Source organism: Rutidosis leptorrhynchoides, chromosome 5, assembly GCF_046630445.1.
Source record: "Rutidosis leptorrhynchoides isolate AG116_Rl617_1_P2 chromosome 5, CSIRO_AGI_Rlap_v1, whole genome shotgun sequence".
Classification (NCBI taxonomy): Eukaryota; Viridiplantae; Streptophyta; class Magnoliopsida; order Asterales; family Asteraceae; genus Rutidosis; species Rutidosis leptorrhynchoides.
In genome coordinates, this window is record NC_092337.1 from 289,254,324 (window position 1) to 289,398,502 (window position 144,179).

Sequence of the window (144,179 nt, forward strand, 5' to 3'; positions counted from 1 at the left end):
TTAATTTTAAGTTAGTGATAATAATAAGGTTGGGTTAGTCGAGTGTTTTAAAGTTTTATTAGATACTCTTTTTCTTTCTTATTTCTCCAATTTTAATTTTAATTCCGACACGCTCTTTTTCTTTCTTATTTCTCGCTATTCTAGTTTTTAGGACTTAGAATTTTCTCTATTTCTTATCTAAATTTCTTTAAATTGCTAAAAATTGTTTTAAGTGGTTAAATTGATCGACATCAAAATTTTCTAGTTCGTAGTAATAGTTGGATTTGTACGTGGACCGGGTTATTGGAGCCAAACAGTACTCAATTATATTGAGACCAAACGAATCCTGCCCCTCTGCTGCATCTTTTGGCTATTCGAAACGTGGGCAAAATCAGAAAAGTCTATTAATTGGATAACTTATATAATTTTACTTTCTTTTTTAAAAAAAAAAAAACTAATAGGATATTCAGTGAATGCACCGAGCAAAACGTTCACCACCTTTTATACGTTCACCACCTGTAACTCGATCAAGACATCTAGCAAATATTGTCGCCGTTGATTTTTGATAGTGTTCCAAATGAACATATATTTAGTAGCAATATCGTTCCAATATGTAAAGTTTTTAAATGTAATTTCCTTATTTTTATTTGTAATAGTTAAATAAATAAGTGCGAAGACGAAAGACGCAAATCGCTCGAAAATGAAGATTTAAAGACAAAAACGAAGATTTGAAAGACCAAAACGTCCAAAAAGCTCAAAAGTACAAGATACAATCAAAAAGGTTCAAATTATTGATGAAGAACGTCTAAAAATGACAAGAGTACAAGTTACAAAACGCAAAGTACAAGATATTAAATTATACGAAAGGACGTTCGAAAATCCGGAACCGAGGCATGAACCAACTTTCAGCGCTCGACGCAACGGTGTAAAAATTACGAGTCAACTATGCACAAGAATAAAATATAATATTTAAATAATTCATAATAAGAATAATATTAAATAATAAAAAGTTGTTATTTGAGCATAGTTCAGCGGTCGTAAATGAAAATTTCAATTCTAATTTGCCTATAAAAAGGCAACGATGTATTACGATGAAGTAAGACTTCTTTTTTTTCGATCAATTTCTCTATCTTTTTCTTACTTTTCTATATCAAATATCAATATCTATATTTATAATTCTCTATCATAATGTTAATGTAATAAGATATAACAATAATCTTAATTTTAATTTTAAATTATGATAATAATAAGATTTATGATAGAGATCGTTTGAGTGTGTAAGTCGAAATTCTGTCCGTGTAACGCTACGCTATTTTTAATCATTGTAAGTTATGTTCAACCTTTTTAATTTAATGTATCGTAACTAAGTTATTATTATGCTTATTTGAGCCGAAGTAATCGTGATGTTGGGCTAAAATATTAAGAAGGGGTTATTGAACTTTGGACCATAATTAAGGTTTGGGCAAAAGACCGACACTTGTGGAAATTGAACTATTGACTATTAATAGATGGGGGGTATTGTCTAATTGAGTGACAACTCATTGGAGTCTGTCGAACCTATCTTCAAATTAATTAACCTAATAATTAATAATGATTATGGTTGTCCTATTTAGTGATGTTCATATGGAATCTGTTATAATCATTTAATTAATCAATTGGGTTGGGTAATTGATTATTCATTCTGATCAAGTGGATGAATTAATATTCATAAACTAATTAAAACAGGGGTGGATTACATACAGTGATAACTGGTGTAATTGTTGACAGAAGTGATAACTGCGTCACAGTTTAAATCCTTAATCAGTTGGAATATTTGACTTCGGGTATAAGGGTAATTTGACGAGGATACTCGCACTTTATTTTTATGACCGATGGACTATTATGGACAAAAACCAGATAGACGTATCAAATAAACCAGGACAAAGGACAATTAACCCATGGTAATAAATTAAAATCAACACGTCAAACATCATGATTACGGAAGTTTAAATAAGCATAATTCTTTTATTATATTTCTCATCGTATCTTTATTTACTGTCATTTTATTACTCGCAATTTTATTTTCTGTCATTTTATTTATCGCAATTTATTTTACGCACTTTAATTTTTGTCATTTATTTTTACGCTTAAAATCGACAAACCGGTCATTAAACGGTAAAACCCCCATTTTATAATAATACTACTACTTATTTATATATATATTTTTACAAATAAACTTAATAATATAGCGTTAACTTCACCAGCTCCCTGTGGAACGAACCGGACTTACTAAAAACTACACTACTCTACGATTAGGTACACTGCCTATAGTGTTGTAGCAAGGTTTAGGTATATCCCATCCGTAAATTAATAAAACTTGTGTCATATTTTGTAGTATTTTGTATTAAAAATAATACTATTTCGTACCCTCACGCTACATCATCAAGTTTTTGGCGCCGCTGCCGGGGAGCGCTAAAACGCTATATTTTTAATTATAATAATATTGAAATAAAATATAATAATATAATAATATTGAAATTGAATATAATAATATAATAATATTGAAATAGAATATAATAATATAATAATATTTAAGAATCAAAAATTTATACATAAATTTTAAAAAAGTCGTATTTATTAAATACTTCAGGGGTATATTATGTAACTTATAATTAATAATTGCTATCATGTCGCTTTCATGTGAATAGTAAATTAATTAATTTATTTTCATTTACTATTCATGAATAGTAAATGAATTAAAAAAAAAAGGTTTTGAAAAAAAAAATTATAATTATAAAAAAAATTATTAATTTGTAAAAAAAAAGCATTTTTTTTTAAAAAAAAATCGTTTTTTAAAAAAAAAAAAAATTTCGTTTTAAAAAAAAATTTGTAAAAAAAAAAATCGTTTTTTTTTTTAAAAAATTTTAAAAAAAAAAAAAACGAAAAAAAAAAAAAAAAAACGTAAAAAAAACAAAAACGTAAAAAAAAAAACAAAAACGTAAAAAAAAAAAAAAAAAAACGTAAGAAAAAAAAAAAAAATTATTAAAAAAAATTATATATATTTTTAAAATTTTGTCTATAAAAAAAAATGTTTTTTTTAGTTTTATTACCTTTAGATTTTTAGACTATAGTCGCAACTTTTAGTATTAAGTTTAGTTTTGCCATAGTTATTTTTACTTCTAGAATTTTTAGGCTTTGCCGTAAAATCCCTTAAGTGCTTATTCCTTAGACTAAGTTTTAGGTGCTTTAGAATTTTACGACGCCGTATTTCGCACTACTTTCTTATTTTTATTTTTCGACGCCTATTTTTCGACCTTTTATTTTTCGACATTTTTCGACGCGCAATCTATTTCTTTCTTATTTCTCGCCATTCTAGTTTTTAGGACTTAGAATTTTTTTTCTACTTCTTCTCTAAATTTCTTAAAATTACGAAAATTTATTTTAAGTGGTTAAATTGATAGACATCAAAATTTTCTGGTTCGTAGTAATAGTTGGATTTGTACGTGGACCGGGTTATTGGAGCCAAACAGTACTCAATTATATTGAGACCAAACGAATCCTGCCCCTCTGCTGCATCTTTTGGCTATTCGAAACGTGGGCAAAATCAGAAAAGTCTATTAATTGGATAACTTATTATAATTTTTCTTTCCTTTTTAAAAACTAATAGGATATTCAGTGAATGCACCGAGCAAAACGTTCACCACCTTTCATACGTTCACCACCTATAACTCGATCAAGACATCTAGCCAATATTGTCGCCGTTGATTTTTCTTTAGAATCATCATCTAGTCGACCAAGAACTCCAACTCAAATTTCCGATAATCCATCTTTTGAACCCGACCTCACAATTGAGAATTCGGAGAATATTCAGGGACAATTCCAAGATCCAGAACCACTAATCATTCCTCCTGAACCACAAACCATTAAATCAGAATCTTCTAGTGATTCGTATTCAACAAATTCAATTATGGAAAATCTGGAACCTCTAAGTATGGAAGACCGAATGAGAGCCACACGCACGGGCCAAGGTCATGCCATTATTAAACCAGAAGTTAATGCTCCAGATTATGAAATAAAAGGACAAATTCTACACATGGTAACTAACCAATGCCAATTCAGTGGTGCACCGAATGAAGATCCTAACGAACACCTTCGTACGTTTAAAAGAATTTGTACACTATTCAAAATCCGAGAAGTGGAAGATGAGCAGATCTATCTCATGTTGTTTCCCTGGACTTTAAAGGGAGAAGCCAAAGATTGGTTAGAATCGTTACCTGAAGGGGCGATTGACACATGGGATGTTTTAGTTGAAAAATTTCTTAAACAATTCTTTCCGGCATCCAAAGCCGTGAGACTTCAAGGAGAAATTGTTACGTTCGTGCAAAAGCCAAATGAAACATTATATGAGGCGTGGACAAGATTCGGAAGGATGTTGAGAAGATGTCCTCAACACGGATTAGATACTTTTCAAATAGTACAAATCTTCTATAAAGGCGTATACATCGCCACACGAAAAGATATCGACACAGCAGCTGGTGGTTCTATTATGAAGAAAACCGCAACTGAAGCTTACAAAATTATTGATAACACTGCTTCCCACTCTCATGAGTGGCACCAAGAAAAAGATATCTTTCGATCATCTAAAGCGGCTAGAGCCGATTCTAGCCATGACTTTGATTCCGTTTCCGCAAAAATAGATGCTTTCGAAAGACGAATGGAAAAGATGAATAAAGATATTCACGCAATACGAATCAGTTGTGAGCTATGCGGTGGACCACACTTATTGAAAGATTGTCACATTGAACCAACATTGGAACAACGAGAGAATGTTTCCTATATGAACCAAAGGCCTGGAAATAATTATCAAAATAATTATCAACCGCCAAAGCTAAACTTCAATCGAAATCAAAACATTCTTTACAATCCAAAAGGACCCGAAAATAACTGGTATAACCAACAAGGTCCGAATAACCAACCAACTCAAAACAACACTTTCAATCAACAAAGACCTGGCTTATATAAACCACAACAACAAACCGAAGAGAAAAAGTCAAATATGGAAGACGTGGTATTCAAGCTAGTTGAATCTCAAACACAATTTATTGAAACTCAAACCCAAACGAACGAGAGATTTGATCAGTCATTAAGAACTCAACAAGCTTCCATTTTGAATCTAGAAAAACACGTAGGTACTCTTGCTAGCATGATGAGTGAGAGGGAACAAGGAAAGCTACCGAGTAATACTGAAGTAAATACTCGGAATGAGAATGTTAATATGGTTTCAACGAATTCTGAAAAACCAGCACCAGAAGATGGGAAGGTTTTAGATGAGAGTAACAATGAAGAAGTTACACCACCACCACCCGAGTATGTAAAGCCAGTGGTGGCACCATACAAACCACCCATCCCGTTTCTAAGAAAAGGAATTGAGTATGAGCAAGTGATAGGTAATAAAGATTGTGATACATCTGGAAAGAAGAAGAAGAAAAAGAATAAGAAAGTGCAAGAAACAAAAGCCGTAAATATAAACCCGGTGAAGACAGTTCCACCAAAACCTCCACCTAGGGTAGGTGATCCGGGTGAATTTATTGTTCCTTGTCTACTTAGTGATTGTGTCATGTATGATGCACTAGCAGATTTAGGTGCAAGTGTAAGTGTTATGCCTCTTTCCTTATATAAGAGATTAGGTGTAGGTAAGTTAAGTCCAACGGATATGAGTGTTCGACTCTTTGATCAAACCATTAAGCACCCAGTTGGAATTGCTGACAACCTACCCGTTCAAGTAGGCAATTTAACCTTTCTAGTCGAATTTATTGTCATTGACATAGAAGAGGACCCAAACGTTCCTCTAATTTTAGGTCGACCATTCTTTGCGTCCACCGGGGCGTTATTTGATGTAGGAAATGGAAGAATGACACTTAAAAGTGGTAACAAATCAATCACCTTTATGATTCGAAAGTCTAAATCTCCACCAACTAAAACCGTTGAACCAGTAAAAACGATTGGTAATAACCATGTTGTTTTACCAACTCCAACGGTAATACTTAGCAATAATAAAATGCCTAAGTGTAGGGAAAATGAAACAACATCTAATGATGACCTGATAACAAAGAACCCCATTGTTGATACGAAATTAAAAGACCCCGTTATTAACAGTTCAATGAAGAAACTTTTTAAACGGGTTTACGATGCTAGAATTAAGGGGAATTTTAAGTTATGTAACCGGTTAGTATCCAATCTGTCGCCTAAAGAAAAGGCGAAACTAGTTGAATTTGTGGATATTACGGAAGAAGTCGGTCACTGGCTTAAAGAAAAAGTCACAGATATGCAAGTTGATTATGGTCCAAGAGAAATTGACAAAGAAGTTAATCACAATTTCAACACCACAACTACCTAAGTGTGGGGAGATTCAAATGTTCTAAAAAGAAAATGCTATCTAGAGTTAGTTGTTCTGTTCTCGTGTAGTTCCGAGAATGGAACCCGATTGGTCTTTTCCGCTAGCAGACACTAAAGAACTAGTTTTCTCCCTCCATTCTGAATTTTTGTTTTGTAGGTTTTTTATGAAATTAATATGCATTTTAATTTAAGTTTTTAAAAACAAAATTTACTTTAATTCATTAAGTTTAAAAAATGATTTCTAAAATTCGTCGTGAGTTAAAGACTAGGTCGTTGAGCTGAAATTGCTTTACCCGAGGGCGGGGCGACAAATTTTGTTATCATTTAATTTTATTGATCTAAAGTATGCAAAAAAAAAAAAAAAAAAAAAAAAAAAATTATATTAATTTTTGAACGTGGGGTAATATACCCAACTTCAAAAATATGTATATATATGTTTGTATTTTATGTTATGTACACAACAGGGTAAAACAGCGCACTTTCAAAGACTGTCATGAAGTTCAGCAAAAGCTACTGATTTTGACAAGACGCAAAAAAAAAAATCAAATGTGAAATAACAATATGTTTGCAAACTCGGTATTTTTAATCACTTTTCTACACTAATCACCCTCATGAATTTAAATTATAGTCTGATTTCATGCAAATGAGGGCATTGCATGATCTTAAGTGTGGGGAAGGGTTATAAATTCTCTCGGGTTTACACTTGGTTTATTTGTCAAATTTTGTAAAAATTTGAAAAATTTTCAACTAAATGAACTCAAAATCATGTTTATACATATTTATGAACGATGAAAACTAGGTGTTAATACCGAAATTATCGTTACCTCGAAAAGGACATAAATTGAGAAACAACTTAAAACGCTTGAAATCATTTAAAATGGAATAAAGGAGAATAAAAAGGCAAAGAAAGAAACTAAGTGTGGGGAGAATGTACCAAGTTATTCAATTAAAAACTATCTATCACATATTTTTGTACAAACAATTGAAAATACTTTTGTTTTGAACGATAATCAACTGTTTTATCCGATGAAAGAAAAGAAGAGATGGATCTACACGATGAATCAATTCCATCATTTGAAGGAAGTAAAGTCTTCCGAAAAAGACACGCGCTTCTTGATTTAGGTCATGAAGTTGTCGTCCAGACCAGCTGTAGGTTGACGAAAAATCTAGAAAAGTCATCTCTAAAATCAGCAGGAAATCCACGGACCTCAGCATCAAACAGGGTCGCCAAGTGGTCAGATTTATCCTAACCATGAGAAGGATTTATCTCGTACAATGGGGAGGCACCGTGCAAATTAGCTTGATAAGACTAATGAATCAGATCCCCAGAAAAGGATAATCTCCTTAAAGATTAAAAATCAGCTTTTAAGACTGATAATACTCAATCCTAGAGATTGACCTTAAAGATTGAGAATTCAAACTCATGGAATTCAATGATATCTAAACTCGAGCTTGAACGAGAAAATATTTTGATCAAAAATACAAACCGATTTGTTTTCTGAAAAACCATTTTCAATGCGTTCATTACCATTGAACGTAAAATCCTAGGAATTCACCTGGAATTCATTAGGTCACCTGAACCAAATCGGGTGTCAACCGTAAGGACGGTGGTTGCATAGCATGGTCAGAGACAGGACCTTGTGCCAGACCGAAAAATCATAGGATGATCTTTACTATCGCTCCTACCAAGGATAGTTCTAGCATCCGACACGTTAAAAGACCATAATCATCTGCATGTCACGGGACATTGCCTTAACAGTTTCTTGTTCATCGCTTTCCTTTACAACCGGACGGTAGTTTGCCGAAAGGTAATATACGGAACAAGTAAACTGGATGTGTGCTTTCCGATACCGGGATAGCAGTGGATTACACGAACCTAAATGTTTTTAGCCAAAATATTGATCCACAAATATATTTTGCAACACCAATGGTGGATCAAATCAGAAAACTTATCTAGGGTAAAAGCTAGATTGAATTTTCAAAAGATCAAATGTTTTCATAAAGATCCTATTTCCTAAAGGATCTAAATTTTTATAGTCATGTGGGACTGTAAACCGCCTTTCAAATGTGCACTTTGCTTTGGAAACCGAAAGTAAATCGGCTATTTGATTGCAAGTGTCGTTGACCTAAACCCAAGGCAACTGTGGATGACACACCCACCTTTAACCATCATTACTGTCATTGTTTATACCGCTATATCAAAATCACTGATGTACAAAATGTGATGAATAAAAAAGTGATTCATGTATGTTTTTATTTCAAGTTCTGTATTGCTTGAGGACAAGCAACGCTCAAGTGTGGGGATATTTGATAGTGTTCCAAATGAACATATATTTAGTAGCAATATCGTTCCAATATGTAAAGTTTTTAAATGTAATTTCCTTATTTTTAGTTGTAATAGTTAAATAAATAAGTGCGAAGACGAAAGACGCAAATCGCTCGAAAATGAAGATTTAAAGACAAAAACGAAGATTTGAAAGACCAAAACGTCCAAAAAGCTCAAAAGTACAAGATACAATCAAAAAGGTTCAAATTATTGATGAAGAACGTCTAAAAATGACAAGAGTACAAGTTACAAAACGCAAAGTACAAGATATTAAATTATACGAAAGGACGTTCGAAAATCCGGAACCGAGGCATGAACCAACTTTCAGCGCTCGACGCAACGGTGTAAAAATTACGAGTCAACTATGCACAAGAATAAAATATAATATTTAAATAATTCATAATAAGAATAATATTAAATAATAAAAAGTTGTTATTTGAGCATAGTTCAGGGGTCGTAAATGAAAATTTCAATTCTAATTTGCCTATAAAAAGGCAACGATGTATTACGATGAAGTAAGACTTCTTTTTTTTCGATCAATTTCTCTATCTTTTTCTTACTTTTCTATATCAAATATCAATATCTATATTTATAATTCTCTATCATAATGTTAATGTAATAAGATATAACAATAATCTTAATTTTAATTTTAAATTATGATAATAATAAGATTTATGATAGAGATCGTTTGAGTGTGTAAGTCGAAATTCTGTCCGTGTAACGCTACGCTATTTTTAATCATTGTAAGTTATGTTCAACCTTTTTAATTTAATGTATCGTAACTAAGTTATTATTATGCTTATTTGAGCCGAAGTAATCGTGATGTTGGGCTAAAATATTAAGAAGGGGTTATTGAACTTTGGACCATAATTAAGGTTTGGGCAAAAGACCGACACTTGTGGAAATTGAACTATTGACTATTAATAGATGGGGGGTATTGTCTAATTGAGTGACAACTCATTGGAGTCTGTCGAACCTATCTTCAAATTAATTAACCTAATAATTAATAATGATTATGGTTGTCCTATTTAGTGATGTTCATATGGAATCTGTTATAATCATTTAATTAATCAATTGGGTTGGGTAATTGATTATTCATTCTGATCAAGTGGATGAATTAATATTCATAAACTAATTAAAACAGGGGTGGATTACATACAGTGATAACTGGTGTAATTGTTGACAGAAGTGATAACTGCGTCACAGTTTAAATCCTTAATCAGTTGGAATATTTGACTTCGGGTATAAGGGTAATTTGACGAGGATACTCGCACTTTATTTTTATGACCGATGGACTATTATGGACAAAAACCAGATAGACGTATCAAATAAACCAGGACAAAGGACAATTAACCCATGGTAATAAATTAAAATCAACACGTCAAACATCATGATTACGGAAGTTTAAATAAGCATAATTCTTTTATTATATTTCTCATCGTATCTTTATTTACTGTCATTTTATTACTCGCAATTTTATTTTCTGTCATTTTATTTATCGCAATTTATTTTACGCACTTTAATTTTTGTCATTTATTTTTACGCTTAAAATCGACAAACCGGTCATTAAACGGTAAAACCCCCATTTTATAATAATACTACTACTTATTTATATATATATTTTTACAAATAAACTTAATAATATAGCGTTAACTTCACCAGCTCCCTGTGGAACGAACCGGACTTACTAAAAACTACACTACTCTACGATTAGGTACACTGCCTATAGTGTTGTAGCAAGGTTTAGGTATATCCCATCCGTAAATTAATAAAACTTGTGTCATATTTTGTAGTATTTTGTATTAAAAATAATACTATTTCGTACCCTCACGCTACATCATCAATTTTCCTTTAGAATCGTCATCCAGTCGACCAAGTACTCCAATTCAAATTTCCGATAATCCATTTTTTGAACCCGACCTCACAATTGAGAATCCGGAGAATATTCAGGGACGATTCATAGATCCTGAACCATTAATTTTTCCTCCGGAACCACCAATCATTCAAACAGAGATTGTTGAGGAACGAACCATTAAATCAGAATCCTCTAGTGATTCAGATTCAACAAATTCAATCATGGAGAATCTGGAACCTCTAAGTATGGAAGACCGAATGAGAGCTAAATGCACTGGCCAAAGTCACGCAATTACTCATCCAGACATTAATGCGCCAGATTATGAAATCAAAGGACAAATTCTACACATGGTGACTAATCAATGCCAATTTAGTGGTGCGCCGAAGGAAGATCCAAATGAACATCTTCGTACATTTAATAGGATCTGCACACTATTTAAAATAAGAGAAGTAGAAGATGAACAGATATATCTCATGTTATTTCCTTGGACTTTAAAGGGAGAAGCCAAAGATTGGTTGGAATCGTTACCTGAAGGGGCGATTGATACATGGGACGTTTTAGTTGAAAAATTTCTTAAACAATTCTTTCCGGCATCTAAAGCCGTGAGACTTCAAGGAGAAATTGTTACGTTCACACAAAATCCAAATGAAACTCTATATGAGGCATGGACCAGATTTGGAAAGTTATTAAGAGGATGTCCGCAATATGGTTTAGACACTTGTCAAATAGTACAAATATTCTACCAAGGATGTGACATCACTACAAGAAAAGATATCGATATAGCAGCTGGTGGTTCCATTATGAAGAAAACCGAAACTGATGCTTACAAAATTATTGATAACACTGCTTCCCACTCACATGAGTGGCACCAAGAAAAAGATATCGTTAGATCATCTAAAGCAGCTAGAGCCGATTCTAGCCATGACTTAGATTCCATTTCTGCAAAGATAGATGCTGTCGAGAGACGAATGGAAAAGATGACTAAAGATATTCACTCAATATGAATTAGTTGTGAGCAGTGTGGAGGACCACATTTGACAAAAGATTATCTCAGTATTGAACTAACAATGGAACAAAGAAAGAATGTTTCATACATAAACCAAAGGCCTGGAAATAATTATCAGAATAATTATCAACCGCCAAGATCAATTTACAATCAAAACCAGAATTATAATCGAAATATTCCATACAACAACCAACAAGGTCCTAGCAATCAACAAGTATCAAATAATACTTACAATCAGCAAAGACCTAATTTTCAAAACAAACCACCACAAACCGATGATAAAAAGCCGAATTTAGACGATATGATGACGAAGCTAGTTGAATCTCAAACACAGTTTTTCACATCTCAGAAACAAACCAATGAACAAAATGCTCAAGCATTTAGAAATCAACAAGCTTCTATTCAAAATTTGGAACAAGAAGTGAGTAACCTAGCAAGGTTAATAGGTGAAAGAAAACCGGGAAGTCTACCTAGTGATACAAATGCTAACCCCCGGAATGAAACAGCTAAAGCCATTACCACAAGAAGTGGTATTACACTTAAACCACCTGAAATACCTGTAACTTCTGATGAAGCTATTCCTACTCCACAAGAACCACAACCTGAACAAGATAAGGAAAAAGAACCGGTAGTTGAAAAGGTTAATGAAGATAACACAGTTAAGGCTAAACCTTATGTTAAACCATACCAACCACCACTTCCTTACCCGAGTAAGATGAAAAAAGAGAAACTTGAAGCCGAGCAATCCAAATTCTTGGATATGTTTAAACAGATAAATGTAAATCTTCCTTTCATTGATGTGATTTCAGGAATGCCTAGATATGCTAAATTTCTGAAAGATCTAATCTCGAATAGAAAGAAAATGGAAGAACTCTCGGCCGTTACTATGAATGCAAATTGTTCTGCAGTAATGTTGAATAAGATACCAGAAAAATTATCTGATCCAGGAAGTTCACAATTCCATGTTTTCTGGGTAGTCTTAGTTCAATAGAAGCATTGGCAGACTTAGGTGATAGTATAAATTTAATGCCGTATTCACTATACACTAAACTAGACCTTGGAGAATTGAAACCAACAAGAATAAGCATACAGCTAGCCGATCGATCAATAAAATATCCTAGAGGGATAATGGAGAACATGCTAGTTAAAGTTGGTACTTTAGTATTTCCAGTAGATTTTGTTGTTCTAGACATGGAAGAAGATTCTCAAGTTCCTCTCATATTAGGAAGACCATTCTTAAACACGGCTAAAGCAATGATAGACGTGTTCGGAAAGAAACTGACCCTAAGTATAGAGGACGAGAGTGTTACCTTTTCAATTGATATAGCAATGCAACAACCGCAATCTGCAGATGATACATGTTATTATATTCAAACTATAGATTTACATGCAGAATTATTAGAAGAATTTTCAGAATTACAAGGAACAGGAGAATGTTATTTAGGAGAAGGAACTGAACCAATTGATGAAACTGAAATGTTAGCTACACTAATGGCTAATGGATATGAACCAACAACAGAAGAAATTCAAATATTAAAAGAAGAAGACAGATATTGATATAAATCATCGATAGAAGAACCTCCGACATTAGAGTTAAAGCCACTTCCAAACCATTTGGAATACGCTTATTTACATGGTGAATCTGAATTACCTGTAATAATATCGTCTTCTCTTACTGAAAATGAAAAATCTCAACTCATTTCTGTGTTAAAAGCTCATAAACCAGCTATTGCATGGAAGATTCATGACATTAAAGGAATAAGTCCTTCGTATTGCACACATAAAATCCTTATGGAAGGAGATCATAAAACGTATGTGCAACGCCAACGAAGACTAAATCTTAATATGCAAGATGTTGTTAAAAAAGAAATTATTAAACTGCTAGATGCAGGTTTAATTTATCCAATTTCTGATAGTCCATGGGTAAGCCCAGTTCAATGCGTGCCTAAGAAGGGTGGCATGACTGTTATCACAAATGAGAAAAATGAGCTTATTCCTACTAGGACTGTAACAGGATGGCGTGTTTGTATTGATTATAGAAAATTAAATGACGCCACCAGAAAAGATCACTTTCCCTTACCTTTCATTGATCAAATGTTGGAAAGATTAGCCGGAAACAGTTACTATTGTTTTCTTGATGGTTTTTCCGGATATTTTCAAATTCCAATAGCACCCGAAGACCAAGAGAAAACCACATTCACTTGCCCTTATGGTACTTTTGCTTACAAACGCATGCCATTTGGACTTTGCAACGCCCCTGCAACCTTTCAAAGGTGCATGATGGCGATTTTTCACGACATGATAGAAGAATGCATGGAAGTTTTCATGGATGACTTTTCAGTCTTCGGTGATACTTTTGAAACATGTCTAGTTAATCTTGAACGAATGCTTATTAGATGCGAGCAATCAAATCTAGTACTTAATTGGGAGAAATGCCATTTCATGGTTAAAGAAGGCATCGTTCTTGGTCATAAAATTTCAGAGGAAGGAATTGAAGTGGATAGAGCTAAAGTAGATGTAATTGCTAAACTTCCACATCCCACCAATGTTAGAGGAGTTAGGAGTTTTCTAGGGCATGCCGGTTTTTACCGACGTTTCATAAAAGATTTTTCTAAAATTGTCACTCCTATGAATAAACTCCTAGAAAAGGATGCTCCATTCATCTTTTCAGATGAATGCATTAAATCCTTTAATATTCTTAAAGAAAAACTTACTAATGCGCCGATCATGATAACTCCAAATTGGAATCTACCGTTTGAACTTATGTGCGATGCAAGTGATTTTGCAATGGGAGCCGTTTTAGGACAAAGGATTGAAAAACGATTTCAACCTATATATTATGCTAGTAAGACGTTACAAGGAGCACAAAAAAACTACACAACTACTGAAAGAACTCCTTGCTATTGTCTTTGCTTTTGACAAATTTCGATCATATCTCGTTCTAGCTAAAACGGTGGTCTATACCGACCATTCTACTCTTAGATACCTATTTTCGAAACAAGATGTCAAACCAAGATTAATTCGTTGGATCTTACTATTACAAGAGTTTGATATTGAAATCCGAGATAAAAAGGGAGCAGAAAATCTCGCAGCCGATCATCTTTCTCGTCTTGAAAATCCCGAATTAGAAGTTCTAAATGAATCGGCCATACAAGATAACTTTCCTGATGAATATCTTTTGAAGATCTATTATAGTGAAATTCCATGGTTTGCTGACTTTGCAAACTACTTAGTATGTGGATTCCTTGAAAAAGGGTTGTCGTACCAAAAACGAAAGAAATTCTTTAGTGATATAAAACACTATTTCTGAGAAGATCCACATTTGTTCAAAAGATGTCCCGATGGAATCATACGCCGATGCGTATTCGGAGATGAAGCCATTCAAATCTTAAACCATTGTCACACAGGACCAACAGGAGGGCATTATGGGTCTCAACTAACAGCAAGAAAAGTTTACGATACTGGATTCTATTGGCCTACAATTTACAAAGACGCACACCTTCTTTGCAAATCCTGTGATGCTTGTCAAAGGGTCGGAAAAATAAGTCAACGTGATGAAATGCCACAAAATATCATTCAAGTATGTGAAGTATTTGACGTTTGGAGTATTGACTTTATGGGTCCATTTTCAAAATCTCATAATAATCTCTACATTCTCTTTGCCATTGATTATGTATCAAAATGGGCGGAAGCACAAGCTCTCCCAACTAACGATGCACGAGTTGTAGTCAACTTCTTAAAACGTCTTTTTGCAAGGTTTGGAACACCGAAAGCTTTAATAAGTGATCGGGGAACTCATTTCTATAATAATCAACTTGAGAAAGTTCTCAAAAGATATGGAGTAACTAATAAAATCTCCACCGCATATCATCCACAAACAAGTGGACAAGTTGAAAATACCAACCGAGCTTTAAAACGTATTCTAGAGAAAACCGTAGGATCAAATCCGAAGGAATGGTCCATTAAGTTGGAGGATGTACTCTGGGCTTTTAGAACAGCCTACAAAACTCCAATTGGAACCACACCTTTTAGACTCGTTTATGGAAAAGCATGTCATCTTTTAGTAGAAATTGAACACAAAGCATTTTGGGCTTTGAAGACATGTAATCTTGATTTACATGAAGCTGGACGACTACGGTTAAGTCAACTAAACGAATTAGAAGAATTAAGACATGAAGCATACGAAAATTCGTTAATCTATAAGGAAATAACGAAGAAATGGCATGATAAAAGAATCAGAAGTTCAAAAGAATTTAAAGAAGGAGACAGAGTTCTTCTTTTCAATTCACGATTCAAGCTATTTCCTGGAAAATTGAAATCAAGATGGTCTGGACCATTCATAGTCAAAAGAGTTTTCCTATACGGAACGATAGAATTAATAAATTTAAATGGGATTGAATTTAAAGTTAATGGTCACAGAGTTAAACACTACATAGATAGTCCGATGAAAGTCGACAACGAAGTTAATCACAATTTCGATACCACAGCTAACTAAGTGTGGGGAGAATCAAGTCTTTAAAGGAAAATATGTATTTCTGTTAGAGTTAGATTTTCTGTTTTCGTGTAGTTCTCGAAAATGGAACCCGAATGGTCTTTCCCTAGCAGACCTTAAAGAACTAGTCTTCTCCCCCCATTCTGAATTTTTATTTTTTTTTAGGTTTTTACGAAATGAAGACTTCCTGTGAACTAAACCATGGTCTAATGCTACATGCTTTGATTACTAAACGTAATAATGACACACTACCGAGTGAACTGGTATCAGTAATCAGAGAAAAATTGGACGGAGTAAGAAAAGAATCCAGATGCGAAAATAATAAGTTACAATTTGGTAAAGGAAAATCAAAATTCGCAGCGAAAAGAAGAGCACGACACCTTGAAAGATGTCACAAATGCGGAAAATGGTCACACGAAGGTAAATGTTCAAATAATCAAACCTATTCAAACACCGAATTTGTTACTTTATGCAGAGATGGACCGTTCATATGTTTAGAAGAAAAAACATTAAATGCTCGAGGTTACGCCTATGTAGCCATGGAAAATCAATTAGTCCGACTATCTTATGAGTGGGCTAGAGCATATCACTAAGAAATCTATTTCACAGGTAAGTTTGTACAGTTTTTATTTTTATTTTTATTTTTATTTTTAACCTTTTGATAATAAACTCTAATTTGTTCGCTATAAAGTATTAAATTGGTATTCAATAAAATTAGGTCTTGCGACCGAAATTATTGATATCATACCAAAATTTATTACATCACTGCGAAATTTAACGTTTATTCTTAAGGTATAAATATCTTTAATCAATCAACCCAAAATATTTCAAAAATTCGTCATGAGTTAAATTAGGTCATGGAACCAAAATTACTTTACCGAAAAGAGGGGCGTATATTTTTGATAATATTTGATTGATTAAAGTGGGATAAAAGACCAAAAAGATTTTTAATTTTATTTTTACCATGTTTTTTTTAAAATTAATATATAAATATTAATTTAATATTGTAAACTTATTTAAAATTGTAAATATTTGAAAAATTAATATAAGTTTGTATGTATAAAAACAAAAATATAATTTAAGTTTGGTGTGAATTTTTAAAATATGAATTTTTAATTTTATGCATTTTAAATTTAAGTTTGGTGTGAATTTTAAAAAACAAAAATTTACTTTATTTTGCTAAGTTAAAAATATGATTTTTAAAAAAATTCGTCGTAAGTTGAAGACTAGGTCGTTGAACCGAAATTGCTTTACCCCAGGGAGGGACGAGAACTTTTATTATCATTATTTTTAATCTTTTTGAATTAAAGTATGCCAAAAACATTAAAAAACCCAAAAATCTTTGCTTTTAAAACCGCGCTTTAAATTGACAAATTTTAAAATTTTGTCGAGGGACGGACTAGGACATCGTTCCGAAACGACCTCGTCCTAAATAACAAGGGAAACAAAATTTTAAAATTAATTAATTAATTGTTTTATAAGTTAAGGTTTAAAAAAAAAAAAAAAAAAAGACACCGCGACTCGCGGAGTTTGAAGGTGCTATACACCGCGACTCGCGGAGGATGCAAATTCCAGAAAAAAATTAAAACGCAAGATCAGACAGTCCCCAAAACACACTCTTCATTTATCTGTGAAAAAAAAAACCCGAAAAAAGCCTCCCAAATTCGCAATTTTTGGCCATTTTTCATCAAATCTTTCACAAAAATCACAATGAGGAGACTATTAACAAGGACTTTCTCAAGAAAAACGGTAAATTTCTACACCTAAACACCATTTAATCTGAAAATTAGTGTTCTTGAGCAATTTTATACCCAATTCGATTTTGATGATTTTTAGTGTAATTATGCTTAAATTGCTTGTGTATTATGCTTGTATAACCTAGATTAATGCTATTTAACATGATTAGAAGCCTTAAACTTCAAATTTTGAGTAATCTAGGGTTTGTGTTCTTGAGCAATTTGGGTCTTTTTGATATAAACATGTTATGGCCGATTTTTGTCATGAATTATTGCTAAATTAAGTAGTGTAACATGTTTAGGTAGTTAAAAGATCCAAACTTTGAGTCTAAACATGATTTTTGAGAATTAAAGTGGACTTTTTCAAGTCTAAAATTTATGAACTTGATTTTTGAGAGATAATGCCATTTGAAACTTGTTTAATTGCTAATAATGGTTATTTTGACATGTTATTTGAGTTGAATGCTTATGAACTTGGCGAACATTTTCGTATATGCTTATTTGAAAAAGTGTAGATTTGATAAAAATATGAAAATGAGCATAAGTTTGATATAAATTGAACATGTCATTGTAATTATTTTGATTAATGATTTTGCTGACACTAATGCATATTTGGATGCACAAAAATTGTGTTTGATGTGTTTTGCAGACTGAAAGGGGTGAATCTTCATCCCAAGCTCGCATTGCTCCTCCTGAGAATGCGGAACAACAGGATGTTGATAACTATTACAAATAAGATATACCTCATCCAGTTATGATATTTTCAGATATGTACGTGGAAGATTTGCACCCGAACTTGAGATTAGACAGACGTTGGATAGATTATCCAAAATACCAAAGGGGCTTGCACACTCTTCATTCTAAAGCTGTTGAAGTACCTAGGGTAATAGAATGGGAACCATTAGAAGCCGTAGGATTGGGCGAACGGATTAGAGAATTACTTACACAGAGGTATGGTAATTCTACTTTTAACGATTGGGTATGATTATTCAACATGCGTAGACCTGTATATAAAGTATGGTGTGAAGAATTATTGTGTAGTATAGAAATAAATGATCGGGTAGCTACTTTAACCGATCGAACTTTTATTAGATTTTTATTAGGAGGTTCGATGCGCCACATGTCTCTACTAGACATGGCTCAGGCCTTACGTATATATACGCCTGAGGAGCTAGCATCTGCCGATTGTCAAGGGTTGATATTAAATGGTAGGAAGATTGATGAAAATTTTGATACGCATGGTGTATGGAGTCAAATGACTAGCCATCACCGATTTAAAGGGGGAAATTACTCTTATACGGATATAGATAGAGCTGAGTTAAGAGGAATTCACAGGTTTCTAGCGAACTCGATTACACAGCGAGGTAAAAATAAGGAAAAGGTAAATGAGCAAGATTTATTTTACCACATGTGTATTCGAGACCCACAAAGCGCTGTAGGTACTCCTTATTGTGTGGGTTATTATTTATCGGCTATGGTTAGGGGGATGAGACCGCACAGTATAATAGGAGGTGGTATATTTATTAAATTAATTGCTGAGTATCTCGATGTGGATATAAGTTGGGGAAGATTATTAATCGAAGAACCAGAACCCCACGATACAATTGGTTTAAATGTATATCATGGTGCTAAAGTTTTGAAGAGGCGAAATAACGCCGTAGTACCATATAATGGAAGACATCCACAGATTGAAAGAGATCAACAGCCAGGTAATGTGGGAGGGGGAAATGAAATGACAGAAATGCAAAGGTTTATAGCTTCACAAGAATATGAAACTGTTAGACATCGAGCATTTGAAGATTGGCAAGTTCATCAAAACCACATCATAGCTCATTGCCAACATGTAGGTAGAAACTATATTCCTACTCCAAAGCCCATATTTCCTCCCTGGTCTATAGAAATCCAACCACCGTATCCTACTTATAACCCAGCTGAAGCATTTTTTAACACATACGGTTATGCATGGAACCCCTACTGGTATCAGTATCAACCCTAGTTTATTTAGTTTTATTTATTTTATTTTAGTAATGTTACTACATTTAACACTTATGTTGATATTGTAATAGTTTTTATAATTTTCTAACTTTTATTATTAGATTTTAATAATTTTTGAATGTGGGGTAATATACCAAACTTCAAAAATATGTATATATGTTTGCAGTTTATCTTATGTACACAACAGGGTAGAACAATGCATTTTCAAAGACTGGCATTAAGTTCAGCAAAAGCAACTAATTTTGACGACAAGATGCAAAATATATGTGAAATAACAACAAGACGGAATGAACAAATGATGTGCACCATTTATCATTCAACACAAACAACAATATGTTTGGAAACTTTGGTAAAATTTAATCATTTTTCTACGCTAATCACCCTCAATAATTTAAATTGTTACTGATTTCTTGCAAATGAGGGTATTGCAAGATCTTAAGTGTGGGAAGGGGTTAAATTCTTTCGGATTTTAAAATTTTTTTTATTTAAACACTTGGTTACCATTAAAAATACTAGTAACGCAGTAGTTGTATTAGAATATAGTGCTCTCTGATAACAAAAAACAGCCCTAGTCTTATATACTGACTACCCAATTCTAGTAAAATTTTTCAAAATTTTCAACTAAATGAATTTAAAATCATGTTTATACATATTTATGAATGATGAAAACTAGGTGTTAATACCGAAATTGTCGTTACCTCGAAAAGGACATAAATTGAGAAACAACCCGAAATGTTAGAATTCATTTAAGAATGGAATAGAGGAAAATAAAAAGGCAAAGAAAAGAAAATTAAAGCCAAGTGTGGGAAATTTTTACCAAGTTTTTCAAAACATATATCACATATTTTTGTACAAATAATTGAAAATACTTTTGTTTTGGACGATAATTAACTGTTTTAGCCAATGAAAGAAAAGAAGGGATGGATCTACACGATGAATCAATTCCATCATTTAATGGAAGTAAAGTCTTCCGAAAAAGACACGCGCTTCTTGATTTAGGTCAAGAAGTTGTCGTTCAGACCAGCTGTAGGTTGACGAAAAATCTAGAAAAGTCATCACTAAAATCAGCAGGAAATCCACGGACCTCAGCATCAAACAGGGTCGCCAAGTGGTCAGATTTATCCTAACCATGAGAAGGATTTATCTCGTACAATGGGGGGGGCACCGTGCAAATTAGCTTGATAAGACTAATGAATCAGATCTCCAGAAAGGATAATCTCCTTAAAAGATCAAAAATCAGCTTTTAAGACTGATATTACTCAATCCTTGAGATTGACCTTAAAGATTGAGAATTCAAACTCATGGAATTCAATGATATATAAACTCGAGCTTGAACGAGAAAATATTTTGATCAAAAATTAAAACCGAATTGTTTTCTGAAAACCCATTTTCAATGCGGTCATTACCATTGAACATAAAATCCTAGGAATTCAACTGGAATTCATTAGGTCACCTGAACCAAATCGGGTGTCAACCGTAAGAACAGTGGTTGCATAGCATGGTCGGAGACCGGACCTTGTGCCAGACCGAAAAATTATAGGATGATCTTTACTATTGCTCCTACCAAGGATAGTACTAGTATCCGACACGTTAAAGAAAATAATCATCTGCATGTCACGGGACATTGCCATAACAGTTTCTTGTTCATCGCTTTCCTTTACAACCGGACGGTAGTTTACCGAAAGGTAATATACGGAACAAGTAAACTGGATGTGTGCTTTCCGATACAGGGATAGCAGTGGATTACACGAGCCTAAAAGTTTTTAGCCAAACTATTGATCCACAAATATATTTTGCAACACCGATGGTGGATCAAATCAGAAAACTTGTCTAGGGTAAAATCTAGCATGAATTTTCAAAAGATCAAATGTTTTCATAAAGATCCAATTTCCTAAAGGATCTACATTTTCATAGTCATGTGGGACTGTAAACCGCCTTTAAAATTGTGCACTTTGCTTTGGAAACCGAAAGTAAATCGGCTATTTGATTGCAAGTGTCGTTGACCTGAACCCAAGGCAACTGTGGATGACACACCCACCTTTAACCATGATTACATCGTTACTATCATTGTTCATACCGCCGTATTGAAATCACTGATGTACAAAGTGTGAAGAATAAAGAAATGATTCAATTATGTTTTTATTTCAAGACTATATTGCTTGAGGACAAGCAACGCTTAAGTGTGGGAATATTGATAATTCTAAAAATGAACACATATTTCATAGCATTATTCCTCAAGAAAGACAAGATTTTAGTTGCAATTGTTCTATTTACAAGTGATATTCGTTTAAATATTAAAAGGTGAAGACAAAAGACAGATTCGACAAATTGAAGACACAAAGGTCCAAAAAGCTAAAAAGTACAAGATACAATAAAAAAGGTTCAAATTAATGATGAGAAACATCTAAAAATGACAAGAGTATAAGACGCAAAACGCAAAGTACACGATATAAAATAGTACGCAAGGACGTTCGAAAATCCGGAACCAGGACATGAGTCAACTATCAACGCGCGACGTAACGGACCAAAAATTATAAGTCTACTATGTACAAGAATATAATATAATATATAAATAATTATATTAATTATTTATATTTTATATTTATATATATATTATGTCGTCAAAGCTAAGATCCAAATTGGAGTGAGCTGGAAATTCAAACTCCGCGACTCGCGGAGTTTGAAGGGGAAATTGACCGCGACTCGCGGAGCACTCAAATCCAAATCTGCCTATAAAAGGCAACGCATTGTGATCTTTTTATATATCCATCCATCTCTCTATCTCACATACGATATATATATATATATTTATATTATAATTTTAATTTTAATTTTAATTTTAATTTCTAATAATAAGGGTATGTTAGCGAATGTTGTAAGGGTGTAAGTCGAAATTCTGTCCGTGTAACGCTACGCTATTTTTAATCATTGTAAGTTATGTTCAACCTTTTTACATTAATGTCTCGTAGCTAAATTATTATTATGCTTATTTAAGCCGAAGTAATCATGATGTTGGGCTAAAAAATACTAAAATTGGGTAATTGGGCTTTATACCATAATTGGAGTTTGGACAAAAGAACGACACTTGTGAAAATTAGACTATGGGCTATTAATGGGCTTTATATTTGGTTAACTAAATGATAGTTTGTTAATTTTAATATGAAGATTTACAATTGGACGTCCCTATAAATAACCATATACACTCGATCAGACACGATGGGCGGGATATTTATATGTACGAATAATCGTTCATTTAACCGGACACGGGAATGGATTAATAGTCTATGGAATTATTAAAACAGGGGTGAAATTATGTACAAGGACACTTGGCATAATTGATAACAAAGTATTAAAACCTTGGGTTACACGCAGTCGACATCCTGGTGTAATTATTAAACAGAGTAATAAAACCTTGTTACAGTTTAAGTCCCCAATTAGTTGGAATATTTAACTTCGGATATAAGGATAATTTGACGAGGACACTCGCACCTTAAATTTATGACCGATGGACTGTTATGGACAAAAACCAGACGGACATATTAAATAATCCAGGATAAAGGACAATTAACCCATGGGCATAAAACTAAAATCAACACGTCAAACATCATGATTACGAAAGTTTAAATAAGCATAATTCCTTTATTTTCATATTTAATTGCACTTTTAATTATCACATTTTTATTTATTGTCGTTGTATTTAATTGCACTTTTAATTATCGCACTTTTAATTATCGTACTTTTTAATTATCGCAATTTTATTTCATCGCACTTTTATTTATCGCAATTTCATTATCGTTATTTACTTTACGTTTTAAATTAAGTCTTTTATATTTTTAATATTTTACATTAGGTTTTAACTGCGACTAAAGTTTTAAAATCGACAAACCGGTCATTAAACGGTAAAAAATCCCCCTTTTTAATAATAATATTACTTATATATATTTGTATTTTTTATAAATTAAAACTAATATAGCGTTTAGCTTTGTTTAAAAGATTTCCCTGTGGAACGAACCAGACTTACTAAAAACTACACTACTGTACGATTAGGTACACTGCCTATAAGTGTTGTAGCAAGGTTTAGGTATATCCATTCTATAAATAAATAAATATCTTGTGTAAAATTGTATCGTATTTAATAGTATTTCGTTGTAAAATTTAATAGTATTTTATACCCCTTAGCTTTAACATCAGTCTGCTGCAGGCATACTCAATGTGATTCCAACTATGAAAGTAGAAAAGACATCATATGAGTTATGGCATGGGAAGAATCCCAAGTTGTCTTATCTGAAAGTCTGGGGTTGTAAAGCGTACGTGAAGCATGACACTTCAAACAAATTAGAACCCAGAACTATCTAATGTTACTTTGTACGATACATAAAGGAAATAATGGGTTACTACTTTTACTACCAAGCTAAAGACAACGTGTTTTCTGCTCAGTCTACTGAATTTCTGGAAAGAGATCTTCTCTTACAAGAAGTCAGTGGGAGTAAATTAGATCTTGAAGAAATTCAAGTACTTTAAAGTAACATACCTTCAGTAAGCACTAGCAATCCACACGTTGAAACTGAGCGCACTGTTGGTGAGCCAGAATGTGTTACACCTGCACTTTATAGATCTAGTAGAACACATCGGCTTATGAGGTTTAATTATCTGCTTAATTCAGATACACCTCAACTAAGGGATTATGATGAACCCTCTAGCTGCGTGAGGCCATATCAGATCCTGAATCTAAAAATGACTAGATTCTATGAATACAGATATGCAGTCCATGAAGGATAATCAAGTATGAGACTTGATTGATCTTCTACCCAATTACAAGACAATGAGGTAAAAAAAAATGGGTCTTCAAAGGAAGACTGATATGGGCGGTAATGTAAACACTTTTAAAGCTCGATTGGTGACAAAAGGTTATGATAAAAGTTTTTCACCAGTCGCGAGCCTTAAAACAATTAGGATACTTATTGCCATGGTTACTTTTCATGATAATAAAATATGGCTAATGGATGTCAAAACCGCTTTCCTAAATGGCGACCTAAGCGAGGACGTATATATGGTTCAACCGGAAGGGTTTATGAATCCTAAGCATCCTAATAAAGTATGCAAGCTTTTAAAATCCATTTATGGATAAAAACAAGCATCTAGGAGCTAGAATCTTAAGTTTAATGAGAAAATCAAAGTGTTTAATTTTTCTCAAAACCAAGATAAGCCCTGAGTTTACATTAGAGCTAGTGGGAGCAGAGTAGTCTTCTTGATCTTATATGTTGATGACATATTACTTATTAAAAATAACATTCCAACTTGCAAGATGTCAAGTCTTGGCTTGGAGAATGTATTTCCATAAAGGATCTTGATGAAGCTACTTATATTATTGGAATGAGGATCTATACAATAGATCCAATTGGCTTATTGGTTTGATTCAAAGTACATACATTATCTTGTAGAGATTTAGCATGCAAAACTCCAAGCATGGAGCTTTGCCAATGAAAAAAGGCATAACCGTGAGAAAGTCTCAAAAGTCCTATCAGAGCAGATGAGATGAGACAAATGAAATGTATCACATATGCTTCGGCTATATGATCCATTATGTATGATATGATATGTATTGTACTCGATGTTTCATTGGTTTTGAGTTTGACGAGTCATTGTCAACATAATCCAGATGAAGTATATTGGATTGTTGTTATGAATATTCTTTAGTATTTGCAGAGTACTAATGATATGTTCTTGGTTTACGGTGGTTTGGAAGAAGAGTTAAATATTAAGTTTTATACTGATTCTAGTTTCCAAACTGATCAAGATGATTCTCAATCCAGTCACGTTGTTTCTTTGTCATGATGGGCAAGACAGTTGATTGGAAGAGCTCTAGGCAGAGCACTATTGAACAATCTACAATAAAAGCAGAATATATTGTTGACTGAGAAGCTGCTCAGAAAGCTGTATGGATAAGGAAGTTTGTTGTTATACTCAGAGTAGTACACAACATTTAATCTTCTATAATATGTACTGTGATAGTTCGAGTGTTAATATACTTTTGAAAGAATCACATGTACATAAAAGTATCTGGCACATTCTTCAAAAGTTTAACTACATTCATTAAGTCATTAAGAGAAATGATATTATTATTCTTAAAGGTTCATACAAATGATAATGTGGCTGACCCGTTCACGAAGCCCATGATGAACAACAAGCATGATGATCATGCTAGTAGTATTGGACTTCGTTATGCTTGATAATGCTAAAAACAAACATATATTTCATAGCATTATTCCTCAAGAAAGACAAGCTTTTAGTTGCAATTGTTCTATTTACAAGTGATATTCTTTTAAATAATAAAAGGTGAAGACAAAAGACAGATTCGACGAATTGAAGACGCAAACGACCAAAAAGCTCAAAAGTACAAAATACAATCAAAGAGGTTCCAATTATTGATAAGAAACGTTTCAGAATTACAAGAGTACAAGATTCAAAACGCAAAGTACAAGATATTAAATTGTACGCAAGGACGTTCGAAAATCCGGAACCTGGACCAGAGTCAACTCTCAACGCTCGACGCAACGGACTAAAAATTACAAATTAACTATATATATAAATATAATATAATATATAATTAATTATATAATTATATATATATTATATTTATATATTAAAACCGTCGGCAGACTAGGATCCAAACTTGTGTGAGCTGGGTTTACGAACTCCGCGACTTGCGGAGTTTGTAGTGCAAAGGGACCGCGACTCGCGGAGATACCCTGGACAAAAATGCCTATAAAAGCTAACGCATTTTGATCGTTTTATATATCCTTTTATCAATCTCTCTATAAACTTATATATATATATTTATATTTTAATTTTAATTTCTAATAATAAGGGTATGTTAGCGAATGTTGTAAGGGTGTAAGTCGAAATTCTGTCCGTGTAACGCTACGCTATTTTTAATCATTGTAAGTTATGTTCAACCTTTTTAATTTAATGTCTCGTAGCTAAGTTATTATTATGCTTATTTAATCCGAAGTAATCATGATGTTGGGCTAAATATTAAAATTGGGTAATTGGGCTTTGTACCATAATTGGGGTTTGGACAAAAGAACGACACTTGTGGAAATTAGACTATGAGCTATTAATGGGCTTTATATTTGTTTAACTAAATGATAGTTTGTTAATTTTAATATAAAAATTTACAATTGGACGTCCCTATAAATAACCATATACACTCGATCGGACACGATGGGCGGGGTATTTATATGTACGAATAATCGTTCATTTAACCGGACACGGGAATGGATTAATAGTCTATGGAATTATTAAAACAGGGGTGAAATTATGTACAAGGACACTTGGCATAATTGATAACAAAGTATTAAAACCTTGGGTTACACGCAGTCGATAACCTGGTGTAATTATTAAACAAAGTATTAAAACCTTGTTACAGTTTAAGTCCCCAATTAGTTGGAATATTTGACTTCGGGTATAAGGATAATTTGACGAGCACACTCGCACTTTATATTTATGACTGATGGACTGTTATGGACAAAAACCAGACGGACATATTGAATAATCCAGGACAAAGGACAATTAACCCATGGGCATAAAACTAAAAATCAACACGTCAAACATCATGATTACGGAAGCTTAAATAAGCATAATTCTTTTATTTCATATTTAATTTCCTTTATTTTATATTTAATTGCACTTCTAATTATCGCACTTTTATTTATTGTTATTTAATTGCACTTTTAATTATCGTACTTTTTAATTATCGCAATTTTATTTTATCGCACTTTTATTTATCGCAATTTCATTATCGTTATTTAATTTACGCTTTAAATTAAGTTGTATTTATTTTTAATATTTTACATTAGGTTTTAACTACGACTAAAGTTTTAAAATCGACAAACCGGTCATTAAACGGTAAAAACCCCCCTTTATAATAATAATATTACTTATTTATATATTTATATTTTTATAAATTAAATCTAATATAGCGTTAAGCTTTGTTTAAAGATTTTTCCCTGTGGAACGAACCGGACTTACTAAAAACTACACTACTGTACGATTAGGTACACTGCCTATAAGTGTTGTAGCAAGGTTTAAGTATATCCATTCTATAAATAAATAAATATCTTGTGTAAAATTGTACCGTATTTAATAGTATTTCGTTGTAAAGATAAAGCTATTTCATATACACCTCTCATAACATCAAGTATTTTTGGCGCCGCTGCCGGGGAACGCCGAAGCGAAACGCCACATAAAAAAAAAGAGATTTTTATTAAGTTTTATTTAGTTTTTGTAAAAATACATTTTAAATATTAAAAAATATAAAAATTTAAAAACCGAAAAAAAAATTATATAAATCTATTTTTAAGATTTTTATTTATAAAATTATAAAGTATTTCTATATAAGTTTAATAAAAATATAATTATTAAAAACAGAAAAATATATAAAATATAATTTAAAAAAAACTACAGAACCTGTCGAACGAAACTTGTGCATTTAAAATTTTAACCTCCGCGACTCGCGGAGTTTGTTGCCAGCGTGGCACCGCAACTCGCGGAGCCACCCTGACACGAGCAGAAGCCCTAATTCTGCATTAATTACGTGTAATTATTATTATTATTTATTTAAAAACCCTAATTAGGTTTTGTTAATTAATTAATTTAGTTTAGTTTTAATTATTTTATATATTTAGTTTAATTAGTTTAATTAATTTACAAAATTAATAGTTTTATAAAATAAATAATGTAAAAATAATATTTTTATAAAAATTGTACTTTTTACAACTTTTAGTATATTTTTATATTTTGTCCTTTTTAATTGTTTTAGCGTAATTTGTTGTATTTTTCGCTCGTAATTAGTTTTAAGTCATAGTTTTTGCCTTAGTTTTTTTTTTTTTTTTTTTTATTTCTAGATTTTTAGGCTTTGCCGTAAAATCCCTTAAGTGCTTTTTCTTTAGACTAAGATTTAAGTGCTTTAGAATTTTGCGACGCCTTTTTAAGTTTTAGTACCTTTTTAAGTTATTGCCATTTGGGATATAGTTTTACTTGTAAGCTTTAATATTTTTAGACGCAACTTTTAATTCTTAGTTTTTAGTTCCTTTTTAAGTTTTAACGCGCTACTTTCTTATTTTTATTTTTCGACCCCTTTTATTTTTCAACCCTTTTCTTTTTCGACCTATTTCGACGCGCTCTTTCTTTTTCTTTCTTATTTCTCGCCATTCTAGTTTTTAGGACTTAGAATTTTCTCTATTTCTTATCTAAAACTTCTTAAAATTACGAAAATTTATTTTAAGTGGTTAAATTGATAGACATCAAAATTTTCTGGTTCATAGTAATAGTTGGATTTGTACGTGGACCGGGTTATTGCAGCCAAACAGTACTCAATTATATTGAGACCAAACGAATCCTGCCCCTCTGCTGCATCTTTTGGCTATTCGAAACGTGGGCAAAATCAGAAAAGTCTATTAATTGGATAACTTATATAATTTTTCTTTCCAATTAAAAACTAATAGGATATTCAGTGAATGCACCGAGCAAGACGTTCACCACCTTTTGTACGTTCACCACTGTAACTCGATCAAGACATCTAGCAAATATTGTCGCCGTTGATTTTTCTTTAGAATCGTCATCCAGTCGACCAAGTACTCCAATTCAAATTTCCGATAATCCATTTTTTGAACCCGACCTCACAATTGAGAATCCGGAGAATATTCACGGACAATTCATAGATCCTGAACCATTAATTTTTCCTCCGGAACCACCAATCATTCAAACAGAGATTGTTGAGGAACGAACCATTAAATTAGAATCCTCTAGTGATTCAGATTCAACAAATTCAATCATGGAAAATCTGGAACCTTTAAGTATGGAAGACCGAATGAGAGCTAAACGCACTGGCCAAGGTCACGCAATTACTCATCCTGACATTAATGCGCCAGATTATGAAATTAAAGGACAAATTCTACATATGGTGACTAATCAATGCCAATTTAGTGGTGCGCCGAAGGAAGATCCAAATGAACATCTTCGAACCTTTTATAGGATCTGCACACTATTTAAAATAAGAGAAGTGGAAGATGAACAGATATATCTCATGTTATTTCCCTGAACTTTAAAGGGAGAAGCCAAAGATTGGTTGGAATCGTTACCTGAAGGGGCGATTGATACATGGGACGTTTTAGTTGAAAAATTTCTTAAACAATTCTTTCCGGCATCTAAAGCCGTGAGACTTCAAGGAGAAATTGTTACGTTCACGCAAAAGCCAAATGAACTCTATATGAGGCATGGACCAGATTTGGAAAGTTATTAAGAGGATGTCCGCAACATGGTTTAGACACTTGTCAAATAGTACAAATATTCTACCAAGGATGCGACATCACTACAAGAAAAGACATTGATATAGCAGTTGGTGGTTCCATTATGAAGAAAACCGAAACTGATGCTTACAAAATTATTGATAACACTGCTTCCCACTCACATGAGTGGCACCAAGAAAAAGATATCGTTAGATCATCTAAAGCAGCTAGAGCCGATTCTAGCCATGACTTAGATTCCATTTCCGCAAAGATAGATGCCGTCTAGAGACGAATGGAAAAGATGACTAAAGATATTCACTCAATACGAATTAGTTGTGAGCAGTGTGGAGGATCACATTTGACAAAAGATTGTCTCAGTATTGAATTAACAATGGAACAAAGAGAGAATGTTTCATACATAAACCAAAGGCCTGAAAATAATTATCAGAATAATTATCAACCGCCAAGACCGATTTACAATCAACACCAGAATTATAACCGAAATGTTCCATACAACAACCAACAAGGTCCTAGCAATCAACAAGTATCCAATAATACTTACAACCAGCAAAGACCTAATTTTCAAAACAAACCACCACAACCCGATGATAAAAAGCCAAATTTAGAAGATATGATGACGAAGCTAGTTGAATCTCAAACACAGTTTTTCACATCTCAAAAACAAACCAATGAACAAAATGCTCAAGCATTTAGAAATCAACAAGCTTCTATTCAAAATTTGGAACAAGAAGTAAGTAACCTAGCAAGGTTAATAGGTGAGAGAAAACCGGAAAGTCTACCTATTAATACAAATGCTAACCCCCGGAATGAAACAGCTAAAGCCATTACCACAAGAAGTGGTATTACACTTAAACCACCTGAAATACCTATAATTTCTGATGAAGCTATTCCTACTCCACAAGAACCACAACCTGATCAAGATAAGGAAAAAGAACCGGTAGTTGAAAAGGTTAATGAAGATAACACAGTTAAGGCTAAACCTTATGTTAAACCATACCAACCACCAATTCCTTACCCGAGTAAAATGAAAAAAGAGAAACTTGAAGCTGAGCAATCCAAATTCTTGGATATGTTTAAACAGATAAATGTAAATCTTCCTTTCAATGATGTGTTTTCAGGAATGCCTAGATATGCTACATTTCTAAAAGATCTAATCTCGAATAGAAAAAAAATGGAAGAACTCTCGGCTGTTACTATGAATGTTAATTGTTCAGCAGTGCTGTTGAATAAGATACCAGAAAAATTATCTGATCCAGGAAGTTTCACAATTCCATGTTTTCTGGGTAGTCTTAGTTCAATAGAAGCATTGGCAGACTTAGGTGCTAGTATAAATTTAATGCCGTATTCACTATACACTAAACTAGACCTTGGAGAATTGAAACAAACAAGAATAAGCATACAACTAGCCAATAGATCAATAAAATATCCTAGAGGGATAATGGAGAACATGCTAATTAAAGTTGGTACTTTAGTATTTTCAGTAGATTTTATTGTTCTGGACATGGAAGAAGATTCTCAAGTTCCTCTCATATTAGGAAGACCATTCTTAAACACGGCTAAAGCAATGATAGACGTGTTTGGTAAGAAACTGACCCTAAGTATAGAGGACGAGAGTGTTACCTTTTCAGTTGATAGAGCAATGCAACAACCACAATCTGCAGATGATACATGTTATTATATTCAAACTATAGATTCACATGCAGAATTATTAGAAGAATTTCCAGAATTACAAGGAACAGGAGAATGTTCTTTAGGAGAAGGAACTTAACCAATTGATGAAACTGAAATGTTAGCTACACTAATAGCTAATGGATATGAACCAACAACGGAAGAAATTCAAATGCTAAAAGAAGAAGACATATATCGATACAAATTATCTATAGAAGAACCTCCGACATTAGAGTTAAAGCCACTTCCAAACCATTTGGAATATGCTTATTTACATGGTGAAAATGAGAAATCACAACTCATTTCTGTGTTGAAAGCTCATAAACCAGCCATTGCATGGAAGATTCATGATATAAAAGGAATAAGTCCTTCGTATTGCACACATAAAATCCTTATGGAAGAAGGTCATAAAACGTATGTGCAACGCCAACGAAGACTAAATCCTAATATGCAAGATGTTGTTAAAAAAGAAATTATTAAACTGCTTGATGCAGGTTTAATTTATCCAATTTCTGATAGTCCATGGGTAAGCCCAGTTCAATGCGTACCTAAGAAGGGTGGCATGACTGTTATTACAAATGAGAAAAATGAGCTTATTCCTACTACGACTGTAACAGGATGGCGTGTATGTATTGATTATAGAAAATTAAATGACGCCACCAGAAAAGATCACTTTCCCTTACCTTTTATTGATCAAATGTTGGAAAGATTAGCCGGAAATAGTTACTATTGTTTTCTTGATGGTTTTTCCGGATATTTTCAAATTCCAATAGCACCCGAGGACCAAGAGAAAACCACATTCACGTGCCCTTATGGTACTTTTGCTTACAAACGCATCCCATTTGGACTTTGCAACGCCCCTGCAACCTTTCAAAGGTGCATGATGGCGATTTTTCACGACATGATAGAAGAATGCATGGAAGTTTTCATGGATGACTTTTCAGTCTTCGGTGATACTTTTGAAACATGTCTAGCTAATCTTGAACGAATGCTTATTAGATTCGAACAATCAAATCTAGTTCTTAATTGGGAGAAATGACATTTCATGGTTAAAGAAGACATCGTTCTTGGTCATAAAATTTCAAAGGAAGGAATTGAAGTGGATAGAGATAAAGTAGATGTAATTGCTAAACTTCCACATCCCACCAATGTTAGAGGAGTTAGGAGTTTTCTAGAGCATGCCGGTTTTTACCGACGTTTCATAAAAGAATTTTCTAAAATTGCCACTCCTATGAATAAACTCCTAGAAAAGGATGCTCCATTCATCTTTTCAGATGAATGCATCAAATCTTTTAATATTCTTAAAGAGAAACTCACAAATACGCCGATCATGATAACACCAAATTGGAATCTACCGTTTGAACTAATGTGCGATGCAAGTGATTTTGCAATGGGAGCCGTTTTAGGACAAAGGATTGAAAAACGATTTCAACCTATATATTATGCTAGTAAGACATTACAAGGAGCACAAACAAATTACACAACTACTAAAAAAGAACTCATTGCTATTGTCATTGCTTTTGACAAATTTTGTTCATATCTCGTTCTAGCTAAAACGGTGGTCTATACCGACCATTCTGCTCTTAGATACCTATTTTCGAACAAGATGCTAAACCACGATTAATCCGTTGGATCTTACTCTTACAAGAGTTCGATATTGAAATCCGAGATAAAAGAGGAGCAGAAAATCTCGCCGCTGATCATATTTCTCGTCTTGAAAATCCCGAATTAGAAGTTCTAAATGAATCGGCCATACAAGATAACTTTCCTAATGAATATCTATTGAAGATAGATTATAATGAAATTCCATGGTTTGCAGACTATGCAAACTACTTAGTATGTGGATTCCTTGAAAAAGGATTGTCGTACCAAAAACGAAAGAAATTCTTCAGTGATATAAAACACTATTTCTGGGAAGATCCACATTTGTTTAAAAGTTGTCCCGACGGAATAATACGCCGATGTGTATTCGGAGATGAAGCCAATCGAATCATAAACCATTGTCACACAGGACCAACAGGAGGGCATTATGGGCCTCAACTAAAAGCAAGGAAAGTTTATGATGCTGGATTCTATTGGCCCACAATTTACAAAGACGCACACCTTCTTTGCAAATCCTGTGATGCTTGTCAAAGGGCCGGAAAAATAAGTCAACGTGATGAAATGCCATAAAATGTCATTCAAGTATGTGAAGTATTTGACATTTGGGGTATTGACTTTATGGGTCCATTTCCAAAATCGCATAATAATCTATATATTCTCGTTGCCATTGATTATGTATCTAAATGGGCGGAAGCACAAGCTCTCCCAACTAACGATGCACTAGTTGTAGTCAACTTCTTAAAACGTCTTTTTGCAAGGTTTGGAACACCGAAAGCTTTAATAAGTGATCGGGGAACTCATTTCTGTAATAATCAACTTGAGAAAGTTCTTAAAAGATATGGAGTAACTCATAAAATCTCGACTGCTTATCATCCACAAACAAGTGAACAAGTTGAAAATACCAACCGAGCTTTAAAACGTATTCTAGAGAAAACCGTAGGATCAAATCCGAAGGAATGGTCCATTAAATTGGAGGATGCACTCTGGGCTTTTAGAACAGCCTACAAAACTCCAATTGGAACCACACCTTTTAGACTCGTTTACGGAAAAGCATGTCATCTTCCAGTAGAAATTGAACACAAAGCATTTTGGGCTTTGAAGACATGTAATCTTGATTTACATGAAGCTGGACGTCTACGATTAAGTCAATTAAAGGAATTAGAAGAATTAAGACATGAAGCATACGAAAATTCATTAATCTATAAGGAAAGAACGAAGAAATGGCATGATAAAAGAATCAGAAGTTCAAAAGAATTTAAAGAAGGAGACAGAGTTCTTCTTTTCAATTCACGATTCAAGCTATTTCCTGGAAAATTGAAATCAAGGTGGTCTGGACCATTCATAGTCAAAAGAGTTTTCCCATATGGAACAGTTGAATTAATAAATTCAAATGGGATTGAATTTAAGGTTAATGGTCACAGAGTTAAACACTACATAGATAGTCCGATGGAAGTCGACAACGAAGTTAATCACAATTTTGATACCACAGCTAACTAAGTGTGGGGAGAATCAAGTCTTTAAAGGATAATATGTATTTCTGTTAGAGTTAGATTTTCGGTTTTCGTGTAGTTCTCGAAAATGGAACCCGAATGGTCTTTCCCTAGCAGACCCTAAAGAACTAGTCTTCTCCCCCCATTCTGAATTTTTATTTTTTTTAGGTTTTTACGAAATGAAGACTTCCTGTGAACTAAACCATGGTCTAATGCTACACGATTTAATCACTAAACGTAATAATGACACACTTCCGAGTGAACTGGTATCAGTAATCAGAGAAAAATTGGACGGAGTAAGAAAAGAATCCAGATGCGAAAATAATAAGTTACAATTTGGTAAAGGAAAATCAAAATCCGCAGCGAAAAGAAGAGCACGAAACCTTGAAAGATGTCACAAATGCGGAAAATGGTCACACGAAGGTAAATGTTCAAAAAATCAAACTTATTCAAACACCGAATTTGTTACTTTATGCAGAGATGGACCGTTCATATGTTTAGAAGAAAAAACATTAAATGCTCGAGGTTACGCCTATGTAGCCTTGGAAAATCAATTAGTCCGACTATCTTATGAGTGGGCTAGAGCATATCACTAAGAAATATATTTCACAGGTAAGTTTGTACAGTTTTTATTTTTATTTTTATTTTTAACCTTTTGATAATAAACGCTAATTTGTTCGCTATAAAGTATTAATTTGGTATTCGATGAAATTAGGTCTTGCGACCGAAATTATTGATATCATACAAAAATTTATTACATCACTGCGAAATTTACCGTTTATTCTTAAGGTATAAATATCTTTAATCAATCAAACTCAAAATATTTCAAAAATTCGTCATGAGTTAAATTAGGTTATGGAACCGAAATTACTTTACCGAAAAGAGGGGCGCATATTTTTGATAATATTTGATTGATTAAAGTGGAATAAAAGCCAAAAATAATTTTATTTTTATTTTTACCATGTTTTTTTAAATTAATATATAAATATTAATTTAATATTGTAAACTTATTTAAAATTATAAATATTTGAAAAATTAATATAAGTTTGTATGTATAAAAACAAAAATATAATATAAGTTTGGTGTGAATTTTTAATTTTTAAAAAAAATATGAATTTTTAATTTTATGCATTTTAAATTTAAGTTTGGTGTGAATTTAAAAACAAAAATTTACTTTATTTCGCTAAGTTAAAAATATGATTTTTAAAAATTCGTCGTAAGTTGAAGACTAGGTCTTTGAACTGAAATTGCTTTACCCGAGGGAGGGACGAGAACTTTTATTATCATTATTTCTAATCTTATTGAATTAAAGTATGCCAAAAACATTAAAAAACCCAAAAATCTTTGCTTTTAAAACCTCGCTTTAAATAGACAAATTTTAAAATTTTGTCGAGGGACGGACTAGGACATCGTTCCGAAACGACCTCGTCCTAAATAACAAGGGAAACAAAATTTTAAAATTAATTACTTAATTGTTTTATAAGTTAAAGATTGTTAAAAAAAAATGCCAATATGTTTGGAAACTTTGGTAAAATTTAATCATTTCTACGCTAATCACCCTCAATAATTTAAATTGTTACTGATTTCTTGCAAATGAGGGCATTGCAAGATCTTAAGTGTGGGAAGATGTAAAATTCTTTCGGGATTTTAAAATTTTTTGATTTAAACACTTGGTTACCATTAAAAATACTAGTAAAGCAGTAGTTGTATTAGAATCTAGTGCTCTCTGATAATAAAGAACAGCCCTAGTCTTATATACTAACTACCCAATTCTAGTAAAAATTTTCAAAATTTTCAACTAAATGAATTCAAAATCATGTTTATACATATTTATGAATGATAAAACTGGGTGTTAACACCGAAATTATTGTTACCTTGGAAAGGACATAAATTGAGAAACAAACTAAAATGTTAGAATTCATTTAAAATGGAATAGAGGAGAATAAAAAGGCAAAGAAAGGAAAATAAAAGCCAAGTGTGGGAAATTTTTACCAAGTTATTCAAAACATATATCACATATTTTTGTACAATTAATTGAAAATACTTTTGTTTTGGACGAAAATAAACAGTTTTACCCGATTTATTATAATATATTTGAAAGAAAGATGGATCTACACGATGAATCAATTCCATCATTAAAAGGAAGTAAAGTCTTCCGAAAAAGAAACGCGCTTCTTAATTTAGGTCAAGAAGTTGTCGTCCAGACCAGCTGTAGGTTGACAAAAAATCTAGAAAAGTCATCACTAAAATCAGCAGGAAATCCACGGACCTCAGCATCAAATAGGGTCTCCAAGTGGTCAGACTTATCCTAACCATGAGAGGATCTGTCTTGTAAAATGGGGAGGACGCCGTGCAAATTAGCTGGACAGATCCCCAGAAAGGATAATCTCCTTTAAAGATCAAAAATCAGCTTTTAAGACTGATATTACTCAATCCTAGAGATTTACCTTAAATATTGAGAATTACAAACTCATGAAATTCAATGATATCTAAACTCGAGCTTGAACGAGAAAATATTTTGATCAACATTACAAACCAAATTGTTTTCTGAAAACCCATTTTCAATGCGTTCATTACCATTGAACGTAAAATCCCAGGAATTCAACTGGAATTCATTAGGTCATCTGAACAAAATCGAGTGTCAACCGTAAGAACGGTGGTTGCATAGCATGGTCGAAGACAGGACCTTGTGTCAGACCAGAAAATTATAGGATGATCTTTACTATTGCTCCTACAAAGGATAGTAATAGCATCCGACACGTTTTAGACCATGAACAAAAGCATGTCAAGGGACATTGCCTTAACAGTTGCTTGTTCAACGCTTTCCTTTACAACCGGACGGTAGTTTACCGAAAGGTAATATACGGAGCAAGTATACTGGACGTGTTGCTTTCCCAATACAAGGTTAGCAAGTGGGTGACACAAAACCACAAGTTTTGAGCTAAAATTTTCAAATCTGAAACCCACTAAACCCACAAAAATATTTTGCAAACACCGGTGAAGGGTTATTCCGGAAAACTTATCTAGGGTAAAAGCTAGATTTAATTTTCAAAAGATAAAATATTTTCATAAAAGATCCAATTTCCTTAAAGGATCTAAATTTTTATAGTCATGTGGGACTGTAAACCACACCTTTACTATCATTGTTTATACCACCGTAAAGAAATCACTGATGTACAAAGTGTGAAGAATAAAGTAGTGATTCTAGTATTTCAAGACTATATTGCTTGAGGACAAGCAACGCTCAAGTGTGGGAATATTTGATAATGCTAAAAACAAACATATATTTCATAGCATTATTCCTCAAGAAAGACAAGCTTTTAGTTGCAATTGTTCTATTTACAAGTGATATTCGTTTAAATAATAAAAGGTGAAGACAAAAGACAGATTCGACGAATTGAAGACGCAAACGACCAAAAAGCTCAAAAGCACAAAATACAATCAAAGAGGTTCTAATTATTGATAAGAAAACGTCTCAGAATTACAAGAGTACAAGATTCAAAATGCAAAGTACAATATATTAAATTGTACGCAAGGATGTTCGAAAATCCGGAACCGGGACCAGAGTCAACTCTCAACGCTCGACGCAACGGACTAAAAATTACAAGTTAACTATGTATATAAATATAATATAATATATAATTAATTATATAAATTATATATAAATTATATTTATATATTAAAACCGTCGGCAGACTAGGATCCAAACTTGTGTGAGCTGGGTTTACGAACTCCGCGACCTGCGGAGTTTGTAGTGCAAAGGGACCGCGACTCGCGGAGATACCCTGGATACAAATGCCTATAAAAGCTAACACATTTTGATCGTTTTATATATCCTTTTATCAATCTCTCTATAAAAGTGTATATATATATATATATATATATATATATATATATATATATATATATATATATATATATTTTAATTTTAATTTTAATTTTAATTTTAATTTCTAATAATAAGGGTATGTTAGCGAATGTTGTAAGGGTGTAAGTCGAAATTCTGTCCGTGTAACGCTACGCTATTTTTAATCATTGTAAGTTATGTTCAACCTTTTTAATTTAATGTCTCGTAGCTAAGTTATTATTATGCTTATTTAAGCCGAAGTAATCATGATGTTGGGCTAAATATTAAAATTGGGTAATTGGGCTTTGTACCATAATTGGGGTTTGGACAAAAGAACGACACTTGTGGAAATTAGACTATGAGCTATTAATGGGCTTTATATTTGTTTAACTAAATGATAGTTTGTTAATTTTAATATAAAGATTTACAATTGGACGTCCCTATAAATAACCATATACACTCGATCGGACACGATGGGCGGGGAATTTATATGTACGAATAATTGTTCATTTAACCGGACACGGGAATGGATTAATAGTCTATGGAATTATTAAAACAGGGGTGAAATTATATACAAGGACACTTGGCATAATTGATAACAAAGTATTAAAACCTTGGGTTACACGCAGTCGATAACCTGGTGTAATTATTAAACAAAGTATTAAAACCTTGTTACAGTTTAAGTCCCCAATTAGTTAGAATATTTGACTTCGGGTATAAGGATAATTTGACGAGGACACTCGCACTTTATATTTATGACTGATGGACTGTTATGGACAAAAACCAGATGGACATATTGAATAATCCAGGACAAAGGACAATTAACCCATGGGCATAAAACTAAAAATCAACACGTCAAACATCATGATTACAGAAGTTTAAATAAGCATAATTCTTTTATTTCATATTTAATTTCCTTTATTTTATATTTAATTGCACTTCTAATTATCGCACTTTTATTTATTGTTATTTAATTGCACTTTTAATTATCGTACTTTTTAATTATCGCAATTTTATTTTATCGCACTTTTATTTATCGCAATTTCATTATCGTTATTTACTTTACGCTTTAAATTAAGTTGTATTTATTTTTAATATTTTACATTAGGTTTTAACTGCGACTAAAGTTTTAAAATCGACAAACCGGTCATTAAACGGTAAAAAACCCCCTTTATAAAAATAATATTACTTATTTATATATTTGTATTTTTATAAATTAAAACTAATATAGCGTTAAGCTTTGTTTAAAGATTTTTCCCTGTTGAACGAACCGGACTTACTAAAAACTACACTACTGTACGATTAGATACACTGCCTATAAGTGTTGTAGCAAGGTTTAAGTATATCCATTCTATAAATAAATAAATATCTTGTGTAAAATTGTACCGTATTTAATAGTATTTCGTTGTAAAAATAAAGCTATTTCATATACACCTCGCATAACATCAATGCTGCTGATCTTTTTCATTTGTAATTTAATATTTGGATATTTTTGGAACATTAAGCAGTTTTATATTAATGAATTGACATACTTGATATGGTCGTTTTTATTTATATCACTGTGTTCTACATTAGCATGTTTAATCCATGAATAATTGTTGATTATTCAAAATCTCCATAATCGGTCATGTTATGGGAATAACATGAATTAAGATTAATGTGAAATTTTGGTTATATTCATTGATGATGAATAGTTAACTTGTTGAGACTAAAATTCATATGTATTCATTGATGATGAATATTGGAATGACCCAACCATGAGATGTCACTACATGGATCGTAGTTAGTAGTAAATATTTTAGTGAATATGTTTTTGTGTCCTTAGACTTGAGATGCACGCCCGTCTTGATGAGTGTAGCATTGTATTTTGATATGGTTAAACGCTGTCCTAAATAAGGCTGTTATATATGTAGTGACCCGAACTTTTCCATGTTTATATATATTAAATGAAATTGATATTTACATGATTAAGTGTTTCCAACATGTTAAGCAATCAAACTTGTTAAGACTTGATTAATTGAAATAGGTTTCATATAGACAATTGACCACCCAAGTTGACCAGCGATTCACGAACGTTAAAACTTGTAAAAACTATATGATATATATATATATATATATATATATATATATATATATATATATATATATATATATATATATATATATATATATATATATATATATATATATATATATATAGTTAACATGATATTATGATAAGTATGTATCTCATTAGGTATTTTAACAATGAGTTATATAAATAAAAATGAGACTATTGAATTAAGAAACTCGAAAACGATATATATAACGATTATCGTTATAACAACGTCTTACTAAATACATATGAATCATATTAAGATATTGATACACTATATTTAAACATGATAAATGATAAGTAAACATATCATTAAGTGTATTAACAATGAACTACATATGTAAAAACAAGACTACTAAATTAAGGATTTCGAAACGAGACATATATGTAACGATTATCGTTGTAACGACATTTAAGTGTATATATTGAAATGTCCCGTTCTTATTGATTAAAAACGTTCCATATTAATTGATTTCGTTGCGAGGTTTTGACCTCTATATGAGACGTTTTTCAAAGACTGCATTCATTTTTAAAACAAACCATAACCTTTATTTCATAAATAAAGGTTTAAAATTTTTTACGTAGATTATCAAATAATGATAATCTAAAATATCCTGTTTACACACGACCATTACATAATGGTTTACAATACAAATATGTTACATCGAAATCAGTTTCTTGAATGCAGTTTTTACACAATATCATACAAACATGGACTCCAAATCTTGTCCTTATTTTAGTATGCAACAGCGGAAGCTCTTAGTATTCACCTGAGAATAAACATGCTTTAAACGTCAACAAAAATGTTGGTGAGTTATAGGTTTAACCTATATATATCAAATCGTAACAATAGACCACAAGATTTCATATTTCAATACACATCCCATACATAGAGATAAAAATCATTCATATGGTGAACACCTGGTAACCAACATTAACAAGATGCATATATAAGAATATCCCCATCATTCCGGGACACCCTTCAGATATGATATAAATTTTGAAATACTAAAGCATCCGGTACTTTGGATGGGGTTTGTTAGGCCCAATAGATCTATCTTTAGGATTCGCGTCAATTAGGGTGTCTGTTCCCTAATTCTTAGATTACCATACTTAATAAAAAGGGGCATATTCGATTTTGATAATTCAACCATAGAATGTAGTTTCACGTACTTGTGTCTATTTTGTAAATCATTTATAAAACCTACATGTATTCTCATCCCAAAAATATTAGATTTTAAAAGTGGGACTATAACTCACTTTCACAGATTTTTACTTGGTCGGGAAGTAAGACTTGGCCACTGGTTGATTCACGAACCTATAACAATATATACATATATATCAAAGTATGTTCAAAATATATTTACAAGACTTTTAATATATTTTGATATTTTAAGTTTATTAAGTCAGCTGTCCTCGTTAGTAACCTACAACTAGTTGTCCACAGTTAGATGTACAGAAATAAATCGATAAATATTATCTTGAATCAATCCACGACCCAGTGTATACGTATCTCAGTATTGATCACAACTCAAACTATATATATTTTGGAATCAACCTCAACCCTGTATAGCTAACTCCAACATTCACATATAGAGTGTCTATGGTTGTTCCGAAATATATATAGATGTGTCGACATGATAGGTCAAAACATTGTATACGTGTCTATGGTATCTCAAGATTACATAATATACAATACAAGTTGATTAAGTTATGGTTGGAATAGATTTGTTACCAATTTTCACGTAGCTAAAATGAGAAAAATTATCTAATCTTGTTTTACCCATAACTTCTTCATTTTAAATCTGTTTTGAGTGAATCAAATTGCTATGGTTTCATATTGAACTCTATTTTATGAATCTAAACAGAAAAAGTATAGGTTTATAGTCGGAAAAATAAGTTACAAGTCATTTTTGTAAAGGTAGTCATTTCAGTCGAAAGAATGACGTCTAATAGATGACCATTTTAGAAAACATACTTCCACTTTGAGTTTAACCATAATTTTTGGATATAGTTTCATGTTCATAATAAAAATCATTTTCCCAGAATAACAACTTTTAAATCAAAGTTTATCATAGTTTTTAATTAACTCACCCAAAACAGCCCGCGGTGTTACTACGACGGCGTAAATCCGATTTTACAGTGTTTTTCGTGTTTCAAGGTTTTAAATCATTAAGTTAGCATATCATATAGATATAGAACATGTGTTTAGTTGATTTTAAAAGTCAAGTTAGAAGGATTAACTTTTATTTGCGAACAAGTTTAGAATTAACTAAACTATGTTCTAGTGATTACAAGTTTAAACCTTCGAATAAGATAGCTTTATATGTATGAATCGAATGATGTTATGAACATCATTACTACCTCAAGTTCCTTGGATAAACCTACTGGAAATGAGAAAAATAGATCTAGCTTCAAAGGATCCTTGGATGGCTTGAAAGTTCTTGAAGCAGAATCATGACACGAAAACAATTTCAAGTAAGATTTCCACTCGAAATAAGATTGTTATAGTTATAGAAATTGAATTAAAGTTTGAACATGATTATTACCTTGTATTAGAAAGATAACCTACTGTAAGTAACAAAGGTTTCTTGATCTTGGATGATTACTTGGAATGGATTTAGAAAACTTGGAAGTAAACTTGCAATCTTGGAAGTATTCTTGATTTTATGAAACTAGAACTTTTGGAATTTATGAAGAACACTTAGAACTTGAAGATAGAACTTGAGAGAGATCAATTAGATGAACAAAATTGAAGAATTAAAGTGTTTGTAGGTGTTTTTGGTCGTTGGTGTATGGATTAGATATAAAGGATATGTAATTTTGTTTTCATGTAAATAAGTCATGAATGATTACTCATATTTTTGTAATTTTATGAGATATTTTATGCTAGTTGCCAAATGATGGTTCCCACATGTGTTAGGTGACTCACATGGGCTGCTAAGAGCTGATCATTGGAGTGTATATACCAATAGTACATACATCTAAAAGCTGTGTATTGTACGAGTACGAATACGGGTGCATACGAGTAGAATTGTTGATGAAACTGAACGAGGATGTAATTGTAAGCATTTTTGTTAAGTAGAAGTATTTTGATAAGTGTCTTGAAGTCTTTCAAAAGTGTATGAATACATATTAAAACACTACACGTATATACATTTTAACTGAGTTGTTAAGTCATCGTTAGTCGTTACATGTAAATGTTGTTTTGAAACCTTTAGGTTAACGATCTTGTTGAATGGTATTAACCCATTATTTATTATAACAAATGAGATGTTAAATTGTTATATTATCATGATATTATGATATATAATATATCTTAGTATGATATATATATACAGTAAATGTCGTTACAACGATAATCGTTACATATATGTCTCGTTTCGAAATCATTAAGTTAGTAATCTTATTTTTACATATGTATTTCATTGTTAATACACTTAATAATATATTTACTTATCATTTAACATAATTAACCAAGTGTATCAATATCTTAATATGATTCATATGTACCTAGTAAGACGTTGTTATAACGATAATCGTTATATATATCGTTTTCGAGTTTCTTAAATTAATAGTCTCATTTTTATGTATATAACTCATTGTTAAAATACCTAATGAGATACATACTTATAATAAAATCATGTTAACTATATATATAACCATATATATGTCATCGTATAGTTTTTACAAGTTTTAACCTTCGTGAATCACCGGTCAACTTGGGTGGTCAATTGTCTATATGAAACCTATTTCAATTAATCTAGTCTTAACAAGTTTGATTGCCTAACATGTTGGAAACACTTAATCATGTAAATAAAAATTTCATTTAATATATATATATATATATATATATATATATATATATATATATATATATATATATATATATATATATATATATATATATATATATATATATATATATATATATATATATATATAAACATGGAAAAGTTCGGGTCACTACAGTACCTACCCGTTAAATAAATTTCGTCCCGAAATTTTAAGCAGTTGGAGGTGTTGACGTATCTTCTGGAAATAAATGCGGGTATTTCTTCTTCATCTGATCTTCACGCTCCCAGGTGAACTCGGGTCCTCTACGAGCATTCCATCGAACCTTAACAATCGGTATCTTGTTTTGTTTAAGTCTCTTAACCTCACGATCCATTATTTCGACGGGTTCTTCAATGAAATGAAGTTTTTCATTGATTTGGATTTCGTCCAACGGAATAGTAAAATCTTCTTTAGCAAAACATTTCTTCAAATTTGAGACTTGGAAAGTGTTATGTACAGCCGCGAGTTTTTGAGGTAGCTCCAGTTGGTAAGCTACTCGTCCGACACGATCTATAATCTTGAATGGTCCAATGTACCTTGGATTTAGTTTCCCCCGTTTACCAAATCGAACAACGCCTTTCCAAGGTGAAACCTTAAGCATGACCATTTCTCCAATTTCAAACTCTATATCTTTTCTTTTACTGTCCGCGTAGCTCTTTTGTCGACTCTGGGCGGTTTTCAATCTTTGTTGAATTTGGATGATTTTCACGGTAGTTTCTTGTATTATCTCCGGACCCGTAATCTGTCTATCCCCCACTTCACTCCAACAAATCGGAGACCTGCACTTTCTACCATAAAGTGCTTCAAACGACGCCATCTCAATGCTTGAATGGTAGCTGTTGTTGTAGGAAAATTCTGCTAACGGTAGATGTCGATCCCAACTGTTTCCGAAATCAATAACACAAGCTCGTAGCATGTCTTCAAGCGTTTGTATCGTCCTTTCGCTTTGCCCATCAGTTTGTGGATGATAGGCAGTACTCATGTCTAGATGAGTTCCTAATGCTTGCTGTAATGTCTGCCAGAATCTTGAAATAAATCTGCCATCCCTATCAGAGATAATAGAGATTAGTATTCCATGTCTAGAGACGACTTCCTTCAAATACAGTCGTGCTAACTTCTCCATCTTGTCATCTTCTCTTATTGGCAAGAAGTGTGCTGACTTGGTGAGACGATCAACTGTTACCCAAATAGTATCATAACCACTTGCAGTCCTTGGCAATTTAGTAATGAAATCCATGGTAATGTTTTCCCATTTCCATTCCGGGATTTCAGGTTGTTGTAGTAGACCTGATGGTTTCTGATGTTCAGCTTTGACCTTAGAACACGTCAAACATTCTCCTACATATTTAGCAATATCGGCTTTCATACCTGGCCACCAAAAATGTTTCTTAAGATCCTTGTACATCTTCCCCGTTCCAGGATGTATTGAGTATCTGGTTTTATGAGCTTCTCTAAGTACCATTTCTCTCATATCTCCAAATTTTGGTACCCAAATTCTTTCAGCCCTATACCGGGTTCCGTCTTTCCAAATATTAAGATGCTTCTCCGATCCTTTGGGTATTTCATCCTTTAAATTTCCCTCTTTTAAAACTCCTTGTTGCGCCTCCTTTATTTGAGTAGTAAGGTTAGTGTGAATCATTATATTCATAGATTTTACTCGAATGGGTTCTCTGTCCTTTCTGCTCAAGGCGTCGGCTACCACATTTGCCTTCCCCGGGTGGTAACGAATCTCAAAGTCGTAATCATTCAACAATTCAATCCACCTACGCTGCCTCATATTCAGTTGTTTCTGATTAAATATGTGTTGAAGACTTTTGTGGTCGGTATATATAATACTTTTGACCCCATATAAGTAGTGCCTCCAAGTCTTTAATGCAAAAACAACCGCGCCTAATTCCAAATCATGCGTCGTATAATTTTGTTCGTGAATCTTCAATTGTCTAGACGCATAAGCAATCACCTTCGTTCGTTGCATTAATACACAACCGAGACCTTGCTTTGATGCGTCACAATAAATCACAAAATCATCATTCCCTTCAGGCAATGACAATATAGGTGCCGTAGTTAGCTTTTTCTTCAATAACTGAAACGCTTTCTCTTGTTCATCATTCCATTCAAATTTCTTCCCTTTATGCGTTAATGCAGTCAAGGGTTTTGCTATTCTGGAAAAGTCTTGGATGAACCTTCTGTAGTAACCAGCTAGTCCTAAAAACTGGCGTATGTGTTTCGGAGTTTTCGGGGTTTCCCACTTTTCAACAGTTTCTATCTTTGCCGGATCCACCTTAATACCTTCTTTGTTCACTATGTGACCGAGGAATTGAACTTCTTCCAACCAAACTGCACACTTTGAAAACTTAGCGTACAATTCTTCCTTCCTCAATACTTCTAACACCTTTCTCAAATGTTCACCGTGTTCTTGGTCATTCTTTGAGTAAATAAGTATGTCATCAATGAAAACAATGACAAACTTGTCAAGGTATGGTCCACACACTCGGTTCATAAGGTCCAAGAACACAGCTGGTGCATTAGTTAAACCAAATGGCATGACCATAAACTCGTAATGACGGTAACGTGTTCTGAAAGCAGTCTTTGGAATATCATCTTCTTTCACCCGCATTTGATGATACCCGAAACGTAAGTCAATCTTTGAATAAACAGACGAGCCTTGTAGTTGATCAAATAAGTCGTCGATTCTCGGTAGTGGGTAGCGGTTCTTGATGGTAAGTTTGTTCAACTCTCGGTAGTCGATACACAACCTGAATGTACTATCTTTCTTCTTGACAAACAAAACAGGAGCTCCCCATAGTGATGTGCTTGGTCGAATGAAACCACGCTCTAAAAGTTCTTGTAATTGGTTTTGCAGTTCTTTCATCTCGCTGGGTGCGAGTCTGTAAGGAGCACGAGCTATTGGTGCAGCTCCTGGTACAAGATCTATTTGAAATTCAAAAGATCGATGTGGAGGTAGTCCCGATAATTCTTTCGGAAATACATCGGGAAATTCTTTTGCGACGGGAACATCATTAATGCTCTTTTCTTCAGTTTGTACTTTCTCGACGTGTGCTAGAACAGCATAGCAACCTTTTCTTATTAGTTTTTGTGCCTTCAAATTACTAATAAGATGTAGCTTCATGTTGCCCTTTTCTCCATACACCATTAAGGGTTTTCCTTTTTCTCGTATAATGCGAATTGCATTTTTGTAACAAACGATCTCTGCTTTCACTTCTTTCAACCAGTCCATACCGATTATCACATCAAAACTCCCTAACTCTACTGGTATCAAATCAATCTTAAATGTTTCTCTAACCAGTTTAATTTCTCGATTCTGACATATATTATCTGCTGAAATTAATTTACCATTTGCTAATTCGAGTAAAAATTTACTATCCAAAGGCGTCAATGGACAACTTAATTTAGCACAAAAATCTCTACTCATATAGCTTCTATCCGCACCCGAATCAAATAAAACGTAAGCAGATTTATTGTCAATAAGAAATGTACCCGTAACAAGCTCCGGGTCTTCCTGTGCCTCTGCCGCATTAATATTGAAAACTCTTCCGCGGCCTTGTCCATTCGTGTTCTCCTGGTTCGGGCAATTTCTAATAATGTGGCCCGGTTTTCCACATTTATAACAAACTACATTGGCATAACTTGCTCCGACACTACTTGCTCCGCCATTACTCGTTCCGACACCATTTGTTCCTTTCGTTCTGTTAACCCCTGGTCCGTAGACCTCATACTTCACCGCGCTATGACCATTTTTTTTACACTTGTTGCAAAATTTGGTGCAGAACCCCGAGTGATACTTTTCACACCTTTGGCATAGCTGCTTCTGATTGTTGTTGTTGTTGCGTTTATTATTGTTGTTGGGATGATTGTTGTAGTTGCTGTTGTTGTTGTTGTTGTTGTTGTTGTTGTTGTTGTTGTTGGGCCGTTTGTTGTAGTTGCGATTGATGTTGCGATTGTTGGGATAATTGTTGCGATTATTGTTGTAATTGCTGTTGTTGTTGTATTGGTGATTCTTATCACCGTTTTCCTCCCACTTTCTTTTGACTTGCTTCACATTGGCCTCTTCAGCAGTCTGTTCTTTAATTCTTTCTTCAACCTGGTTCACTAGTTTGTGAGCCATTCTACATGCATGTTGTATGGAGGCGAGCTCGTGTGAACTTATATCTTCTTGGATTCTTTCCGGTAATCCTTTCACAAACGCGTCGATCTTCTCTTCCTCATCTTCGAATGCTCCCGGACACAATAGGCACAATTCTGTGAATCGTCTTTCGTACGTGGTAATATCGAATCCTTGGGTTCGTAACCCTCTAAGTTCTGTCTTGAGCTTATTGACCTCGGTTCTGGGACGGTACTTCTCGTAAATCAAGTGCTTGAATACTGACCACGGTAGTGTGTACGCATCATCTTGTCCCACTTCCTCTAGATAGGTATTCCATCATGTTAACGCAGAACCTGTGAAGGTATGCGTAGCGTACTTCACTTTGTCCTCTTCAGTACACTTACTTATGGCAAACACCGATTCAACCTTCTCGGTCCACCGTTTCAATCCGATCGGTCCTTCGGTTCCATCAAATTCCAAAGGTTTGCAGGCAGTGAATTCTTTGTAGGTGCATCCTACACGATTTCCTGTACTGCTAGATCCAAGGTTATTGTTGGTATGTAGCGCAGCCTGTACTGCGGCTATGTTTGAATCTAGAAAAGTACGGAATTCCTCTTCATTCATATTCACGGTGTGTCGAGTAGTCGGTGCCATTTTCTTCAAAATAGTTAAATGGAACAAGTTAATCATACAGAATATTAAGAGTAGTTAATAGTATTTTGTAGCATAATATGAACTCATTTATAAAAGCTTTTTCTTTATATTAGCGTTTTATAAGTTTAAATTCGGGTAGTACCTACCCGTTAAGTTCATACTTAGTAGCTAATATACAATTCAACTACTACAATTCTATATGAAAAACTGATTATAATAATATTTCGCGTTCAAACTCTTACACAATATTTTACAAACTTACAATACCGCTTATTTTACATATAGCATGAAATATAGCACACAATAAATTTGATACAAGATGGTTGTGAAGATAATTCTAGCTAGTACACAAGTCGTTCAACAAAGGCAATAAAGACACGTAATTCATACGTCCAGAAACAAGTCATGCATTCTAGTTTTACTAGGATTACTTCCCATCCTTGGTCTTGTGGAACATAACCGTTATGGCCGTTGATAAGACAGCGTGTTGTAACGTCGACAAAGGGACGAGGGTTACGTAATGTCCAACAGTCCCGTAACAATCTAAAAACCTCATTTCTTACCCCAATTACCGACTCCGTCACTTGTGGGAACGTTTTGTTTAATAGTTGTAGCTCGATGTTCTTGTTCTCACTTTGGTGAGAAGCGAACATTACTAATCCGTAAGCATAACATGCTTCTTTATGTTGAATGTTAGCCGCTTTTTCTAAATCACGAAGTCCAATATTCGGATATATTGAGTCAAAATAATTTCTTAACCCATTGCGCAAAATAGCATTTGGGTTCCCCGCAATATATGCGTCAAAGTAAACACATCGTAACTTATGGATTTCCCAATGTGATATCCCCCATCTTTCGAACGAAAGCCTTTTATAAACCAAGGCATTCTTGGAACGTTCTTCGAATGTCTTACAAACTGATCTCGCCTTAAATAGTTGTGCCGAAGAATTCTGACCGACTCTAGACAAGATTTCATCAATCATGTCTCCGGGTAGGTCTCTTAAAATATTGGGTTATCTATCCATTTTGTGTTTTTATACTGTAAAATAGACAAGAGTTAGATTCATAAAAAAATACTTATTAATACAAGCAATTTTTACATATATCATAAAGCATAAGCACACTATATTACATATATTACACCACACGAATACAACTATCTTATTCCGACTCGCTTGTTTCTTCTTCTTCGGTTTTGGTTCGTTTTGCCAAGTTTCTAGGGATATATGATGTTCCCTTAATACGAGCCGTCATTTTCCACATTGGTTTAGAAAAACCTGGTGGTTTAGAGGTTCCCGGGTCATTGTTACAACTTAAGGACTTCGGGAGTTGACGATACATATAGAGTTCATCGGGGTTGGAATTAGATTTCTCTATTTTTATGCCCTTTCCCTTATTATTTTCTTTTGCCTTTTTAAATTCAGTTGGGGTAATTTCTATAACATCATCGGAATTCTCGTCGGAATCCGATTCATCGGAGAATTGGTAATCCTCCCAATATTTTGCTTCCTTGGCGGAAACACCATTGACCATAATTAACCTTGGTCGGTTGGTTGAGGATTTTCTTTTACTTAACCGTTTTATTATTTCCCCCACCGGTTCTATTTCTTCCTCCGGTTCCTCCTCTTCCGGTTCTGATTCTTCTTCCGGTTCTGATTCTTCTTCCGGTTCTTCTTCGGGAACTTGTGAATCAGTCCAATATATATTCGACTCTTCGTTATTATTAGGTGAGTCAATGGGATTTGTGCTAGAGGTAGACATCTATCACAAAATATCAATAATGTTAAGAGATTAATATATCACATAATATATACATGTTAATAATATATAGTTTCCAACAAAAATGTTAAGCAATCATTTTTAAAGAAAACACGGTCGAAGTCCAGACTCACTAATGCATCCTAACAAACTCGATAAGACACACTAATGCAAATTTTCTGGTTCTCTAAGACCAACGCTCGGATACCAACTGAAATGTCCCGTTCTTATTGATTAAAAACGTTCCATATTAATTGATTTCGTTGCGAGGTTTTGACCTCTATATGAGACGTTTTTCAAAGACTGCATTCATTTTTAAAACAAACCATAACCTTTATTTCATAAATAAAGGTTTAAAAATCTTTACGTAGATTATCAAATAATGATAATCTAAAATATCCTGTTTACACACGACCATTACATAATGGTTTACAATACAAATATGTTACATCGAAATCAGTTTCTTGAATGCAGTTTTTACACAATATCATACATACATGGACTCCAAATCTTGTCCTTATTTTAGTATGTAATAGCGGAAGCTCTTAGTATTCACCTGAGAATAAACATGCTTTAAACGTCAACAAAAATGTTGGTGAGTTATAGGTTTAACCTATATATATCAAATCGTAACAATAGACCACAAGATTTCATATTTCAATACACATCCCATACATAGAGATAAAAATCATTCATATGGTGAACACCTGGTAACCGACATTAACAAGATGCATATATAAGAATATCCCCATCATTCCGGGACACCCTTCGGATATGATATAAATTTCGAAATACTAAAGCATCCGGTACTTTGGATGGGGTTTGTTAGGCCTAATAGATCTATCTTTAGGATTCGCGTCAATTAGGGTGTCTGTTCCCTAATTCTTAGATTACCAGACTTAATAAAAAGGGGCATATTCGATTTTGATAATTCAACCATAGAATGTAGTTTCACGTACTTGTGTCTATTTTGTAAATCATTTATAAAACCTGCATGTATTCTCATCCCAAAAATATTAGATTTTAAAAGTGGGACTATAACTCACTTTCACAGATTTTTACTCCGTCGGGAAGTAAGACTTGATCACTGGTTGATTCATGAACCTATAACAATATATACATATATATCAAAGTATGTTCAAAATATATTTACAACACTTTTAATATATTTTGATGTTTAAAGTTTATTAAGTCAGCTGTCCTCGTTAGTAACCTACAACTAGTTGTCCACAGTTAGATGTACAGAAATAAATCGATAAATATTATCTTGAATCAATCCACGACCCAGTGTATACGTATCTCAGTATTGATCACAACTCAAACTATATATATTTTGGAATCAACCTCAACCCTGTATAGCTAACTCCAACATTCACATATAGAGTGTGTATGGTTGTTCCGAAATATATATAGATGTGTCGACATGATAGGTCGAAACATTGTATATGTGTCTATGGTATCTCAAGATTACATAATATACAATACAAGTTGATTAAGTTATGGTTGGAATAGATTTGTTACCAATTTTCACGTAGCTAAAATGAGAAAAATTATCCAATCTTGTTTTACCCATAACTTCTTCATTTTAAATCTGTTTTGAGTGAATCAAATTGCTATGGTTTCATATTGAACTCTATTTTATGAATCTAAACAGAAAAAGTATAGGTTTATAGTTAGAAAAATAAGTTACAAGTCATTTTTGTAAAGGTAGTCATTTCAGTCGAAAGAACGACGTCTAGATGACCATTTTAGAAAACATACTTCCACTTTGAGTTTAACCATAATTTTTGGATATAGTTTCATGTTCATAATAAAAATCATTTTTCCAGAATAACAACTTTTAAATCAAAGTTTATCATAGTTTTTAATTAACTAACCCAAAACAGCCCGCGGTGTTACTACGACGGCGTAAATCCGGTTTTACGGTGTTTTTCGTGTTTCCAGGTTTTAAATCATTAAGTTAGCATATCATATAGATATAGAACATCTGTTTAGTTGATTTTAAAAGTCAAGTTAGAAGGATTAACTTTTATTTGCGAACAAGTTTAGAATTAACTAAACTATGTTCTAGTGATTACAAGTTTAAACCTTCGAATAAGATAGCTTTATATGTATGAATCGAATGATGTTATGAACATCATTACTACCTCAAGTTCCTTGGATAAACCTAATGGAAATGATAAAAATAGATCTAGCTTCAAAGGATCCTTGGATGGCTTGAAAGTTCTTGAAGCAGAATCATGACACGAAAACAATTCCAAGTAAGATTTCCACTCGAAATAAGATTGTTATAGTTACAGAAATTGAATTAAATTTTGAATATGATTATTACCTTGTATTAGAAAGATAACCTACTGTAAGTAACAAAGGTTTCTTGATCTTGAATGATTACTTGGAATGGATTTAGAAAACTTGGAAGTAAACTTGCAATCTTGGAAGTATTCTTGATTTTATGAAACTAGAACTTTTGGAATTTATGAAGAACACTTAGAACTTGAAGATAGAACTTGAGAGAGATCAATTATATGAAGAAAATTGAAGAATGAAAGTGTTTGTAGGTATTTTTGGTCGTTGGTGTATGGATTAGATATAAAGGATATGTAATTTTGTTTTCATGTAAATAAGTCATGAATGATTACTCATATTTTTGTAATTTTATGAGATATTTTATGCTAGTTGCCAAATGATGGTTCCCACATGTGTTATGTGACTCACATGGGCTGCTAAGAGCTGATCATTGGAGTGTATATACCAATAGTACATACATCTAAAAGCTGTGTATTGTACGAGTACGAATACGGGTGCATACGAGTAGAATTGTTGATGAAACTGAACGAGGATGTAATTGTAAGCATTTTTGTTAAGTAGAAGTATTTTGATAAGTGTCTTGAAGTCTTTCAAAAGTGTATGAATACATATTAAAACACTACACGTATATACATTTTAACTGAGTCGTTAAGTCATCGTTAGTCGTTACATGTAAATGTTGTTTTGAAACCTTTAGGTTAACGATCTTGTTGAATGTTGTTAACCCATTATTTATTATAACAAATGAGATGTTAAATTGTTATATTATCATGATATTATGATATATAATATATCTTAGTATGATATATATATACAGTTAAATGTCGTTACAATGATAATCGTTACATATATGTCTCGTTTCGAAATCATTAAGTTAGTAGTCTTATTTTTACATATGTATTTCATTGTTAATACACTTAATAATATATTTACTTATCATTTAAAATAATTAACCAAGTGTATCAATATCTTAATATGATTCATATGTACCTAGTAAGACGTTGTTATAACGATAATCGTTATATATATCGTTTTCGAGTTTTTTAAATTAATAGTCTCATTTTTATGTATATAACTCATTGTTAAAATACCTAATGAGATACATACTTATAATAAAATCATGTTAACTATATATATAACCATATATATGTCATCGTATAGTTTTTACAAGTTTTAACATTCGTGAATCACCGGTCAACTTGGGTGGTCAATTGTCTATATGAAACCTATTTCAATTAATCAAGTCTTAACAAGTTTGATTGCTTAACATGTTGGAAACACTTAATCATGTAAATAACAATTTCATTTAATATATATATAAACATGGAAAAGTTCGGGTCACTACATATATATCATATTATTAATACATCATAATATCATGATAATGTAATAATTAAACATCTCATTAGATATAATAAACAATGGGTTAACAACATTTAACAAGATCGTTAACTTAAAAGTTTCAAAACAACACTTACATGTAATGACTAAAGATGACTTAACGACTCAGTTAAAATGTATATACATGTAGTGTTTTAATATGTATTCATACACTTTTGAAAGACTTCAAGACACTTATCAAAGTACTTCTACTTAACAAAAATGCTTACAATTATATCCTCATTCATTTTCATCAACAATTCTACTCGTATGCACTCGTATTTGTACTCGTACAATACCCAGCTTCTAAATGTATTTACTATTGGTATATACACTCCAATGATCAGCTCTTAGCAGCCCTTGTGAGTCACCTAACACATGTGGGAACCATCATTTAACATCTAGCAAGAAATATCTAACAAAACAACAAACTAATGGAGCCTATATGGGATGCTTAAGTTCACGTGAATATGAGTGCTCACAAACACATTCACTTTGCAATTTTCTTGAATAAAATTACTCTCACTCAATTGTTCTTCTATTGTTCTAAGTGGTCTTCATCATCTTCATCATTAAAAACTAGCTCAATCTAGTTCATAAATCTATACATAAACCAAGTTACAATACAACTACTCAAGAACACACCAACAACACTTCCAAGTTTGCTAGCTTAATTTCAATCTTGCAAATTCATTTCAAGTGATCATCCAATCTCAAGAAATCTTTCTTATTTATAGTAAGATATCTTTCTAATACAAGGTAATACTCATATTCAAACTTTGATTCAATTTCTATATCTATAACAATCTTATTTTGAGTAGAAATCTTACTTGAACTTGTTTTCGTGTCATGATTCTACTTCAAGAACTTTCAAGCCATCCAAGGATCCTTTGAAGCTAGATCTTTTTTTCTCATTTCCAGTAGGTTTATCCACAAAACTTGAGATAGTAATGATGTTCATACCATCATTCGAATCATATATATAAAACTATCTTATTCGAAGGTTTAAACTTGTAATTACTAGAACATAGTTTAGTTAATTCTAAACTTGTTCGCAAACAAAAGTTAATCCTTATAACTTGACTTTTAAAATTAACTAGACACATGTTCTACATCTATATGATATGCTAACTTAATGATTTAAAACCAGAAAACACGAAAAACACCGTAAAATCGGATATACGCCGTCGTAGTAACACCGCGGGCTGTTTTGGGTTAGTTAATTAAAAACTATGATAAACTTTGATTTAAAAGTTGTTCTTCTGGGAAAATGATTTTTCTTATGAACATGAAACTATATCCAAAAATCATGGTTAAACTCAAAGTGGAAGTATGTTTTTCAAAATGGTCATCAAGGCGTCGTTATTTCGACTGAAATGACTACCTCTTATAATATTGACTTGTAACCTGTATTTTTGACTATAAACTTATACTTTTTCTGTTTAGATTCATAAACTTAAGTTTAATATGAAACCATAGCAACTTGAATCACTCAAAACAGATTTAAAACGAAGAAGTTATGGGTAAAACAAGATTGGATAATTTTCCTTGTTGTAGCTACGTGAAAATTGGTAACAAATCTATATTAATCATATCCTAGCTAACTTATATTATATTATACATGTATTCTAATATATTATGTAATCTTGGGATACCATAGACACGTATACAAATGTTTTGACATATCATATCGACACGTATACAAATGTTTTGACATATCATATCGACCTATGTATATATATTATTTGGAACAACCATAGACACTCTATATGCAGTAATATTTGAGTTAGCTATACAGGGTTGAGGTTGATTCCAAAAATATATATACTTTGAGTTGTGATCTAGCCTGAGACGTGTATACACTGGGTCGTGGATTGATTCAAGATAATATATATCAATTTATTTCTGTACATCTAACTGTGGACAACTAGTTATAGGTTACTAACGAGGACAGCTGACTTAATAAACTTAAAACAGTAAAATGTATTAAAAATGTTGTAAATATATTTTGAACATACTTTGATATATATGTACATATTTGTTATAGGTTCATGAATCGACCAGTGGCCAAGTCTTACTTCCCGACGAAGTAAAACTCTGTGAGAGTGAGTTATAGTCCCACTTTTAAAATCTAATATTTTTGGGATGAGAATACATGCAGATTTATAAATGTTTTACGAAATAGACATAAGTAAATGAAACTACATTATATGGGTGAATGATCGAAGCCGAATATGCCCCTTTTTGCTTGGTATCCTAAGAATTAGTAAACCGATCTACTAATTGACGCGAATCCTAAAGATAGATCTATTGGGCCTAACAAACCCCATCCAAAGTACCGGATGCTTTAGTACTTCGAATTCGTTTTTTATCATGTCCGATGGATTTCTCGGAATGATAGGGGATATTCTTATACGCATCTTGTTAATGTCGGTTACCAGGTGTTCACCATATGAATGATTTTTATCTCTATGTATGTGATGTATATAGAAATATGAAATCTTGTGGTCTATTATTACGATTTGATAAATATATAGGTTAAACCTATAACTCAACAACATTTTTGTTGACGTTCAAAGCATGTTTATTCTCAGGTAATTATTAAGAGCTTCCACTGTTGCATGCTAAAATATGAACAAGATTTGGTGTCAGCATGCTTGTATAATATTGTTTAAAACTACATTCGAGATTTACTTTGTTGTAACATATTAATATTGTAAACCAATATGTATTGGTAATGTGTAAGTGTGATATTTTTAGATTATCATTTCTTGATAATCTAGGTGGTGTCCTTTTAACCTTGTCGATAAAATAAAAGTTATGGTTTGTTTTAAAAACGAATGCAATCTTTGAAAAATGTCTCATATAGAGGTCAAAACCTCGCAAAGAGATCAATTAATATGAAACGTTTATAATCGATATGAACGGGACATTTCAGTTGGTATCCGAGCGTTGGTCTTAGAGAACCAGAAATTTGCATTAGGAGACCAGAAATTTGCATTAGAGTGTCGTATCGAATTTGTTAGGATACATTAGTGAGTCTGGATTTCGACCGTGTTTTTCTTTAAAAACTATTGCTTAACACTTTTGTTGGAAACTATATATTATTAACATGTAAATATTATGTGATATATTAACCTCTTAATGTGTTTGATATTGTGTGATAGATGTCTACCACTAGTACAAATCCCATCGACTCACCTAATAATAATGAAGAGTCGAATATATATTGGGAAGATTCACAAGTTCCTGAAGAACTGGAAGAAGAGGAACCGGAAGAAGAGGAACCGGAAGAAGAAGAGGTTCCGGAGGAGGAAATATTAGGAACCACAGAAAAATAGATAAATAAAAGAAAATCCTCAACCAACAGACCAAAGTTAAGAATGGTCAATGTTGTTTCCGCCAAGGAAGCAAAATATTGGGAAGATTACCAATTTTCCGATGAATCGGATCCCGATGATATTATAGAAATTACCTCGACCCAATTTAATAAAGCAAAAGAAAATAATAAGGGAAAAGGTATAAAAATAGAGAAACCTGATTCCAACCCCGATGAACTTTATATGTATCGGCAACATCCGTATTTCCTAAATTGTAACAATAACTCGGGAACCTCTAAACCACCAGGTTTTTCTAAACCATTGTGGAAAACGAAGGCTCGTATTAGAAGAACACCATATATCCCTAGAAAATTAGGAAAACAAACCAAGTTCGAAGAAGAAGAAACTAGTGATTCAAATTAGAGGGTTGTAATCATGTTGTGTATAATATGTATTATAGTATGCTTGTACTTTTATGTTCTGTGTAAAAATTGCTTGTATTGTTTGTTAATTATCTTTTACGAATATAATCCTTGTCTATTTTACAGTATAAAAACACAAAATAGACGTTAAGGATAGATGACCAAATATTTTAGAAGACCTACCAGGGGATATGATTGATAAAATCTTATCTAGAGTCGGTCAGAATTCATCGGCACAACTATTTATGGCGAAATTAGTTTGTCAAACATTTAAAAGACGTTCCATGAATGCTTTAGTTAATAAAAGGTTTTCCTTTGATAGATGGGGTATATCACATTGGGGAGACCATAAGTTGCACCGTGTTTTCTTTAAAGCATTAAATGCAGGACCAGAAGCAATTTTTCGCTACGGGTTGAGAACCTATTTTGACTCTACCTATCCCAACATAGGACTTCGTGCTTTAGAAAGAGCTTCTAACATGCAACATAAAGTAGCATGTTATGCTTACGGGTTAGTGATGTTCGCTTCTCACCAAAGTGAGAAAAAGAACATCGGATTACAACTATTAAATGAAACATTCCCACAAGTGACGGACTCAGTAGTTGGGGTGAGAAACAAGGTTTTTAGATTGTTACGAGGCTGTTGGGCATTACGTAACCCTCGTCCTTTTGACGACATTACAACATGTTGTCTAGCCAACAATCATAACGGTTACTTCCCACAAGACAAAGGATGGGAAGTCGTCTTAGTAAAACCAGAATGCATGACTTGTTTCTGGACTTATGAATTATGTGTCTTTATTGCCTTTGCTGAACGACTTGCGTATTAACTAGATTTATCTTCAAAACTGTCTTGTATCAAAATTATTGTGTGCTATGTTCCATGCTATATGTAAAATATCGGTATTGTAAGTTTGTAAGATATTGTATAGAAGTTGAACACGAAATATTATGATCAGTTTTCATATAGAATTGTAGTAGTTGAATTGTATATTAGCTACTAAGTATGAACTTAACGGGTAGGTATTACCCGAATTATAAATTATAAAACGCTAATACGAAGAAAAAGCTTTTATAAACGAGTTCATATTATGCTACGAAATACTATTAACTACTCTTAATATTCTGTATGAATAACTTGATTCATTGACTATTTGAAGGAAATGGCACAGACTACTAGACACACCATGAATATGAGCGAAGAAGAATTTTGTACGTTTCTTGCTACAAACATAGCCGCAGTACAGGCTGCGCTACATACCAATAATAACTCTGAATATAGCAATGCAGCTAACGGCGCAAGAAATCGTGTAGGATGCTCCTACAAAGAATTCACTGCCTACAAACCTTTGGAATTTAATGGAACCGAAGGACCAATTGGATTGAAACGGTGGACCGAGAAGGTCGAATCTGTGTTTGCCATAAGTAAGTGTACAGAAGAGGAAAAAGTTAAGTACGCTACGCATACCTTCACAGGTACTGCGTTAACGTGGTGGAACACCTATCTTGAACAGGTAGGACAAAATGCTGCTTACGCACTACCATGGTCGGCATTCAAGCAATTGATGAACGAGCAGTACCGTCCTAGAAACGAAGTCAATAAGCTCAAGGTAGAGCTTAGAGAGTTACGAACACAAGTGTTCGACATTACCACATATGAACGACGATTCACAGAGTTGTGCCTATTGTGTCCGGGAGTGTTCAAAGACGAAGAAGACAACATCGACGCATTTGTAAAAGGGTTACCAGTAAGGATTCAAGAAGATGTGAGTTCATAGCCCGCTTCCATACAAAAGGCAGGTCGAATGGCTCATAAACTCATAAATCAGATTGAAGGAAGAATTAAAGAGCAGGCGGCCGAAGAAACCAACACGAAACAACTCAAGAGGAAGTGGGAAGAAAACGGTGACAAGAGTCACCAGTACAACAACAATAACAATTACAACTACAATCGCAACAACTATCCCAACAACCGCAACAACAATCACAACAATAACCGCAATCCTAACAATAACTACCACAAACTTCCCAATAACAACCACAGCTACAACAACCGTTTCAACAACAATAACAATCCCAACAACAACCTCAATAATAACAACGGCAACAAAAATAAAAAACAGCCATGTCATAGGTGTGAAGAAAATCACCCGGGGTTTTGCACTACATTTTGCAACATGTGTAAAAGAAATGGTCATAGCGTGAAAAAGTGTGAGGTCTACGGACTAAGGTTTAACAGAACTAAAGGAACAAATAGTGTCGGAACAAGTAATGCCCGAACGAATAGTGTCGGAGCAAGTAATACCAACGCTGTTTGTTAAAAATGTGGAAAACCGGGCCACAGTATTAGATATTTCCCGAATCAGGGGAATACTAATGGGCAGGGCCACAGAAGAGTTTTCAATATTAATGCGGCAGAACCACAGGAAGACCCAGAGCTTGTTACGGGTACGTTTCTTATTGACGATAAATCTGCTTATGTTTTATTTGATTCGGGTGCGGATAGAAGCTATATGAGTAGAGATTTTTGTGCTAAATTAAGTTGCCCATTGACACCTTTGGATAATAAATTTTTACTCGAATTAGCAAACGGTAAATTAATTTCAGCAGATAATATATGTCGGGATAGAGAAATTAAACTGGGTGATGAAACGTTTAAGATTGATTTAGTACCAGTTGAGTTAGGGAGTTTTGATGTAATAATTGGCATGAACTGGTTGAAAAAGGTAAGAGCAGAGGTTGTTTGTTACAAAAATGCAATTCGCATTATGCGTGAAAAAGGAAAACCTTTAATGGTGTACGGAGAAAAGAACAACGCGAAGTTAAATCTTATTAGTAGTTTGAAGGCGCAAAAACTAATAAGAAAAGGTTGTTACGTCATTTTAGCACACATTGAGGAAGTTAAACTTGAAGAAAAGAACATCAGTGATGTTCCCGTCGCAAAAGAATTTCCCGATGTATTTTTGAAAGAATTACCGGGACTACCTCCGCACCGATTCGTTGAATTTCAAATAGACCTTGTACCAGGAGCTGCACCAATAGCTCGTGCTCTATAAAGACTCGCACCCAGCGAAATGAAAGAATTACAAAGTCAGTTACAAGAACTTTTAGTGCGTGGTTTCATTCGACCAAGCACATCACCGTGGGGAGCTCCTGTGTTGTTTGTCAAGAAGAAGGATGGTACATTTAGGTTGTGTATCGACTACAGAGAGTTGAACAAACTTACCATTAAGAACCGTTATCCACTACTAAGAATCGACGAATTATTTGATCAACTGCAAGGGTCGTCGGTTTATTCGAAGATCAATTTACGTTCCGGGTATCATCAAATGAGAGTGAAGGAGGATGACATTCTGAATACTGCTTTTAGGACACGTTACAGTCATTATGAGTTTATGGTTATGCTGTTTGGATTGACTAACAAACCAGCTGTGTTCGTGGACCTCATGAACTGAGTGTGTGGACCATACCTTGACAAGTTTGTCGTTGTTTTCATCGATGACATACTTATTTACTCGAAGAATGATCAAGAGCATGAAGAACATTTGAGAAAAAGTGCTAGAGTTGCTGAGAAAAGAAAAACTGTACGCTAAATTTTCAAAGTATTCATTTTGGTTGGAAGTTCAATTCCTCGGTCACATAGTGAACAAAGAAGGTATTCAGGTGGATCCAGCAAAGATTGAAATCGTTGAAAAGTGGGAAACCCCAAAAACTCCGAAACACATACGCCAATTTTTAGGGCTGGCTGGTTATTACAGGAGATTCATCCAAGATTTTTCCAAAATAGCAAAACCCTTGACTGCATTAATGCATAAAGGGAAGAAATTTGAATGGAAGGATGAACAAGAGAAAGCGTTTCAATTGTTGAAGAAAAAGTTAACTACGACACCTATATTGTCATTACCTAAAGGGAATGATGATTTTGTGATATATTATGACGCCTCAAAGCAAGGTCTCGGTTGTGTATTAATGCAACGAACGAAGGTAATTGCTTATGCGTCTAGACAATTGAAGATTCACGAGCAGAATTATACTACGCATAATTTGTAATTAGGCGCGGTTGTTTTTGCGTTAAAGACTTGGAGGCACTACTTATATGGGGTCAAAAGTACTATATATACCGACCACAAAAGTCTTCAACACATATTTAATCAGAAGAAACTGAACATGAGGCAGTGCAAGTGGATTGAATTGTTGAATGATTACGACTTTGAGATTCGTTACCACCCGGGGAAGGCAAATGTGGTAGCCGACGCCTTGAGCAGAAAGGACAGAGTGTAGTGACCCGAACTTTTCCATGTTTATATATATATATATATATATATATATATATATATATATATATATATATATATATATATATATATATATATATATATATATATATATATATATTAAATGAAATTGTTATTTACATGATTAAGTGTTTCCAACATGTTAAGCAATCAAACTTGTTAAGACTTGATTAATTGAAATAGGTTTCATATAGACAATTGACCACCCAAGTTGACCGGTGATTCACGAACGTTAAAACTTGTAAAAACTATACGATGACATATATATGGTTATATATATAGTTAACATGATTTTATTATAAGTATGTATCTCATTAGGTATTTTAACAATGAGTTATATACATAAAAATGAGACTATTAATTTAAGAAACTCGAAAACGATATATATAACGATTATCGTTATAACAACGCCTTACTAGGTACATATGAATCATATTAAGATATTGATACACTTGGTTAATTATGTTAAATGATAAGTAAATATATTATTAAGTGTATTAACAATGAAATACATATGTAAAAATAAGACTACTAACTTAATGATTTCGAAACGAGACATATATGTAACGATTATCGTTGTAATGACATTTAAATGTATATATATCATACTAAGATATATTATATATCATAATATCATGATAATATAACAATTTAGCATCTCATTTGTTATAATAAACAATGGGTTAACAACATTCAACAAGATCGTTAACCTAAAGGTTTCAAAACAACATTTACATGTAACGACTAACGATGACTTAACGACTCAGTTAAAATGTATATACATGTAGTGTTTTAATATGTATTCATACACTTTTGAAAGACTTCAAGACACTTATCAAAATACTTCTACTTAACAAAAATGCTTACAATTACATCCTCGTTCAGTTTCATCAACAATTCTACTCGTATGCACCCGTATTCGTACTCGTACAATACACAGCTTTTAGATGTATGTACTATTGGTATATACACTCCAATGATCAGCTCTTAGCAGCCCATGTGAGTCACCTAACACATGTGGGAACCATCATTTGGCAACTAGCATGAAATATCTCATAAAATTACAAAAATATGAGTAATCATTCATTTCATGACTTATTTACATGAAAACAAAATTTCATATCCTTTATATCTAATCCATACACCAACGACCAAAAACACCTACAAAAACTTTCATTCTTCAATTTTCTTCATCTAATTGATCTCTCTGAAGTTCTATCTTCAAGTTCTAAGTGTTCTCCATAAATTCTACAAGTTCTAGTTACATAAAATCAAGAATACTTTCAAGTTTGCTGGCTCACTTCCAATCTTGTAAGGTGATCATCCAACCTCAAGAAATCTTTGTTTCTTACAGTAGGTTATCATTCTAATACAAGTTAATAATCATATTCAAACTTTGGTTCAATTTCTATAACTATAACGATCTTATTTCAAGTGATGATCTTACTTGAACTTATTTTCGTGTCATGATTCTGCTTCAAGAACTTCGAGCCATCCAAGGATCCGTTGAAGCTAGATCCATTTTTCTCTTTTCCAGTAGGTTTATCCAAGGAACTAAAGGTAGTAATGATGTTCATAACATCATTCGATTCATACATATAAAGCTATCTTATTCGAAGGTTTAAACTTGTAATCACTAGAACATAGTTTAGTTAATTCTAAACTTGTTCGGAAATAAAAGTTAATCCTTCTAACTTGACTTTTAAAATCAACTAAACACATGTTCTATATCTATATGATATGCTAACTTAATGATTTAAAACCTAGAAACACGAAAAACACCGTAAAACCGAATTTACGCCGTCGTAGTAACACCGCGGGCTGTTTTGGGTTAGTTAATTAAAAACGATGATAAACTTTGATTTAAAATTTGTAATTTTGTGAAAATGATTTTTATCATGAACATGAAACTATATCCAAAAATTATGGTTAAACTCAAAGTGGAAGTATGTTTTCTAAAATGGTCATCTAGACGTCGTTCTTTCGCCTGAAATGACTACCTTTACAAAAACGACTTGTAACTTATTTTTCCGAATATAAACCTATACTTTTTCTGTTTAGATTCATAAAATAGAGTTCAATATGAAATCATATCAATTTGATTCACTCAAAACGGATTTAAAATGAAGAAGTTATGGGTAAAACAAGATTGGATAATTTTTCTCATTTTAGCTACGTGAAAATTGGTAACAAATCTATTCCAACCATAACTTAATCAACTTGTATTGTATATTATGTAATCTTGAGATACCATAGACACGTATACAATGTTTCGACCTATCATGTCGACACATCTATATATATTTCGGAACAACCATAGACACTCTATATGTGAATGTTGGAGTTAGCTATACAGGGTTGAGGTTGATTCCAAAATATATATAGTTTGAGTTGTGATCAATACTGAGATACGTATACACTGGGTCGTGGATTGATTCAAGATAATATTTATCGATTTATTTCTGTACATCTAACTGTGGACAACTAGTTGTAGGTTACTAACGAGGACAGCTGACTTAATAAACTTAAAACATCAAAATATATTAAAAGTGTTGTAGATATATTTTGAACATACTTTGATATATATGTATATATTGTTATAGGTTCGTCAATCAACCAGTGGCCAAGTCTTACTTCCCGACGAAGTAAAAAATCTGTGAAAGTGAGTTATAGTCCCACTTTTAAAATCTAATATTTTTGGGATGAGAATACATGCAGGTTTTATAAATGATTTACAAAATAGACACAAGTACGTGAAACTACATTCTATGGTTGAATTATCGAAATCGAATATGCCCCTTTTTATTAAGTCTGGTAATCTAAGAATTAGGGAACAGACACCCTAATTGACGCGAATCCTAAAGATAGATCTATTGGGCCCAACAAGCCCCATCCAAAGTACCGGATGTTTTAGTACTTCGAAATTTATATCATGTCCGAAGGAGGATCCCGGAATGATGGGGATATTCTTATATGCATATTGTTAATGTCGGTTACCAGGTGTTCACCATATGAATGATTTTTATCTCTATGTATGGGATGTGTATTGAAATATGAAATCTTGCGGTCTATTGTTACGATTTGATATATATAGGTTAAACCTATAACTCACCAACATTTTTGTTGACGTTTAAAGCATGTTTATTCTTAGGTGAATACTAAGAGCTTCCGCTGTTGCATACTAAAATAAGGACAAGATTTGGAGTCCATGTTTGTATGATATTGTGTAAAAACTGCATTCAAGAAACTGATTTCGATGTAACACATTTGTATTGTAAACCATTATGTAATGGTCGTGTGTAAACATGATATTTTAGATTATCATTATTTGATAATCTACGTAAAGCTTTTTAAACCTTTATTTATGAAATAAAGGTTATGGTTTGTTTTAAAAATGAATGCAGTCTTTGAAAAACGTCTCATATAGAGGTCAAAACCTCGCAACGAAATCAATTAATATTGAACGTTTTTAATCAATAAGAACGGGACATTTCAGTTGGTATCCGATCGTTGGTCTTAGAGAACCAGAATTTTGCATTTGTGTATCTTTTCGAGTTTGTTAGGATGCATTAGTGAGTCTGGACTTCGACCGTGTTTACTTGAAAAATAATTGCTTAACAAATTTTGTTGGAAACTATATATTTTTAACAAGTGAATATTATGCGATATATTAATCTCTTAACGCGTTTGATATTATGTGATAGATGTCCACCTCTAGAAAAAGTCCCATTGACTCACCTAATAATAATGAAGAGTCAAATGTAAATTGGAATGATTCGTGGACTGATTCACAAGTTCCCGAAGAGGAACCGGAAGAAGAGTCGGAACCGGAAGAAGAATCGGAACCGGAAGGAGAATCGAAACTGGATGAAGAAATAGAACCGGTGGGGGAAATAATAAAATGGTTAAGTAAAAGAAAATCCTCAACCAACCGACCAAGGTTAATTATGGTCAATGGTGTTTCCGCCAAGGAACCAAAATATTGGGAGGATTACCAATTCTCCGATGAATCGGATTCCGACGAGAATTTCGATGATGTTATAGAAATTACCCCAACTGAATTTAAAAAGGCAAAAGAAAATAATAAGGGAAAGGGCATAAAAATAGAGAAATCTAATTCCAACCCCGATGAACTTTATATGTATCGTCAACCCCCGAAGTCCTTAAGTTGTAACAATGACCCGGGAACCTCTAAACCACCAGGTTTTTCTAAACCGTTGTGGAAAACGACAGCTAGTATTAGGGGAACATCATATATCCCTAGAAACTTGGTAAAACGAACCAAAACCGAAGAAGAAGAAACGAGCGAGTCGGAATAAGATAGTTGTATTCGTGTGGTGTAATATATATAATATAGTGTGCTTATGCTTTATGATATATGTAAAAATTGCTTGTATTAATAAGTATTTTTTATGAATCTAACTCTTGTCTATTTTACAGTTTAAAAACACAAAATGGATAGACAACCCAATATTTTAAGAGACCTACCCGGAGACATGATTGATGAAATCTTGTCTAGAGTCGGTCAGAATTCTTCGGCACAACTATTTAAGGCGAGATCAGTTTGTAAGACATTCGAAGAACGTTCCAAGAATGTCTTGGTTTATAAGAGACTTTCCTTTGAAAGATGGGGGATATCACATTGGGAAACCCATAAGTTACGATGTGTTTACTTTGACGCATATATTGCGGGGAACCCAAATGCTATTTTACGCAACGGGTTAAGAAATTATTTTGACTCAATGTATCCGAATATAGGACTTCATGATTTAGAAAAAGCGGCTAACATGCAACATAAAGAAGCATGCTATGCTTACGGGTTAGTAATGTTCGCTTCTCACCAAAGTGAGAACAAGAACATCGGGCTACAACTATTAAACAAAACGTTCCCACAAGTGACGGAGTCGGTAATTGGGGTAAGAAATGAGGTTTTTAGATTGTTACGGGACTGTTGGACATTACGTAACCCTCGTACCTTTGACGACGTTACAACACGCTGTCTTATCAACGGCCATAACAGTTATGTTCCACAAGACCAAGGATGGGAAGTAGTCCTAGTAAAACCAGAATGCATGACTTGTTTCTGGACGTATGAATTACGTGTCTTTATTGCCTTTGCTGAACGACTTGTGTACTAGCTAGAATTATCTTCACAACTATCTTGTATCAAAGTTATTGTGTGCTATATTTCATGCTTTATGTAAAATAAGCGGTATTGTAAGTTTGTAAAATATTGTATAAAAGTTTGAACGCGAAATATTATTATAATCTGTTTTTCATATAGAATTGTAGTAGTTGAATTGTATATTAGCTACTAAGTATGAACTTAACGGGTAGGTACTACCCGAATTTAAACTTATAAAACGCTAATATGAAGAAAAAGCTTTTATAAATGAGTTCATATTATGATACGAAATACTATTAACTACTCTTAATATTCTGTATGATTAACTTGTTCCATTTGACTATTTTGAAGGAAATGGCACCGACTACTCGACACACCGTGAATATGAATGAAGAGGAATTCCGTACTTTTCTAGCTTCAAACATAGCCGCAGTACAGGCTGCGCTACATAGCAACAATAACCTTGGATCTAGCAGTACAGGAAATCGTGTTGGATGCACCTACAAAGAATTCACTGCCTGCAAACCTTTAGAATTTGATGGAACTGAAGGACTGATCGGATTGAAATGGTGGACCGAGAAGGTCGAATCGGTGTTTGCCATAAGTAAGTGTACTGAAGAGGACAAAGTGAAGTACGCTACGCATACCTTCACAGGTTCTGCGTTAACATGGTGGAATACATATCTAGAGCAAGTGGGACAAGATGATGCATACGCACTACCGTGGTCAGCATTCAAGCACTTGATGAATGAGAAGTACCGTCCCAGAACCGAGGTCAATAAGCTCAAGATAAAACTTAGAGGGTTACGAACCCAAGGATTTGATATTACCACGTACGAAAGACGATTCACAGAATTGTGCCTATTGTGTCCGGGAGCGTTCGAAGATGAGGAAGAGAAGATAGACGCGTTTGTGTAAGGATTCCCGGAAAGAATCCAAGAAGATATAAGTTCACACGAGCCCGCCTCCATACAACAGGCATGTAGAATGGCTCACAAACTAGTGAACCAGATTGAAGAAAGAATTAAATAACATACTGCTGAAGAGGCCAATGTGAAGCAAGTCAAAAGAAAGTGGGAGAAAAACGGTGATAAGAATCACCAATACAACAACAACAGCAATTACAACAATAATCGCAACAATTATCCCAACAATCGCAACATCAATCGCAACTACAACAAATGGCCCAACAACAACAACAACAACAACAACAACAACAACAACAGCAACTACAACAATCATCCCAACAACAATAATAACCGCAACAACAACAACAACAATCAAAAGCAGCTATGCCAAAGGTGTGAAAAGTATCACTCGGGGTTCTGCACCAAATTTTGCAACAAGTGTAAAAGAAATGGTCATAGCGCGGCGAAGTGTGAGGTCTACGGACCAGGGGTTAATAGAACGAAAGGAACAAATGGTGTCGGAACGAGCAATGGCAGAGCAAGTAGTGTCGGAGCAAGTTATGCCAATGTAGTTTGTTATAAATGTGGAAAACCGGGCCACATTATTAGAAATTGCCCGAACCAGGAAAACACGAATGGACAAGGCCGAGGAAGAGTTTTCAATATTAATGCGGCAGAGGCACAGGAAGACCCGGAGCTTGTTACGGGTACGTTTCTTATTGACAATAAATCTGCTTACGTTTTATTTGATTCGGGTGCGGATAGAAGCTATATGAGTAGAGATTTTTGTGCTAAATTAATTTGTCCATGACGCCTTTGGATAGTAAATTTTTACTCGAATTAGCAAATGGTAAATTAATTTCAGCAGATAATATATGTCGGAATCGAGAAATTAAATTGGTTAGAGAAACATTTAAGATTGATTTGATACTAGTAGAGTTAGGGAGTTTTGATGTGATAATCGGTATGGACTGGTTGAAAGAAGTGAAAGCAAAAATCGGGTTGAAAGAAGTGAAAGCAAAGATCGTTTGTTACAAAAATGCAATTCGCATTATACGAGAAAAAGGAAAACCCTTAATGGTGTACGGAGAAAAGGGCAACACGAAGCTACATCTTATTAGTAATCTGAAGGCACAAAAACTAATAAGAAAAGGTTGCTATGCTGTTCTAGCACACGTCGAGAAAGTACAAGCTGAAGAAAAGAGCATCAATGATGTTCCCATTGCAAAAGAATTTCCTGATGTATTTCTAAAAGAATTACCGGGATTACCCCCACATCGATCTGTTGAATTTCAAATAGATCTTGTACCAGGAGCTGCACCAATAGCTCGTGCTCCTTACAGACTCGCACCCAGCGAGATGAAAGAACTGCAAAGCCAATTACAAGAACTTTTAGAGCATGGTTTCATTCGACCAAGAACATCACCGTGGGGAGCTCCTGTTTTGTTTGTCAAGAAGAAAGATGGTACATTCAGGTTGTGTATCGACTACCGAGAGTTGAACAAACTTACCATCAAGAACTGCTACCCACTACCGAGAATCGACGACTTATTTGATCAACTACAAGGCTCGTCTGTTTATTCAAAGATTGACTTACGTTCCGGGTATCATCAAATGCGGGTGAAAGAAGATGATATTCCAAAGACTGCTTTCAGAACACGTTACGGTCATTACGAGTGTATGGTCATGCCGTTTGGTTTAACTAATGCACCAGCTGTGTTCATGGACCTTATGAACCGAGTGTGTGGACCATACCTTGACAAGTTTGTCATTGTTTTCATTGATGACATACTTATTTACTCAAAGAATGACCAAGAACACGGTGAACATTTGAGAAAGGTGTTAGAAGTATTGAGGAAGGAAGAATTGTACGCTAAGTTTTCAAAGTGTGCATTTTGGTTGGAAGAAGTTCAATTCCTCGGTCACATAGTGAACAAAGAAGGTATTAAGGTGGATCCGGCAAAGATAGAAACTGTTGAAAAGTGGGAAACCCCGAAAACTCCAAAACACATACGCCAGTTTTTAGGACTAGCTGGTTACTACAGAAGGTTCATCCAAGACTTTTCCAGAATAGCAAAACCCTTGACTGCATTAACGCATAAAGGGAAGAAATTTGAATGGAAGGATGAACAAGAGAAAGTGTTCCAGTTATTGAAGAAAAAGCTAACTATGGCACCTATATTGTCATTGCCTGAAGGGAATGATGATTTTGTGATTTATTGTGACGCATCAAAGCAAGGTCTCGGTTGTGTATTAATGTAACGAATGAAGGTGATTGCTTATGCGTCTAGACAATTGAAGATTCATGAACAAAATTATACGACGCATGATTTGGAATTAGGCGCGGTTGTTTTTGCATTAAAGACTTGGAGGCACTACTTATATGGGGTCAAAAGTATTATATATACCGACCACAAAAGTCTTTAACACATATTTAATCAGAAACAACTGAATATGAGGCAGCGTAGGTAAATTGAATTGTTGAATGATTACGACTTTGAGATTCGTTACCACCCGGGGAAGGCAAATGTGGTAGCCGATGCCTTAAGCAGGAAGGACAGAGAACCCATTCGAGTAAAATCTATGAATATAATGATTCATAATAACCTTACTACTCAAATAAAGGAGGCGCAACAAGGAGTTTTAAAAGAGGGAAATTTAAAGGATGAAATACCCAAAGGATCGGAGAAGCATCTTAATATTCGGGAAGACGGAACCCGGTATAGGGCTGAAAGGATTTGGGTACCAAAATTTGGAGATATGAGAGAAATGGTACTTAGAGAAGCTCATAAAACCAGATACTCAATACATCCTGGAACGGAGAAGATGTACAAGGATCTCAAGAAACATTTTTGGTGGCCGGGTATGAAAGCCGATGTTGCTAAATACGTAGGAGAATGTTTGACGTGTTCTAAGGTCAAAGCTGAGCATCAGAAACCATCAGGTCTACTTCAACAACCCGAAATCCCGGAATGGAAATGGAAAAACATTACCATGGATTTCATTACTAAATTGCCAAGGACTGCAAGTGGTTTTGATACTATTTGGGTAATAGTTGATCGTCTCACCAAATCAGCACACTTCCTGCCAATAAGAGAAGATGACAAGATGGAGAAGTTAGCACGACTGTATTTGAAGGAATTCGTCTCCAGACATGGAATACCAATCTCTATTATCTTTGATAGGGATGGCAGATTTATTTCAAAATTCTGGCAGACATTACCGCAAGCATTAGGAACTCGTCTAGACATGAGTACTGTCTATCAACCACAAACTGATGGGCAGAGCGAAAGGATAGTACAAACGCTTGAAGACATGCTACGAGCATGTGTTATTGATTTCAGAAACAGTTGGGATCGACATCTACCGATAGCAGAATTTTCCTACAACAATAGCTACCATTCAAGCATTGAGATGGCGCCGTTTGAAGCACTTTATGGTAGAAAGTGCAGGTCTCCGATTTGTTGGAGTGAAGTGGGGGATAGACAGATTACGGGTCCGGAGATAATACAAGAAACTACTGAGAAGATCATCCAAATTTAACAACGGTTGAAAACCGCCCAAAGTCGACAAAAGAGCTACGCTGACATTAAAAGGAAAGATATAGAATTTGAAATTGGAGAGATGGTCATGCTTAAAGTTGCACCTTGGAAAGGCGTTGTTCGATTTGATAAACGAGGGAAATTAAATCCAAGGTATATTGGACCATTCAAGATTATTGATCGTGTCGGACTAGTAGCTTACCGACTTGAGTTACCTCAACAACTCGCGGCTGTACATAACACTTTCCATGTCTCAAATTTGAAGAAATGTTTTGCTAAAGAAGATCTCACTATTCCGTTGGACGAAATCTAAATAAATGAAAAACTTCAATTCATTGAAGAACCCGTTGAAATAATGGATCGTGAGGTTAAGAGACTTAAACAAAACAAGATACCAATTGTTAAGGTTCGATGGAATGCTCGTAGAGGACCCGAGTTCACCTGGGAGCGTGAAGATCATATGAAGAAGAAATACCCGCATTTATTTCTAGAAGATACGTCAACACCTCCAACTCTTAAAATTTCGGGACGAAATTTATTTAACGGGTAGGTACTGTAGTGACCCGAACTTTTCCATGTTTATATATATATATATATTAAATGAAATTGTTATTTACATGATTAAGTGTTTCCAACATGTTAAGCAATCAAACTTGTTAAGACTTGATTAATTGAAATAGGTTTCATATAGACAATTGACCACCCAAGTTGACCGGTGATTTACGAACGTTAAAACTTGTAAAAACTATACGATGACATATATATGGTTATATATATAGTTAACATTTTATTATAAGTATGTATCTCATTAGGTATTTTAACAATGAGTTATATACATAAAAATGAGACTATTAATTTAAGAAACTCGAAAACGATATATATAACGATTATCGTTATAACAACGTCTAACTAGGTACATATGAATCATATTAAGATATTGATACACTTGGTTAATTATGTTAAATGATAAGTAAATATATTATTAAGTGTATTAACAATGAAATACATATGTAAAAATAAGACTACTAACTTAATGATTTCGAAACGAGACATATATGTAACGATTATCGTTGTAACGACATTTAACTGTATATATATCATACTAAGATATATTATATATCATAATATCATGATAATATAACAATTTAACATCTCATTTGTTATAATAAACAATGGGTTAACAACATTCAACAAGATCGTTAACCTAAAGGTTTCAAAACAACATTTACATGTAACGACTAACGATGACTTAACGACTCAGTTAAAATGTATATACGTGTAGTGTTTTAATATGTATTCATACACTTTTGAAAGACTTCAAGACACTTATCAAAATACTTCTACTTAACAAAAATGCTTACAATTACATCCTCGTTCAGTTTCATCAACAATTCTACTCGTATGCACCCGTATTCGTACTCGTACAATACACAGCTTTTAGATGTATGTACTATTGGTATATACACTCCAATGATCAGCTCTTAGCAGCCCATGTGAGTTATCTAACACATGTGGGAACCATCATTTGGCAACTAGCATGAAATATCTCATAAAATTACAAAAATATGAGTAATCATTCATGACTTATTTACGTGAAAACAAAATTTCATATCCTTTATATCTAATCCATACACCAACGACCAAAAACACCTACAAACACTTTCATTCTTCAATTTTCTTCATCTAATTGATCTCTCTCAAGTTCTATCTTCAAGTTCTAAGTGTTCTTCATAAATTCTACAAGTTCTAGTTACATAAAATCAAGAATACTTTCAAGTTTGCTAGCTCACTTCCAATCTTGTAAGGTGATCATCCAACCTCAAGAAATCTTTGTTTCTTATAGTAGGTTATCATTCTAATACAAGGTAATAATCCTATTCAAACTTTGGTTCAATTTCTATAACTATAACAATCTTATTTCAAGTGATGATCTTACTTGAACTTGTTTTCGTGTCATGATTCTGCTTCAAGAACTTCGAGCCATCCAAGGATCCGTTGAAGCTAGATCCATTTTTCTCTTTTCCAGTAGGTTTATCCAAGGAACTTAAGGTAGTAATGATGTTCATAACATCATTCAATTCATACATATAAAGCTATCTTATTCGAAGGTTTAAACTTGTAATCACTAGAACATAGTTTAGTTAATTCTAAACTTGTTCGCAAATAAAAGTTAATCCTTCTAACTTGACTTTTAAAATCAAATAAACACATGTTCTATATCTATATGATATGCTAACTTAATGATTTAAAACCTGGAAACACGAAAAACACCGTAAAACCGGATTTACGCCGTCGTAGTAACACCGCGGGCTGTTTTGGGTTAGTTAATTAAAAACTATGATAAAATTAGATTTAAAAGTTGTTATTATGGAAAAATGATTTTTATTATGAACATGAAACTATATCCAAAAATTATGGTTAAACTCAAAGTGGAAGTATGTTTTCTAAAATGGTCATCTAGACGTCGTTCTTTCGACTGAAATGACTACCTTTACAAAAACGACTTGTAACTTATTTTTCCGACTATAAACCTATACTTTTTCTGTTTAGATTCATAAAATAGAGTTCAATATGAAACCATAGCAATTTGATTCACTCAAAACAGATTTAAAATGAAGAAGTTATGGGTAAAACAAGATTGGATAATTTTTCTCATTTTAGCTACGTGAAAATTGGTAACAAATCTATTCCAACCATAACTTAATCAACTTGTATTGTATATTATGTAATCTTGAGATACCATAGACACGTATACAATGTTTCGACCTATCATGTCGACACATCTATATATATTTTGGAACAACCATAGACACTCTATATGTGAATGTTGGAGTTAGCTATACACGGTTGAGGTTGATTCCAAAATATATATAGTTTGAGTTGTGATCAATACTGAGATACGTATACACTGGGTCGTGGATTGATTCAAGATAATATTTATCGATTTATTTCTGTACATCTAACTGTGGAAAACTAGTTGTAGGTTACTAACGAGGACAGCTGACTTAATAAACTTAAAACATCAAAATATATTAAAAGTATTGTAAATATATTTTGAACATACTTTGATATATATGTATATATTGTTATAGGTTCGTGAATCAACCAGTGGCCAAGTCTTACTTCCCGACGAAGTAAAAAATCTGTGAAAGTGAGTTATAGTCCCACTTTTAAAATCTAATATTTTTGGGATGAGAATACATGCAGGTTTTATAAATGATTTACAAAATAGACACAAGTACATGAAACTACATTCTATGGTTGAATTATCGAAATCGAATATGCCCCTTTTTATTAAGTCTGGTAATCTAAGAATTAGGGAACAGACACCCTAATTGACGCGAATCCTAAAGATAGATCTATTGGGCCCAACAAGCCCCATCCAAAGTACCGGATGTTTTAGTACTTCGAAATTTATATCATGTCCGAAGGAGGATCCCGGAATGATGGGGATATTCTTATATGCATATTGTTAATGTCGGTTACCAGGTGTTCACCATATGAATGATTTTTATCTCTATGTATGGGATGTGTATTGAAATATGAAATCTTGCGGTCTATTGTTACGATTTGATATATATAGGTTAAACCTATAACTCACCAACATTTTTGTTGACGTTTAAAGCATGTTTATTCTCAGGTGAATACTAAGAGCTTCCGCTGTTGCATACTAAAATAAGGACAAGATTTGGAGTCCATGTTTGTATGATATTGTGTAAAAACTGCATTCAAGAAACTGATTTCGATGTAACATATTTGTATTGTAAACCATTATGTAATGGTCGTGTGTAAACAGGATATTTTAGATTATCATTATTTGATAATCTACGTAAAGCTTTTTAAACCTTTATTTATGAAATAAAGGTTATGGTTTGTTTTAAAAATGAATGCAGTCTTTGAAAAACGTCTCATATAGAGGTCAAAACCTCGCAACGAAATCAATTAATATGGAACGTTTTTGATCAATAAGAACGGGACATTTCACAGAGAACCCATTCGAGTAAAAGCTATGAATATAATGATTCACACTAACCTTACTACTCAAATAAAGGAGGCGCAACAAGGAGTTTTAAAAGAGGGAAATTTAAAGGATGAAATACCCAAAGGATCGGAGAAGCATCTTAATATTCGGAAAGACGGAACCCGGTATAGGGCTGAAAGAATTTGGGTACCAAAATTTAGAGATATGAGAGAAATGGTACTTAGAGAAACTCATAAAACTAGATACTCAATACATCCTGGAGCGGGGAAGATTTACAAAGATTTCAAGAAACATTTTTGGTGGCCGAGTATGAAAGCCGATGTTGCTAAATACGTAGGAGAATGTTTGACATGTTCTAAGGTCAAAGCTGAGCATCAGAAACTATCAGGTCTACTTCAACATCCCGAAATCCCGGAATAGAAATGGGAAAATATTACCATGGATTTCATCACTAAATTGCCAAGGACTGCAAGTGGTTTTGATACTATTTGGGTAATAGTTGATAATCTCACCAAATCAGCACACTTCCTGCCAATAAGAGAAGATGACAAGATGGAGAAGTTAGCACGACTGTATTTGAAGGAAGTCGTCTCCAGACATGGAATACCAATCTCTATTATCTCTGATAGGGATGGCAGATTTATTTCAAGATTCTGGCAGACATTACAGCAAGCATTAGGAACTCGTCTATGAAATGTCCCGTTCATATTGATTATAAACATTCCATATTAATTGATTTCGTTGCGAGGTTTTGACCTCTATATGAGAAGTTTTTCAAAGACTGCATTCATTTTTAAAACAACCATAACCTTTATTTTATCAATAAAGGTTTAAAAAGCATTACGTAGAATATCAAATAATGATAATCTAGAATATACCGTTTACACAAGACCATTACATAATGGTTTACAATAAGAATATATTACATCAAAAATAAGTTTCTTGAATGCAGTTTTTACATAATATCATACAAGCATGGACTCCAAATCTTGTCCTTATTTTAGTATACAACAGCGGAAGCTCTTAATAATCACCTGAGAATAAACATGCTTAAATCATCAACAAAAATTGTTGGTGAGTTATAGGTTTAACCTATATATTATCAAATCATAATAATAGACCACAAGATTTTATATTTCAATATACATACCATACATAGAGATAAAATTCATTCATATGGTGAACACCTGGTAACCGACATTAACAAGATGCATATAGAATATCCCCATCATTCCGGGACACCCATCGGATATGATAATTTCGAAGTACTAAAGCATTCCAAATTCCAGAATGGGGCTTGTTGGGCCCGATAGATCTATCTTTAGGATTCGCGTCAATTTGGGGGTCTGTTCCCAAATTCTTAGGTACCAAGCTAAAAAGGGGCGTATTCGGCTTCGATCATTCACCCATATAATGTAGTTTCATTTACTTGTATCTATTTCATAAAACATTTATAAAATTGCATGTATTCTCATCCCAAAATATTAGATTTTAAAAGTGGGACTATAACTCACTTTCACAGATTTTTACTTCGTCGGGAAGTAAGACTTGGCCACTGGTCGATTCACGAACCTATAACAAATATGTACATATATATCAAATTATGTTCAAAATATATTTACAACACTTTTAATACATTTTGATGTTTTAAGTTTATTAAGTCAGCTGTCCTCGTTAGTAACCTACAACTAGTTGTCCATAGTTAGATGTACAGAAATAAATTGATATATATTATCTTGAATCAATCCATGACCCAGTGTATACACGTCTCAGGCTAGATCACAACTCAAAGTATATATATTTTTGGAATCAACCTCAACCCTGTATAGCTAATTCCAACATTACTGCATATAGAGTGTCTATGGTTGTTCCAAATAATATATAAAGATGGGTCGATATGATATGTCAAAACATTTGCATACGTGTCTATGGTATCCCAAGATTACATAATATATTAGAATACATGTATAATATAATATAAGTTAGCTAGGATATGATTAATATTGATTTGTTACCAATTTTCACGTAGCTACAACAAGCAAAAATATCCAATCTTGTTTTACCCATAACTTCTTCGTTTTAAATCCGTTTTGAGTGTTTCAAGTTGCTATGGTTTCATATTGAACTTAATTTTATGAATCTAAATAGAAAATGTATATGTTTATAGTCAGAAATACAGGTTACAAGTCATTTTTTAAAGGTAGTCATTTCAGTCGAAAGAACGACGTCTAGATGACCATTTTGGAAAACATATTTCCACTTTGAGTTTAACCATGATTTTTGGATATAGTTTCATGTTCATGAGAAAAATAATTTTCCCAGAAGAACAACTTTGAAATAAAATTTTATAATAGTTTTTAATTAACTAACCCAAAACAGCCCGCGCTGTTACTACGACGGCGTATATCCGGTTTTACGGTGTTTTTCGTGTTTTAAGGTTTTAAATCATTACGTTAGCATATCATATAGATATAGAACAGGTGTTTAGTTGATTTTAAAAGTCATGTTAGAAGGATTAACTTTTGTTTGCGAACACGTTTAGAATTAACTAAACTATGTTATAGTGATTTCAAGTTTAAACCTTCGAATAAGGTAGTTTTATATATATGAATTAAATGATGTTATGAACATCATTACTACCTCAGGTTTTGTGGATAAACCTACTGGAAATGAGAAAAATAGATCTAGCTTTAAAGGATCCTTGGATGGCTTGAAAGTTCTTGAAGCAGAATCATGACACGAAAACAAGTTCAAGTAAGATTTCCAGTCGAAATAAGATTGTTATAGTTATAGAAATTGAATCAAAGTTTGAATATGAGTATTACCTTGTATTTAAAAGATATATTACTGTAAATAAGAAAGATTTCTTGAGGTTGGATGATCACTTTACAAGATTGGAAGTAAGCTGACAAACTTGGAAGTATTCTTGATTTTATGAAACTAGAACTTATAGAATTTATGAAGAACACTTAGAACTTGAAGATAGAACTTGAGAGAGATCAATTAGATGAAGAAAATTGAAGAATGAAAGTGTTTGTAGGAGTTTTTGGTCGTTGGTATATGGATTAGATATAAAAGATGTGTAATTTTATGAGATGTTTCATGCTAATTGCCAAATGATGGTTCCCACATGTGTTAGGTGACTCACATGGGCTGTAAAAAGCTGATAATTGGAGTGTATATACCAATAGTACATACATCTAAAAGATGTGTATGGTACGAGTACGAATACGGGTGTATACGAGTAGAATTGTTGATGAAACTGAACGAGGATGTAATTGTAAGCATTTTTGTTAAGTAGAAGTACTTTGATAAGTGTTTTGAAGTCTTTCAAAAAGTGTATGAATACATATTAAAACACTACATGTATATACATTTTAACTGAGTCGTTAAGTCATCGTTAGTCATTACATGTAAATGTTGTTTTGAAACCTTAAGGTTAACGATCTTGTTAAATGTTGTTAACCCATTGTTTATTATATCTAAAGAGATGTTAAATTATTACATTATCAAGATATTATGATATATTAATATATCTTAGTATGATATATATACATTTAAATGTCGTTACAACGATAATTTTTACATATATGTCTCGTTTCGAAATCCTTAAGTTAGTAGTCTTGTTTTTACATGTGTAGTTCATTGTTAATATACTTAATGATATATTTACTTATCATAATAACATGTTAACTATATATATGTCCATATATATAACATCTTATAGTTTTTACAAGTTTTAACGTTCGTGAATCACCGGTCAACTTGGGTGGTCAATTGTCTATATGAAACCTATTTTAATTAATCAAGTCTTAACAAGTTTGATTACTTAACATGTTGGAAATACTTAATCATGTAAATAAAAATTTCATTTAATATATATAAACATGGAAAAGTTCGGGTCACTACAGTACCTACCCGTTAAATAAATTTTGTCCCGAAATTTTAAGCAGTTGGAGGTGTTGACGTATCTTCTGGAAATAAGTGCGGGTATTTCTTCTTCATCTGATCTTCTCATTCCCAGGTGAACTCGGGTCCTCTACGAGCATTCCATCGAACTTTAACAATTGGTATCTTGTTTTGCTTAAGTCTTTTAACCTCACGATCCATTATTTCGACAGGTTCTTCGACGAATTGAAGTTTTTCGTTAATTTGGATTTCGTCTAACGGAATAGTGAGATCTTCTTTAGAAAAACATTTCTTCAAATTTGAGACGTGGAAAGTGTTATGTACAACCGCGAGTTGTTGTGGTAATTCAAGTCGGTAAGCTACTGGTCCGACACGATCAATAATCTTGAATGGTCCTATATACCTTGGATTTAATTTCCCTCGTTTACCAAATTGAACAAAGCCTTTCCAAGGTTCAACCTTAAGCATGAACATCTCTCCAATATCAAATTCTATATCTTTTCTTTTAATGTCGGCATAACTCTTTTGTCGACTTTGGGCGGTTTTCAACCGTTGTTGAATTTGGATGATCTTCTCGGTAGTTTCTTGTATTATCTCCTTACCCGTAATCTGTCTATCCCCCACTTCACTCCAACAAATCGGAGACCTGCACTTTCTACCATAAAGTGCTTCAAACGGCGCCATCTCAATGCTTGAATGACAGCTGTTGTTGTAGGAAAATTCTGCTAACGGTAGATGTCGATCCCAACTGTTTCCGAAATCAATAACACATGCTCGTAGCATGTCTTCAAGCATTTGTATTGTCCTTTTGCTCTGCCCATCAGTTTATGGATGATAGGCAGTACTCATGTCTAGTCGAGTTCCTAATGTTTGCTGTAATGTCTGCCAGAATCTTGAAATAAATCTGCCATCCCTATCAGAGATAATAGAGATTGGTATTCCATGTCTGGAGACGAATTCCTTCAAATACAGTCGTGCTAACTTCTCCATCTTGTCATATTCTCTTATTAGTAGGAAGTGTGCTGATTTGGTGAGACGATCAACTATTACCCAAATAGTATCAAAACCACTTGCAGTCCTTGACAATTTAGTGATGAATTCCATGGTAATGTTTTTTCATTTCCATTCCGGGATTTTGGGTTGTTGAAATAGACCTGATGGTTTCTGATGCTTAGCTTTGACCTTAGAACACGTCAAACATTCTCCTACATATTTAGCAACATCGGCTTTCATACCTGGCCACTAAAAATGTTTCTTAAGATCCTTGTACATCTTTCCCTTTCCAGGATGTATTGAGTATCTGGTTTTATGAGCTTCTCTAAGTACCATTTCTCTCATATCTCCAAATTTTGGTACCCAAATTCTTTCAGCCCTATACCGGGTTCCGTCTTCCAGAATATTAAGATGCTTCTCCGATCCTTTGGGTATTTCATCCTTTAAGTTTCCCTCTTTTAAAACTCCTTGTTGTGCCTCCTTTTTTTGAGTAGTAAAGTTAGTGTGAATCATTATATTCATAGCTTTTACTCGAATAGGTTCTCTGTCCTTTCTGCTCAAGGTTTCGGCTACCACATTTGCCTTCCCCGAGTGATAACGAATCTCAAAGTCGTAATCATTCAACAATTCAATCCATCTGCGCTGCCTCATGTTCAGTTGTTTCTGATTAAATATGTGTTGAAGACTTTTGTGGTCGGTATATATAATACTTTTGACCCCATATAAGTAGTGCCTCCAAATATTTAATGCAAAAACAACCGCGCCTAATTCCAAATCATGCGTCGTATAATTCTGCTCGTGAATCTTCAATTGTCTAGACGCATAAGCAATTACTTTCGTTCATTGCATTAATACACAACCGAGACCTTGCTTTGAGGCGTCACAATATATCACAAAATCATCATTCCCTTCAGGTAATGACAATATAGGTGCCGTAGTTACCTTTTTCTTCAATAATTGAAATGCTTTTTCTTGTTCATCCTTCCATTCAAATTTCCTCCCTTTATGCGTTAATGCAGTCAAGGGTTTTGCTATTTTGGAAAAATCTTGGATTAATCTCCTGTAATAACCAGCTAGCCCTAAAAATTGGCGTATGTGTTTCGGAGTTTTTGGGGTTTCCCACTTTTCAACGGTATCAATCTTTGCTGGATCCATTTGAATAACTTCTTTGTTCACTATATGACCGAGGAGTTGAGCTTCTTCCAACCAAAATGCACACTTTGAAAACTTAGTGTACAGTTTTTCTTTTCTTAACAACTCTAGCACTTTTCTCAAATGTTCTTCATGCTCTTGGTCATTCTTTGAGTAAATAAGTATGTCATCGATGAAAAAAATGACAAACTTATCAAGGTATGGTCCACACACTCGGTTCATGAGGTCTATGAACACAGATGGTGCATTAGTCAACCCAAACGGCATAACCATAAACTCGTAATGACCGTAACGTGTCCTAAAAGTAGTCTTTGGAATATCATCCTCCTTCACCAGCATTTGATGATACCCAGAATGTAAATCAATCTTCGAATAAACCGACAAGCCTTGTAGTTGATCAAATAAGTCGTTGATTCTCGGTAGTAGGTAACGGTTCTTGATGGTAAGTTTGTTCAACTCTCGGTAGTCGGTACACAACCTAAATGTACCATCCTTCTTCTTGACAAACAAAACAGGAGCTCCCCATGGTGATGTGCTTGGTCGAATGAAACCACGCTCTAAAAGTTCCTGTAACTGACTTTGTAATTCTTTCATTTCACTGGGTGCGAGTCTGTATGAAGCACGAGCTATTGGTGGAGCTCCTGGTACAAGGTCTATTTGAAATTCAACGGATCTATGTGGGGGTAATCCCGGTAATTCTTTCGAAAATACATCGGGAAATTCTTTTGCGACAGGAACATCACTGATGTTCTTTTCTTTAGGTTTAACTTCCTTGATGTGTGCTAGAATGACGTAACAACCTTTTCTTATTAGTTTCTGCGCCTTCAAACTACTAATAAGATTTAATTTCGCATTGTTCTTCTCTCCGTACACCATTAAAGGTTTTCCCTTTTCACGCATAATGCGGATCGCATTTTTGTAAAAAACGACCTCTGCTCTCACCTTTTTCAACCAGTCCATACCAATTATTACATCAAAACTGTAGTGATCCAAAAATTTCCGACTAAATTTAAACTTAATATTTATATGAATTCGACACGATAAGCAAAGTCTATAATGTTGAGTCTCAAAATTTTGAAACTGTTTCTAATATTCATTTACCCTTCGACTGCTCTTGAAGATTCACGAACCACTATTTGTAAATAGATACATATATATTTAAAATATATGAATTTGAAATATAAATTAAAATATTATATGAGTTAATTAACTATGCAAATAAAATAATATATGTTATTAAAATAAATCTAGATATATATGTAAGGTATATTGAATGTATATTTTATGGTTTCGAATTTGTTTAGTAAACGATGATAGCACTCGTTCATCGGTCGATTAATATTAAGTAAGTTAAATTCAAACTTTTATATTTTAAAATAAACGGTGATTCGGAAATGAGTTCTATAAACTTTAGACTTACTAAAAATGTATTTAGGATCTAGTTATTAAATTTTAAAACTTTTTATATTTTACTTGGAGTTAAGAGTGAATAATTAATGTAACTTTTATTTAAGAGTTAATAACAAATTTTTTATACAATCATGACTAAAATAAATAAATATATTATTTAAAAACATGGGATTTTTTAAAAGACTTTTATCCGCCACTGAATAACAACGGGGCACGATTTACTATCTGTACTGAAACTGTGGTAATATAATCGCGATAATTTGATGGCTTTACTATTTTTGATTTGCAATTCAATCACCACATGTTTTTATTTATTATAGTAAAATATAATATATGTAAATATATCCGATGACTTTGGTGATCACTTTACAAAGAATTGAAAATAAGTAAAGTAGGTATAGTTGGCCACCACAAACTTTGGAATTAGTTTCCTGCACCTTTCAAATAACACATCAATAATACATATTATCTTTTATCATATTTATGCAAATTATATTTCACACTTCACATAATGTGTTGAGCGGAGAAGGGTTGTACATCGTGAGCCATCTCTCAACCCAAACTACTACCAACGAAGACTACCACCACTAGAGACTGTCGCCACCACAGCCCACCGGCCACCTCACCTCCACCGTCCGGCCACCTTGCCAAAGCCGGCCACCACATCCTAACATCACCAATCCTCACCTCTCTCTCATCTAATCTTGTTCGAAACCCATTTCATTTTCAAACTGAAACTGCATCAAAGATGTGCTATTGATACGTTTGGGTTTCTAATTACTTTCGACAATAAACCTCATTATCAAAGCTGCTATAGTTAGTTCCCGTTTTAAGAACAACGAGGATGATAGTGACTCAACGAAGAAGACTATGAATAGTATTCTCGTTAAACTTATGTCTGTTCCAGCTTTCTGCTTTCTGTTTATTACTTCTACGAAACTACAAACCACCGTCAAACAATACTACTTGTGATTACTATTTCAACAACCCAACACCAAAACCATTCATCTAGTATGTTTTCTGTTTTGTGATTTACAAACCCAACACTATTTTTATCAACTCTTGTTACTAGAATACACCACCACTGCCGGAAACCACTATCGTTACCAAATTAAACATCACCATTGAGAACCTGCAACTATTTAATTTCTGGTTTCCGTTTGAGCTGTTGCTCGTTATTTTCTATGTGATCACAAACCAAACACAATCACTTGAACCATCATCTTCGTTACTTACTACTACTATTTCGCTGTTCAGAATGCAGCCCTTGCTACTACTGCTGCACGCTATGTTTTTTCATTCACTCGAAACTGCTACTGCTATGTTTGCTCGCGGTACCTGATGCTGTTATCCTTTCTGTCACTGTTCGAACAAATAAAGAATGAAGAAGGTAAACAGTAGAGAGAATAAGAGAAGAAATTAATAGTTGATAAAGAGAAAGTATAAAGTAGACCTTCTTGCTATATTTAAATCCCCACTATCATTACTTTATGTCTAGATGTTTTTATAAGTTGAACAACCCCACATACAATCATATTAATTAAACGGGTGATAAAAGGATACGTAAAAGATTAAGTTAAGGGTGTAATAGGTAGTTTAGATAAAAATGATTTAGAAGGATGAGAAGATGATATATATTTTAGTATTTGATGATGATGATAAGATTATGATGGTTGTTATGATCGATTAACAAAGTCAGGAAAACAGAGAACCATAATTGATATTAGGGCTTGACAAATGTTGGGCCATTTATAATTGAGATAGACTTGAAACTTGGACCGTATTCCTTTTTGTAATTTTAGGCCGAGATCCAGTTGGGCTTAGATGAATTAAATGATTGGGCCGAGATCAATTATATTTTTTTGTATGTTCGGGCTGCTGCTGTATATATACATTCTTGTTTAAACCATCACCTAAGCCATGATGTTTGATAATGATGACGGGATCGAGAATGATGATGATCATAAACACGAAGATGATGGACGATGTAGGTGATGATGTTAATATATGAAGACGATGGTTGTGATTCACGAATACAAGTTGAATGATGATGTACGGGGTATGATGAGGGTGATTCACGAAGTGATTATGATGATGAGTCGTTGATATTGATAATACTAAGTTAATGGTGATTACGATGATGGTTAGGATAATGTACATAGTGATGGATGCGAGTAAAATATATGACATAATGATGATGACTAAAATAGATGATGATGTTGTAAGTATATAATAGATGATTGAAGAAAAAGGAGATATACAAATAGATATAGATCAAGTATATTATTACGGGGTATAATTATAGAAAAAGCAAGGACAACGTTATGGTTTAGGTTATTTTAGGGTTAGCGGGACGTCGCGGGTTCAAACCGCGACTTGGGCATTTTTGTAACTACCCAACCCGTATTAAAACCGGCCCATAAATTTTTTTTCCTTTTAATACGTTTTAAATAACACTTTAGGTCCCAATTGTGTTTCCATAAACATCTTTAATACAATAGAAGGTTTAATAAACCTTAAAACATTTAATACATTGATTAATTGTCCAAACGGACATACACGACCCGACTAGTTTAGTTTCCAACCAAAACCGAGCATGGTGATTTGGGACTACGCTACCCAAATCCTAATCGAATACAAAAGCAAGATCTTCTAAGCAACCTAGCCAAGATCTCTAATCCCCAAGCTTACCTGATCCGCCAAGCATGCGAACCTATAATAATATCAACAACGAGAGGGTAAGCTAACGCTTAGTGAATGATAATATACTATATACATGTATATGTATAAAATGGACACACCACACAAATATCAAATATCGCATACCAAAGCATCCATGTATAAGGCAACTACACTAAGCATACCGTACGATCTCTAAGCAACAAGCTAAAGATATCAACAAAGTATAAGTTCACCAACGACGATGTGAACAACGCCAATAAGCTACACCCAGAGGGTTAGCTACAACACAACATTACATTAATATATATAACAATATAAAACGAATAAGGTTAACCCCTTAACCCATTACCGAATATCAAACGCCACAAAGAAAATTGGCCGAACTACACGAGCCTTAGTAATCCAAACCCACACGATATTACTATCTTCACAACATCGAGGTTGGCCGAACTACACGAGCCTTAGTAATCCGAAACCACACGAGATTACTACCTCAATAAGATAACTACACGAGTCATCGTGAATCCGAACTACACACGATTCACTTCTCAACATCAAAACCCACGGTCACGGGATTATAAAATCCACCACATCGGGGTCATCCACTTCACAACAATATCAACCCTTCGCCATTGGGGTTATAACATCCAAATCACAACCGCGTGTGATAACGTACACACAAGCGTGTACCTCACCAAAGGTGGTCAACCAAAATGCACAAACTTGCCAATTGGACCTATACACAAGTCCATCAATCCACCTATATGTGAAGTGAGCTCTATGACCGAGAACCACTTCACCCAACCCGCACCCATCCTACACATACATATGCATATAGGATATTAACACTCACCTTGTCGCCTTGAAGAAAAGCTTCCAAGTAATCCCCAACTCGTCAATGGAAACTACCTAATCCATTATCACAAATTCAACAACACACTTAGATTGGATCTATAAACCAACCCAATTCGACACTTAGTGCAATTTCGACCCAAATGCACTTCCAAGGACAAACCACCAAACTAACCAATAATCACTAACACAAGTGATAATGGTCCTAATATGCCAATTAAACCCGAACACAAGTGTTAAACACTTATCGTTCTCAAAATCACCCATAAACCCTAATTTTGACCCAAAAGGTCAACATCTCACCATTTACAAGTTTTGACACCAAAACATGTTTAACTCGGTTTTATACTTCAACTTAATCCATTTTAAGTTTACAAACCTTATTAAATCGACATTCGGGTTATAATCCTCAACAAACCCTAATTTCGACTCTAGTCAAAGTTAGTCAACCACAAGAACCCTAAAGGTCTCCAAATCATCAATAATCACTAACACTAGTGATTATACACCATTCTCAAGTCTTAAACATGGTTAAATCATTAACCAACCCAAAACCCGCCTTTAACACTTATAAACCCAAATCTTGGTGTTAATCTTCAATTAACAACTAAATGGGTTCCATCTACGAACATACAAGGCAAAAGCCTCAAATTTGAATGATGAACACGAAAATGAAATTCGGAGTTAGAGCTTACCACTAGTATCACCGTGTAGCTAAGCACGAGGAGAAAAAACTTGTCAACTACGCCAAAGATCAAAACCCGCTTCTTCCTTTCCAAAATCCCACTTGAATCACTTGAGGAATTTATGTTTTGAGAGGAAAATAGGAAAGAAAAGGAAAAAGAAAATAAAGAAACTGAATGAGTGGATGAGGTTAAAGCCTCAAATCTGGCTCAAACGTGAAAAGACCAAAATGCCCTTGCTTCTCATTTAATATTACAAAAATCCGGCACCAGTTTGCCCAGAATGCCGCGCCGCGGCCTTAAATGTCGCGCCGCGACATTTGCCTAGTTCTGGGATCGTTTTTTATCAAGCTTCTGATCTGGATTCCAGTTAAATGTCGCGCTGCGGCCTCTTGCATACAAGACCTTAACACCCGAATATGTCCCGAACCCTTCATACGCCTATCGTACATACACAATACACCTATAAATCATGTACGGAGAAAAACGGGGTGTTACAACTCTCCCCCACTTAGATTCGATCACGTCCTCGTGATCCTAGTCACGAACCCAAACGGACCCACACTCAATGGTCGTCGAACATGCATTTTAAACCGACTTCTACCACAAATTCGCTAACCCAATGGTTAATCCAATGACAAATTACACACTTGATCGCATCCCGAGACGTACAATACACGCAACAACCGAAGTCTACAATGATCCCTTAGACAATTCTTCTCAAAGAGTTACCCTTAACAGCTAAATCGTCACCCGCGATTTATCAAATTCCAATTCCGAGCACTAGCACTAACTCAATCCCCCACATCGGGAAAACTCAACCAATCTCGTATCGAGATATCAATTCCTTAGCATACCCTTACCGAGTACGACGCTAAAAACAACCAAGTCTCAACCTAAGGTCAACAACCCGAAGCGATGAAGACCGAACCAAACAAATCCTTATGGATAACACTAATCACTAAACATCCCTTGTAGTGCGCAATACGATCAATACGCAACTACCGTAACATCATAACAAACAGTTAAGACCGATAACGCCCAAAACGACTATGGTAACGTTAATCCCAAGGTGTACAAAATTGACTATTGTCACACCCGTAGCAACATGTGAGCAAAACACGGCTATCGCCTCACTAATCATACAACATGGTCCTCACGACCCCACCATCGGCGTATAAAACAATTGATAGTTCAAACATCACGGTCCTTACGACCCCACCATCGGTGTATAAAACAACCGACAGATCACACAACACGAAGGCTGGCCGAAAACACACGCGCCTTAGTGAATCCGAACTACACGCGACTCACTACCTTCACCACAACAACAATCGGGATTGGCCGAACTACACGCTCCTTAGTGAATCCGAACTACACGAGAGTCACTATCCCGGAGGAATGACCGAACTACACGAGTCATTTGTGAATCGGAACTACACGAGACTCACTCCTCAATACAATGACCGAAACCACACGAGTCATTTGTGAATCCGAACTACACGCGACTCACTTCCACAATAAGATGACCGAAACCACACGCGTCATCGTGAATCCGAAACCACACGCGATCTACTACCATGATGAAGTCAGCGAACCCGAAGATCATGCTTCACCAATCTCAACACCGGATGAAGTCAGCGGAACCCGTCAACGGTCATGCTTCACTGATATTACACCTCGCTCATGATGAAGTCAGCGGACCCCGAAGGTCATGCTCCACCAATTGCATACTCCCATGATGAAGTCAGCGGACCCTAAAGGTCATGCTTCATCAATCACCAATACCATGATGAAGTCAGCGGACTCCGAAAGTCATGCTTCATCAATCAACGCCCTTTTGGCCTCGAACGATTAGTAGCGTAACATCATGATCTGCTATGCCATAGTGAATCCTAACGGATACCACTAACCATTCATACACTCGAGAAAGAACCACCTATATCAAACATAGGCACAAAACAATAATTCTCTGGAAGAGAATCCGACACACACCTCCCTTAACCGAAGGATTTCACCTTGCTCACCAAACACGTCCATTATCTCTCAACGAGATTTACCACATTACCACCTCGGTGATAATTCAAATCCAAACCATAAGTACAATTTATCCAAAATTGTAATCTACCACAAATCGACCAAAACCAGGTCTTGACAACATTTTCCGGATCTACCAAAAGCATCATCCAAAATCTCAAACTAAAACTTCCTCGTGCGGGAGTGTAACTTCCCCACTTGGAACTACGTCCCATATCCACAACTCGTACAACCGTACAATGCTACCAAAGGTAGACTTTACAAACAATTGGGCTCACACGACCCATCACCATATCTTGCTCCAGCCTTGAGCACACGAAGGATTTCAATTAATCCTTAAACACTTCGAACAAAAAGTGTACCATGATTACATAAACCACACCCTCACAATCATCTAATTGCTTTAGTTTGTCAAATTCCACCTAGTCACTCATGTACTTAAGGGTTTCACTTCGGTACCCTAAGTACAATGTAAGCACAACACAATCGGAGTCAAATCACCACGTTAGTAGGTATAAAAGAGGCACCTAATGTCGCATCTTATATACTCCATTACCAACATACATCGAGATTTAAAACACTCGATCTCAAGGTTTTCAATTCACCCGACGAACCTCATGGTTCATCAACTTCAACACAAAAGCGAACACGCTCTTAACAATCGAACACCAAAACCCATTTCCATGGCTTGGTAGAAACATTCCCCAGATACTAAGGAATGCTTGGTGGCACCAAGTCTTACGCCCTTTGCCCGACAATCAACGTCACCATTGGGTACTTCCATTAGGAATGTCACCCATAAAAACAATATACACAACACAATGCATTTAACAAACTCAAATTCAACGGCACTTAATAAATAATCAAAGAACATATTTATTAAAAAGAAACGTACCTTAACGTCTCCTTGCCGCACCCGTCCCCGCTAACTTGGGACATTCCGACTTACGATGTCCTTCTTCTTGGCAATTGAAACACACCATACCATCACCCTTTTACCGAACATTCCCAAGACTTGTGACCCCTCATGCCACAATTGTAACATCTAGATGCACTAGAATTCGGTATACCCGTCCGTGTACCACCCGTGCTCACACTCGGACCCTTAGTCCTCTTACTTGGAGCACCAAAATAAACAACCCTTCTCTCACTTGAAGGTTCACCAACCTTCGATCGCGAATACGACTCGAAACCTCTAGCCACGGTAAATAATTCCGCAAACGATTTCGCGTGACCCCGGCTAATCTTATTCTTCAAGTCATCATTCAAGGTTCGATAGAAATCTTGCATCAACAAATTATCATTCCCCAAATACTCCGGGTAAAAACGAGCCATTGCCATAAAGGTCGTCTTGAGAGTATTCAAATCCATAGAACCCTGTTGCAAATTTCGCAACTCATTACGCATTTTCGACAAATCGGCTGAAGTCCGGAACTCCTCGAAGAATTCCTTCTTAAACCAGTCGCACGATAACGCCATAAATGGTTCACCACCGACAAGATCAATCTTACCATCCAACCAATCCTTCGCCCTACCTCGCAACAAACTAGTAGCGAGTCTTGTCCTCTTCTCGGGAGGGTAATCAATAGTACGAAAACACCCTTCGACATCCGAGATCCAAGTTGTGCTTACCAAAGGATCCGGTTTCCCGTCATACATTGGGGGTTTAGTCCTCATGAAGCTCTTAAGACAACGCTCCATTTCACTACTACCCCGAAATTCGGAATACTTCCTATCCATTTCTTCTCGAAACGCCCTCATTTGCTCCGCAACGGTGGCCGCAACTCTAGAGTTAAACTCCTCGTCATTCGTCTCGATCTCGTTTCACGTCGTCATTCTAAAGAATGCAAAACGATTAGTCCACGAACGTACAAAACAACGCGCATAACACCGCCCCATCTTGCTCAACACTCATCGTACATCACTTGTTAGATAGGATTTGCACCCGTAATAAGGTTTGCAAGTCCTTATTACGAACCCACGTCGTCTCAACTCGTTAGTACAATGACCGCCTCGCTCGATGATATAACCAACACAACGACGATTCCACGCGATATAAACACACGCAAGGGAATAGCATCACAACACAAGCCAAAAATCCTGTGACGACCCGAAAATTTCCGACCAAATTTAAACTTAATCTAGTTATGATTTCGACACGATAAGCAAAGTCTGTAATGCTGAGTCTCGAAAACTTTGGAACAGATTACACAAATGCATTTACCCTTTGTCTATCCCCGTAGATTCACGAACAATTGTTGTAAATAAAAATGTATATATAAAAAGTATGTATGTAAATAAGTATTACATTATAAACTAAATTACTATAATTATGTGATTTAGTATTAGGAAAGATAATTTAAGATAATTTAAAACTTTATATTTAAAAACATAATTATATATATTATATATATATATATATATATATATATATATATATATATATATATATATATATATATATATATATATATATATATATATATATATATATATATATATATATGATTATTGGCTATATGGATATTATAATGTATTGGAAGATATAAATATTAAATATATTGTAAATACCAAAATATAAAATATATGATATAACTATAAAATATTATAACGAGTAATATAAATATACTAAATTGAAAAAAAAAATATAGTTGTTGTAGTAACATTAAGATTATTAATATTACTTTTATTATTATCAATATTAGTATTATTAGTATTATTATAAGTGGTATAATTGTTATTAATAAAATTATTGTTATACGATTCATAGTAAAAGTCATCATTTTCATTAGTAACAATAATGTTAGTATTACTATTATATATGTATTACAACTAATTATAATATTAAGTAAATTATTATAATATATATATTTATTAATAAAATTAGTTAAAATCTATAAAGATAAATATATAAATACAAGAAATATACAGATATAAAAAAATACAGATATACGAATATGGATACACAAATGCAGGTGTATGTATACAGACATATTTAAACGAATTTATTTCATAGAAAAATCAATTTTTTTAATTGCTTCTGAGTTCTATTATTGCTTGAGAGGAAGATACAGCTATGTACGCATATATAAATTAGATAAAGGTGTAATTATTAACATGTAGTATCAAATTAAGTCATGAATCTGTTTTAAATCAACATCAGGTATATTTTCTTGTCTGCTTAATATCAAAAGTTGATCTCAATTATCTATACCAAACAAAAGTCGAGTATGTCATATGTACTACCCAAATAATTCGATTAAACTCAATATATCTACTGTTATCTGTTACTGCAAATCAGAAAAAAAAAACCAAGAAATTATAAAATCAAACGGGTACCTCTGTTCTTACATTTTCTGGATGTATTTTGATTTTTAACGAATTTTTGAAATGTAAAAATGCAATCTTGATAGTTTGAGTTTACTTAAACTATCTGAAAGTTTTTTGTTATGATAATTGTTATTACTCCTAATATATAGAAGTATCATTAATCAAATTAAGAATATTACCATTATCGTTATTATTAGTATAAGAATTATAATTACAATTAGGATTATTATTTAGTGTTATTATTAATGTTATAATTATTATTATCATTATCATTATAAGTATGAATATATACATAATAAGGAGTACTACTAACTTATAATTACTTAAATCAATATCTTAAATATCATTAACACTAAAATTATTATCTTCACAAGCATTATTATTAATATCATTATTATTATCATTAATAGAGTTATTATTAACATAAGTATATTATAAATGTTATTATTATTATTTTTACTAATATTAACTTAGTATAATTAGAACTACGATTTTAATAAACAAATGAAATATATATACATAAATATATTTAACACATACAACATATCAAAGTATTTTTTTTACATATATATAAAACAAATATATGAAATATAAATATATTATTAATCTAAAAAAAATAATATCATTAATAAATTATATATATATATATATATATATATATATATATATATATATATATATATATATATATATATATATATATATATATATATATAAACTTATTCGAGTACGATTGTGTGTATTAATGTATATACACAAATGTTATAGGTTCGTGAATCCGAGGCCAACCCTGCGTTGTTCAGTATAGTCATATGTATTTTTACTACAAAATACATTAGGTGAGTTTCATTTGCCTTTTTACCCTTTATATTTTTGAGCTGAGAATACATGCGCAATTTTTTATAAATGTTTTACGAAATAGACACAAGTACGTGAAACTGCATTCTATGGTTGAATTATCGAAATCAAATATGCCCTTTTTATTAAGTCTGGTAATCTAAGAATTAGGGAACAGACACCCTAATTGACGCGAACTCTAAAGATAGATCTATCGGGCCCAACAAGCCCCATCCAAAGTACCGGATGCTTTAGTACTTCGAAATTTATATCATGTCCGAAGGAGGATCCCGGAATGATGGGGATATTCTTATATGCATATAGTGAATGTCGGTTACCAGGTGTTCAATCCATATGAATGATATTTTTGTCTCTATGCATGGGACGTATGTTTATGATAAATGGAAATATGAAATCTTGTGGTCTATTAAAATTATGAAATGATTATTTATGTTAAACTAATGAACTCACTAACCTTTTGGTTGACACTTTAAAGCATGTTTATTCTCAGGTACGAAAGAAATCTTTCGCTGTGCTTTTTCTCATCTTAGAGATATTAATTGGAGTCATTCATGACATATTTCAAAAGACGTTGCATTCGAGTCGTTGAGTTCATCAAGATTATTATTAAATCAATTATAGTAAGATATGTTATGAAATGGTATGCATGTCGTCAACTTTAGATGTAATGAAAGATTGTATTTTCAAAACGAATACAATGTTTGTAAAATGTATCATATAGAGGTCAAGTACCTCGCGATGAAATCAACTGTTGTGAATCGTTTATAATTAAGATGGACTTCGTTCGGAAGGATTAGGATGGGGCGTCACAGTTGGTATCAGAGCGGTGGTCTTAGCGAACCAGATCTGCATTAGTGTGTATAACTGATACGTAGTTAGGATGCATTAGTGAATCTGGACTTCGACCGTGTCTGCATGTCAAAAGTTTTGCTTTTCATTTCTAGTCGGAAATCATCTGCTTATCATCCTTAGGAAATTACCTGCTTATCATTCTTAGTCTAAACATGTCTTACTACCTTGACTTGCATAGACAGTGTATAGATAAATTCATATCTTAGCATATCTGTTACTGTAGACTTTGCATGTCAGCTTCCGTAGATTCCTCCGTAACTTATGGGATTTTAGTATGATATATGTATATGTAAATTATGTATTGCAGGGTACTAATCTATATCCTATAATCTATTTCTTATCGAAAATCCTTCATTTGATCGTACGATATGAATCCCTCAACCAGTTCGAGTCCCTCAGATTCTGATAATTATTCCGACAGCTATTCCGACATGGATATTCACCTAAGCTCTGAGAGCGGTGTCACCAGAATGAATCAATCAATCAATCATCCCCAATTCATCTGATGGGTTCTAGTCGAGTTAATCAATGGAGACGCGAAGAAGGCGATCCTTTCCACCAACCGAATTCACCTTTTGACAATGAACCTGAAGCGTTTACAGGCGAACCTGTTCGAGACACCATTTTCTCTCTCATTTCCAGAGTATCTCATCACGATTATATACTATCTCAGAATCTAAACCTCATTCATCCGCTCTTCTGAACTGACAATCATCCGGGTATAATAGAAGAAGTCAACGAGCTTCGCGCCCGAGTTGTAGCCTTGTAAAATATGGTGCAAAACATACCAACTTCATCAACATCACCGGCACCAACAGTACCATCAGTAACAACACCTGTACCATCAACAACACACGCTTCAACATCTCATTCTGTACCTCGATTATAATCATCATACTACATATCGTTCTACATCAATTATCTTAGTTCGACATGGCGATTACGTAATTTCTAATGTTTTAGAGATTTTATATTCTTGTTCAAACGGTAAATCAAATGAGATTAATATCATATTAACTCATTAAATCCATGATTACATCTGAAGAGAATATATATGTAAGTATATTTTCATAAAGATTGTAATTAAAAATTCTTTCGTACAAACTGTTAATGGTGAAAATATTTTAACGGGTAGGTAATACCCGAGGAATATTTAGATTTCACATTAATAAGTTAAACTGTACATTCTTCGAATCTGATTCAACAATCATTTACTATCCTACTTACAACCACCGTTATACGTATCCATTCACCGCAGAATAACCATTTTTATTCAATTTCATATTTTGATTTTGACCTATCAGAATCCCACAAGTGGCATAATGAAGAAATAATGGACACAATAAAAATTGATTAGAAACAGACTAATTAACAATATGAAAAAAAATTTATTAAGAATCCACGCTAACTGTTTCCAGCTAACTGTTCCTAGCTAACTGTTAATTCCGTATTACATTTTATTTATCGCAACTTAATTATCGCAATTTACATTCTCGCAATTTTATTTATCGTCATTTAATTTCTGTTATTTACTTTACGCACTTTATTTATCGTTATTTAATTTCTGTTATTTATTTTACGCACTTTAAATATCGGGACACGTATACAAGATTTTGACATATCATATCGACGCATTTATATATATTATTTGAAATAACCATAGACACTCTATATGCAGTAATGAATGAGTTCTCTATACAGGGTTGAGGTTGATTCTACAGTAATATATATAATTTGAGTTGTGATCGAGTCTGAGACGTATACGGGTCACGACACGTATTAATTAATTCGAAAATTATATATTGCTAAATGTGGACTATCAATTGAGGACCACCAACATTGGACAATTAAAATGAATTAAAATATTGATTATAACATATGAAACTAAACAATTCTTCAAGTTTGCCACTTGATTTCATCTTAAACCTCATTTGTATCTTGACAATTACAATCTGCGTTCAAAACCTTTCATGACTCTTGAAAACACCTCAATCGAGCGGATGAACCAACCGCACTTCATGTACGAAAGGAAGAACTTATGCATATAATTATGCATCTGAAAAACTCTCGGAAACTGAATAAATATTTAACACGTAGTTGTGCTAATTCTCTAGTGTTATTATTACCTAAAATAATTTGATAATTCCTTTCAAGGTAGCAAATTTTGTCACAGCTCCAGCAAGACAACTTCGACTTTTCGTTTGAAACAACCTTATTATAACTTTGATATATATGCGTGCTCTTTTATTGTTACCAGGGAACTTTTCATATTCCACCATGTTACCATCAGCGTTTAATCATCTAAAAACACAATTCTCTTGAAACCACTTCGGAATGATAAACGATGACTCAGATATTGTAGCATTAAATGTAGAGGAAACAGAAAAATTATAGATGATCTAAACGGTTAAAAGTTTGATGATAAAGAAGAGAGTGTTGGGAACGCTCGATAGAAAATTTGGTACTGAAAAACAGAGTGCGCAAATCATGAAGGAGACCAAGGCCAAATACCAGAACCATACCATATATTCAAAGAATCTCGGTAATTCTGGATCCGATGAAATCTTCAACGAATATCTTTCTCCGTACTTATGTTAAAATCTTGCGGAAAATCTTTCTTCATTAACCATCGAACTTAGAAATCCCAAAATATCATCAAAAATATCTTCGATATTTCTGAGGATATTTTCATAACTCTTCTTGTCTGAAATTAGTTATCTCTTCGTGCTATCCGTATTACATCATAAAGGAAACCATTTTAGTTTCTAAATTTCTTTAAAATTCGAGTTTAAATTATGAATGATTTCTGGAGTAGTGTTGGAAATTGATGCATGAGTTAGTATAATATAATGACACTTGATCAACGTGATTATATTACATTAAGTCATGCTGAGTTTCTAAATAGAATGTGATGATTCACAGATCATAACGTCATCATGTGCCATGTTACACGACTCTTACATTCTGTTTAATCTATAAACATATCAAGAAAATATTTTTCTTGATAGTCCTATCTTTCCTTGAATTCTGGTAATTTGACAAGTCAAATTGTGCTATTACCATTTCTTTCTTAGAACATTAACAATGTTCATTCTAAAACTTATATCTACTAATTCTGGACCATTACAAGAGATGCCCAATTACAAGAAGAAGAAACGAAGGGACAAAGCTCCGAAATAGAAATTTGAGTATAAATCGCAGCAAATAGGGGGAGTATTAACTGGGGATGACAATGATTATAGAAAACAGAAGCAAGGACTTCGAAGTATAAGGGAAGATATAAAGCCCGATAACAACACATAAATTGCAAATCGTGTATATCAATGTTTATAGCAACATAAAGATACGGAAGGATTAAAAGCACTATAACCCCAAGGGCAAAGTAGAAATAAGCAGATTCCTCTAGTGGAAGTTGGAAAAGGAGAATGACGGTTGTGATAGTAAGGATAAAGACAAGGATCAGAACTGGATTTAACATTTTCATAAACTTTTGAATTTGGGAATTGGGTATAGGAATGGTAAAAGTAACGGAATGGAAGAAGTTAATTTATAGTGAAATATCTGATAGAAAAATAGAGGCAGATCATCGTATTTAATTATAGAGATCTTAATCTCTTTATTCGCCGAAGAATCAAATCTCTTAAATTTCGAAGATTTTCTTTAAATCCCTGGAATTCTGGAAATCCACCGTGATTACGTCAAAAAGTTAAACCTCTATCTCAATATTTGTAACAGCTTCACTCGTACGCTTTACATAATCAAATCATTTTATCTATATTACTCTATTTATCAACTCATATTCGTCACGAAAACATTCTTATTGTTAGCCATGACGACCTCACTCAAATTTCGAGACGAAATTTCTTTAACGGGTAGGTACTGTGACGACCCGGAAATTTCCGACCAAATTTAAACTTAATCTAGTTATGATTTCGACACGATAAGCAAAGTCTGTAATGCTGAGTCTTGAAAACTTTGGAATAGATTACATAAATGCATTTACCCTTTGTCTATCCCCGACGATTCACGAACAATTGTTGTAAATAAAAATGTATATATAAAAAAGGTATGTATGTAAATAAGTATTACATTATAAACTAAATTACTATTATTATGTGATTTAGTATTAGGAAAGATAATTTAAGATAATTTAAAACTTTATATGTAATGGAAGATATATGAAAGGACCCGTTCATATACATTATAAACGATTCACAATAGTTGATTACATTGCGAGGTATTTGACCTCTATATGATACATTTTACAAACATTGCATTCGTTTTTAAAAGACAATCTTTCTTTACATCGAAAATTGACAGGCATGCATACCATTTCATAATATCCACTATCCAACTATAAATTGATTTAATAATAATCTTTGATGAACTCAATGATTCGAATGCAACGTTCTTCGAAATATGCTATGAAAGACTCCAAGTAATATCTTTAAAATGAGCAAATGCACAGCGGAAGATTTCTTTAACACCTGAGAATAAACATGCTTTAAAGTGTCAACCAAAAGGTTGGTAAGTTCATTAGTTTATCATAATCATTTATTTCCATCATTTTAATAGACCACAAGAATTTCATTTCCAGTTCTCATAAATATACGTCCCATGCATAGAGACAAAAATAATCATTCATATGGTGAACACCTGGTAATCGACATTAACTAGATACATATAAGAATATCCCCTATCATTCAGGGATCCTCCTTCGGACATGATATAAATTTCGAAGTACTAAAGCATCCGGTACTTTGGATGGGGTTTGTTAGGCCCAATAGATCTATCTTTAGGATTCGTGTCAATTAGGGTGTCTGTTCCCTAATTCTTAGATTACCAGACTTTAATAAAAAGGGGCATATTCGATTTCGATAATTCAACCATAGAATGTAGTTTCAATTACTTGTGTCTATTTCGTCAAACATTTATAAAAGCGCATGTATTCTCAGTCCCAAAAATATAAAGGGTAAAAAGGCAAATGAAACTCACGCATATAAATATTGTAAAACAGTTATTAAAACATTGCATGTATTCTCAGCCCAAAAATGTAATGAGTAAAAGGGAGCAAATGAAACTCACCATACTGTATTTCGTAGTAAAAATACATATAACGTCAATAAGCAAGTGCAAGGTTGGCCTCGGATTCACGAACCTAAATTAATTATATATATTTATGTGTTGGTCAATATTTGTCTAACAAATTAGGTCAAGTCATAGTGTACCACAATCCTAATGCTCGAGACTAGTATGCAAAAGTCAACAAAAGTAAATTTGACTCAAAATAATTTCTAAAAATCTATACATGATTAATATATAGTATAAATATCGTCGTTTTATATTTTTAAAAGATTTATTAGAGTAACTAATATAATTTATTTATTAATAAATAAAATTTTATATTACATTTATATAATAAAATATACTTTTATATATATTAAGTAATAAAATTTATTGGGTTCATTTAATATCATAAAGATAATATGATAGGTACTATTAAAGTAAGTTATTACACGTAGTAAAATATGTTTGTATTACATACTTATTTGATTAAATAATATCTATAATGATAGTAAGTAAAAGTTGTATTATTTTGTAATAATAATTATTATTATAAAAATATCAATATTTATAATTACTAAGATGACATTATGATAAAACGATAATTATAATTATGATAACTTTAATATTTACGATAATTTTTAATATTATCTTTAAAATAATAATTCTTTTTAAAATAATAATAATAATGATATTTTATAGTAACAATGAGATTTCTATTAAAATAACAATTTTTGTTAAAATGATAGTTTTAATACTAACGATACTTTTAATAATAATAGTAATGATAAAAATAATAAGAACGATAATTTTATCTAAATCAATATCTTATAATATTTTAATTTCATCATGATACTCTTACTCATTATTTCCTAATCATTTCGTTTAATAGCTTTTAATCGTCTTTTATATCGTGTTCATAATAATGATAATAATAGTAATCAAAATAATTAGGTGTTACTAATATTAGTTTTAATTACAATAATACTAATAATGATAATTACTATGACATTATTAACGATAATGATAATATAATAATAATAATAACAATAACTATTTTTAAATAATGATATATATATTAATAATGATAATAATAATAATAATAATAATAATAATAATAATAATAATAATAATAATAATTAGATAATAATAATAATAATACTAATTATAACTTTAATGATAATAACGATAGTAATAATAATAAAAATAAAATTTTTTAATGATAAATCCTTTTATTGATAAAGATAATAATAATAATAATAATAATAATAATAATAATAATAATAATAATAATAATAATAATAATAATAATAATAATAAGATAAAACTAGAACGACGATAATAACGACGATAATAATAATCATTTTTAATAATAATATAAAAATTCGATGGACTATAACTTCAAATCCGTTCATCGAAATCATTCGATATGTAAATGAAAAGTTCTTAATTTTTCGCTAGCTTTCCAATGACATGCATATCTTATACCTTATCTCAGTCGCATATATAACTAATTCAGGATTTAACATAACCTAACTAAAGGCAATATTAAAAGTACAAACATGCATAATCTTATATACTCGAGCACTAGTCAGGGATACACTATTAGTATGTAAAAGTTAAATTATGAGTACTCACATATCAATATTGACATTCAATATTGCAGGAAAGGTACGTAGACGCAACGGAGATGATAAACACTAGTTTGACTTACGAGCAATACTCCCGAACCATACCCATAACCTTCATAGCTATAACCCATAATTTCCTTAGCTCTATCCCACTCGAAAAACAATTTCGAAATCACTCGGACATCACTCCGTCGCAATATTTTATGTATACTAATAATATTTTGAAACAATACGGAGTAAATATATATATGTAAATCGATTGAGAGAGTTTACAGAAAAATATTTTCAAGTTTCTATGAAATAATGAAACCTATTGAGTTCTATGTATAATAGATTTTTGAATTATTAAAGTGAATTATTAAAGTATGAATTATTAAAGTGAATTATTAAAGTATGAATTATTAAAGTGAATTATTAAAGTATGAATTATTAAAGTGAATTATTAAAGTATGAATTATTAAAGTGAATTATTAAAGTTAAAGTAAAGTAAAAATAAAGTAAAGGTAAAGTTTAAGTATAGTAAAAGTATAAAACTATGTACGTATAATACGCGTATAAATATATATAATATTAATTTAAATCGTTATATATATTTAATATAAATATCGTTATCTTTATCATACTGGTTAAGTAATAAGTTGTCAAAAGTGGTTCTAGATATTTATAAAAGTTATATATGTTTTAATAATAATGTTCTTTTTAAACTGAAAATATTTTTGTACATTTGAAACTAAATCAAATAAATATGATAATTTTGTTTTCCAAAACTAAATATATTTAAGAATCATTTTGTTTAAAGGTTAAAATAATGGAAATCGTTATATCATAAAACGTTTTAGAAAAGTAGAATCATATATATTCATAATAGATTTCAAGTTTTTAAATTACAGTCTGTTGGTGAAGCATGCGATAAAGTTCAAAGGTTAATTAAACGTATGAAATTATTTTAATAAAAAATATCGAGTTACTTAACTTGTTGGTATCCAACATCTAAGTTATTTACACTCCACGTTCTTACTTATAAATCACTTTACCATTTTCTGAATGTTGTCAAAAAGAATAGATTTCTTAAATCACAGTGGACCTCATAAGATAGACCCGTAATCATATCACAATGTATCTGATAAATCAATCATTTGATATTATCTTCTAATTCCATCGATAAACATATTGAAACAAATACGTTCATGTAAAGTATTATACGTTTAATACTTTATTAATATTCTCAAGTTATATAATATATATATATATATATATATATATATATATATATATATATATATATATATATATATATATATATATGTATATATATATACATATATATACATATTTATTTATATATAACGGTTCGTGAATCATCGGAATTTGGTCGAGGTTATAATGAATGTATGAACACAATTTAAAATTCTTGAGATTTAACTTAACAAACTTTGCTTATCGTGTCGGAATAATATAAAGATAAAGGTTAAATTTGGTTGAAAATTTCCGGGTTGTCACAGTACCTACCCGTTAAAGAAATTTCGTCCCGAAATTTGAATGAGATGGTCATGGCTGACAATAAGTATGTTTTCATGACGTATACGAGTTGGAATTTATAGTTTTATTATCATCAAGTAATATAGATAAAGCAATTTGATTTTTGTAAAGAGTACGAGTGAAGTTATCACAAAAGAATGAAATGAGTAAATGCACGTTCTTTTTAACCAATGACATAGTCACGGTTGATTTCCGGAATTCAAGGAATTTAGAGAAAATCTTCGTAATAAGATTTGGTTCTTCGGTAATTAAGGAAGTTAGGATCCGCTTTGATTAAATGCGATAATCTGTATTGATTTCTCTGTCAGATATTTTACTATATATCCACCCCATTCGTTTCCTTATTTCCACAACTCACACCTTTTATTCTTTCTCCCTCAATTCATACTTTATAGCATTCGCTAATATGCTCCATCCAGTTCTGATTCTTGATATACTCCTAACTTTCATATCTGTCATTCTTCTTTTTCATCTACCGCCAGAAGAATCTATTTACTTCTACTATACTCTTGGTTTTATTGTGTTTTTAGTTCTCCCGTGTCTTTATATTGCTATATGCATCGATATATATGGTTTGTAATTTCTGGGTTGTTGTTGGGTTTTATATCTTCCCTTATACTTCAAAGTCCCTGCTTCTATCTTCTATAATCATTGTCATCCACAGTTAATACTCCCTCCTATTTGCTGCGATTTATACTCCAATTTCTATTTTGGAGCTTTGTCCTTTAGTTTCTTCTTTTTGCGATTAAGCATCGCTTGTAATGGTCCATAATTCGTAGATATAAATTTCAGAATAAACATTGTTAATGTTCTAAGAAGGAAATGGTAATGGCACGGTCTTGATTTGTTAAATTACCAGAATACCCTGGAAAAGACCGAATCATCAAGAAATATTTTCTTGATATTTTAGAGGTTAAATAGAATACAAGAGTCGTATAACATGGCACATGATGATATTATGATCTGTGAATCATCACGTTCCATTTAGAAACTCAGCATGACTTACTGTAATATAATCACGTTGATCAAGTGTCATATATTATACTAATTCATGCTTCAGTTCCCAACACTACTTCAAAATATTCCTATTTTAAACTTGAATGTTTCAGAATTTAGAAACTAAAATAGTTTCTTTTGTGATGTAATACAGATAGTGCGAAGAGGTAAATGATTTCAAATAAGAAAAATTAAGAAAATATCTTCAGAAATATGGAGGATATTTATAATAAAAGATATGATGATATTTTAGAATTTCTAATATCAGAGGATGATGAAGAATATTGTCCGCAGGGGTTTAGAGTCAGGAGCAAGGTATTTGTTAATGACTTCCGCAGGTACTGAATCATTTGGATCCTTTGAAGTCAGGTTCAGTCTTTGTAATTTGTCCAAAGCCTCCTTCCTACTTTGCTCAATCCGATTTCCAGTTCCAAAACTTCTATTTTTCTGCGCTTTGCCAGCACACTTCATCATTATCATTCAGCTTTTACCGTTTAAAGTCGTTTTTAGTTTTTGCTGCTTCATCAGCATTTTTCCCATTTTCGGAGAACCAATTCTTAGTTCGGAGTGTTTTTCAGAAACTTCACATTCAAATTAAGTCCAGAAGATAGACGTTATATATACACATATAACTGTTGGCGTAGACATGCTGCGAGATTTCAAAATACTGATTGCTAATTTCCAATGATTCATATGGCAATTCTCATTACAAGATGCGAATGAGTAAATGATGGGGTTTCAATAAATAATTATAATGACTTTTTGGAGAGGCTAAAGTCAAAGGGTAATGAAGTTGTTGGTACATCTACTAATAATGTGGTGGAATGTAAAAGGTTCCCTGGTAACGATGGTGTATATCTCAAGGTTATAATAAGGTTAGTCTGACTGAAAAGTCGAAGTTGACTTGCTGGAGCTGTGACAAAACTGGCTACTTTGAATAGGAGTCGCAAAGTTATTTTTGCTAATAAATGCCAAAGAATCTGATGCGGATACGTTGTTTAAACTTTTACTTTGATTTCAAGAGTTTTTCGGGTACATAACTGTGGGTAACATGTGGTTGGATCATCATCTCCATTGCTCATCATTCGAAGTGTCTTCAGAAATTTTCGAAGGGTTTGAACATAGATTGTAATCGTTAACATACATTTGATGTTCTAACACAGTTTTGAAGTCAAAATATAGCCTGTGAAAGATGTAAGGATCTAAGAGTGATGATTTTGGTCATATCTCGAGTTGAATTTTGAGATTTCAAAATCAGAATATGTAATTAAATTTTGAATGAGTATGGTTGTTTTGATTTCTATAAAAGAATGTATATTGTTGTGAAAGTAGGGAGTATAATGGATAATTTGCTGAATCAGATTCGAAGAATGTAATATATTATTTGTGAACTTATATATCTCTCGGGAATTACCTACCCGTTAAAAAAAAATTTCACAATTAATATTTTGCACAAAAGAATTTTATTACAGTCTTTATGAAAATATATATATATATATATATTTTCTTCAGATGTAACATAGATTTAATGAGTTAATGTTAAATTAAACTCATTTGATTTACGGTTGAAACTAGAATTTAATAATCCCTAAAGGCTTTAAAAAGTACATAACTTTTACGCAGTATTTCTTTAATGACATTGAAATTATGAATCAATACTTCGTTATTTGTTGATGTATGATGTTCGGTTCGTGGAATTCTTGTGAATTTCGCAAAGTACGAATGATGTTATCTGAAAAGTTTCGGGTATATCGATGATGAAAGTGTAAAATCAAATATATACTTGATTTATTATGATTTGGAATTTGTTGAATTGCGACAGAGATTGTAGTTAACGCTGGTTAAGTTGCGGCCGAAGGACGTACATTATTGCATATTTGTAATATGAATTAACCGAGTAGTTAAGATTCACACACAATAGTTTAGCACGGAAAAATTTATTTCAAAATATATATATATATATATATATATATATATATATATATATATATATATATATATATATATATATATATATATATATATAATATGCATATAATTTCTTGAGAGGGAATGAGTTAATTCTTCATAACTCGTTGATACAATATACACGTTATTGATTTGTAATGATGTCCACACTGATTATTGAACTGACGGAGTTTGTGATGTTATCAGTGTTGTTGATTCGGATGTTGACTGTACTGACGATGTTGGTAACTCTGACGGTACTGCTGATGCTGTTGGTAAAGCAAGTTTAGCTTGTTAATCACACACCATTTTTGTCAGGGTTTCTACTCTTCCTTCTATCATTTTTGGTTCGCTTAACTGATTTATGGTTAGGGCTAGATTAGATAATCTCTAAGACTTTAGAGATTACATAATCGCCGCAGAATGTTTCTCCAATGAAGTTATGAATTAATACTTCGTCAGTTATTGTTGTTGGTACTCCTTGGTATCTATGGTGCGTATGATGTTGATGCTCATGGGACAGATTGTGAAGTTGAGGTTTACGACGAGGTTGTGGTTGGAGGTGGTAATGGTACTGTTGGCGTTGATGTTGGTGGTACTGGTTATGCTGCTGATGCTGCTGCTGGTGTTTGTAATCTCTGCACCATATTCTCCAAAGCCACTACCCGAGCGCGAAGCTCGTTGACTTCTTCTATTACACCGGGGTGATTGTCGGTTCGGACGAGCGAATAAATAAAATCTAAAATTTGATGTAATATATAATCGTGATGAGATACTCTGGAAATGAGAGAGAACATGGTGTTTCGGACAGGTTCGCGGGTAAGTGCTTCAGGTTCTTCGTCAAGAGGGCAATGTGGTGGATGGAAGGGATCACCTTCTTCTTGTCTCTAATGATTGAGGAGGCTACGAACCCATCCCCAATTCATCCAGAATAGGTGATGACTGATTGGTTGATCTATTCCGGTCACACTGCTTTCGGAGCTTGAATGGGATTCCATTTCGGAATCTGAGTGACTTGAACTGATGACGAATTCCATTTCGTACGATTAGATAAAGGATTTTTTTTTTTTGATATGAAATGATTTTGGCAAACGGATGGTATTCTAATTACATAGAATATATATATATATATATATATATATATATATATATATATATATATATATATATATATATATATATATATATATATATATATATATATAGATCAAAAGATTTCGTAGATTACGGAGGACTTTGCGGGATATGTCAGGCAAAGTTTAAAGTAACAGATACGATAAGATATGATTTAGCAGATATGCTAAGATATGAATTTTTGTCTATACACTATTTATGCAATCAATGCAGCAAGACGTGTCTTAGACTAAAAATGATAAGCAGGTAATTTCCTGAGGATGATAAGTAGTTAATTTTCGACACAAAATGATAAGCAAAACTTTTGACATGCAGACACGGTCGAAGTCCAGACTCACTAATGCATCCTATCGACTTATCAGTTAGACACGCTAATGCAGACCTGGTTTGCTAAGACCACCGCTCTGATACCAACTGAAAGGACCCGTTCATATACATTATAAACGATTCACAATAGTTGATTACATTGCGAGGTATTTGACCTCTATATGATACATTTTACAAACATTGCATTCGTTTTTAAAAGACAATCTTTCTTTACATCGAAAATTGACAGGCATGCATACCATTTCATAATATCCACTATCCAACTATAAATTGATTTAATAATAATCTTTGATGAACTCAATGACTCGAATGCAACGTTCTTCGAAATATGCTATGAAAGACTCAAAGTAATATCTTTAAAATGAGCAAATGCACAGCGGAAGATTTCTTTAACACCTGAGAATAAACATGCTTTAAAGTGTCAACCAAAAGGTTGGTGAGTTCATTAGTTTATCATAATCATTTATTTCCATAATTTTAATAGACCACAAGAATTTCATTTTCAGTTCTCATAAATATACGTCCCTTGCATAGAGACAAAAATAATCATTCATATGGTGAACACCTGGTAATCGACATTAACTAGATACATATAAGAATATCCCCTATCATTCCGGGATCCTCCTTCGGACATGATATAAATTTTGAAGTACTAAAGCATCCGGTACTTTGGATGGGGTTTGTTAGGCCCAATAGATCTATCTTTAGGATTTGCGTCAATTAGGGTGTCTGTTCCCTAATTCTTAGATTACCAGACTTTAATAAAAAGGGACATATTCGATTTCGATAATGCAACCATAGAATGTAGTTTCAATTACTTGTGTCTATTTCGTCAAACATTTATAAAAGCGCATGTATTCTCAGTCCCAAAAATATAAAGGGTAAAAAGGCAAATAAAACTCACGCATATAAATATTGTAAAACAGTTATTAAAGCATTGCATGTATTCTCAGCCCAAAAATGTAATGAGTAAAAGGGAGCAAATGAAACTCACCATACTGTATTTCGTAGTAAAAATACATATAACGGCAATGAGCAAGTGCAAGGTTGGTCTCGGATTCACGAACCTAAATTAATTATTATTATTATTATTATTATTATTATTATTATTATTATTATTATTATTATTATTATTATTATTATTATTATTATTATTATTATTATTATTATAAAAATATCAATATTTATAATTACTAAGATGACATTATGATAAAACGATAATTCTAATTATGATAACTTTAATATTTACGATAATTTTTAATATTATCTTTAAAATAATAATTCTTTTTAAAATAATAATAATAATGATATTTTATAGTAACAATGAGATTTCTATTAAAATAACAATTTTTGTTAAAATGATAGTTTTAATACTAACGATACTTTTAATAATAATAGTAATGATAAAAATAATAAGAACGATAATTTTATCTAAATCAATATCTTATAATATTTTAATTTCATCATGATACTCTTACTCATTATTTCCTAATCATTTCGTTTAATAGCTTTTAATCGTCTTTTATATCGTGTTCATAATAATGATAATAATAGTAATCAAAATAATTAGGTGTTACTAATATTAGTTTTAATTACAATAATACTAATAATGATAATTACTATGACATTATTAACGATAATGATAATATAATAATAATAATAACAATAACTATTTTTAAATAATGATATATATATTAATAATGATAATTAGATAATAATAATAATACTAATTATAACTTTAATGATAATAACGATAGTAATAATAATAAAAATAAAATTTTTTAATGATAAATCCTTTTATTGATAAAGATAATAATAATAATAATAATAATAATAATAATAATAATAATAATAATAATAATAATAACAATAATAATAATAATAATAATAATAATAATAATAATAATAATAATAATAATAATAATAATAATAATAATAAGATAAAACTAGAACGACGATAATAACGACGATAATAATAATCATTTTTAGTAATAATACAAAAATTCGATGGACTATAACTTCAAATCCGTTCATCGAAATCATTCGATATGTAAATGAAAAGTTCTTAATTTTTCACTAGCTTTCCAACAACACGCATATCTTATACCTTATCTCAGTCGCATATATAACTAATTCAGGATTTAACATAACCTAACTAAAGGCAATATTAAAAGTACAAACATGCATAATCCTATATACTCGAGCACTAGTCAGGGATACACTATTAGTATGTAAAAGTTAAATTACGAGTACTCACGTATCAATATTGAGATTCAATATTGCAGGAAAGGTACGTAGATGCAACTGAGATGATAAACACTAGTTTGACTCACGAGCAATACTCCCGAACCATACCCATAACCTTCATAGCTATAACCCATAATTTCCTTAGCTCTATCCCGCTCAAAAAACAATTTCGAAATCACTCGGACATCACTCTGTCGCAATATTTTATGTATACTAATAATATCTTGAAACAATACGGAGTAAATATATATATGTAAATCGATTGAGAGAGTTTAGAAAAAAATATTTTCAAGTTTCTATGAAATAATGAAACCTATTGAATTCTATTTATAATAGATTTTTGAATTATTAAAGTGAATTATTAAAGTATGAATTATTAAAGTGAATTATTAAAGTATGAATTATTAAAGTGAATTATTAAAGTATGAATTATTAAAGTGAATTATTAAAGTATGAATTATTAAAGTGAATTATTAAAGTATGAATTATTAAAGTGAATTATTAAAGTTAAAGTAAAGTAAAAATAAAGTAAAGGTAAAGTTTAAGTATAGTAAAAGTATAAAACTATGTACGTATAACACGCGTATAAATATATATAATATTAATTTAAATCGTTATATATATTTAATATAAATATCGTTATCTTTATCATACTGGTTAAGTAATGAGTTGTCAAAAGTGGTTCTAGATATTTATAAAAGTTATATATGTTTTAATAATAATGTTCTTTTTAAACTGAAAATATTTTTGTACGTTTGAAACTAAATCAAATAAATATGATAATTTTGTTTTCCAAAACTAAATATATTTAAGAATCATTTTGTTTAAAGGTTAAAATAATGGAAATCGTTATATCATAAAACGTTTTAGAAAAGTAGAATCATATATATTCATAATAGATTTCAAGTTTTTAAATTACAGTTTGTTGGTGAAGCATGCGATAAAGTTCAAAGGTTAATTAAACGTATGAAATTAGTTTAATAAAAAATGTCGAGTTATTTAACTTGTCGATATCCAACATCTAAGTTATTTACACTCCACGTTCTTACTTATAAATCACTTTACCATTTTCCGAATGTTGTCAAAAAGAATAGATTTCTTAAATCACAGTGGACCTCATAACATAGACCCTTAATCATATCACAATGTATCTGATAAATCAATCATTTGATATTATCTTCTAATTCCATCGATAAACATATTGAAACAAATACGTTCATGTAAAGTATTATACATTTAATACTTTATTAATATTCTCAAGTTATATAATATATATATATATATATATATATATATATATATATATATATATATATATATATATATATATATACATATTTATTTATATATAACGGTTCGTGAATCGTCGGAATTTGGTCGAGGTTATAATGAATGTATGAACACAATTTAAAATTCTTGAGATTTAACTTAACAAACTTTGCTTATCGTGTCGGAATAATATAAAGATAAAGTTTAAATTTGGTTGAAAATTTCTGGGTTGTCACAATATAAATATTAAATATATTGTAAATACCAAAATATAAAATATATGATATAACTATAAAATATTATAACGAGTAATATAAATATACTAAATTGAAAAAAAAAATATATATATAGTTGTTGTAGTAACATTAAGATTATTAATATTACTTTTATTATTATCAATATTAGTATTATTAGTATTATTATAAGTGGTATAATTGTTATTAATAAAATTATTGTTATACGATTCATAGTAAAAGTCATCATTATCATTAGTAACAATAATGTTAGTATTACTATTATATATGTATTACAACTAATTATAATATTAAGTAAATTATTATAATATATATATTTATTAATAAGATTAGTTAAAATCTCTAAAGATAAATATATAAATACAAGAAATATACAGATATAAGAAAATACAGATATACGAATATGGATACACAAATGCAGGTGTATGTATACAGACATATTTAAACGAATTTATTTCATAGAAAAATCAATTTTTTTAATTGCTTCTGAGTTCTATTATTGCTTGAGAGGAAGATACAGCTATGTACGCATATATAAATCAGATAAAGGTGTAATTATTAACATGTAGTATCAAATTAAGTCATGAATCTATTTTAAATCAACATTAGGTATATTTTCTTGTCTGCTTAATATCAAAAGTCGAGTATGTCATATGTACTACCCAAATAATTCGATTAAACTCAATATATCTACTGCTATCTGTTACTGCAAATCAGAAAAAAAAAAAACCAAGAAATTATAAAATCAAACGAGTACCTCTGTTCTTACATTTTCTTGATGTATTTTGATTTTTAACGAATTTTTGAAATGTAAAAATGCAATCTTGTTAGTTTGAGTTTACTTAAACTATCTGGAAGTTTTTTGGTTGATAATTTCTCAAATTGATTACGAATTTTGAGAGTCAAACTTTTAATCTAAAAAGTCAACCATTTCGTTCATCGCTAAATCTGAAATCGTTTCGATGTTTTTAGTTAAATTGATCATTGAGGAAGATTATATGAACAATTTAAAGGGTAGTTCGTGTTGTAACAATTTTCCAAAACGTTCTAAAAATCATAATCATTATTTTTTTTCCTTCTTAAAACCGTAACACCCAGCAGCAGCAGAAACTTCGATTCATTTATTTTTTTGTTGTTGTTTCAACTAAATTAATCACCACTATTAACTTCTGTATTAATTTTAAATCCTAAAATATAATGGTTTGACTTGTTGAGGGATTTGTTTGGGTCTTAATCGAATTGAGGTTTGAAGAAGAAGAAGAAGTTTAAGAAAAACGGGTTATATATTTTCGGAGGGGGAATTAAAATAGAAAAGGGAAGCTAGAGCAGACAGTTTGAGTGTTATGTTGATGAACAGGAGGTCTTGGGTTCAATCCCGGGTCAGGACATATTTTTTTAATCAGGCTTGATGAGGTAGTTTCAATAACAAAAATATGAATTATTATTATTATTATTATTATTATTATTATTATTATCATTAGTAATTGTTATTATGAATATTATTATTATTAGTACATCTATTGTTATTAGCATTATTATTATTATTATCATGAAGTATTAAGATTATCATTATTATTAGTATCCTTATTATTAAGTATTATGAATATTAGCTAATACAATTATTATTACTAATGTATGTATCAATTACCATTTATTATTATTATTATTATTATTATCATAACCTTAGTGACAATTATGATTATTATTATTTTTATTGTTATTACAAATATTATTATCATTATTAATAAGATTTCTAAATTTTTTATTTATTTATTATTGTTATTATTATTAGTTTTAGAATTATTATTATTGCTATTTATCAACTATTATTATTATTACAAGTATAGGAATTAAAATCATTATTAATATAGTTATTACTAGTATTATTATCATTAACATAACTAATATTATTATAATTATCATTATGGTTAATATTATTATTAGTTATTATTATTATTATTATTATTATTATTATTATTATTATTATTATTATTATTATGATAATTGTTATTACTCCTAATATATAGAAGTATCATTAATCAAATTAAGAATATTACCATTATCGTTATTATTAGTATAAGAATTATAATTACAATTAGGATTATTATTTAGTGTTATTATTAATGTTATAATTATTATTATCATTATCATTATAAGTATGAATATATACATAATAAGGAGTACTACTAACTTATAATTACTAAAATCAATATCTTAAATATCATTAACACTAAAATTATTATCTTCACAAGCATTATTATTAATATCATTATTATTATCATTAATAGAGTTATTATTAACATAAGTATATTATAAATGTTATTATCATTTTTTTTACTAATATTAACTTAGTATAATTAGAATTACGGTTTTAATAAACAAATGAAATATATATACATAAATATATTTAACACATAAAACATATCAAAGTATTTTTTTTACATATATATAAAACAAATATATGAAATATAAATATATTATTAATCTAAAAAAAATAATATCATTAATAAATTATATATATATATATATATATATATATATATATATATATATATATATATATATATATATATATATATATATATATATATATATATAAACTTATTCGAGTACGATTGTGTGTATTAATATATATACACAAATGTTATAGGTTCGTGAATCTGAGGCCAACCCTGCGTTGTTCAATATAGTCATATGTATTTTTACTACAAAATACATTAGGTGAGTTTCATTTGCCTTTTTACCCTTTATATTTTTGAGTTGAGAATACATGCGCAATTTTTTATAAATGTTTTACGAAATAGACACAAGTACGTGAAACTGCATTCTATGGTTGAATTATCGAAATCGAATATGCCCTTTTTATTAAGTCTGGTAATCTAAGAATTAGGGAACAGACACCCTAATTGACGCGAACTCTAAAGATAGATCTATCGGACCCAACAAGCCCCATCCAAAGTACCGGATGCTTTAGTACTTCGAAATTTATATCATGTCCGAAGGAGGATCCCGGAATGATGGGGATATTCTTATATGCATATAGTGAATGTCAGTTACCAGGTGTTCAATCCATATGAATGATATTTTTGTCTCTATGCATGGGACGTATGTTTATGATAAATGGAAATATGAAATCTTGTGGTCTATTAAAATTATGAAATGATTATTTATGTTAAACTAATGAACTCAACAACCTTTTGGTTGACACTTTAAAGCATGTTTATTTTCAGGTATGAAAGAAATCTTCCGCTGTGCTTTTTCTCATCTTAGAGATATTAATTGGAGTCATTCATGACATATTTCAAAAGACGTTGCATTCGAGTCGTTGAGTTCATCAAGATTATTATTAAATCAATTATAGTAAGATATGTTATGAAATGGTATGCATGTCGTCAACTTTAGATGTAATGAAATATTGTCTTTTCAAAACGAATGCAATGTTTGTAAAATGTATCATATAGAGGTTAAGTACCTCGCGATGAAATCAACTGTTGTGAATCGTTTATAATTAAGATGGACTTCGTCCGGATGGATTAGGATGGGGCGTCACAAATCCTAGTTAGTCCACCTACAAACAAGGCACTAACTATAACCCGTTCCGACCCGTTCACCTACAAGTCCCGCAATAAATAAGCACACACAAAAGTCTAAGTCTAGGCACCTATCTCAAGTCGCCTAAATCCCTTAGACCATGCTCTGATACCACTTGTAACTACCCAACCCGTATTAAAACCGGCCCATAAATTTTTTTCCTTTTAATATGCTTTAAATAACACTTTAGGTCTCAATTGTGTTTCCATAAACATCTTTAATACAATAGAAGGTTTAATAAACCTTAAAACATTTAATACATTGATTAATTGTCCAAACGGACATACACGACCCGACTAGTTTAGTTTCCAACCAAAATCGAGCATGATGATTTGGGACTACGCTACCTAAATCCTAATCGAATACAAAAGCAAGATCTTCTAAGCAACCTAGCCAAGATCTCTAATCCCTAAGCTTACCCGAGCCGCCAAGCATGCGAACCTATAAAAATATCAACAACGAGAGGGTAAGCTAACGCTTAGTGAATGATAATATACTACATACATATATATGTATAAAATGGACACGCACACAAATATCAAATACCGCATACCGAAGCATCCATGTATAAGGCAACTATACTAAGCATACCGTACGATCTCTAAGCAACAAGCTAAAGATATTAACAAAGTATAAGTTCACCAACGACGATGTGAACAACGCCAATAAGCTACACCGGAGGGTTAGCTACAACACAACATTACATTAATATATATAACAATATAAAACAAATAAGGTTAACCCCTGAACCCATTACCGAATACCAAACGCCACAATGAAGATTGGCCGAACTACCCGAGCCTTAGTAATCCGAACCCACACGAGATTACTATCTTCACAACATCGAGGTTGGCCGAACTACACGAGCCTTAGTAATCTGAAACCACACGAGATTACTACCTCAATAAGATGACCGAACTACACGAGTCATCGTGAATCCGAACTACACGCGATCACTTCTCAACATCAAAACCCACGGTCACGGGATTATAAAATCCACCACATCGGGGTCATCCACTTCACAACAATATCAACCCTTCGCCATTGGGGTTATAACATCCAAATCACAACCGCGTGTGATAACGTACACACAAGCGTGTACCTCGCTAAAGGTGGTCAACCAAAATGCACAAACGTGCCAATTGGACCTATACACAAGTCCATCAATCCACCTATATGTGAAGTGAGCTCTATGACCGAGAACCACCTCACCCGACCCGCATCCATCCTACACATACATATGCATATAGGATATTAACACTCACCTTGTCGCCTTGAAGAAAAGCTTCCAAGTAATCCGTAACTCGTCAATGGAAAGTACCTAATCCATTATCACAAATTCAACAACACACTTAGATTGGATCTACAAACCAACCCAATTCGACACTTAGTACAATTTCGACCCAAATGCACTTCCAAGGACAAACCGCGCCCAAACTAACCAATAATCACTAACACAAGTGATAATGGTCCTAGTATGCCAATTAAACCCGAACACAAGTGTTAAACACTTATCGTTCTCAAAATCGCCCATAAACCTTAATTTTGACCCAAAAGGTCAACATCTCACCATTTACAAGTTTTGACACCAAAACATGTTTAACTCGGTTTTATACTTAAACTTAATCTATTTTAAGTTTACAAACCTTATTAAATCGACATTCGGTTTATAATCCTCAACAAACCTTAATTTCAACTCTAGTCAAAGTTAGTCAACCACAAGAACACTAAAGGTCTCCAAATCATCAATAATCACTAACACTAGTGATTATACACCATTCTCAAGTCTTAAACATGGTTAAATCATTAACCAACTCAAAACCCGCCTTTAACACTTATAAACCCAAATCTTGGTGTTAATATTCAATTAACAACTAAATGGGTTCCATCTACGAACATACAAGGCAAAAGCCTCAAATTTGAATGATGAACACGAAAATGAAATTCGGAGTTAGAGCTTACCACTAGTATCACCGTGTAGCTAAGAACGAGGAGAACAAACTTGTCAACTACGCCAAAGATCAAAACCCGCTTCTTCCTTTCCAAAATCCCACTTGAATCACTTGAGGAATTTATGTTTTGAGAGGAAAATAGGAAAGAAAAGGAAAAAGAAAATAAAGAAACTGAATGAGTGGATGAGGTTAAAGCCTCAAATCTGGCTCAAACGTGAAAAGACTAAAATGCCCTTGCTTCTCATTTAATATTACAAAAATCCGGCACCAGTTTGCCCAGAATGGCGCGCCGCGGCCTTAAATGTCGCGCCGCGACATTTGCCTAGTTCTGGTATCATTTTTTATCAAGCTTCTGATCTGGATTCCAGTTAAATGCCGCGCCACGGCCTCCTTTGTTGCGCCGCGATGTTCAACGTTGTCTGACTCATTTACTTGCATACAAGACCTTAACACCCGAATATGTCCCGAACCCTTCATACGCCTATCGTACATACACAATACACCTATAAATCATGTATGGAAAAAACGGAGTGTTACAATTTTTTTAAGGACTACTCCTTTGAGGTAGTTATTTATCTATTCATTTATTTATTAATATTATTATCTTACTATTATTATTATTATTATTATTATTATTATTATTATTATTATTATTATTATTATTATTATTATTATTATTATTATTATTATTATTATTATCATCATTATCATTATCATTATTATTATTATTATTATTATTATTATTATTATTATTATTATTATTATTATTATTATTATTATTATTATTATTATTATTATTATTATTATTATTATTATTATTATTATAATTATTATTATTATTATTATTATTATTATTATTATTATTATTATTATTATTATTATTATTATTAAGTATTATATTCAGAATTAATATTTTTATTATCGTTATTATTAAACTTATCATTTTATTAAAAACTACTATTATTATTATATGCATCATTATTTTACAATCATTATTATTATTTTTACTAACAATATTTTTATTATCATTATTTTGATTACCATTAATAATATTATTATTATCATGATTATTATTATTGTAATTATTTTTATTATTAAAAATTATTATTATCATTATAAGCTAATACAATTTTTTTTATATTAATTTACCAAATAACAATTAGTTACCTAAAATCCTATTTAATACATATAACATATAATTTACTAAAATAACAAATATATCACTAATAATATAAAACTTCGTTCGATTTCAATTATATGTGTTAATATAAATATAAATAATATAGGTTCGTGAATCCGAGGTTAACCCTACACTTGTTCAATGTCGTCATATGTATTTTTATCTACAAAATACATTTGGTGAGTTCATTTGATTCCCTTTTACTCTTTACATTTTTGGGACTGAGAATACATGCGCTGTTTTTACAACTGCTTTATTAAATGCTTTTGAAATATATTTTTGAACTGCGAATACTTGAAATGCTTTTATAAATGTTTGACGAGATAGACACAAGTAAAATATTCCTCGAATGAATTATTATGCAGACAGAAGTTCTGCGGGTTATTATTGAACTATGTGGACATGATAATTGCCACCATTGAATTATGTGGACATGATAATTGCCACCATTGAATTATGTGGACATGATAATTGCCACCAATTAATGTGAATGTTATGTATCGAGAGAATGATTTTTATACACGGGTTATGTGTATTAGTTTTTGTGCATAAGATATGTGTACGGTTACTAAGATTTATGAAAAATGGATTGCATACACGAGAAAGGTGTACTGTATTTAAAAAATATCGCATGTACATTATAGGTGGGTATAGGATTCGGGCCCATTTGTACCATGCAGGATTTAAATCTTGTAGTCTGTCAAAATGATGAATTTTATTGTTTTATGATAAACCTATGAACTCACCAACCTTTTGGTTGACACTTGAAAGCATTTTATTCTCAGGTATGAAAGAAATCTTCCACTGTCCATTTGCTCATATTAGAGATATTACTTGGAGTCATTCATGACATATTTCAAAAGACGTTGCATTCGAGTCATCGAGTTCATCAAGATTATTATTAAGTCAATTATAGTTGGAGGTATTATGAAATAGTATGTTTGCCGTCAACTTTCGATGTAAAGAAAGTTTGTCTTTTAAAAAAAACGAATGCAATGATTGTAAAATGTATCATATAGAGGTCAATTACCTCGCGATATAATCAATTGTTGTGAATCGTTTATAATCGATGTGGACTTCGTCCGGATGGATTAGGATGGGTCTCTACAGTTGGTATCAGATCGTTGGTCTTAGCGAACCAGGTCTGCATTAGTGTGTCTAACAGGTAGTTGTTAGGATGCATTAGTGAGTCTGGACTTCGATCTAGTAGTTGTTAGGTTACATTAATGAGTTTGGACTTGAACCTGGTCTGCATGTCAAAAGTTTTGCTTATCATTTTTGTCGAAAATTACCTGCTTATCATCCTTAGGAAATTACCTGCTTATCATTCTTAGTCTAGACACATCTTACTGCATTGATTGCATGAATAGTGTATAGACAAAATTCATATCTTAGCGAATCTGCTAATTCATATCTTAGCGTATCTGTTACTGTAGACTTTATCTGACACGTTTCCTTAATTCCCTTCGTAATCTACGGGATCTTCTGTACCAGGTATAGGTATTCTATGTAATTAGAATATCATATGATATCCGAAAATCATTTCATATCGAAAAAAATCCTTTATTCAATCGTACGGAATGGAACTCACAACTAGTTCAAGTCCCTTGGATTCCGATATGGAGTCCCACTCCAGCTCCGAAAGCAGCGTCACTAGAATGAATCAATCAATCAGCCATCCCCAATTCATCTGATGAGTTCGTAGCCTACTTAATCAATGGAGACGCAAAGAAGGAGACCCTTCCACCAACCGAATTCACCTTTTGGCGAAGAACCTGAATCACTTACCGGCGAACCTATTCGAAACACCATTTTCACTCTCGTTGCCCGAATATCTCGCCACGATTACATTCTATCCACAATTCTAAACCTTATTCATTCGACCGTTCCTACCGACAATCACCCCGAAGTAATGAGTCAGCGAGCTTCGCACCCGAGTTGTAGCCTTGAAAAATATGGTGCAAAATGTACCAGCTTCAGCAACATTACCGACATCAACCGTACCACCAACAACAACATCCGCATCCCAAGCCTCAATTTCACAATCTGTCCCACGAACATGAACATCATACGCACCATAGATGCCAAGGAGTACCAACAGCAATGAACGATGAAGTATTGATCCATAACTTCATTAATATTCTGCGAAGAATATGTGGTTCCTAATAGTTTTAGAGATTACTTATTCTAGCTCAAACCGAAAATCAAATGAGTCTAATATTATATTGACCCATTAAATCCATGATTACATCTGAAGAAAATATATATGTATATATATTTTCATAAAGATTGTGATTAAAAATTCTTTCGTACAAACTGTTAATGATGAAAATATTTTAACGGGTAGGTAATACTCGAGGAATATTTAAGATTTCACATTAATAAGTTACATTGTACATTCTTCAAATCTGATTCAACAGTCATTTCATATCCTATTTACATCCACAGATATATGAATCCGTTCACCACAGAATAACCATTTCCATTCAAATTTCATATTTGGATTTGGACTTATCAGAATCCAACAAGTGGCATAATGAAGAAAACATTGGAAAAATAAAATTTGTTAGAAACAAACAAATTAACTACGATGAATTTTGTTAAGAATCCACGCTAACAAAATCCTAGCTAACTGTTCCTAGCTAACTGTTGATTCCATATTACATTTTATCGCAATTTTAATTCTCGCAATTTTATTTATCGTCATTTAATTTCTGTTATTTATTTTACGCACTTTAAATATCGGGACACGTATACAAGGTTTTGACATATCATATCAACATATATATATATATATATATATATATATATATATATATATATATATATATATATATATATATTATTTGGAATAATCATAGACACTCTATATGCAAATGTTGGAGTTAGCTATACAGGGTTGAGGTTGATTTTTAAATAATATATATACTTTGAGTTGTGATCGAGTCTGAGACATGTACACGGGTCACGATACGTAATAATTAATTTGAATATTATATATTAAACTATATATGAATTATTGGACTGTTAACTGTGGACTATCGACTGTGGACTAATAACATTAAACAATTAAAATGAATTAAAATATTGATTATAACATATGAAATTAAACATTTCTTCAAGTTTGCCACTTGATTTCATCTTAAACCTCGTTTGTATCTTGATAATTACAATCTGCATTCAAACCTTTCGTGATTCTTGAAAACACCTCAATCGGGAGGATGAATCCACCGCACTTCATCTACGGAAGAAAAGATTTACGCATATGGTTATGCACCTAAAAGAAAAAAGAAAATTTCTCGGGTCCTGTATAAATGTTTAACAGGTATCTGTGCTAGCTTCTTTGGCATTGTTATTTTCGAAAATAACAACGCAATTTCTTTTCAAATTAGCCAATTTTGTGACAACTTCAGCAAATCAACTTCAAGTTTTTTCATTCGAATAATCCCTATTATAAAGATTACCCCTTCATCATCGTTATCGGGGAACCGTTTATATTCCACCACATTAGCATTAAACTTAACAGCAACCTCATTACTCATTGACTTAAGTCTCTCCGAAGAATCATTATATTTGTTCATTAAAAACCCTATCATATACTTATCCGTATCTTATAACGAGAGTTGTCATATCAATTATCGAGAATTAGCAATCAGTATTTTGAATCTCGCAGCGTTTCTACATCAACAGTTATATGTACACATATAACCTTTATCTCTTAGAATTATGATCTTCCACTCTAAAATTTTGAAAAGCACACAGTCTACAAATCAATACTCCAAATTTTGAAAAAAGCTGAATACAGCAGCAAAAACTGTACAAGCTGAATACAGCAGCAAAAACTGTACACGATCTTAACCGTCGAAGGTATAAAGATAAAAAATAGTATATTAGCAAAGCTCAGAAAAGTTGGAACTGGAAACCGGATTGAGCAAACCATGAAGGAGACTCTGAACAAATTACAAAGACTAAACTTGTACATAAAGAATCTAGATGATTCTGTTTCTGATGAAATCTTTAGCGAATACCTTACTCCTTAACCCCTCTAAATCATCGTGAATGAATTTCTTCATCACAATTTGATTCTGAAATCCTAAGATATCATCGTACCTTTCTTTATTAATATCCTCAATATTTCTGAAGATATCTTCATAAATATTCTCGTTCGATATTAATTATCTCTCTGCGCTATCCGTATTATATCATAAAAAGAAACTGTTTTAGTTTCTATATTCTGCGAATCTTCGAATTTAAAATATGAATGTTTTTGAAGTAGTGTTGGAAACTGATGCCTGAGTTAGTATAATATAATGACACTTGATCAACGTGATTATATTACAGTAAGTCATGCTGAGTTTCTAATGAAATGTGATGATTCACAGTACCGTCATCATGTGCCATTTACACGACTCTTACATTCTATCTAATCTATAAGCATACCAAGAGCATATTTTCTTGATAATTCTATCTTTTCTCGTGACTTCTGATAATTTGACAAGTCAAATTGAGTTGTGGAAATAAGGAAAACAAAATGGGTGGATTTATAGTGAAATATCAGACAAAGCAATCAAGACAGATCATCGCATTTATTCAAAGAGGATCCTAATTTCCTTAATTACCGAAGAATCAAATCTTATCACGAAGATTTTCTCCAAATCCCTTGAACTCCGGAAATCAACCATATCTACGTCAAAGGATATGACGAAACATTATTTTCTCATTTCACTCTTTGGTGATAGCTTCACTCGTACTTTTCACAAAATCAAATGGTTTTATCCATATTACTCAATGATGATAAAACTCTATTTATCAACTCATATTTGTCATGAAAACATTCTTATTGTATTCCATGACGACCTCTATCAAATTTCGGGGACGAAATTTCTTTAACGGGTAGGTACTGTAGTGACCCGAAAATTTTCGACTAAATTTAAACTTAATCTTTATATGAATTCGACACGATAAGCAAAGTCTGTAATGTTAAGTCTCAAAATTTTGAAACTGTTTCTAATATTCATTTACCCTTCGACTGCTCTTTAAGATTTACGAATCACTATTTGTAAATAGATACATATATATTTAAAATATATGAATTTGAAATATAAATTAAAATATTATATGTGTTAATTAACTATGCAAATTAAATAATATATGTTATTAAAATAAATCTAGATATATATGTAAGGTATATTGAATGTATATTTTATGGTTTCGAATTTGTTTAGTAAACGATGATAGCACTCGTTCGTCGGTCGATTAATATTAAGTAAGTTAAATTCAAACTTTTATATTTTAAAATAAACGGTGATTCGAAAATGAGTTCTATAAACTTTAGACTTACTAAAAATAAAAATGTATTTAGGGTCTAGTTATTAAATTTTAAAACTTTTTATATTTTACTTGGAGTTGAGAGTGAATAATTAATGTAATTTTTATTTAAGAGTTAATAACAAATTTTTTATACAATCATGACTAAAATAAATAAATATATTATTTAAAAACATGGGATTTTTCAAAAGACTTTTAGTCGCCACTGAAATAACAACGGAGCACGATTTACTATCTGTACTGAAACTGTGTTAATATAATCGCAATAATTTGATGGCTTTACTATTTTTGATTTGCAATTCAATCACCACACATTTTTATTTATTATAGTAAAATATAATATATGTAAATATATCCGATGACTTTGGTGATCACTTTACAAAGAATTGAAAATAAGTAAAGTAGGTATAGTTGGCCACCACAAACTTTGGAATTAGTTTCCTGCACCTTTTAAATAACACATCAATAATACATATTATCTTTTATCATATTTATGCAAATTATATTTCACACTTCACATAATGTGTTAAGCGGAGAAGGGTTGTACATCGTGAGCCATCTCTCAACCCAAACTACTACCAACGAAGACTACCACCACTAGAGACCTTCGCCACCATAGCCCACCGGCCACCTCACCTCCACCGTCCGGCCACCTTGCCACAGCCGGCCACTACAGCCTAACATCACCAATCCTTACCTCTCTCTCATCTAATCTTGTTCGAAACCCGTTTCATTTTCAAACTGAAACTGCATCAAAGATGTGCTGTTGATACGTTTGGGTTTCTAATTACTTTCGACAACGAACCTCATTATCAAAGCTGCTATAGTTAGTTCCCGTTTTAAGAACAACGAGGATGATAGTGACTCAACGAAGAAGACTATGAATAGTATACTCGTTAAACTTATGTCTGGTCCAGGTTTCTGCTTTCTGTTTATTACTTCTACGAAACTACAAACCACCGTCAAACAATACTACTTGTGATTACTATTTAAACAACCCAACACCAAAACCATTCATCTAGTATGTTTTATGTTTTGTGATTTACAAACCCAACACTATTTTTATCAACTCTTGTTACTAGAATACACCACCACTGCCGGAAACCACTATCGTTACCAAATTAAACATCACCATTGAGAACCTGCAGCTATTTAATTTCTGGTTTCCGTTTGAGCTATTGCTCGTTATTTTCTATGTGATCACAAACCAAACACAATCACTTGAACCATCATCTTCGTTACTTACTACTACTATTTTGCTGTTCAGAATGCAGCCCTTGCTGCTACTGCTGCACGCTATGTTTTTTCATTCACTCGAAACTGCTACTGCTATGTTTGCTCGCGGTACCTGATGCTGTTATCCTTTCTGTCACTGTTCGAACAAATAAAGAATGAAGAAGGTAAACAGTAGAGAGAATAAGAGAAGAAATTAATAGTTGATAAAGAGAAAGTATAAAGTAAACCTTCTTGCTATATTTAAATCCCCACTATCATTACTTTATGTCTAGATTATTTATCTATTCATTTATTTATTAATATTATTATCTTACTATTATTATTATTATATTATTATTATTATTATTATTATTATTATTATTATTATTATTATTATTATTATTATCATTATCATTATCATTATTATTATTATTATCATTATCATTATTGTTATTATTATTATTATTATTATTATTATTATTATTATTATTATTATTATTATTATTATTATTATTATTAAGTATTATATTCAGAATTAATATTTTTATTATCGTTATTATTAAACTTATCATTTTATTAAAAACTACTATTATTATTATATGTATCATTATTTTACAATCATTATTATTATTTTTACTAACAATATTTTTATTATCATTATTTTGATTACCATTAATAATATTATTATTATCATGATTATTATTATTGTAATTATTTTTATTATTAAAAATAATTATTATCATTATAAGCTAATACAATTTTTTATATATATTAATTTACAAAATAACAATTAGTTACCTAAAATCCTATTTAATACATATAACATATAATTTACTAAAATAACAAATATATCACTAATAATATAAAACTTCGTTCGATTTCAATTATATGTGTTAATATAAATATAAATAATATAGGTTCGTGAATCCGAGGTCAACCCTACACTTGTTCAATGTCGTCATATGTATTTTTACTACAAAATACATTTGGTGAGTTCATTTGATTCCCTTTTACTCTTTACATTTTTGAGACTGAGAATACATGCGCTGTTTTTACAACTGCTTTATTAAATTCTTTTGAAATATATTTTTGAACTGCGAATACATGAAATGCTTTTATAAATGTTTGACGAGATAGACACAAGCAAAATATTCCTCGAATGAATTATTATGCAGACAGAAGTTCTGCGGGTTATTATTGAATTATGTGGACATGATAATTGCCACCATTGAATTATGTGGATATGATAATTGCCACCATTGAATTATGTGGACATGATAATTGCTACCAATTGATGTGAATGTTATGTATCAAGAGAATGATTTTTATACACAGGTTATGTGTATTAGTTTTTGTGTACGAGATATGTGTACGGTTACTAAGATTTATGAAAAATGGATTGCGTACACGAGAAAGGTGTACTGTATTTAAAAGATATCGCATGTACATTACAGGTGGGTATAGGATTCGGGCCCATTTGTACCATGCAGGATTTAAATCTTGTAGTCTATCAAAATGATTAATTTTATTGTTTTATGATAAACCTATGAACTCACCAACCTTTTGGTTGACACTTGAAAGCATGTTTATTCTCAGGTATGAAAGAAATCTTCCGCTGTGCATTTGCTCATATTAGAGATATTACTTGGAGTCATTCATGACATATTTCAAAAGACGTTGTATTCGAGTCATCGAGTTCATCAAGATTATTATTAAGTCAATTATAGTTGGAGGTATTATAAAATAGTATGTTTGTCGTTAACTTTCGATGTAAAGAAAGTTTGTCTTTTAAAAAAAACGAATGCAATGATTGTAAAATGTATCATATAGAGGTCAATTACCTCGCGATGTAATCAACTGTTGTGAATCGTTTATAATCGATGTGGAATTTGTTCGGATGGATTAGGACGGGTCTCTACAAAAACTCCCTAACTCGACTGGTATTAAATCAATTTTAAACGTTTCATACCCCAGTTTAATTTCTCTATCCCGACATATATTATCTGCTGAAATTATTTTATCGTTTACTAATTCGAGTAAAAATTTACTATCCAATGGCGTCAATGGGCAACTTAACTTAGCACAAAAATCTCTACTCATATAGCTTCTATCCGCACCTAAATTAAATAAAACATAAGCAGATTTATTATCAATAAGAAACGTACCCGTAACAAGCTCCGGGTCTTCCTGCGCTTCTGCCGTATTAATATTAAAAACTCTTCTGCAGCCCTGCCCATTAGTATTCCACTGATTCAGGTAATTACTTCTAAAGTGGCCCAGTTTTCCATATCCATAACAAACAAAGGCGGCATTACTTGTTTCGCCACTATTTGTTCCTTTAAGCTCTACCTTGAGCTTATTGACTTCGTTTCTAGGATGGTACTGCTCGTTCATCAATTGCTTGAATGCCGACCACGGTAGTGCGTAAGCAGCGTTTTGTCCTACCTGTTCAAGATATGTGTTCCACCACGTTAACGCAGTACCTGTGAAGGTATGCATAGCGTACTTAACTTTATCCTCTTCAGTACACTTACTTATGGCAAACACCGATTTGACTTTCTCGGTCCACCATTTCAATCCAATTGGTCCTTCAGTTCTATCAAATTCCAAAGGTTTGCAGGTAGTGAATTCTTTGTAGGAGCATCCTACACGATTTCTTGTGGAATTAGTTCCACTGCTAGATCCAGAGTTATTGTTATTTTGCATTGCAGCCTGTACTGCGGCTATGTTTGCTGCAAGGAAAACACAGAAGTCTTCCTCGCTCATGTTCAAATTCTGACGAGTCGCCGGTGCCATTTCCTTCAAAAATAGCCAAAAGAATTGATTTAATCATATAGAATTTAAGAGTAGTCAATAGTATCTCGTAGCATTATATGAACTTATTTATAAAAGCTTTTTCTTCATATTAGCATTTTATAGTTTTAATTCGGGTAGTACCTACCCGTTAATTTCATACTTACTAGCTACTATACAACTCAACTACTACGCTTCTATATGAAAAAATTATTACAATAATATTTCGCGTTCAAACCTTTATACAATATTTTACAAACTTACAATACCACTATTATACATATAGGATGAAATATAGCACATAATATCTTTACTACTCAGCAGCTATAAAGGCAACTCTAGTTAATACGCAAGTTGTTCAGCAAAAGAAATAATGACACGTAATTCATAAGTCCAGAAACAAGTCATGCATTCTGGTTTTACTAAGACGACTTCCCATCCTTGGTCTTGTGGAAAATAACCATTATGACCATTGGCTAGGCAGCACGTTGTAATGTTGTCAAAAGGATGAGGGTTTCGTAATGTCCAACAGCCTCGCAATAATCTAAAAACCTTGTTTCTCACCCCAACTACTAAATCCGTCACTTGTGGGAAGGTTTTATTTAAAAGTTGTAACCCGATATTCTTTTTCTCACTTTGGTAAGAAGCAAACATCACTAACCCGTAAGTATAACATGCTTCTTTATGTTGCATGTTAGAAGCTCTTTCTAACTCATGAAATCCTATATTGGGATATGTTGAGTCAAAATAGGTTCTTAACCCGTAGTGTAAAATTGCGTTTGGGTTCTCCGCATTTAACGCTTTAAAGAAAACACGGCGTAACTTACAGTCTCCCCAATGTGATATACCCCACCTATCAAAGGCATTTCTGGAAAGTCTTTCAAATGTTTGACAAGTTAATTTTGCCATAATTAATTGTGCTGATGAATTCTGACAGACTCTAGACAAGATTTCCTCAATCATATCCTCTGGTAGATCTTCTAAAATATTCGGTTGTCTACCCTTAACGTCCATTTTGTTTTTATACTGTAAAATAGACAAGGATTAGATTCGTAAAAGATAATTAACAAACAATACAAGCAATTTTTATATAGAACATAAAAGTACAAACACACTACAATACATATTATACACAACATAATTACAACCCTCTAATCTGAATCACTGGTTTCTTCTTCTTCGGACTTGGTTCATTTTCCCAATTTTCTAGTAATATATGGTGTTCCTCTAATATGAGCCGTTGTTTTCCACAATGGTTTAGAAAAACCTGGTGGTTTAGAGGTTCCCGAGTTATTGTTACAATTTAGGAAATACGGATGTTGCCGATACATATAAAGTTCATCGGGGTTGGAATCAGGTTTCTCTATTTTTATACCTTTTCCCTTATTATTTTCTTTTGCCATATTAAATTGGTTCAAGGTAATTTCTATATCATCATCGGAATCCTCATCGGGATCCGATTCATCTAAAAATTGGTAATCTTCCCAATATTTTGCTTCCTCGGCGGAAACACCATTGACCATTTTTAACTTTGGTCCGTTGGTTGATGATTTTCTTTTATTTAATCGATTTACTGTAGGTATGAAACAACCCAACCCGTATTCCATACGATAAATTTTTTTTTTTTTTTAAATGTTACACATTTATGCGCCAATAAAATATGTAAACCATTCCACAGGTTCCATTTAAAACATACCACAATTTAAATGTTTACAAGGCACGAAGGCCATTAATTAAGTTTAATACAAGTTCGACCCACTACAAATGATAGTTTATAATCCAAACGACACTTCGAGCATGGTTTGGGACTAAACTACCCAAAACGTTAGGCCAACTTCCAAAAGCTCCAACGAAACTTCATTAAAGGACACCTAGTGCCCAACAACCCCTTTTCCCCTAACCGCCCCTGCATCTAAAAAAGATAAACAATGAGAGGGTAAGCAAAGCTTAGTGAATGCAATAATTATACCCATATATATATAATATACTTACTTGCAATCACTTAAACCTATACCGCATACACGCTAGCAAAACAATTAGCATACCATCACAAGTACAAAGCTAATAATCTCCAACAAACCGCTACTAGCGTAATCAATTACATATAATCGACATAATATAATATGCTACAAAACAATATACAACCATGGTTAACCATTCTCGCGTCATGGTGCTACCGGCTCTTTGGTTCACACCATACGCATTTGTCATGATGCTACCGGCTCTTTGGTTCACATCACAACTCGAGTCATACTCACGCTAGAGTGCTACCGGCTCTTTGGTTCACACTCTAACAACGCTAAGGTGCTACCGACTCTTTGGTTAACACCCTAACAATCGTGCTATAGCGCTACCGGCTCTTTGGTTCACACTATAACACACGTACTGTAACATCCCGCGTTTTTCCGTTAAATTTAATTTTAACACCGTCTTTTTTTTTTAAACATAATCTTTCGTATTTAAATTAATAGTTTCCGTGAGTAACGTTCATTATATTCCCGCTATTTAATTTTGACATCACCCGTTACTCGAGCGTTTTAAAATATTCGTTTGGTTAATTACCGCACCTGCTTTGAAACTTGAGGGACCAATCTCGTCACTTGGCCAAATTGGGGCAACTAGCCACCACCTCCCCACCTTCCTCACCATTCAATCACCTCCATCTCTCTCTCTTTCTCTCTAGCAAGAACACACACACAAACACCCAATTCAAACATTCATCATCTAAATTCGGATCGGGAAGCAAACTTCAAAACAAATTACATATTCGTGATCCTCTCTTCATCCTCTACATTTTGATACCAATTTCATCAAGTTTGGGTAACTTTCTAAAAACTCTAGATTTCTATAAATTCGTTTTATATACTTGAAATTGTGTTAGTTAGTGTCTATGGCTCGTGTGTAACATGAATATATGTTTTGTTTGCTCGATTTGTGGTTTGGAGTAACTAGTTTGAGTTTTTGAAATGGGTTTGCTTAATCCTTGATTTTGGATGAGTTAAGGTTGTTAGATTGTTAAAGTGCATGTATTAAATGTGTTACTAGCATCATTAGCTTCAATTTGATGTGTAGGTTGATTAAGAAAACTTCAAAAACCCGATTAAGGATTTTGTGATGTTTGACTAGGGTTTGATAGTTCTTGACATGAACTTTTGATGCTTGAATGCCATGAAATGTTAATTGTTAGTGTTTAGATGCAATGTATGCTTAATTACCTTCGAAACGGCATATCGTATGTGTGAATTGGATTCCCGAATCATAAAATACGTTTTACGAACTTGAAACTTTGAAAATAAACCTTTCTTGATCAATTGACGAGTTTTCGGTTATTGTAAATGATGTTTTTGTTTGATGATATGTGGTTAGTTGTATTGCTCGTCAAAATACCTTTCCGAGGATATAAGATACATGTTTTGGTTGTTTGCGGATCATAAATGGTGAATGTTTGATGTTTGGTTCGTGCACACTTGGAAAAACTGATCAGAATTCTCTGCCCAGGTAGTGGCGCGGCGCGCCCCATACCCGCGCGGCGCGCGGATTGGCCTGGCCAGATTCTGCCTTGTTTGGCGCATTTCACGCGAAATGTTTGACTAGCTATCGACCTCCGATTCACATGAAACTTGTTTTAATATACTTGTATATGAATAATTAGCATAGAAAAATAGTCCGGGGTCCGACCCGAACATGTTGACTTTTTCGTTGACTTTGACCAAGTTTGACTTTTAGTCAAACTTAACCAAACTTTTATACAATCATTCTAACATGCTTTTATACTTGTTTCTTGTATGAAACTTGACAACGTGATTCACATGCTATACTTAATTGAGTCGTAACGAGCCATAGGACTAATTGAACACATTTCACCCGACCTTGTGTCGTAACCGGTTAATTGATATAACTTATTGTTTAGGTCAAGGCTAAGCAACTTTCATGCATACGTTACTTTGTGAAGTACTTTTATACTCGTGCACTCGAGGTGAGATCATAGTCCCACCCTTTTCAACAACTTTTATTCTTTTAAATCGTGGGCTGAGAAACATATACATTACATACTTATATACATTTCACATGTGTATATACTTTTCATACTTTTATACTTTGAACACAAATACGAATACAAAGATACAGGCGAGTTAGAACAAAAGTCCTCAATCCAATTATCATTAGTTCCACTTGCAGGGTGTAAGTGTAAGCGAGTGATTATGTTGTGTGGCCATACGGGTTTAACGAACCCTCATTCAGACGGTTCGCTACCGTTAGTGGATGAAATATAATTTCAACGTGCATAGTGTATGTTCTAACACTATATTCAAAATTCAGAGGGAAGATTCAGTTAAGCTTTGGTAATTGGGTGCTCGCAATACAAACTACATTCTTCGGAATAAATACGATTTGGATAATCATCTATACAAACTATTGTGGTTCAAAATATACTTTTACAAATACATTTATGATCTCACCAACGTTTTTCGTTGACAGTTTTCTATATGTTTCTCAGGTTCATACTTGGCTATTTGATACATGCTTCCGCGTACACTCATACTTGCTTGGGGTCAAGCATACATGCATACACTCTGATTACTTGCTTGGAGTCAAGATACATACATACATACGCTAGTGATAACACCTTTGGATTCAAACTTTTGTTTACATACTTACGCTATTTATAGCAACTGTGTTTTTAAACTAATTATGTCGCAAGTTATTTCATTTATACTTATACTCTTGTAAACTAAAACTTGTCGTCGAACGGTTTTGTAAACTAAACTTGCAAGTCTTGTACCTTTCAAATGAACGCGACATAATTTTGGTCAAACGAGTCTCATATAGGGACTACGACCACGTAACGGGACCTAAGTAGTCGGCGCCGTCAATGACGATTTGGTCGGGTCGCTACAGATGGTATCAGAGCGTTGGTTGTAGGGAACTAGGACGTGCATTAGTGTGTCTAACAGAGTCGTTAGGACGCATTAATGAGTCTAGACTACAACCGGATAGTTAGCATTTGCATTCTGACATACATTTGCTATAGATAGCACTTACTTGACTACTTGTGCATTATACTTGAATCATTCTTAGGCAAACTTTTTAATGGTACCCAACCTTCATCATACGAGCTCGTATTCTGCCACCTTGGTTCGGGAACTCTGACTCCATGGTTGTTATTCACCCCGTCTCATCTTACTATTCATGAGTATTGTAAAGTCACCGTCACTACTCTAGATGAGTATCGTCATCACTGTTTATCACTGCGGTTGCGTACTACTCGTTATCATGACTCGTTACTCTTTTCATACCTAAATACATTATTGTCTGACTCGAACCGCATTGACGTGAACAATCATTTATACACTTCCCACGGGGAAACGCTTCTTTAGAGTTGTAGAAACTCTTTCGATTTAATACGAGTCACGTTTGAAACGTCGTTACATTTTGTTCATTTTAGATTTTCGCGATGACACGAACTTGAAACTATGGAGTGATGTGGGAATGGAAGTATGAGTTAGCGTAATATAACTACACTCGATCAACGTAGTTATATTACGGTAAGACATACCAAAGTTCTAGTGACGCGTGGTGGTGGTTAGACTCGATCAACCTAAACACCACCATGTGCCATGTACATGACTTCACCTTTTCAGGTTTGGACATCCGAAAACTCCGAGAATATTTATAACAACCATACCGGGGACACACCTTCAATTATTGTCAAATTATATTTATGCTTCCGAATGAATTACCGATTCCATTCGACTTCAACCGTATGTCGCACGGGTATACTAGCTCGTCCTCGCGCAGTCTTATTGACTAACTACAATTTACTCGTTATGCTCACATCGGGGCGGAAACTTCTCTTGCATCACCCTCGTACTTCCGGTTCAGGAGGTCCTTATTCTAAATTCTCAATGGAGAGCGACTCTTCACGTCATACAAGTATTCGCCGCGAGGGTGGATAGTCCTAACAATCGTTTTCAAAACCCGATAAGAACTTGCCCCGACGAACGTTTTTGGAAACCGATAAATCTTCCGCGACGCGAATTTTCTTGAGAAACTTGTCCTAGCTAACGTTTTCAATTCCTAGCAAACTTGTTCAATATGCCTTAGGGAAATGTACCCCGTTTCGGATCGAGATCCTCGTTTCACTTCTAGATTTTGGAGTACCTTACAAAAAGCCTCGGGACCGCGTTTAGACATGAGTACCGCGTACCATCCACAACCCGACGGACCGAACAAACATACGATTTAAGTCTTGAAAACCATAATACGAATTTGTATTACCAACTTCAAAATTTACTTGAGAAAAGTATTTTCCTTTAACCGAATCCTCGTACTACAATGATTTTCATTCGAGTTTTAACGTCACTCCTTTTGAAACCACATGTGACCGGAAACGTCATCCTCCTTTGTCGAACCAAGTAAACGATGATCAATTCACCGGGGCCGAGGTTATTCATGAGCAACCGAGAAAATTTATTCATATTCAGGTAAAACCCTACGCGACTCGTAATCACCAAGAGCTACGCCGATGTTAGACGTAAACATTTCAAATTCCAAGTGGGTAACCGCGTCACGTTAAGAGTCGCACCTTGGAAAGGTGCAATCCGTTTCGGGAAACGTAGGAAGCTAAATCCGCTATATTTCGATCCTTTAAATTCTTGGGGTGTTTTGGACCCGTCGCTAGCCGTTTAGATTTTTTCCGACTCATTTTGGGTCTCCGTTTATCCTACATTCGATGTATCAACTCAAAGACGTGTTTTGCGAAACGAGAACTTGTTATCTCCTTTGATGAACTCACTATCGACGATAACCCTCACTTCCTAGGAGGACCGGTTGAAACCATAAATCGTGAAGCCAAACCTTAAAACAACATATGATCTCGACCGTCAAAATTCGTTGAAATACCCTAGGACGTACTTCTCCCTCACTCGTAGAATTGGCAACGCAAGATCTCGAGGAAGATTCAACAACTACTACTTCCAACTAAATTTCGGGACGAAATTTCTTTTGAGGCGTGGATAATGTAACATCCCGCGTTTTTCCGTTAAATTTAATTTTAACACCGTCTTTTTTTTTTTAAACATAATCTTTCGTATTTAAATTAATAGTTTCCGTGAGTAACGTTCATTATATTCCCGCTATTTAATTTTGACATCACCCGTTACTCGAGCGTTTTAAAATATTCGTTTGGTTAATTACCGCACCCGCTTTGAAACTTGAGGGACCAATCTCGTCACTTGGCCAAATTGGGGCAACTAGCCACCACCTCCCCACCTTCCTCACCATTCAATCACCTCCATCTCTCTCTCTTTCTCTCTAGCAAGAACACACACATAAACACCCAATTCAAACATTCATCATCTAAATTCGGATCGGGAAGCAAACTTCAAAACAAATTACATATTCGTGATCCTCTCTTCATCCTCTACATTTTGATACCAATTTCATCAAGTTTGGGTAACTTTCTAAAAACTCTAGATTTCTATAAATTCGTTTTATATACTTGAAATTGTGTTAGTTAGTGTCTATGGCTCGTGTGTAACATGAATATATGTTTTGTTTGCTCGATTTGTGGTTTGGAGTAACTAGTTTGAGTTTTTGAAATGGGTTTGCTTAATCCTTGATTTTGGATGAGTTAAGGTTGTTAGATTGTTAAAGTGCATGTATTAAATGTGTTACTAGCATCATTAGCTTCAATTTGATGTGTAGGTTGATTAAGAAAACTTCAAAAACCCGATTAAGGATTTTGTGATGTTTGACTAGGGTTTGATAGTTCTTGACATGAACTTTTGATGCTTGAATGCCATGAAATGTTAATTGTTAGTGTTTAGATGCAATGTATGCTTAATTACCTTCGAAACGGCATATCGTATGTGTGAATTGGATTCCCGAATCATAAAATACGTTTTACGAACTTGAAACTTTGAAAATAAACCTTTCTTGATCAATTGACGAGTTTTCGGTTATTGTAAATGATGTTTTTGTTTGATGATATGTGGTTAGTTGTATTGCTCGTCAAAATACCTTTCCGAGGATATAAGATACATGTTTTGGTTGTTTGCGGATCATAAATGGTGAATGTTTGATGTTTGGTTCGTGCACACTTGGAAAAACTGATCAGAATTCTCTGCCCAGGTAGTGGCGCGGCGCGCCCCATACCCGCGCGGCGCGCGGATTGGCCTGGCCAGATTCTGCCTTGTTTGGCGCATTTCACGCGAAATGTTTGACTAGCTATCGACCTCCGATTCACATGAAACTTGTTTTAATATACTTGTATATGAATAATTAGCATAGAAAAATAGTCCGGGGTCCGACCCGAACATGTTGACTTTTTCGTTGACTTTGACCAAGTTTGACTTTTAGTCAAACTTAACCAAACTTTTATACAATCATTCTAACATGCTTTTATACTTGTTTCTTGTATGAAACTTGACAACGTGATTCACATGCTATACTTAATTGAGTCGTAACGAGCCATAGGACTAATTGAACACATTTCACCCGACCTTGTGTCGTAACCGGTTAATTGATATAACTTATTGTTTAGGTCAAGGCTAAGCAACTTTCATGCATACGTTACTTTGTGAAGTACTTTTATACTCGTGCACTCGAGGTGAGATCATAGTCCCACCCTTTTCAACAACTTTTATTCTTTTAAATCGTGGGCTGAGAAACATATACATTACATACTTATATACATTTCACATGTGTATATACTTTTCATACTTTTATACTTTGAACACAAATACGAATACAAAGATACAGGCGAGTTAGAACAAAAGTCCTCAATCCAATTATCATTAGTTCCACTTGCAGGGTGTAAGTGTAAGCGAGTGATTATGTTGTGTGGCCATACGGGTTTAACGAACCCTCATTCAGACGGTTCGCTACCGTTAGTGGATGAAATATAATTTCAACGTGCATAGTGTATGTTCTAACACTATATTCAAAATTCAGAGGGAAGATTCAGTTAAGCTTTGGTAATTGGGTGCTCGCAATACAAACTACATTCTTCGGAATAAATACGATTTGGATAATCATCTATACAAACTATTGTGGTTCAAAATATACTTTTACAAATACATTTATGATCTCACCAACGTTTTTCGTTGACAGTTTTCTATATGTTTCTCAGGTTCATACTTGGATATTTGATACATGCTTCCGCGTACACTCATACTTGCTTGGGGTCAAGCATACATGCATACACTCTGATTACTTGCTTGGAGTCAAGATACATACATACATACGCTAGTGATAACACCTTTGGATTCAAACTTTTGTTTACATACTTACGCTATTTATAGCAACTGTGTTTTTAAACTAATTATGTCGCAAGTTATTTCATTTATACTTATACTCTTGTAAACTAAAACTTGTCGTCGAACGGTTTTGTAAACTAAACTTGCAAGTCTTGTACCTTTCAAATGAACGCGACATAATTTTGGTCAAACGAGTCTCATATAGGGACTACGACCACGTAACGGGACCTAAGTATTCGGCGCCGTCAATGACGATTTGGTAGGGTCGCTACACGTACTATGACGCTACCGGCTCTTTGGTTCACATCATAGCACGCTCGCACATACTATGGCACTACCGGCTCTTTGGTTCATACCATAGCATACAAATAAATACATTACATACATATGCATATAATCATTCCACTCACCTTAACGATTTGGTGATGATTTAAACCTCCACAAGCTTCAAAGTGAAGTACCAAATACAATAAGTACACATTCAATACACAACTAGTGGAATTAACCACAATACTCACTCTTGAGCATTTAATGACCCAATTTGCATTAAATGGCTCAACTACACCAAAACCGCCCATTAATGGCTAAGACTCATCTTAAATCACTAAAGCAGGTGATTTAAAGTCTACTAACCTTAACTACACAACTTAGAGTATTTCATACCCATGTCACCTAATTAGGTCAACCATTACCCATTTGACCCATTTTAGCACTTAGACTCATAATTTATGTCACACTTAACCCATTTACAAGTCTTTCAACATTAAACAAGTGTGTTAGTGACTAACAACACCATTTGACACTTACAACCCCCAAATCATAAGACCAAACCCTAGATTATGGCTATTTAGGGTTTCCTTTTGTCACCTAACCCAAATCCACCCATATTACCCCCAAATGGGTCTTACAAGTTCCAAATGAACCAAACCCTAGCATAAACTAATTAAAACTCAAAACATGGAGTTAGGACTTACCAACACTATCCTCTTGTAGCTAAGAACAAGGAGAACGACTTTAATTCTTGCTCCAAGGTTTGATTCACCAATCTCCACTCTCAAATCTCACTTGAATCAAATGGGTTTTTAAGTTTAGAGAGTAAATAGAGAAAGAAAAGGGAAATGAAAATGAATAAAATGGATAAGTGGTGGAGATTTAGTGCTCCAATCAGATCTATACGTAAAATGATGATTTTGCCCCTTGAACCACTTATTTTAAAAACAAAATCTGGAACCAGTTCACCCAGTGGGTAGCGGCGCAGCCCCATTTGTCGCGGCGTGGCGTTTAACGTATTTAACGAGATTTCTTAAATCTTTCCTGACTCAGATTCTAGTTATTTGTCGTGGCGCGACCATCTTCTCCGCGGCGCGACATATAAAGGGAAACTCGACCCTTCTTAACATACCTCCTGACTCTGGTTTGAGTTCAATGTCGCGGCGCGACAAAGGCTTCCGCGGCGCGGCAATGGCCTTCAACTGAGCCATTCGACAACTTTACACAACTTAACGATTTATCCAACTTGTAAACTTCGTTCACGATTCCTATACACGTCTAAACCCCACCTTTAGTCTCACAAGCCTTAACATGAACAAAGACTCATGCATATAACTATACATGCATATATTCTAAACACATATATATATACATACATATTCGTATATATATATATATAAATAATTACAAAATTACTAACACTTGGGTCTTTTAATCATATAAATACACAAGTTACAAGCGTACTAAAAATTAAGTTTGTACCTTTAAATATGTACGGGGAAAACGGGATGTTACAACTCTCCCCCACTTGAATCGGAGCACGTCCTCGCGATCCAAGCCGCATGAGAAGAGGGAAGATAAACCAACACGAATTCTTCGGGCTCCCAAGTAAACTCGGAACCTTTACTACGACGCCATAGAACTTTAAAAGTCCTCACTTCTTTATTTCTCAACCTTTTGACCTTCTCATCGAGTATGGCAATCGGCTCCTCAATATATTCTAACTTATTGTTTAGCTCAATCTCGTCTAACAGCACCCAGGATGAATCATCCGCAAGACACTTACGGAGATGGGAAACATGAAATGTATTATGGATCCCCGCAAGCTCTTCGGGTAATTCCAAACGATACGCGACTTCACCAACACGAGCTAAAATTTTAAAAGGACCAATAAACCGAGGAGCTAACTTTCCCCGTTTTTGAAACCGAATAACACCTTTCCATGGTGAAACCTTAAGCATCACCATGTCACCTTCTTGAAATTCGATCATTCGTCTATGCTTGTCGGGATACGACTTTTTTCTATCTTGCGCCTTTTTCAAATGATCCCGAATCATATCAATCTTGCTATTCGTCTCCAAAACTAAATCGGTACTCTCGATTTCTTTTTGACCAACTTCACCCCAACAAATCAGAGTTCGGCACCTCCGCACATAAAGCATCTCGTAAGGTGGCATCCCGATACTAGTATGATTCTATTATTGTACGAGAATTCCACCAAAGGTAAGTGCTCATCCCAACTACCACCGAAATCAATAATACACGCCCGTAACATATCCTCCAAAGTTTGATTCTTACGTTTGGTTTGACCGTCCGTTTGAGGATGATACGCCGTGCTCAACTTCAATTGTGTGCCCATATCTTCATGAAACTTTTCCCAAAACCGAGATGTGAAACGGGTATCTCGACCTGAAATAATAGATATAGGAATCCCATGTCGAGCGACTACTTCCTTGATAAACAATTTAGCCAAGGCCTCCGACGATATCGCTTCCCGAATGGGAAGAAACAAGGTACTCTTCGTCAATCGATCAACTATCACCCATATCGAATCGAATTGGGTTCTCGCCGTTTTAGGTAACTTTGTGATGAAATCCATGGTAATGTGCTCCCATTTCCATTTTGGGATTTCTAACGGTTGTAACTTACCATACGTCTTTTGGTGCTCGGCCTTAACTTGCAAACACGTGACGCATTGCTCAACATACTTTACAACATCACGTTTCATGTTCGGCCACCAATAATCTTTCCTTAAGTTAATATACATTTTCGTCGCGCCCGGATGAATGGAATACTTTAACTTATGTGCTTCATCAAGTAGAACTTGTCAATAATCACCCATCTTAGGCACCCACACTCTTCCTTGAAAAGACAACAAACCACGCGAGCCCATAGTAATGAACTCCGATTGCCCCCCAATTTGTTCCGCATGCTTGTTGTGAACGTAAGCCTCTATTTGAATCACACCGAGTTTTTCAAGAAAATCGTTAGTAATAATCATACGTAACAATCCCAATCGTAACGCCGGGTGATGACTCTTTCGACTTAACGTATCCGCGACCACATTCGCCTTGCCCGGATGATAAAGTATCTCACAGTCATAGTCTTTTACCACATCCATCCACCTATGTTGCCGATAATTCAAATCTCTTTGATCGAAAAGATGTTTCAAACACTTGTGATCCGAATAAATCGTACACTTGACAACATACAAGTAATGGCACCAAATTTTCAACGCACGCACAACCGCCGCCAACTCAAGATCATGAGTCGGATATCTCATTTTGTGTTCCTTTAATTGTCGAGAGGCTTAAGCGATGACTTTACCCCGTTGCATTAGAACACTGATAGTGCTCCAAATGAACATATATTTAGTAGCAATATCCTCCCAATATGTAAATTATTTAGTTGTAATTGTCCTATTTTAAGTTGTAATCGTTTATATTAAATAAGTGCGAAGACAAAAGGCGAAAACGACGATTTGAAGACGCAAATGACCAAAAAGATCAAATGTACAAGATACAATCCAAGTGGTTCAATTTATTGATGAGAAACGTCTAAAAATGACAAAAGTACAAGTTGCGGAACGCAAAGTACAAGATATTAAATTATACGAAAGGACGTTCAAAAAATCCAAAACCGGGACCTGAGCCAACTATCAACGCCCGACGCAACGGACCAAAAATTATGAGTCTACTATGCACAAGAATATAATATAATATATATATAATTATATAAAATTATATATATTATATTATATAATTAAATATAACGTCGACAAGCTAGAAAACAAAGCAATTGGGCATGGCCAGACTGGCCATGCGATCGCATGAGATTAACACTGAGAACCCATGCGATCGCATGGGCCTCAGGATCAGACCACATCTATAAAAGACAACGAGTTTTGGCCATAAAAAAAATAATAAAAAATACTCCTCTAATAATATATATATATATATATATATATATATATATATATATATATATAATATAGTATAGGGTAGTTTTATATTAGATTAGTTTGAGTTATGTAAAGGTTATTTTACGGGTTTTAAAGTCGAAGCTCTGTCCGTGTAACACTACGCGATAAATAATCAATGTAAGCTATGTTCTCCTTTTTAAATTAATGTCTCGTACTTAAGTTATTATTATGCTTATTTAAGACGAAGTAATCATGATGTTGGGCTAAAATACTAAAATTGGGTAATTGGGCTTTGTACCTTAATTGGGGTTTGGACAAAAGAACGACACTTGTGGAAATTAGACTATGGGCTATTAATGGGCTTTATATTTGTTTAACTAAATGATAGTTTGTTAATTTTAATATAAAGATTTACAATTGGACGTCCCTATAAATAACCATATACACTCGATCAGATACGATGGGCGGGATATTTATATGTACGAATAATCGTTCATTTAACCGGACACGGGAATGGATTAATAATCTATGGAATTATTAAAACAGGGGTGAAATTATGTACAAGGACACTTGGCATAATTGATAACAAAGTATTAAAACCTTGGATTACACGCAGTCGATATCCTGGTGTAATTATTAAACAAAGTATTAAAACCTTGTTACAGTTTAAGTCCCCAATTAGTTGGAATATTTGACTTCGGGTATAAGGATAATTTGACGAGGACACTCGCACTTTAAATTTATGACCGATGGACTGTTATGGACAAAAACCAGACGGACATATTAAATAATCCAGGACAAAGGACAATTAACCCATGGGCATAAAATTAAAATCAACACGTCAACCATCATGGTTACGGAAGTTTAAATAAGCATAATATATTTTATTTCATATTTCATTGTACTTTTATTTACTCGCTATTTTATTTAACGTCATTTATTTATTGTCATTTATTTTTCGCTACTTTAATTAACGTCATTTATATTTTGCATTAGGTTTTAATTGTAACTTAAAATATAAAATCGACAAACCAGTCATTAAACGGTAAACCCCCTTTTATATATTATCAATATAATATATTTTGTACAAATATAATTGTTTAAAAATATAGTGTGCAATAAGCCCGCTCCCTATGGAACGAACCGGACTTACTAAAAACTATACTACTCTACGATTAGGTACACTGCCTATAGTGTTGTAGCAAGGTTTAGGTATATCCATTTTGTAAATAAATAATTAAAACTTGTGTAATATTTCGTCGTATTTCGTATTTAAATTAATACTATTTCGTACACCCCGCTGCACACATCAAGTTTTTGGCGCCGCTGCCGGGGATTCGGCGAAACACTATATTTTATTAATATATTTGTATATCATTTTTAGAAAAACAATATAAAAAAAAAAACCAAAAATATAAAAAGAAAAACAAAAATTTATATATTTTTAAGAGTTTGTTAAAAGTTTTATAAAGTTTCTTTATTTTTATTTTAGTTTATAAAAATATAAGTTTTATTTAAATATTTTGTATTTATATAAAAACAGAAAATTAGAAAGAAAAAAAAATTAAATAAAAACTCTCGGGCCCGAACACTGTAGCAGCCCAGCTCCTGGCCCGAAACCCTACCTCATGCGATCGCATGAGATTTTAACTTCCAAACCATGCGATCGCATGGCTTGAGTTGACAGGCCTGGTAACCTCAGCCGACAGGTTAGGGTTTTAATTAATTTATAATTATTATTATTATAACCCTAATTAGGTTAGTTTATTTAATTATTAGTTTTAGTTTTATTTAATTAATTTGTATTTTTAGTTTAATTAGTTTTAATAAATTATAAAACTAATACTTTTATAAAATAAATAATATAAAAATAATATTTTTATAAAAATTGTACTTTTTACAACTTTAAGATTATTTTTATATTTTGTAACTTTTTATTTGTTTTAGCGTAATTTTTGTATTTTTCGCTCGTATTTAGTTTTAAGATATAGTTTTTGCCGTAGTTATTTTTATTTCTAGATTTTTAGGCTTTGCCGTAAAATTCCTTAAGTGCTTTTTCTTTAGACTAAGATTTAGGTGCTTTAGAATTTTGCGACGCCATTTTTATATTTTAGTACCTTCTTAAGTTATTGCCATTTGGGATATAGTTTTTCTTTTAAGCTTTAATATTTTTAGACGCAACTTTTAATTCTTAGTTTTTAGTTCCTTTTTAAATTTCGACGCACTACTTTCTTATTTTTATTTTTCGACGCCTATTATTTTTCGACATTTTTATTTTTCGACCTTTTTCGACGCGCTCTTTTTCTTTCTTATTTCTCGACGATCTAGTTTTTAGGACATAGAATTTTCTATTTCTTCTCTAAAATTTCAAAAACAAAAAATTATTTTAAGCGGTTAAATTGATAGACATCCAAATTTTCTGCTTCGTAGTAATAGTTGGATTTGTTAGTGGCTGAGTTGTGAGCTTCCGATTTAAAGGGTTCTGGCTCCCTGCTGCATCTATTGGCTATTCGAAACGTGGGCAAAAGCAGAAAAGTTTATTAATTTGATAACTTATGTAAATTTTATTTTTATAACTAATAGGATAATTAAGTAAATGCACCACATTGTAGCTAAAATTTGGTAATAAGCGCATTATGGAAAATCTCGAGAATATTTTGGAAACTCTTTATGACATCCGAAATCAATTTAATCAATACTCTCAAACGGGTGTTGATGACAATTCGTTCGGTCAATCTTGGATCACGAATGACGAAACAATAACTGGTTGTGAAATCTGTGGAGATTATCATTCAACATGGGAATGTTATTATTATGTTCCTATGGAAAATTACGCACCCATGGAACCTGAATGGAATGATTATGAGGAATACAATTCAAATTGGGATTATTCCCAAGAATATTTCCAAACTCAACAACCAGAAGGCGAGAAAAATTATGTGTCAGAAAATCTTTTAGACAATATGAAAATCAAACTCGAAGAACTCGATGCTCAAAATGAACAAATGAGAGAGTTTGTAAATCAGCAAGCTGAAACTCTATCGGATTACACACCTTTTGATCTGAGGAGTATTGTGCAAGAAAATCTTAT